Source organism: Motacilla alba, chromosome 1 (assembly GCF_015832195.1).
Source record: "Motacilla alba alba isolate MOTALB_02 chromosome 1, Motacilla_alba_V1.0_pri, whole genome shotgun sequence".
NCBI lineage: Eukaryota > Metazoa > Chordata > Aves > Passeriformes > Motacillidae > Motacilla > Motacilla alba.
In genome coordinates this window covers 101355109-101499287 of record NC_052016.1, presented here as the reverse complement: position 1 = coordinate 101499287, position 144179 = coordinate 101355109, and the positions used below count along the sequence as shown (strand labels likewise).

The 144179-nt window shown below is 36.8% G+C and overlaps 1 protein-coding gene and 1 pseudogene across 1 annotated transcript; one reads left to right on the top strand and one right to left on the bottom strand.

Annotated features, from left to right (window-relative positions):
• The first annotated feature begins 37286 nt into the window (after positions 1-37286).
• Positions 37287-93572, top strand: PRKX (protein kinase X-linked). The gene is made up of 9 exons (XM_038140142.1): positions 37287-37737; positions 63513-63681; positions 67786-68049; positions 74758-74877; positions 80617-80712; positions 84305-84362; positions 86423-86500; positions 88865-89013; positions 89836-93572. The coding sequence occupies exons 1-8, from the start codon at positions 37554-37556 to the stop codon at positions 88988-88990; spliced, it is 1095 nt and encodes a 364-aa protein (XP_037996070.1). The 5' UTR covers positions 37287-37553; the 3' UTR covers positions 88991-89013; positions 89836-93572.
• Positions 93573-143444: 49872 nt separating this feature from the next.
• The window catches only part of LOC119703699, a 4383-nt pseudogene continuing 3648 nt past the window's right edge, over positions 143445-144179 (bottom strand).

The window sequence follows — 144179 nt, the reverse complement described above, 5'->3', positions numbered from 1 at the left end:
ATACATACAAAAAGTGAAATGTCTCTGATGAGACACTTCAGCAGTTATACACACTGACAAGGAAACACTAACAAGGAAACTGCCTGAAGCTACCTGGTAGGATATGCTAAGCCTGTCCCATTTGGTGAATCCAAACCAGTTATCTCTTGGTCTTTGCCCCAAAACTAGCATGGGGTCATTCTTTGTAAAAAGTAGGAGGATGTAATTTTGGCATGCATGTAACCATTCAGCTTTTCTACATCCTAATGGTTAGAATACTTAGATGAGATTCTTGTCTTTTATCAGTGATGTCTTCTTCTAGGTAAATGTCCAGCAACCCAAACATAGAATTGACCAAGAGAGAGCACATTTTGCCTCTGTCTTATAGATGGACAACTATATAGTCAAGAGATAAGAGTAGTTATTTTTCTTCACAAATGTTTCTTCCATATCACTCTATTATTATTCATAATTTTTAAAAGTTTTTATTATACCAATCACATATAATTAAATAAATATACCTGTCAATCTACCTCTATTCTTTGTTCTTTCTTCAACAAATGCATTCTGAAATGTTTATATGCCGTCTAAGAAAAATTGCTTCTCATATGTCAAATAAATTAATCCTATACAAGACATAGATTATGAAAAGTATCACACACACATAAATACTGAAATGAATGTGCTTATTTTGCAGGGCCAATGCAAGTAAGCCCTGTAATTTTTGCATACAGCCTTGGGAATGACAGCATCAGTTATCATCAATCAGAGAAAAGAATACAATAAATACCAATCTGTATAAAGAAAAATAATTTGCACTGTTCTGACAACTACCAAAATAAAACACAAGGGGAACTTCGGTCATTTATATTTATATGACTTACAGGCTTAGACACACAGAGAATTTAGCCTCTTAACTGGACTTGAATGATTAAAATCATGTCCCAGTAATTAGTCAAGACCTGTACTCTGAAAATCCACACATGGTATCTATATAAAATATATTAGCAACACAACTGGGATACTAGTTCTTAATGAACTATTTCTCAAAAGAGCTATTCTGCTAATGAAATACATGCCACATTCTCCAAATACATTTTTTCTCAAATGCTTTATTACCCTCTATCACCCCAGATGAGGGGGGCAAGCATGGGGATTAGATTTTGCTGACTCAGAGCTGACAATAAAAACTTCTGAGGAACAATTGAGTGCTCAACCTGTTACATCTTTTAGTCACACAATCTGGTTTTTGCATTGTAAATGGAAGACTTCATAGTCCCTGTTTGATTGAATTCTTACAGCTTCAGGCATAAAAAAAAGATGCCTTGAACAGCAGTGCAAATAATTTCACAATTTATGGCAACCACTATTGACTACAAGATACTCACACACAGAAAGATGAGAATATTTCTGTTAAAAACACGGCGTACTGGTGTCCAGCACAGTAACACTTGAATCTATTGAATGAACTCATAATTTAAAAATGTGATTCAAGTTCCTCTGGTATCTCGTAAAAACTTGTGGAAGAAAACATGTCTAGCACTTGTGGGTTTTTTGATATAAAAGACTACGTTCTACAGAACCTATGAATTTCAAAATTTTTTACAGGCACTTTTCCTTGTTCCTTCAGCCTCGATATGGTTTCAGTAAGTTTGAAAATGTACTGGTATATCCAGGCTCCCCTTAAAATAAATGCAGTTTGGGCTGCTCTAGTTTTTAGGCTGGTGTTTTACAGCTTCTCTGTGAAGTGTTTTCTGGGTGTTCTTCACATTTTAGTTCTGCATAAATACTGAAGGGAAAAGGATAATGTAAAAATCCATGGATTTTGGATGTATTCCTACAAACTTTCTGCCAGTCAGTAGCAGAGCTGACTGCCGTGACTAGCAAAAAATGGGTATGGTTCTCCCAGGTTTCAGACATACAAAAAGGTGTACTTACATGATCTGTATGAAAGTAGTTTTAAACCAGTTACGTTGGCCAAAGGAAAAAGAACTTTTATTTTCATGAACATAGAGTCACACAATGAAAAACAAATCCATATAAGTCTATATGTAGCATTCCAATTGTGAATAAAACTCATCTCTAAATCTCCTCAAAGACTGCTGATGGGCTAATATGTAATTAAAATATAAGAGTTTCTGTGATTTTACTGTTTGGGACGACCATTATTTTCTTTCATTATTTTCTTACTGTTCTTACAGTGAAAAACTATTTTGATGAGAAGAAAGGGGCAAACAAAACAAAAAATTGATTTTATCTTAGAGTGTTTCCTCATCTATGAAACTGTGGTAACTAATTGCTTATTCAGGCAGAACATATTTTATCTCTCCCTGTTTAATAGTGTTATTAATATTTGTTGGGTCAGCTAAATATATAATTGCATAGTGTACAGCTCTACCCAATGTTTGGGGCTTTTTCATTTAAGGAAAATTAATTATATCTTCACTGGTCTTTAACACCGTAGATTCATGATCCCTACACACCAGCATGTTGGGGAAGTGTAAGATGCACTGTGTCTCCAGAAGAGCAAAGTATTTCCATATTTCAAATCTGTGAAGTTTCATGGATGAGCAAACAAGAATAATCACTGCTGCACACATTTGTGTCAGACATCCTTATGGATACATATTTCTTCTGCTGAAATCCTTATTTTTTAATGTGCCAGCTTATTAGACCATGCACAAGGTAAAGGACTAGGATTAATATCTACTAAACCAAAATAATTGTGGCTATTGTTCCCTCTTAGATGTCTGTTTGTGGGATTTTATTGTTCCTGAAATATAACTCTCGTCAGAAAAAGGTCATATCAATTATTGCAAGGTATCTCCCAAGAAAATGAATTTACACATTACCACAAGACCAGCTGAACAGATGTAGAAAGGGTAGTTTTTGGGAGTGGGCTAGTTGAAAAGTATTTTGAAATGACAGGGCCACCATTTTGTTTCCGTGAAAAACAAAGAAACACAGAGGGTTCTACTGGAGCAGCACAGAGGCTGAAATGAGCTTTTTGACTACAAAGCAGCCAAATAAACAAACAGAAAACCCAAACAATCATTTGCATGTTCCTGCTCAGAAATGCCTCCCAGCTGCATATATTCCTATGGGAGCTTCTTAGAATATGTGGAATGGAAGAATTAATCGGTGTTTTGTTTAGGTGCTTGCTTTGGACTTTATTGTTTATAAATAAACCAATCTATTTGTTTGTTTATTCCTTAGTGTACTGTGTCTTAGAGCAAAACCTGATAAAAATGTCTTAGAAATTAAGTATATGTGTTTCTATGAATGCTAAACATATTTTATAGCAGTCATTAAATCAGTCCAGATTTAGTAGATAATTGTTTTAGACCAAAAAAAATTGTGGGATGGTTTAATAATCCTATACTAAATGATGCAATTCCATTAAATGATGTGGAAAATTAACATAAAGAAGAGAGTCAGCAGAGCTGAATTTCTCATACATTACAATCCAAGTGTAATGTTGGTGTTTAAAAGAAACAATAGGATTACTATGCAGAGGTCATTTTTCACTAAAATGCTACGCCTTTTAATACCTACTGCGCATGGATTAGAGGTGTTCTGTTGTTTAAAGAAGAAAAAAAATCCTACTGACTGAGGATTTTAAAATAACATCTGTCATGCATATAAGGCACAGACTATGAGTGCATAATAATATGCATTGCCATGAAAATGTTGTAACAGCTGTAAGGAGTTGTGCTGCCAGTTTGACAAATGAAAAACAAAACCTATTTCAAAGCACAGAAGACTGAGAAATAGAGCAGGCTCTGGCATGCACTATGCATCATATTTTTTACTTGGATTGGTCAAATGGATACTTGCTCTTACTTCATACAAATGTCACTGAATCAAGATTTCTGAAACAGTGAAATAAAGGAATAGTAGTCAAGTGCATGCAGACTCACAATTAAGAATATTCAGTATTCATTTCCTCCAAATCTACTGAAATGTTAATACACCCATTTAGAGCAGCAGGAAAGGTGCTGAACTTTTATTATGCCTTTTCCTCTGAAAAATTTCTTTGGACATAGATGGAAATTTATAATTCTTCTTTGCTTCTGTAAATGTCATTTAATATGGTAATCACAGATTATTGTCTATTTTTTCTGGCATTGTTTTTACCATCAGAGGTCAGAATATCTCAATTCAGTCAGCAGTATTGTAGAAAATTTATCAGATTTAGCTGTATTTCAAAATAAAGACTAACAGTATAATTTCAGAGAAAGATAAAGCAAGAATGCAGGAAATTCAAATAAATGCACCAAATAAACAATATCTCATTATCATTGTAACTGAAATATCCCACTGGGATGTAATTGTCCTCTAATGACTGTAACAGTCTGCATAATTTTAGCTTAAATTTCAAGTAAGATCTACATTCATCCCTAAATATTAGACTGAGGCCTTACCTCTTTTTTATGCAATTTCCAATATAATGCAATGCTACTTATGTAACATGAGCCAATACTTATCCATGGAGGTTCAAACTGCAAGTCCAAGAACTGCTTTTCCTCACCTGTTATGTAGAATCTACTGTCCCAATCTTAAATTTCATCTTTTCCTTTTATTAAAGAAGTTTACTTTTATGATACTTTTTTTAAAAATTTCTTCAATATAAAAATTTAAGCAGAGCTTTTATTCAATAGCTAAAAACTTTGATATACCATTTTTCCCACGTAGTTTGTGCATGTCAAGTGTCTTGTGGAGATGTAACACATCTCCGGCACTATTTATTTAAGAGAGCAGGGGGAAGAGGGGAGAAAGGAGTGAGGGAAAAGACTTCTGCATTAAACTTTGCAATAAAACAGAATTAGGATTTGCCTTGTTTAGAAATAGAGCTCTGTGCTTATTTAATTAGAGACAGTATTACATTTCACAAGCAGGTAGAAAATTGAAGTTACAGCAGCCTACCTTCATCACTGCTTTTTCTACTTTGGGGATTTATTTTCACTTCTTGTTCTCTGACAAGGAATTTTCTTTCCAATTTTTTTTTTGTTTTACACCAACATGGAGTGCTGTTACATCCAGTTTATTCTGTGCTGAAAGCAATTGGAGAAGCAATATAAATCAAATGTCATCTCGTAAGAGGTGACACAATAATGAAGCAGTCTTCCTCTACCCAAGGACTTCTTGCCACACAGGCAAAATCCCTTTCCTTTAAACATCTCCTTCTGTGATTGCCAAATCAGCAGGCTAAAATCTTAGAATCCAGAAAGACACTTGTCCCTATACCATAAATCAATCACCTTTCACCAAAACAGAATTAGAAAAAAGAGATCATTTATCAGCTTGGCAAAAGGGCATGTACAAAAACTATTAAACAGCTTGGGGTGATTCCTGTTACATACACAGGTTTAAACAATGATCTTATGGCACTCTTGTTACAGAGCTCAGGAATGGCAGCACACTATTGTCCAATCACTAAATTTTGTAAGAGAAATTCCTGCGCTACACAGTTAAGTCCCCAAGTACAACTCCTTTGAAATAGTCTTTTGAACTACATAGCTAAAGTGTCCCTGTCTGTGGTCTTGCATGACTGAATAAAGGCAGCACCATTCTTAAAGCTGTAGAAATAGTTGGAAAGAATGATCAGCAAAAGTAGCAGAACACTATTTGTAAGAAGACTAGAATGCTAGTTGGATAGCAATGAGGAGCAAATACAGAAGTATCCAAAAAAATAAAAAAACGCTCTCCCAAAAAACCCAAAAAACCCAAAACCAAACCAAAACCAAAATAAAACAAAATAAAAATGAACCAAAAAGAAAAAAAAACCTCACCCTGTATTCCTGTATTAAACCTGTATTTAAATGTCCAGACATACACATAGTTGAAAATGTGGAAATGTGAAAAGTCTGATCATTAGATTTCTTATTTTGTCAAGATGAACTGTTAAGAAATACACATACATTTACACATATATATGTATGTATTTATGTATATAAGCATATAAACGTAAGCATGAATGTAAAATGGAAGGGAACTCTGGAGGTCCCAAGTCAATGAAGTTCTGAAGGGGGTGTGGTTGCTCTGGTTTCATCCAGCACAGGTTAGAACAGCTTCATGTGTGGAGAGTTCAGAATCTCTCTAGGCAGCAGGTCTGGTCTTATGGTCTTAACCTCTCTGGATCTACAGACATATATTTATTATTCATCTGTTATTGAAGTATAAGACCTTTATGGCAAACAAAAACCATCACTGTTGTCATGAGTATTTGCTTTATAATGCATTGTTTATTTATGTAGAGAGTAGTTAACTCCCTGTGATACAAACTGAAGAAACTAACAGACACTACATAGGAAAATCCTTCTTTCTGTAGTTCAGAGTGGAAGGATTTGACCACTGGAGATTGTACTGATATTTTTCCAGGTACTGACAAGAATGAAAGCTTTGTAATCAGCTCTTTTTATCTAGCACTGTATAGTATCACACTCATTGCAAAACTGGTCTCCAGTATCACAAGGGCACCTTGAAATCCATGTTCCTCCGAGCTAAAGAGGTCCCTGCAATACTAGCTGCAGCCTGTAGCAATAGTCCAGCTACACACTAAAACACCCTGGGACAGCCTAACCTGGATTCACATTCATGGCCTAAATTGAGGCTTTTTTTGTTCAAATTGCCCATCAGTCTATTTGTGTGCACAGTAAAAGAAAACAGAAATAAAGGAAAATAATTAAAACCAAACCCAGAAAAGTTATAAAAAATAAAATTTGGGGGGTTAAATATGATCTTGATCCAGAAAACTTGGGGTTTGCATGGTCTCTTTGAAGGGGCAGAGTGGAAATTTATCTACGCATTATCAGTGTGTGGGTGTCTGAAGACCATGATGAAAGGGAATTTATTTTTAAAACAACACGCTGTCAAAACTGGCATATGTAATTTGATCAGGGACTATTTAATTACAAAGCCTTATGACATACACTAGTACAAAAATATATATTAGAGTGATATTATCCCTTCTTTATTCATCAGGATGGCAAGAGTTTTTGCCTAAAGCTTTCTGAATAGCTTCCAATACAAAGTTAATCATGTTTATCATCTATTTCAGAATTAGCTGGATTTGTATTATATTGTAACACAAATGTTTTGAAAATATTTTGGAAAGCATTTCAAAAGACAAACTTAATCCAATTCTGTCTGGCAGTGCATGCACATGCTGAACCTTGAAAAACCACATTACTGCATGAGTCAAGTTTCTCTCATCCTTTCACCTAATTTTGTTCTCTGATTTTTATGCCAGTTATAAACCTAGAAATATTTAGAGTCAGTGCAATGTTTAATAGAAAATCAGTTTTCTATTCTAGTATATTCAGTGATTAAAGTATTTTCTTTTATACACACAGAGAGTAAAGCAAATTCTTCACATAAACACACTTTAATTTTTATGTTAGTGAAAGATATAGTTAAAGACTTGGATGACTTAAACACACTCTGAATACGCTATCACTGATTTTTTTTCTTCTTGTGACTAGAAAAGGGCATTTAGAAGTGTCAAGACCAAGTGGTTCTTTTTGTTTTCTCTCTCAGGCAGCCTCAAAATTACACAAGAAGAAAAAAAAAATTGAGAGTGTTATATTCAGAAATGTGCATGTTCGTGCATGAAGTTCAAACAAAATATGCTGGCAGCCCAGAACAAAGTTCACTGTCTAATTCCAAATACATTCTTTGGGTAATTTTTCAGAGGGCAGTGATCACAGAGTTAGCATAATAAAGGCTCTTTCAATAAGTAAACTTCTAAAGGAGCTAAAAATTCCCTTCTCTTGAAACATAGATGCTATGCCAAGCCCCTGCCAGCACACGGCCCTTCTGGGTGTCTGCTCTGGTCTGTATGCCTGCTACTTTGCTCCACAAGTTCTCCTGACCTGCTTTTTTTTTTTGTTTATTTGCGTCTCCTGTGCAATTTCTTTCCTCTCCATGCCACACCTTGGAGAAGAGAGGGTCATCTACTCTGTCAGGCTGCATCCTGATTCCTGTTCCTTGAATAACAAGGATTCTCCTCATACCCCACTTCTGAAGGGCAAGTCAAATGCAGAAAATGTTGAGCTGCTGGAGTGCTCTCATTATATTTCCAGGTCTATAGGTGTGGTCTGGGAAGTGAATGTACCTGGCACTGGCAGGCTCAAGATATGCAATTGAGGTTAACCCCCTTGAAGACCACATAAAAACTACACTAATGCAGAACCTCAAAAGGAGAAGGAAGCTTGGAGATGTCCTCAAATGGTAAGCCACCACCATAAAAATTAGAGAATGTGACTGATGCCATCAGGATTCAGTCCCATTGGAAATGCTGATATAACATAAAGAAAAGTTAGAGATACACTGGGAGAGGTATATCAGAATATGCAAATGTATGCTAATAAGTCTATTCTGGTACTAAACTAGAAGGAATAATGCATGGAAATATGTATGTACTTAAACAGTCACCCTCATATCTTAACAGGATGACCATGAACTGATCTATCTTGTACATTTGATGTGGTCTACCTGCCTATACTATGCAGCTATTTTCTAGATGACAATCTACACATCATGAATTTAAACTTCCCTCTATTTTTGAGTACATTTTCATCTCTTTTTGAGTATATTTTGCATAAATTTTATATATTCTTAATGTGTAGTTTCTTAGGTCTTCCTGCTTTAATATGTGCAACAGTAGTTAGACCTAAAAAAGAGTGTCTGATGGTATAGATCCACTGTACATCCACAAAGAAAACTTAAAACACATACACAAGAGATGGAGAACAGCTCCACAAAATGCTTTTCAGTAATTCTCCACAGAATAGCCATAAAAAGCATTAAGTGTAGAGATGGGCGAACACAGCTGTGGATTCTTCTGTGATCCTGTATCAAGGGCTGTTCTGTGGATAATCCTTTTAGAAATGCTCTTTGGCCTGAGCCAGCATGTGCCAAGTTTCTGCATCAATCATGACATTCTGCCGTGCCCAGATAGAAGCCAGTCAACAGCTAATGCGATTACATGGCCTGGAGAGTATTTAACAGGAAAACGGTTTAGAAACTTGCAATTGGATTTGAACTGATAATTCCTTGATTGAAAGGTAGCTTTTCATGTACTGATGCTGAATTACTACTTCTAGCAATGAAAACAGGGGACAAAAGTAAAAAATAATTGGTTTTGTCTTTTTTGTCTTTTTTTTTCCCCTTAAGACTTCAGTTTGTTAAACTACTTGTCACTTGGTTCAGAAGTCATTTAGAAGTCAAACATTTCTCTGAATACAAAGAAGGATCCATTTGGATGCAGTAGACATATGCTGATTGTCAAGATATTTACTGTAAAAGGGCTGTGAGCTTTGCAATCCACATTGAAGCTCAATTAGAACAATCAAAGATATCCATGAAAGTGTAACTACGGTATAGTGAAGATTATCCTATTTGCAGCTGAAAACTGCTTATTAACTGCATGTGAAAATGTAAAATATTATATCCTAGTAGTTCTATTTCATTTTAGCAGAATTAATTTTATCTCAATACCAAAATTCATTACTTTAGACCACAGGCTGAATGCAAATCACTAATCACTAATGGCTAATTGTTCCATTTCATTCAAATGAACATCAACTTATTAAACACCAAATTGTTGACTGATTTCCCTGTCACGGGTCATTTCCCTGTCATTTTTTCTGAGTTTACTATGGAAAGACAGGCAACAGACCATGAAACCTGAAAGTTTTGCCTTCTGAACACAAGGGCCTACCCCAACATTGAGTTTTAACTGCCTCACTGATCAAGCACAAATTGTAAACTTGGTTGGCACATTTAGAAGGCACTGTAAATCCAGAAGAAGATGCAGTGTGAGGATGACCCAAGTAAAAACATACAGAGCCTACATTTGCTTATTTCCTTTTGCTTATCACAAACAGCACTTTAAATGGAAAATCTTGGAATTTCTCCTGGATCATCTTACTACAATTTATCAGTTAGTAAGTACTTGATAATTTCAGTTAATCAATATTTAACTATTTTTAGTGTCTCTGCAATTTTAAGCACTTGCATTTCACCCATATTCCTAGCTGTGAGAACCTATTAGGGAGTTAGGAGCTTTAGTCCTTACACGTACTTAGGCTGATGCCCGCCTGATCCTCAGTATATCCAGGCTATGCTGGAACATTGTGGCTTCTCTGCAACATGATAGGTAGGGGAAACCCCTCATATTATGTTCCATTCCTGTCTAGGGTTGGATTTGTCTGTTGGTCCTTCACCACTGGAGAAAACTAGAGCTATTTTTCTATGGTGGCTTTCTATCCATTGGACATCTTGGCATTCCTTGCTCTGCTACTGATATTAATACTTCTTTCTTCAATGAGTTTGAGATAAGTAACTTTTTCCCTATATTTTTATGCAGGGTTTTTAATACTACTTACTAGGTTCTTCTCTTTTTAACTATTGACACTAAATTTATTGTTGGCAAAGAGGCTGGACTTTTTGCTTTAAAAACTGATGTACTCATAATCCTTTTTTTTTAATAGTTTATTAAGACAAACCCCAAAAGTACCTTAAAAAACCCAAAAACCATACCTCTTATGAACATACCACACCAACATCCACAAATGCTGATCACTCTCCTTACAGCCTCATTAGTGTATCTGAGACATCTGCAGTGCCAAAGTAATGAATGACCAAAGATTTAGCCAAACACATATCAACTTGAAGTGTTTTTGTTGATTCGCATCAGACCTCAGACTACGTTCAAACATGACTGATAAAAATGGGCTACCTCTTCATAAGGAGAGGAAAGTAGCAGCAATGTGGAGGACTTTTCCCCCCAGAACATCACTGGAGGTTGCCTCAAGAGGTAATGGGAGAAATGCGGGCTCAAACTGAACAGGGTAGGCGGGTAGCGCTTAAGAGAAATTCATCAGATTCAAACCTCATCAAAAGTTTCAAAGGGCTGGTTCACATCCAAGAACTCTGTTTTGAACTGTGCCAAAACAAAACAGGGATCTAAAAATAAGACTCTGCACTGTGTCTACCATCATCTCCTCTGTTCTATTTTTTCCCAAATAAAATTGCAATGATACAGCCATTAGGAAACAAGGAAAATGAAGGAGCTTTATAGACCCTTTCCCAATGAACAAAGAGGTGATTCTAATGAGAAAGGGTAAGTAGATGACTGATTTACAGTCCTCATAAGCCAAAGGAAGAAAGAAAATAAGTCAAGTCCATCTACCCTCCTGGCTTTCATAATTTGTTAATTAAAAAAAAAAACAGAGAAACAACCAAACAAAAAAACCTCCTCTAACTAAATTAGGTTGGTTACTGAGGATGCCTGTTTCCTAGATCATCTTAATAATTTTTATTTTCTTAATTAATTTTGAGAATATTAACATGAGCTTTAATGTTGAGGTTCCTACTTCTTTGTAATCAGATTAAGTAATTTCAATGTCTTTCATGTGTTTTCTAGTTCTCCTTTCAACTGCTTTTATAACTGCTTGCTTCTATTTATGTTTCTCCTACCACAAAGCCAATGTCACTAAGATACTTCTGTTCTTGCTCATAATAAATATGCTATTTTTGGAAAGAGGCTCAGCACCATTTGTGCTGATTAATTGCTTTCATTTCTTTCATCTTGTCTTCCAATTTCCATCTCTTTTATTTTGCATTAACCCCTTCCATTCTCTGGACGGACATCCAGTGGAGCCAGGCTATCACGATGCTGACAGCTCCTTAACAATAGCCAGAGATGGTGGAATATTTCTGCATCAAAGGCTGCAAAAAACACCCCCACCTTCTTGATATGGCCACATTCACAGATAAGCTGTGATGAGTCCCATGTTTTTCTTTCACACTACTTATTCCAGACTAATTGAGCAATGGCAGCAGGGAGACATTTTTCTCTTAGCAATCATCAAGATGTAATAACAGGGTTCCTATTGTTAAGCAGGCAAGCCTTGCTTTTATTGGCACCAGTAAGAGTTTTAATGTAAACATCGGCCTCAAAAGACAATATACTCTAGTTAACAGAATACAAAAATGTCTAATAATAACATACCTTAATTTTGAATTCTGTCACATGATTCTGAGATTGCCAGTATCTTAAGTCATAAACTTAACATAATAACTTAAATTAGAGCAATCCTATAAAAGACATAGACATTAGAATACAAAGTAGATTTCCCACTCATAAAGCTTGTTTAAAGTGAATAGTGAAAACAGCCAGAGCCTTGTCACAAAGAAACGGATGTAAAAATAAAGGTCAGGAACTTGGCTCTCTCTGCCTCTGCCTTGGCCAGGAGAACCAGTCCAGCAAAGACATGGAAGCAGCTTGCTTTTTGCTCCTTCCAAGAACAAAGGGACAGAAGGGGGACATTGACATGTCACATGTAACCAAATACAGTGCCTCCTGTTCTTTGGCATATAGCTATCAGACTTCATTTTATTTTACTCCAGGCCTGCAGATGTAAAAAACACTCTGGGAGCTCCTAGTCCAAAATTCCTTTCAGCATGATATATGCTGTCTCAACTCTATTTGTAAACAACAGACCTCAATAAAAGATTTATCATGATTTATATCTATTAGTTGTTTAATACTGTAAGTCTACCTATTACATTTTTCTACAGGACAGATAATTTTAGGAGTAGTCAGGGGTGACAATAAGCTTTGGTATACTGGCCTTCTCTATCCTGGTTGCAGAAAATTAATGGAATGAAAATGTCACTTGCTATTGGGTCACTACTATTGTTTTGATCCACTAGAGCAAAATTATACCACAATGAAATGCAAGGCCAGAAATTAGTTTAAAAAGCAGTTCTAAAATGTCAAGCTTGTACACCTAACACCAGTTAATTAGACCCATGCTCATACACATACAAACCTGATCACCAGTTACTGAAGTCACAGGATCTCCACTGAGCCAAGTGTCTGATTTTGAAGATTTTGGTTCTGGCTTCCAGAGCACTGTCCAAATGTAAAGTTTTTCAAAACATTACTTAGTTTATTTAAAAAAGTCATCAGTGGCCTGACAATAATTAGTCACAAGATCCACTATCTCATTAGCACAAGAGAGGCTGGTCATAATGATATTAATTTTTCTATTGTTCACATAAAGCCAATGGTGATAACTGCCAGATATAGCCTATCTACTTTGCCTAAGTCTTAGTGCCAGAGAAAGTTTATAATATGATTACAGACCTGAGCACATTGTTGCATTATGACAGATGCTTTTTTTTTCTAAAATGCCACCTTTCAGATTCACGATTTATATTTAAAAAGCCTCTAGTACCACGGTTGTAAAACATAAAATGACTGTGGAATCAATGAAGCAATATCTCTCCAAGTTTAGAGTCTGGAACAATGTCTTGAAATAGCAAAAATTGCCTTGTATTTCCTGGAGGGATATTATTGCTGAGGTCTGGTGACAATTCTCTTTACATCAATTATTCCACTACTGATTCTACCATGTCACTACTAGGTAATGACCCACACTGGATGTAACAACAGCTTTTGGCAAATGCTTGCTGTATGAGTTTAAAGATATTCACTGCATTTCATGGTGCCTACCATACAATTTGAATGCAATTTGTGTGAGAAGGCACTGTGTACCTGTTGTATTTAAATTGTCAGTGATAGCCATGTGTTTATACTGCACCAGAAGAGGTTACTGCTGGGTCCAGAGAGACAGCACATAAATCTTCCTCACCTCCCCAGAAAGCTTTCTAGCTTTCTAATATGCAATGAATATGCAGCATAAAGACAATGTGCCACAGTCATCTTTCTGTTTTCTGACAAATTTATGACCATGATTTCCTCAAGAAAAGTTGAATAGATTACTCTGTTGTTGGAAGAAAAAACAGGAAAAACAGAAATAGTATTATTTACTATGAACAGAGGCTGCCACCTTCTTGAAAATAATTTTGTTTCATTTGTTTAACATAAGGAAAAGAGGGGGAAAGGATAGAGCAAGCAAAGTAGAATAAACTGTACCCTACCGTCTGAAAGTTGCATTTGGCACACAGACAACTCACTAATCATTTCTTAGTAGTGATAATCAGCAAGTCAACTTCTGTCTGTTTATTGGTTTTCCTGTTCAGTTGTTTTTGCTATCATGGTACATTCAATCACTTTCTTCCCACACAGTAAATTTACCTGTGCATGAATTATTCTGGCACTATTTAATTTTTTTTTTTTTTTTTACTGTCCGCAGGGTTTTGATATAGCTATTTTCATAACATGAGCAAAATTGCATTTACACAGAGTATTTTTGATCATTTGTCATGTCACATCCTTTGCAACCCTAATACTTGTGTTTGGTACATTGAATGAAGTAGTATACAAGCTAAATATAGTCACCAAAATAAAGTACTTGCTCATGATGGGAGCAGACTTCTGGGATTACAGTTCCAGTCCCATGGTAGCAGCATTCCCAGAGGGCAGAGAGATGTTCCGATGAAACAGAAAGGCAATAAGTCTGGGATAGGATGGCTTTTCACAGCTTCTAGAGAACAGGTTTTTTTTGCTAGGCTGTGTTTCTGATTTACCTGTATTGTCACAACAGCTCCAAGGACACATCATGACAGATTTTCCCCCAGTTGCATACACTAGAAATGTTCAGGAAAAATTCATGTTGCATTCAGCAAATGGTGAGGCCTCCAGATATCAGACAAGCTTTTCTATTCCCCTTCTCCACGAGACACCATCTTTTCACTAGGTTTCTTTCATTTTATTTTCCTCATCTGCATTCTTACTTTCTACTTGTTCTTACATTTTAAAGGAAATTTTTATGCATTTCTGCTATCTCTTCAATCAATTATACTTTTTCTTTTTTTTTTTTTTTTTCCTTTTTAACTAAAGGGGGTATGATGAGGGACTTTTTTCCCTAAATGTACAGATAGATTGCTTCTCTCTTCCATGATGCTAGGAGAGCAGAACAAGGAAAAGTAAAGGATAAAGACCACAATTGAATCAAAAATATGTGCTTTGCATTCATGAATACAATCAAGATACACATTTCAAGTGCAACTAGTGAAAACTCTGTAACTACAGCAATAAAGCTGTAAGAACAATACAAATCAGGCACTAAGGCAAAATTACTCTGTCAGACAGAGTGCTCTGGTGAAACTTGAATGAGAAAGCAGTCTATAAAACAAAGTTTCCTCTTCCACATAAAAAATGCAATAATTTGACTGTGGAGAGATATTTATCAATGATAATTCATACTTTTCACAGGCAATTTTACACAGCTGAATCTAAGATCAAGGCAAAGAATGGTCCAGGCTAGATGAACTCAATGGACAAAATCAACCTGTCAGAAAAGGCCAAGGAATTAAATTAAGGTCAACTCTGCCATCTTGATTCAGTCTCCCACCATATCATCTGCATTAGCATTGATGTTGTTAAATGTTCATTATTCTTTGGCTACATACAATGAATGATTGCAGTACATAGTGTTTATTTAATAGAGAGAAAGGCAGTAATTTTTCAAAGCCTCCAGCTGCAGTTAAAATAAAACTTAAGGCACTGCAATGACAATCTCCTCCATTACAAGAGTAGGCCCATGGGACCAGGTCCTGGGTCATGCAAAAAAAGGTAATACTTTAACATAAGACGTAAGTCTCTGCTTGGTACCTCTTAATTTTGAGTACTTGGAAACTTTGTATTTCCTTAATGTGTCATTGTCTGCATGTATTTTCTAAAATGTAAACTGAAGCAACACAAAATAAAACAGAAACTGTTGCACCATGGTGATGGTCTGTTGAGGTCATCAGTAGCAGGTTGATGACATTCAATGTCTGTCCACTTCAACCTGGATTTCTGAAGAGGAGCACATGACTAGTCTCAAAGCCTTTTGTAGTCTTTACCCACTACTTTCCTCCTTCTCCAATTTTTCCACACCAGGCATTTCCCCACGAGTTACCTGTTTTTTCTTTTAAAATTTTTCTTGATTCCATAATGATTTCCCTCTTTCAGTATCTCGCTCTTAATTTGTTCATTTTTTTCTCAATGCTTCCCTAGTAACCTGATTTGTCCCTGATGATCCTGGCTGAGAAGTTTGGGTTCCTCCCTGCCCTGGCCCAGGTCTGCTAAGCTCAGTATCAGTCTACTCCTTTGCTTCCTACTGACAGTCCAGGACTTTCCACCTCTGTATCTGAGGCTAGGAGTCAAAGTTTTCATAAGACTATCCTCTGTTTCAGAGAAGAGGCCTAATAGAGAAGCTTTCTCCCTTTATTAACTCCACAGAATTTCCCAACTAAATGGCTTTTTATTTTGCAAACCTAATTCTAGCTGGCAAATGCACCATCTATAGTGCCTGGGCAGTGAGAGAAATGATGGGAGTTCCCTTATTTATCCTGTGATATAATAATAAGATTTTACTGATGAAATCGGGGTAATCTACCCAGTGTTTGTATATGGGAGTCCTTCAAAATCTAAAATGGCTGGATTTTGAAAGGGATAGCAAAAGATGAGGGAAAATTAGCATACAGCACTACCTCTATTTTTATAAGCAAATGTTCAAAAAGGAGCATTGTGAATATTGCTACCGTATTTAAACAATTAGCCATACTTATAGGTGGAGTGCCTGTAAGAAATAAATTTTACAGCATTTTAAGGATAATCTCATTACTTTCACACCCTATTACTAACGAATGTATTGCTTTTAAAACATCAGTTATTTATCATGAAAATAAATGTCCCTAATGTTTTCTTCTACATGACTGAAGTTAATGGTAAAATTATCCTAAATATGTGTCTTCATGCGATCTTTCACCATATCCTATACAATAAGAGTCCACTAATATATCACTTATTCCATAAAGACCTCAACTCTATGAAACTATCATTTTTCCATTTATTCAGAGCAAAGCAACAATTAGATCCTTGTATTAATTATAACCCTGGCTATGTGCTGGTGACTTCCATTGTAAAGTGCTAACTCTTGAGTGATGGCATCTCAATAACTCATAACTGATATTTACTTGATAGGGAGATGTAAGCAAAATATTCTTTTTACACTGAAAATATTTGAGATAAAGAAGGCTCTAAAGTTCAGATTTTCCAAGAATTTTCATGAAATTCAGTCTCTCTTTGATATTTAAGGTGTGTGAGGTTTTTTATTTAGAACATTATCTCATCAACAAAGGTATAATGTCATATGGCTTTATTTATATTTAAATAAATTATTATTTATTTCTGATAATTTCCACATTTGATCATCATGGTGCAAATAAGATTGATAATGTATCACTCACAAGAAGAAATTTTATTTGAATTATTAATTTATAATTTGAATCTGAAGGTAGGAACTCAAGTGAAAATTACCTTATTTTAAATTGTGAGCATCAATGTGAACTCCCATAATTACAAAAAACTTTCAAATACCATGATGTAACTGAGCTATGTGATTTCATACTACACACTCAGTGTATTTTACATCTGATTACATGGTTTCTGGGGGTTATACACTATATCCCATGATTTAATATAAAAAGCTGGTAAGAGCAAAGGAGACATAAAGCTCACTCATGTATTCCACCACTACATTTTCCATGTATTTGAGCTAGTTTGTAGGTCCAATTTTAGTCATATCAACCTCCTTAGGAGGTAAAATACTCTCCAAAGTCCAAAGAGTTACTGCCATTAATAATAAAAAAAAAAAAAAAACCAAAACCCAACCAACCAACAACAACAACAAAAACCAAACAAAAAACTCCCAAACAAACAACCCAAAAAACCCCATCAACCCCAACCTGGAAATATTAGAATGGTGTAAGAACAAAAAAGTTACGGAGTTTATCTTCCTCCACTGAAGAAGACTGGACCATTCTTAATGGAGGCTTTTCTATACTCTCTTTCAGAACCTCTAATGATAGAAACCCTATTTATACACTAGGCAGCTTGTTCCTGTTATTAATTATCAATGTGTTTTAAATATAATCTTTTTCCATTTAATTTAACCTTCTCTTGCTGCAAATTCAGTCAATATTGTTCTTATCCTCGGGTGGACATGGAAGACAGATAAAAACCACAATGCAACAACCTGTATATACTGGAGGATTTACCCTTAAACAGTCTTATTTTCCTAAATTAACTCAGTGTTTTCAAATTGTCTTCTGAGATCATACTGTCTAATTCATTTGGCATTTCTAGCTCTACTCTGAACTTATTCTAACTTGCCTACATCATTTGCAGAGAATAATTCCTAAAAGTAGACATGCTATTTTAGCTGAGGCCTCACCAGATCTGGAAAAAGCAGAAAAACTGCTATCTGTACTATGTTCAACACAGCTGCTAATACCTCCTAGAATGAAATTTGCTTTTTCTTTAACCACATCAAACTAATGATTTACATGTATTATGCTGCATATACAATCTCTTCAAAATACTTCTCTGCAATTCTTCTGCCTAAAGACTGATTCCTTATTTTGTCTTTGTGAGTTTTTTGGCTTTGGGTTGGTTTTTTTGATCCTCTAGTGTCTTACTATGCATTTTTCTTTACTGGATTACATCTAACTGACTTCAGATAATTTCTCTAATTTATCATATTTATTAACTATTCACTTTTTTTTTTTTGTATTTGAGATATTTTGCTGTAGCAAAATTCAATGAATTCCTTAATTAAATTTTATAGCTTTCCACCTTGATAGTTATCCTTCTTTCATTCTATCTTCCCATGAGATCTTACCTATCAACACTAAATTTGCTGTCTTCTTTGCTTAAGTATACTTCCATCTTTATCCTCCTCTTCCATACATGCAGCCTCTTCCTAGAATCACAAAACATCATAATCATTTACATTACCATGTCTCCTGTCTTTGGATTTTCAAGTGGTATTGTCTGGCTGGTTTGAATCACACCTAAAACTGCTGGTACCAACAATTTATTCGAATAAAAATATTGTGTCCATCTTACTAGTTATTATTCCTTGTGTGAAAAGCAAAATTACTCTTTCAAAGATACAAGCTTAATTAAAACCATCTCCCACAACCCTGCTATTTTGATGCATTACATAGCTACACAAAAATAGCTTCGTCCACACCTACTCCTTCTGTTTGGCAGTTTATAGTATATCCTTACCATTAAATTAACCTTGTTTTTTTCCCCTTTCATCTTCACCCAAGTATCCAACCACACTGCCTCCTCCTGAACTTCAGAGCAGGTATGTGTACATTCTTGCTCCACAGAGCATAAGTTCCCTGTGTTTTTCCTTCAGCACGGGCAGGGTTTCACCCTATATTTAAACTAGACGAGAGCGCTGTAACTATTTCACATAAACTTGCCTGGGTGCTTTTCAGGCAAAACAAAGAATGACCTATTGTAGTGACCTGTCTGTGTGCCAGCCCAAGAACAATGCAGGCTAGAAGTGCATGCAAGGAGAAGATGGTTGGGTATGGATTAAAATGGATGAACATAAAAAGGCAGTATTTTATTAACACAACAAAAGGCCGCACAGCATAGCCAAGCGAGTAAACAAGAAAAATTGTTACAGCCCTATAATTATCATGTAAATTGAAATTAATAATAGCAGAAATACTCATCTCATGCTCTTCTAATCAACAAATAGTAGATTACAGGGTAATTAGTAGGGAATTTATATATGATTATTAGGCTCTAGATTACATAGTGACTAATTACAGTAGCAATGGCTTTCCATGCCAAGGACCATAGAGTCTTCTGGCAAAAAAGTACATAAATTAAAGGTAGAACATGTCCTACAATTGTATACATGATCAGACATGGATATTAAAAAAATAAGTTATCTGTTTCTCTAAAATAAGGCAAAAATAAGGCATCTAAATAATTTAAATATTAATTAAATATTAATTAAATATTAAACATTTTTAAAAAACACACAGTAACTTATCAAAACAGGTTTTAGCATAAAATGCTAGTCATGATTTATTGATTACTGTGATAAAAATATCTGCTTTATTTCTGTTATTTGACAAAAGGACAATTCTGTGAAAATTTTAAAGCCTAAGGAGTATGATGAACATGGTATTTTTGCAACTGTCACTTCCACTTAATTCTAATGATCACTTCATAGGACCATCTCTGTCCTTTTGAAAAAGATCCCATCCTTAAAAATTTAAGCCCTATTTGAATTCTTTCTGAAAATGCAAAAATAAAATGTATGAGATTTTTTAATTTAATCAAATGTAAAACTGGTTTCCTATGTCCACATAGGAACAACAGTAATATGATTTTCTGGTGTTGTACAGTATACAGCAACTCTCTTGGGTGGAACTGACAGACACTGAGCATTAATAAAACTCAGACCTTAATTCAGGAGCCCAAAGTAAACTTTCAGTCTTAACTATAGCAACCTTAAAATCAAACCTCATAAGAAATTACCTTAAAGCACTATTTTAGTACCATTATTTTAAAACAAGGATAACTTATTCCCTGGAAAAACCAGAATAGAAGATAGCTTCTAGGCATTAGAGGAGAACGTTTGCCCAGCAACTGTCATAGCCACTCCATTTGTCAATGTCTGCTTCCTACTGCAGTTCAAAGCAGTAACAATTCCTACTTCCAAAGCAGTAACAATGATCTTAAAAATCGATCAAGACTCTGTAACAAGCGTGAAAAGAGAGCAAAAGAGGAAATGGAACACAGCATTCATTCAGCATAACTTAATCAGAAGAATATAAAAGCTAAATGCTAGTTAAAGAAAATCAGGTCAGGGGGAAAGAACACCTAATTAGAAATAATATGAAAAAAGTCTAAAACACTCTTGCAGCTGCCTAAACCAGCTTCACTTTTAAGTTCTAGTTATAAATGCTAAACAAGATCAAAAGAATTGTTCTCAAGCAAACAATTTGACATAGGTTTCATTCTTTTATTTATAAGGACCTGGGAATCTGCTAGACAACATTAAACAGTTCAATCTTGCTAAGCCCTATGGAAGATGTGTAAGAAATTGTGCCTGAATTGTACCTGAATTCTGCTTTTCAATTAGCATTTCTCAAAAACTGTGAAGAGCATTCATAGACCAGGAAATATATAATTTGATCTGTGAATCTTCCATTATTCCAGCAAAAAATATTTTTGAAACTCTACAACTTCTTGATTTCTTTTGAGAGTTCACTTGGGAGGAGACCTGGCGTGAATATTTCTACCCCTGTGCAGTGCACAAGACTGGCTTTGTTGCTCCTCTGACATCATCCAGCCTCCTTAATTTGGTACAAAAATGTCATAGTCAGAGGAATCCCACAGAAAAGAAGAAATAATTATTGAGTAGTCCGTTTTCTAGCACTAGTGATGCAGGGATCAAAAACCAGGGCTGTTCTCAACATGAAAAGAAGATTAGGAAGCCTGAAGCTCTTTCTCTTAATTTTTCATATCTTCTGTGCAGGGCTTTTCTTCAGGGTCTTTTGCCAGACAAAGCTTAGTAGTGAGGTGACTCCAGTCTTGTGAAGAACACAGTGAGGCCAGAGGGGGAAATGGATACCTTGGGCTGCAAGATGCACTTCAAGCAGCTGGCTTTATAATAACTTACATAGCTTATAGCATACTCTGTCAGCATATTTCTACTCTTCAGCTGAATTTTTAATAATTATAGTTTTAATTAAACAATGATTAAATTCACCTGTTGAAACACAGAAGCAGCTTTGCTGCACTATGCATCATTGCACCACAGTTAAAAAGGCCTGTCAGTTGGGTATTTGCATGCCTTCACTGCTTCCAAAATCTTGATTAAAGATAAGTATAGATTCTCTTTCATACTTCACAGTGAAAAAAAAAATTAAAACTTTTTCTGTATTTTTATACTTTCTAGGAAGACCCAGCTGTACTGTATGCTCATTTATCATCAATCATAGCAATAATTAATCAACCCATTAATCATGCAGAGAATTTTGCCAAACATATTTTTGAAAAAAAATAAGGTTCCAGTTGATAATATATGTATATTTGAAATGGATGAGGACAGATGAGGACCAGGGCATAGAACTTCTGTTAAATATTTATATTCTTGCAAAATAACTAAAATATTGAATCATCATTATACCAACACCTTTTAAATACACATATGCATTACAAAAACTGATACAAATGCTACTACAGAAGGTGAAATAAATCTAGGAGGATAAATAAATCTAGGATCACAAGGAAAAACAGTTTTGAGTGGGAATGAATGAAACATGCCAGAAATTGTTAGGGTTTACAGAAATGAAAAATAGATGAAATGCAGGATAAGTAAGTTTTTAGGCTACTAAAAAACAAATAGTGACAGGTCTGCAACAAAATGTTTATATTCCAGAATAATAAAATAGATGAAAGTTAAGGAGAAATATAGAGAAATATAAATGCTAAATATGTCCTGAGGATGACATAGCCTAACACAGTGAAGTTCAGATGGGTACCACAGGCTTTAGTCTTCAAACCAACAACCATGATAGATTTCATATATTATGCTATGTTGTTATAAATAGTGACAAGCAATTGCAGAAGAAAAGAGGTTGTTATATAGAGAAAAAAACAGAGATATTAAATAATGGAAGAAGATTGAAAAATAGAGAAAAAAACCCAGAGGAAGTATAATAGCACCTTGATAATGACTGTTGAGAAATTCATATGGATATCTGTCCAATATTTGTAACGATGTGTTTCAAAGGAAGCAAGTAAAGAACTATGAATAATACAAAGAAGTCAAGATTAGCAAGATCTTGAGTTAAATTTGGCTCTAATGAGATACTGCTGTAATAGAACTCCAACAAAATAAATAGATGTAAAAATGTGAGTTTTCTTTTTCAATGAAACGCAGACAGGCTCTTTGCAAATACTTTCAACAATAAGGCTAAAATAATAATAATAAAAAAGACCCACTATATCTATGTTGCAAAAGGTGGGTAATGTACCAGAGTAACGCAAAAGAAATACAATACAAGTGAAATCACTTGGAATGAAACCGTGGAGTTTATTGTCAAAGACTACAGTTTACAATTCAACTGTGAATGCAGTCTTAAGAATGCTAGAGATCACTAAAACCAGGTGTCACTACCTTTGTGTCTTTCCTGACTATTCTTATTAGATGAACCAGAATATTTCCTAAGTACAACAACCAATTTCTTAACCACTGTCAAAAAGCAAACACAAGGTGTTCTGGTTTTAAGAATACTGGATCTTAAAACCACTTTTGGATTACATCTAGATTTAGAATACCAGTGTTCTGACTCCACTATATCCTGTAGTGAGTCAACAGCAAGACATAGTTTGACAAAAATGGTCTGTTAGGTCATTATCTTATGTGGGTTTCTTCAGCTGCAGCACCATCACACGTGGCTCACCTACCTCCTCTTTTCATGATCACCTCTTCCATCTTTCTGGGAGAGCTATTATTGTAAAAGTGTGGTGTCCCAAACCATGGAACTGGTGAGGCTGGAAAAAGCCTTCCCTTTCTATGGCATCACTTTTCAGTCTGATGGCTTTGCCAGGACTCTTCATTGTGTGGCGGCACAGCTGAGGGGACAAGTGGAAGGGGCCGAGGGAAAAAGAAACAATTAGCTGATACCTGCTTAACTTGGCCTGAATCTCATTTTACCCCAATGGCTGAGATGACAAGGCACCTGCATTTCCATCTTGACTTGGCATACTAATAATTTGCTCATCAAATGTAAATTCTTAGCCTTGCCCGCACCACACTTGCCCTTGCCTTCTCTGACCTGCACTCCCACATGGATGACTTCTAGTTCCTTGCTCAGCACACTGGGGTCTGCAACTCTGCTTTCAGGATAATGTTAGTGTAGTTAGCAGTGCTACCTCTTTCTTCTTTTCATGCCACAGAAATAATTATGCTTTTCAGGGAGAAACAGAGAGAATTTTACAGAGGAAAAATAGAAAACAGGTAATTCACTTGCACTCACAAAGTTGGATTTTTTTCAGAAAAAATGTTTTCCATATGAAATAAATGTGCCTGTTTTCAAAACCCAGTGAAAAAATTCCATTTTCTAAGATTTCTAAAAGATAAACAAAAATACATCATGTCATTTTGGATCATAATTATATACTTTTCATAAGTGGAAAGCATAACTCAAAGAGACACTCAAGTAATTAATATGTCTTCAGAAGGAAAATTTTAGACACTTAATAAATGTTTGGTTTAAATTTGAAACATTTTGTTTCAAACTGCAACACGACAATATAAGTGATGATTCTAATCTAGTTTTAAAGTTGCCTGGGTTGGGTAAATGAACTACTAAGAAAACGTCTCATTTTCACTAGCACACACCTAGATAAAACCAGGAAAACTGAATTAGAATGAAATAATTGGTACAATATTTTATGTTCATATTTAAATTTTACCAAAGCAAAAATCTAAGAATAAAATCATGAGTTAATAATTTGAGTTATTTTTTGGAGGAACATGTAAGATTCTCATAAAAGCTATGTTATGAACACTTCTTCACTGTAATGATATAAAGCTTGGCTAAATAAAGAGAGAAATTAGTAGAAATCTTTCCATGCTATATCATAAGAGGTCCTGAAGGGCTCCAGAGGTCATAGTTTTCCCTATCTTAAAATAATTCCTCACTAAGGATTTATGAGGCTTTACCACAGAGTAGGTATTCTCATGGCCTTGACAAATTGTCACAGCTTCAGCAGAAAGACTTCTCAGAATTGAGGCAGACCTTCATCTCATGCAAAGAATTTTTCCAGGATATTTTTATCACTGCTGTTTATTTTGAGTTACCTGATGCATAATCACTTCTAGTGACAAATTACGTTATATCTGTAATAAGAGGGAAGCCAGTTCTTTTAGATTATATTAACGTGTGAACTAATAAAAATATTTTAATTATTTGGGAGGCCTTAGCACAGAAAATTACATGTGCCAGTGATGCATCATTGGCCTGCATTTTATTTTTGCACTGCACTGTAAGGTTCATTTGGCAAGATATTAATTGCTATTTTCAGCAAATCTATAAACCAAAAAAAATACAGAAAATTCATATTTTCTAATATCATATTTGTTTTGCATCAATAGTTTGATTTTTTTTTTCACTGCTTTGTAAAATCAAGATTTAGTAGTCCTTTGGAAAATAATAAATTGGTGTGGTGCAAAGGGAATTTTTTAGTTTGCAGCAATCCTGTGTCATGAGAACACCTTTTCCCTCTCCTTAATCATTACTTACTGTCAGAAACCATCAGTGTGGTGCTTTATTTCTATGAGATATTCCTTGCTCAGTGCTTATTTCATGCTTTTTGGATTAGCAAAAAACAATTTCACACCCAGTGAAATTAGTGCTACATGTAATAAGAATCTGTGGTTGAAGCTTCATTCTGCTGAATTGGCCTGGTTTGGTACAATAGGTTCTTAGAGAGCCATACCTCCTTTTTTAATGGGTCAGTGAGATCAAAGGTAATTTTTTTTTATTCTTTGATGCTACTCTCATCACAACTGGAAAAAACATTGGAAGAGTTTTGTCGCGGTCCGGTTGACCCAATTTGAGGAGCAGGGTTTACCCTGATTCAGGGTTGGTGGCTTTACTGCAGTCTGGTGATAACGCTGGATCGCCGGCTTGACCAAGACGACAGCTTGGCCAAGGGTCCACTGCAGCTACCGGTGAAGTAAAAGGAGGGGGTACGACTGTGGTTGCCCAAAAGGTAATTTATTAAGGCGGATAACAAAAACAGAAGCTGAACACAGTACCCCTAGGAGGTAACACCTTGTGGGGGGCAGCCAACAGAAGACCAATATTACAAGGAACAGAATATTATACAACCTTGGTAAGAGAACGAAGAACCTATGAACAACAAGATGACTATATACAGAAAACTAACTAACCCATCATTAACACGAAACCTTATATAGAGACTATGACTTAACCTATATTAACATAACCCATAATCCTGTGCTTCTCACCATAACATATCTAGATGTTCTCTTTCTCAGCATTCTGCTTCTTAAGGCCTTAAGTTGATGCCTCCTGCATGGTCAGCCAGGGCTAATTCACTGCTGATTACTGCCTGAACCACTCCCACAGAGTTTCAATTTAGTAAACCACTTACTGTTAAGTATGCACTTAACCTTTTGTTAGTCCACAAAGCATTTTAATGTTTATTTCATTCATATTGACTCCAAATCATACACAAGCTGAAATAGAAAATGAATATAATTGATTTCATAAAACAAGACTAAACTGCAAAACAAATTTTAAATAGACTTATCCAAGAAAAGCTGTGATCTGATTCCATTACAATTCATTAAAGATTTTTCCTTCTTAAAGTCCCTGGGTATGTCTGGGGAGATTAAATTTTCAATCTTTGAACCTGATCTAAAGTTAAAACCTTTCTCTCAAAAAACTTTGAACAAGTATCAAAGTTTTCATGTTATGTTCAGCAAATAACCACTGATTTTAAGAAATAAAAATCCTCTGTAATGTAATGAGATTAAGATATGCACTATTTGTAATATTGCCAAATAAATGCTATCCATGCTTTTCAAATCATCTAGTGAAAACCACTTCTCACTGAATCTTGAAAATAATATCATCAAGGATTTTCACATTTCTTCTCAAATGTGCAAGTCATCTTTGGCCTTTTTATTCACAATCAAACACTCAAACCAAAATAATTTTAATAGAACAGCCCACTACACTAGTAAAGATCTTGAATATTTATAATGAATGAAAAAGGTACCAGCAGTAATGTAACTTTCACTTTATCCCAAATAACAGAATAAAAGTGTACTGAGTAAACCTGTAGAAACATTTGGTGTCTCCATCATCCTTAGCCTCTCCATCCAACTTAGCCTCATTACTCCACTATCTCTAACACTGTCACAATATGATTCTCACATTTTCAGCTTTTAAATACTTAACTTCTGAAAACCTCATGCATGCCCCTTCATTAAATTCCTCACTCTTCCTACGTAACAGTCCCCAGGGGCACAGGTTGGGGCAGTCAAATATTACTAGTGATAGAAAAATGAGGTGATCAGCTGTCCAGACTAAAGAGCATATGCTCATTCAGAAACACCTCATCAGTGTTACAGTCGTCTGTGTCCTAAAACTTGTACCTTGGCAATTTTAGGGAAGCACTTTAATGTCTTCATTATTTCTTTGTGAAATCCCTATATCGCCTTACCCACATTTCTTTCTAAATTACAGTAATTTTCTTCCTTTCAATATCCCCCAAGGTCCAGCTGTTCAAATGCAGATACTAAAAACAACTGATGAAGCTAGCTAAATCATGGCTAAAGAACTTTACATTTTTCCCATTAGATTTAGAAAGACATTTATATAGTCATCTACCACGTGTGCATTTATTACCCATTTCTCCTAAGGGATTGGAAAAGGACAGAGCTGTCCAGGAAAGTCATGGCATGAGCTATGGTATGATCAATTTCAATTTCTGTCTTCAGTGGTTTCTATAGACTGGGTTTCTCAGTCCCCAGTGAAATGTAAATCTGCTGTTCCTCCCACTAGAAGTTCAGAAGGAAGGTGAAAAAGGAAACTCTATGAACACTCACCTTCAAAAGGCTTTCCCCAAGGCCTAGAAACCTGCAGCAGACTTACTCCTGTTATGAATGAAATTGCCAATTTAATTTTATTAATAATTTGCAAGAGCCAAATTATGATATAAAAACAAAGTACAAAATTTATTTCACGCAAATTGACAGAATTTCGGTAAGCCACGGATCGGACAGAGTCTAGCCCGGGAATAGACCCTGGGTGACGCGCTGAGCAACCCCAAGCATTGGCAGCTTCGGAGTGCGGCGAGCACACCGAGTTTCCTCCACGCAGGTCTTTTATCCTATTTTTCTTGCCGCAGGCTAGGAAGTCCATTGTCCTTTTCATAATCAAACAAGTTCCAAAGGTTTCTCCGGTCCAGTAGAATGGTATCTGATGGAAGGTGGTCCTGTCCTCGATGTCTTCGGGAATAATTCATCGGCTTCTGGTCTTGTGCTAGACAGGACTAAGCTTAACAATACACAGTCACATCCCGAGAGAGATATCCTTGTTATCACCCTGAATTCCGATACTCAGCTCTTACTGGAAATCTCTTTTACAAACTGAGAGGTTTCCCAGAAATGTTTTAAAATTCTAAACAGTGTGTTCTCCCCTCCTCCAGTCGGGAGTATCCAGGTGTGCTGCTGATGGCGTAATTCCCTGTGTGGTTGCAATCTTGAAATCAAGGGTACCTGTTGGGTTTCACACGTAAATGGAGTCTATTGGTATAGTATGTGTTGGTATTTTACTGCAGACTGACTTTTCTTGGGTTTTTTCCCTGAGAACATGTCCAGACGTAACTCTCCTTGTATCCCTTTTTACTTTAATATCTATCTACTTTATTATTTTATATTATTCTGAATCTATTTCTCCATTCTAATAAATATGAATTTTGACACTCATTCATAACACTCCTTAGCCATGACACCTGAAAGTGCTGCCCTGACCCCCACTATCCTGCCCACCCCACTGGGCACTCGCTTTTCCAATAGAAATCATTCTTTCTCCTTGGCCTATATGTCTGCTATTACTTATTATTTACATATTTCATTTTTTACATATTGTATTTTCTTATAATGAATTTGGGAACCATTTGTAATGGAGAATATGAGAAAGGTGAAGACATCGGGCAGAGTTTTTCTATTAATTTTTGAGTAGTAACCTTTGCAACTGTACAGGTGTCAATGGGAGATAAGAACCTTCTTGAAAGCAATGAGACTGCTTGGCTGCCTAATGAAAAAATTTCTAAAAACAGAAACAGAGAAGAAACCCACAATATATAAACATGACTCTTATACTCATGAAAGCAGCACCACTGATACTGTTAAGGGAGTCAAGTATCTGAATAATAACAGTCACAAAAAAGGTGTAACAAAATAAAGATCAAAACCCTATCCCCCTGATACAGGACCTACCAAGTAGTTAAATGCAGCCCAAGTTAAAAATGGAATTATTTTTCTTTTTAATTAAAATATATAGCCAGAAATATTTTAGTGAAAAAAATTGTATATATCTCACTCTCTTTCATACACAGAGAAAGAAAAACCAGACCTGGAGGGAAATACCACCAAAAATTCTTCTCCTGTAATCTAAGACTCCTCAAAATTATATATTATTTTTAAAAATTCATACATATTTTTAACATATTATCCACTAATCTCAGACATCAATAAGTGCATGATTCCTGTTAATTTCTGCTAGGTTGGAATCAGTATCTAAGCAACCATTTTCCCAACACTTCAAGTATTAACTGTCACTGTTAACTAATCACAGCAAACAAACAAACAAACAAACCAATCCCAAGTGTATGTAGATTATAACTGATGCAAAGCCTCTGTCATCACAGAAACATTCCTGTGACTATGAGAAGTAGCTAAATGAATCATGAAAAATAATCATTGCAAAACCAGATAAATACATTGAGAAATTTAGCAAAACACTGGGTATAAAATTCAATAAAGTGAATTTATTAATGATGAGACATGATTTCTAGATATACTAAAAACAAAGCTGGAAAAGAATGCTTGCAATCATTTTTAAATACTTCAAGAATCTTTTCTTCCTAAATCAATATTTCCTCTGATTCAAGACACTGTCTTCCTCATTCCCCTCAGACTTGCAGGGAATGCACTGACATTGTATCAATTGATGCAGTAACCTATCTGCTGAAATGCTTTGGCTTGAATTTGAATTCTTGGATTTTACATTTAATTAAATAATCCTAATTTCATCTGTATAAAACTTATAAAATTACCTAAGTCTGAAACTTGAAGAGAAGAATGATGGTGTGCCAAATCATGGCTTCATAAAAGTTTTCATCCTTAATAAAACTATGAATGAGTGATCTATTCCAGCTATCTAAAGAAATTATCCATTTCCTTCCAACACACAATAAGTTGACTCAAAGGCCAGAGATCAACTGCTAAGTATAGGACGAAAGCTTTGTAATTAGTTGTTTTGCAAGATCAATGAACAATTGGATTGCTCATATGCTGCTGAACTCAGCTACACTCATATTCTGTATTGCCCAATATTCATATTATTTAATATTTATGTTGACTACTTTGCATATTTTATGCTACATCAAAGTAATACACAATGGAAAAAAATAAAATGTACCATTAATGAGAAAAAAAGTGAGACCATTAAATGAATTCACATGTAAATTGATGATAAATTGCCCTTTTTCTTCAGGAATTATTGTGACCAGCTATGTAGTATATATGCCTGGACATAACCTAGAGTTTGCACAGATCTATAATGATCCTATATTAAATCAAGCCCTGACTCTTCCTAAATGCCACAATGCTTTTTTTTTTTTTTTTTTTTTTTTTTTTGGCTGAAGTTCATACTTAAATGAGCACGATGCCTAAGAAATTTCATTTTATTCCATTTTCATTTTATATTTGAAATATGATTCCTTCTCAGCTTTGTTGCTTGAGCGGTTTCATGCTTTTGGTTTCTGCTCCCATTCATAGAGCATGTAAGTGTACACATGACTTTAACCATGCATGTAAACTCAGCAGCAGTTATTGAATCACTGAACCTTATGACTAATTCCATTGGCTTTAACAGAATCTAGGCACTTGCTTAAAACTAACAGAAATTAAGTAGGTGCTTAAATACTTTGCTTAATGAGTCTGTAATGACTCTCATGTCCTGAACAGTTCATGAACTGAACTGTAAACAGACGAATGAATCACAGTTAATATCACTTTGTGATTGTTCAGTAAAACATACTTGCTTAGCAGAAAGAGACTTTGAATATAATGCATAAATTTTATTTCATATGTAAGTGTACAAAAATGAATTCTAAGAAATCTAAAATCTATTTCTTCAGCTTAGGTAGTAATCAGATTGTAAGAGTATCAGTAGAAATACTTTGAAGGCTTTTCTATCTGCTTTAGCCCATATTTCTGTGAGGATATTAATCGACAATAAAAACATAAATTAGGCCAGCTTGAAGTGTTAAAGTGGAAAGCATGACATTACAGAATTAATTTAGTCTTTATAAAATTTTAATTACATTAAGAGCAGATTAAGAATATATTATTTCACAGCAGAAGATACCAGTTACAAATAACCAACATATAATTCATATTGTTGTATTTAAAAGACTATGTTCTTCCTTTTTATAATTCAATTCCAATTTTAAAGGTTTAGATATCATGCATTCAAGCATTTTCCCTTCAATGAAAAAAATAACAAGAATTGCTTACATTTACCCATGAATATAAATATTTTTAGAACATTTTTGTATACAATTTGTAAAAGTTTGGGGGCTCTGATTTCATCTTTGTTTTAGAGATAAACTGCAAAGTTTTGAAAATATTTTTCTAAGCTGGAAGTAAATAAGGGTCAGATTTTGCTTAGCTGATTTTAAATGCTACAGACGTAAAAGAGAATGACAGTCTCATCTGGAACCCATGTGAGTTAAATCTAACTGGTTTTTTCTGATAGAGCTCCTCAAAGAAAGGAATCCAGAATACCACCTACCATCTGCCAATCTAAATGAGGTGCCCATCTCTTTCCTCTGATTTCATGGCCAGTTTCAGTTTCAACACCACTGTGAAGTGATATAGTCATGCAGAGCATAAAATCATTTAGTTTGCAGAAGATTTATGAGCAAAGGTATCTTTAAAAACTATTAATGGGACCCTCAGCTGCAGCCATGTATATCTATGAAGTGCTCAAAGTGCTGATTTTTTTTTCAAGGGTCAGTGTGCGAAACAGTAAAGGCATAAGCAAAAGAAAGCACTGCATAAAGCTGAACCAGCTTGATAGAAACTGCAGTCTGGCTCAGAATTCCACACAGCTGTAAATGCCCTAAAACCTGGTGCATGGTGAGAGTTTGGGGAAGGGATTTGGCTAGAAACTCCAATATCTTTATTTAATAAATGATTCCCTGAACTAATTCCTGAACTGGCTCACCAGGAAGCTACCTTAGTGTCAAAAGCAAAAGCAAGGGCGTGGATGCTGATGCGAGAGAGGGAGGAGAACAACAGAGTTATGGCAGCCTGGATTTGGATCGGGTTAAAATGAACCACACCTGAAGCCCACATAAATTGTGACACGGGGAAAATTTGATGCTAAATCAATGTAGATATGATGGGCTCTGAGGCCTGACGACATTCTCACCTTGATGCCCATGTCTAGAGGAAGATTTTAGCTGTTTCTTTTTTCTCACCAAATTGTTAGTCTTGTACATGAAGACACCAATATTAAACCAAATAAAATTTTAAAAAATGTTGAATTAAAAGATTCATTAAAAGATTTATTCTGTTCATGCATTAGATGAACATGCCTTAAAAAAGACACATGCAATTTCACTTTTAAAGGCTTTCAATTATGCTAAATGCAGGGGAAAAAATGTTTTGTCACAGAAATTTTACATTTATCTAAATGAGAACTCCTTGTTGAGATAGCTTAATTCCCTGAAGCTGGTAGCCACATATAGAGTTTATTATTCTGTCTGACTACCCTGAAAGCTATAAATTTCACATTACACGTCTTGCTAGGAAAAAAAAAATTCAAAAGCTCAAACCAATTTACTTGTTTGTGGAATTTATTATTTTATACTAATTTTTGCAGAAATATGGTAAAATTTGTAAAAATACACTACAGCTACATACTATAAATTGTATAAATAAATGTGAATAGAACTATATTTGATTTATACAACTTTTGCAGAATTCCACACAGCAATGTAGCAAACACATCCTTTCATTGATACAGTACGTATGGAGTATTTGTGAAGTAGGAATGCACAGTATGTGAGAATAGGTCCTAAAATTGCATGCAGTAGCTTAAAGAAGGGAGGCTAGAATGAGAGCTCTTCTCACACAATTAAGAGCAAAAAATTCTGAATATCCCATTTTCTGGGTGACTGCTATAAGCAGCATACTATCCTGAGTATTCAAAATGAGATATGTCAGTGTCAATGGACATAACCAGTTGTCTGGGGAAAAGAATGAGCAAAAAGATGTCCTAGTGCATTGCTGCTTTATTCTATCTTTGAACTGAAGCAAATATCACCACCTCACTTCAAAAAGCTTGTCCAGCATGCTGGCGCTTCACAGTCTTCTATCAGCTAAGACAGTGTTCCTATAACATTTTTTTTGTATAAAAATCGGCCACAACTTTTGTGAGGGTAGCAGTTTTGCATATATGTGAGATATACCTTCAGAATGTTTAACAGAACAAGTTCCTCAGCAAACGTAGGCAAAGCAACATCTTGTTTCCAGATCTCAATCTAGTTTTGGCAGAACCTAGACACAAACTTGCTCAGACTGGGTAGAAAGTCTAGACACCCTAGTAACAGCATTTCCATGTTTGAACTGACTACACCAATGCATTTCCGAAGCAAGGAATTAACTCAGCAAGATTCATCAGAAATACGGTTTTGGATGTAGGCAACGATGTTAAATTCTTTGTGTTGAAATTCTCATTTGGATACTGCCACTATACTCATCATAATTTAAATGCTTTAAAAAAAATGTTAAACATAATCATATTCAAATAAAAGTGTGATAGTTGCTTTATGAAGGTGTAGATACATTCACATGCTGTGTGATTGCTCATTATACAGATAGGCTTATTTCCATACTATGAAGGAACTGCTATAGGTGGGTGGAATAATTTTCCCCTTCCTTTGTCACAGGCCGGGATTTCTTGCACGAAAGGGTGCTGGTTTACATCATAGGACTTGCCTGATCATGAACTTCTTTAGCAAAACAAAACAAATGAAAAACACATACCAGTACTAATTATCTTCACTAGTTATTCTTCCTCCTCAGAGCAGTCCCACGTTTTTAGGCACTGTATGTAATGTGACTAAAGGAGATGATACGGAGCTATTTATTAGTAATAACCACCACTGAAGGACTTCTCCATTTCCTCCCTACAGGTTTGAACAGGTTCTCCAGCAAACTTGTTGTAGTAGTTTTACTGTGATGGCAATGGTAAATATATGCTTTAACAAGATTTGTAAGGAAAATTATATATTTGCAAGGAAGAAAGAAGCAGGCTTTCAGGAAGACAAATGCGAACCTCCTCAGACTACAGGAAAGACACTTTTGTCTGCAGCCATGGAGACATTTAAATGACTGATTCCTTTCCCAGAGAGTTAGGTGCTTATATCATATTCCATTTGCACTGAGTGTGTACCACAATGTTCCCCCAAAATGACAGAAAAATTATCTGCTATATCAACTCATTGATAGGTAGAAAGTTTTGTTATCCTTTCCATTGGTTTAATATTGTTAACTAAAGGTTTCCTGGGGAGAAAAAAAACAACCTACAAACCAAAAGGAAGGAATGGGAGGAAAGTTAGTAATTCAGGACCCAAATAAACATTCAACTACCAGTGTGGTTTTATGTGCTGAAGTTTGGCCAACGCACATATATGAAAGGCCACAGGGAACAGCCAAATTAACACCTGGAACCCTTCTGGTCCCTGAAAATTCTGAGTTTATAAAGGAATATAAGTACACAGAATATTTTTTGCAACTGAAATAGAAGAATGAACCGTCACCAAGATAATGAATTGAGAAAACCATGTAAACTACTGTTCTCTGTTTTTTAGGGTTTTTTTCTAAATAAAATCTCTTTTAAAAAGATCTTCACTGTCTTTGGAAGGATTCATCTCTAACATCTGATACTTTTAAGAGAAAATGAAAATAGAACTAACCCTTGGTGTAAGCACCTGTAAGGTAAAGGACTAGAAACATAAGGGGGTAAATTGTTTTAAGATAAAGGAATCTGGCTGTAGGCACCTAATGTATGTGTGGTGTAAGTGAAAAATTGAGAACTATGAATTATTGAAAGCAAGGGAAAAGCCAAGATTATTCAAAATGTACCTGAGACCAAAAGGTGACATTTTAAGTTAAAATAAAGGCAAAAAAAGAAAGAAAAAAGGAATACAGGGCTGCAGGCTTGCCTGTGAATTGTGCTCAAATCGGGCAAGAAACTGTGTTTCATATCCATTATTGCAATCTAGTGGCCAGCTCTGCTTCCACTTGCAATTTACGAAGTTAGGAGCTTTGATTCTCAACCTCATTGCATGTGGAAAGAACAACATTTTCTTTCCCTGAAGTATTGTGGATAATAATGAGCATCTGCAAGATAAATTCTGAGATGGTTATAGAGAGGTGGCAAAGCACACTAATAACATGTTGACATTCTAAATATAAACATTGCAATTATGTTGCTACAACTGCAACTAGGAAATGCCTTGCACGCAAAGGAAGGAAGCAAACTTAAATCTTAAGAACAGACACTGCATCAAATAGAACTAATCCTGTGCTTATGAGCCTTGCTGAATTACAGGTCTTTTGAATGGGTGCTGTCATACAGGCCACCAACTGCTGAAGCATGGCAGTAGGAGGCTCTTTAAAAGAAAGTTTTATGGTCCTGAATACAAGTAAGTTAAACATTAGTTCAAATTTGTAGCATAAATGGAAATATCAGTTGAAGATAATCAATACCTTAAGTAAAACACTTTATGCCCTTTTTAACATCTGAGAAGTGAATGATTTCTTAGTTTTTATTGAAAAGGACAGGTTTCAGGAAGATCAATTTTCTTGGCTAGACAGAAGATAAGGTACTCTCTCTTGAAAATAATTAGCACAACCAGCTTATATATTTTTTCTCAATTTGCAAATATTTGGCTAGAAAAACAAAGATTTTTTTAGACACTAAGACTTTAAATTGTTTTGATGCATATTTTTCAAATTGCTATCTTATACAAAATTTTCAATTATTTTTAAAAGAGCTTTGTTGCCTTTTGACCAAACAGAAATTAAATTTACAGCTTGCCAGAACATTTATAATTTGCACTTTGTGGAATCTTCAAAATATATCATTTAAGGCCTAAACCATGGTAAATCTGGTATAGGATGTACAGAACATAGTCACAGACTGGGTAAGGTGGGAAAGGACCACAGTGGTTCACTTGGTTCAACCTCCCTGCTCAAGCAGGGTCATCCCAGAGCACATGACACAGCATTGCATCTAGACAGTTTCTGAATATCTCCAGTGAGGGAGATTCCAAAACCTTTTTGGGCAACCTGTTCTTGTGCTCAGTCAACCTCACGCTAAAGAAGCAGAAAGGAAAGTAAAGCAGTAAAGTAGTAAAGCAAAATAGAAGGGTAAAACTTCCAAAGAGTTAACAGATGAAATCTGAAATTTTGGAGCAAAAGTGATGTCATCCTCTTTGACTGGTGACTTTTCAAAGGCTGACAGGAAGCAGAGATGACCTAATGATTTTCTGAGTTAGTCATAGCCCTTCATGTCAACAAGCTGCAAGATAAAAATGTATTTTACATCCTCTGATATTATGACTATACACTGGACTCAAAGGATACCTTAAAATTCAGGATAAATGTAAATATATTTGTAATTCTTATTAATAATTTATATATTTGTACTCATTTTTTTGTATACACACAATTATTTTTCAATATTACTGAACCTACTCCACACAGAAACTAATAAGCCTTAAATTCTTATGATGTCACATTTAATAAAAAGGAGATGCCAAATGCCACCCGTGTGACTTCATTTACTCATCAGCTTTGCAGATATCCTGCTCCCAGGAGCATAGGGTAGTGGCTGTGAATAGGGTAAAACTGGGCCAGAACAAGGCATGGAAAAAATTAGGATTTCCTTCCCAGTTTTGATGCGTACGCTTGACAGTGACTTTATTCACACACCAATTTGCCTTGTCTTTCAGCATAGTCGTCAACAGTTTCTTGGCTGCTCTGGAAGGAGCTATATTCGGTACTCCACAGCTGCTACACGAGGCGGGTGTCTGCTCGCCTCGGCCGAGCGCAGCCCAGCACTACCCCAACCCACCCCCAGCCACACGAACACTCGGCAGGCTGGAGCAGGGGACGCGAACGGGCTGTGACCCGTGCGGAATCCACACCTGCTTGGAAACGGGGAGTAAAATAAGGCGGGACAACCCCTTCGGGACGTGCGGGGGGAGCTACTCGAACGCGCGGGGAAAGACCAGCTCCTCCCAGGGCTGTAACTGTGCAGCCCAGGGGCCCCCACCGCTCATTTTTAACTTTCTGCGGGGAGCGGACGGGACCGTCCCAGGTGTCCCTGCAACACTGAGGGAGCGCGGGGCAGGCGCGGCAGCCGCCAGCACTTCCCTCCACCCCGTTCCACGCCGCCGAACCGCGCTGCCCCTCGGGCGGGACGCAGGGCGGGGAAGCACAAGCAGAGAGCACCAGGGCTGTCACACGGTTCCGGGCCGTGCCCGCGGCGAGGGGCGAGGGCCGCGCTCCCGCTGTGCGGCGGGGCCGCGCTTCCCCCGGCCCCTCCCCGCCCCTCCAGCCCTCAGCGGGACGGTGCCGCAGCGGCAGCGGCAAACCCCGCCCTCCGCCCCGCGTGTGGCGCGGCTGGGCGCACCCTCGCCATTGTCTGCGCGGCGGTCCTTGCCTGCTGCGGGCACTGGCGGGCGGCGCAGCGCTTGTGGCCGCGATGCTGAAGGGCTGCGCGCCCCCTCAGACGCGGCATCGGCCTCCAGCCCTGGGGAGCAACCACCCCGCCTGCTGAAGACTGAAACTTTGCGTCCCCGCCGCTCCCTCTCCTCCCTCTTCCTCTGGCCCTTCTCCATGCTCTGAGCGGCCGCGGGGCGCCCGCTCGGCCCCATGGACGCCTTCAGCGCTGCCAAGGCCAAGATGGGGGCGAAGAGCGGCGGCGAGGCGGCGGCGGCGGGAGTGGCCGCGCCTCAGCCCGCCGTGCCGGCCCCGAGCCCCGCCGGTCCCGGCTCGCCTGCCGCGCTCGAGCCCGCTGCATACAGGCTGGAGGACCTGGAGACCCTGGCCACCGTGGGTGAGTGCGGGAAGGAAGGGAACAAAAGGGCTGCCGAGGTGCCTGTCTGCGACCGTGCCCGGCGAGAGGAGGTGCCCGAACAGCTGGCTGCCCCCTTCCCCAGCGCCCTCTTTTTTTTGTGTTCTTTTCTCTCCGCCTCGCCTTCCCCGCTCCGCTCCCTTTTCTCCCGCCGCGCCGCCGCTGGCCGGTGTGAGGGCGGCTGGGCTGCCCGCGGTGGCTGTAGGTGCCCGTGCGCGGCTGACGGGGACGCGCCGCTGCCTCCGCGCGGTTCGGGAGCCGCGCTGCGGGGCTGCGGGGGGCTGTGTGCATTGTCCGGCCCCGGTGCTGCCGTGCCGCCGGCTCCGGCTGCGGGATCTGCAGCAGAGCGAGCCTGCACTTGGACCTGGGTTTGGCTTGTCCCTGGGATGAGTACTGCCATTGCTGAAGCTGGAAGACCTTTTAGTATAAAACCTGGTTTATCTGGTTTAACTTCATTTACCTGCATCATGATAAAAAATTCATCATTTGCATTAGCTGTCGGGCCAGGGAAGAGATGAAACAGGTTAACCGAATGCAGCTGAGTGTATGTCAAACGTCAAACCCCCTACGCGCTGTTGCCCTGAATATTGATGCAAAGATGCTTTGCGTGTGTAGAATTTTGGTAGAAGGTAAGGTCTCATCTCACAGGTACCACGCCTGCTAAAACTGCCTGTAATCGGTGGCATTGCAGAGTAAATGCATGTGCCTAATAAATAGGCATTTCAGACATCCGTGATGTTCATGTCTGCTGTATCTCTGTAATGTATTTGAACATACATACTGACACTTGCATGTATTTTTGCACCTGGTTTGAAAGCTTGTATGTTCAACTACATGAAAGTTTTATTCACTTTTTCATTGTAGGACTGTGAAATTATTTTGGATAGATTTTTTCCCAGTAAATAATGTAATGTAAATCTTAATTTCCCCTAAGCTGTCTTCAGCCAAAAAGGTGTGATATTAACCCTTTCTTAGTGAAGTTAATGGCTTTAAACATGGAATTGGAAAGGCCCAGGAGTGTTGTTGTCAGTGAAGAATGCATTATCTTCTCTTGAAGTGTGTTGTGTTTTGAGATAATGTTCCAGTTTGAAATGTGGGCAGAAATTTACTGATAAATTATTTGAGATGATTAAGAGACTTCTTAAAAGGTTTGTAATGGTTTTTTCCCCCCAGAAGTGGTTGCTTTTCATTACATCATGACCATGTGGATACAGTAGTCATCACTGAGGATTAAGACTTTGAGTGAAACACAGATTGCAGAAAAATAGTAATTTTTAAGGAAGGCAGGGTAGTCATGGAAATATTCCTGCGGCCAATGAAGAAATGTGGAAATAATCCTAGTGTCAACCTTAAACAGTATACCTTTATTCAGTATAGAGTCTTCTTCAAGATGCTCTTTAGAGTCAAAGGAAAGGGAAAATTACGATTCCACAGGATTTAAAGAGAGACTTAAAAAAAGTAAGACACTGCCTGTAATGAAGAAACAGAGAAAGAAAGAAAAGGTAAAAGGACCAGATTCTGTCTTGACTGCCTGTCAAGACACTGACAGAATATATAGTCTCCCTTCATTTTCTGTCTTCCCCAGCTTGATTTTTTTTCTTTTTTTCTCAAGTAGCTCTGTCTCAAAAGATGACCATCCTTTGGATCTCTTTGGAACTGTGTCATTGGTCATTTAATAGGGAAAATGAAGATAAAAAAAAGATAAAACTGGAAAGTTATAGAACTATGCACAGATAAATACATAAGGCCTTACCTTGTCAAAGAAACTGAGCTAGCTTATTTTAAGTTGGTTGAAAAATGAATTTATGACATGCTGTGTATCTTGCCCCTGACTAGGAAGCAATCTTGCAGCCTTAAAGTGATACTGAAACTGAACACGTGAATACCTGCTCTGAGTGGCCAAGTTTATAAAAGATGCAGTGCCCCACTAATGCTTCTGTAGTGCATTAGTCTGGGATCTGAGTCGGATGGATCTAAGTCTGCCTGAGGTTGGACAGCTCTGTGTACACCTGCTAACATGAAGCATTGGAGACCTGATTTAAATGGGCTGCAAGTTAAATCAGTGCAAAATAATGCAGGGTACTAGAGTAGATTTGTATTTTATCTTGAGAAACTTTTTTGCTTGGCTTAGACCTTTTTAAATTCAGTTAGTTAAGTACACTGTAGGTTTATGTCATGTGTACTGAAAGAGTATATCTACCGTTCTTTTTAGCAGTGGTTTAAGTCAGTATTACCTTATCCTCCATTTTGATCTCCCTGCACAAATAGATGGCATTAATGTCATCAGTTTCACTACAGCAATTTAGAGTAGTCTGCAGTTTGACTGCTTTGATAAGGATAACCATTTTCTTTCTGCTGATGTTCTTGAAAGCTGTATGCTCTGTCTGAGATAATTGGAGTTGTTTGAGGATGGGAGGGGAAATACCCAAAAATTACACAACAGGAAGTTCTGGTATCTCCTTTACTAGAATCATTGCTTGTAGATATACCCAGGCTTAGAAATAGTTATGGTGTTGGAAACTATCAACTTGAGAAAGTTGAAAGTCAAAATAGGGAGGTGAGTTCCATGTTGTTGCAGCTGTTTATGATTAATATTTAAAGTAATAGAATTGTGTTGGTATCTGTGAGATTGTAGTCATCCATGACTTTATGCAACTTCTCTCTGAGGATGGAATAAAATCCACGTAAAAAAAAAAGTTGAATGCAATACCTGTTTTGAACATAGCAACTACTGTTTTAAATATCTTCATAGTCTCATAGGATTAAAATCTCTCTGTTAATCTGACCACCACAATGCAGGCTGGATTTTCTGTGACATGTGTTTTCTGTGATTTCTGTTGGGATGCTGTGACTGGTTTAGCAAACAACTTCATGTAAACCTGGGACGAGCGAAAGAGAAATACAGTTTAGTGTAGTGATTCAGAGGACATTTATCTTCCCCAAACATCCTAGGACTCAACCTTTGTTTGGGTGTTTGTGGGCTCTTTGTTAAAAGGCAGTTGGAGCAGAGTCTGGAGTACAGGTTTGCTTTGGAGGGAAGTGCTTTAATATTTAGTTGATAAAGTGAAGTTACGGCTTTGGGGAGGGCACAAGATTGGGGCACATACTGGTTTCTGGCACTACGAGAAGTTAAACAGGAAAAATACTTCTTTGAAGGTACTTCCTGAGGAGTTGAACATGTGGTTTTGAACCTTTGAAGTGTATGGGTTTTTTAACTAGTCTCCTTGTCTGAAAGTTGAACACTCTTGCTCTGGAGCCGTTGAAGGTGCCTGGTTGTCCTCATCTTGTTTTGAATTAATTTTCCTTTCAAAGGAGGTTGAAATACAAATGTTTGCTCAACACATTCAGAAACTGCTGTTCAGGCCAGGCTGAAATACTCTGTGAATCTCAGTGAATTTACGTACTCAGCTGTGCCAAGATTGAGTTAGTTCTGTGCTGTACAGAAAAAAATATTTGTATGCCATGACCACCATGTTCATTCAAAGTTTGTGGCCTGTGCTTATCTGAACCTATTTCAAACTTCTTCTAAGTCTGGTCAGTGAAAGAGGGAGACTGAACACTAAAGGCATAGTTTCTGAATCATGCTTCGTTGTGATGGGCATTTAATATGGGCAAACTTCCTGTTCCAGAAGCCAGAGTGCCTGCAGTTGGACACCTGATACGTATCTTGAAATAGAGATACTAAATTTTTAATTATGGCATAATGAAAAAGTAATTCAGGTAAACTGGAATAAGTAATACATGAAAACCAGGAGGTACTTCTTCATTTTTGGGTACATAAAGTTGGGAGAAGTGTTACATTCCTAGTTGAAATGCATGGTGATGGAAAAGGGAGAAAGAAGAGAAAGATGACAAATTTTTTCTTGCTCTCCTTTGAGATCTGTTTCTTGTCCATTTTTCAGAGTGCAATGTATTCCTTAGCAGACTATGTAAATGTAAATTTGGAGTTGTGAATCTGTTCAATTGATTGAAATAGTTTAATTAGAGTATTTTTATGCAAAAAAGATTCTTTTAAACTACTGTTCCCATGAAGTGCTTTACACTAAACAAATGCAGAATAAAAATTGGGCATACCAGTATTTTCATTTTTATGCACATGGGAAAATTTAAAAAAGTTCATGGGAAAAATGAGGTGCTACATATTTTCAAATACTTAATTTCTCTATGTTCGCACACAAAATATGCTAGCCAAATACATTTCAAGTGGCATTGTATCAGCATGACAGTAGGTACAAAGCTGTAGTCTAATGCCAGGGAATTGTCTATGTAAGAAATTGTGCCCCAGAGTAGCTAAGTTCTTTACATGAAAAGAATGCTGGTGGCTTTTTTCCTTTTCTTGGAGGCTTAAATTAGTTCACTTTCTTACCAAGTGTTATTTTTGGTTTCACTACCAAGGTTGTCACCTATTTTAAATTTTCTAAGGGATGTATGAGCATTTTTTCCCTGTTATGTCACATTTTCTTGATACTGAGATGATAAATAGTAATCCATGATTTTACTTGGCAGTGTTTTAGAATACCACAAGTTTTGAAAGAAAACATGGTCTGAATGTTGTGACTGTAATGGTGACCTGAATTCACCATTACGTTTGTTCATCTTTGAGGCTTTAGTCATGAAGCTAAATGACTTGGATTTTGTTTTCACTCTCTGTATTTTTTACTTCATTTTTCCCTCCCATAAAATGACACTTGTCCCAAAATAAATCATTATTATTATAGCTGCTGTTGTAGAGAGAAATGACCAGGTGTGTGACTCAGCTTTCTTTCCTTGCTTTTCCTGTTATCCACTGCTGAGGTGAATTTCAGTACCATAATGTTTATTGTAGATTAGGCAGCAACAGGTTCTTTCCCGTAAGTTTCTTGTTCTCTTTAGGATGGAAAAAAAATGGATTGAAACAAGTATTCTCTTTTATCTTTCAGAGAGGTCAGAAAAGTGAGAGTGTATGGAAGAAGTCTGAACATGTGAAAATTGAAAGTTCACATTTCTGCTTTTCTATCTTCAGTGTTTAAAATCAGTCTTGAGGTAAATTGTTAGTGTTTGCCTGTCACCTGTTTCTTTTGTCTGAATCTAGTTTAGATATTTAACTGATTGCAGAAAGAAGTTCAGTATTCTTTTTCTGATGTTGTGAATTTGACAGTCTGTTATAGAATAGGCTTAGACACTCAAATATGCTTCTTAAAGATAATAATTTGTAAAGTCCTATAAATAGCCCAGAGATGCCCAGAAGTGCTTTTTGCAATGCAAATAATCAAATAATCTGGAACCCAACTAGTATTAATATTTCAGAAATAAGAAGCATGCAAAACTCACCCACAAAATCAAAAGCACTTAACTTAGCAGGGGGAAAGGTATGGTGTTTACACTTAAAAAAAACCTGATGTACCAGGTGAAAATACTTTGGAAAAATTCCTCTGTTAAGCATTGTCTTAGCCCAAGCTGAAGAAGATAAGAAATCTGCCGAGAAATAGAGATTTTAACTATTTTTTTCTTTTTCCTTTTTCAGTGAGAAGAAACAGGAACTTTAAAGTGCTAGGGGTTGAAGGCATGTAGGCTCTTAGGGCTTGACTCAGTTTTTTCTATGTTTAGCTTCTTGAGCATGCATATCTGGACTGCTTGTAGAGGACAGGGAGAGCAGCCGTTTGGAGATGACTGCATTGATATTTTGGCTTTCATGTAATGGAAAACTTAGCAAAACAAATCCCTTCCCAAAGTGTGTTTAATCCTGGTTTGGTCCACTTTTAAGGGTGATAGGCAGTGTAACTAGAAAAAAAAAAAGACAAGTGTGGTGAAATTTATATACCATTTTGTTTATTATGAGAGACATAGAGGTGTATACAGCAATGAAGAATGATTTTTTGTAAAGGTAGGAACCTGTGTTTACCTTTCAAGGTCTTGTCTGGGCATAAGGTGTTTTTAACCAAATTATTTAGCTCAGTGTAATTCCCCTACTGTTGACACTTGCCAGTTTAAAACATTTTCAGTATTAGCTTATACTCCTCAGGAGTAATTTAATATGTTATATTTACTTGGGAAAGCATCCTTTTATCTCAGCAGTATTTTAGGGGTTTTTTTAGCAGCTTCAAACTGGTATGTAACATTTTGCTGAGTACTGTGTGTTGGTGTGCACCTGGGATATTTAGGGTAGAACAGTTCTCAAAATCAGACTATTTCTGGTTCCCATAGAAAGACTGTCTTTCAAATGGCTGAACAAGTGTTGATTTCTTTTTTTAAAAAATAAAGAAGGGAGAGATACATGATACAACATTCTTTGCTGATAATATTCAGTTTGTGAACTGCACTGTTTGCACTTCACATTACAGCACTGGTTTGGTTTCTTATATAAAATACAGATTTTTTAATCCTTATTTTTAATACTGGAGTGGATCGAAGATGGTGATCTATAGAATTTGGTCATGAAAACTTTCTGCTTGGCTGCCCTTTTTCTTCTGGCCAGTTTCTTCGCTCACATCCCAGCTTGGAGCAGTTGCTAGCTGGTCTGTTAATTGATTGACCGTAACTTTTGTGTAAATGTGTTGTCTTTTTTCTTCAGGGAATTAATTGGTCTGCTTCAATACATTTCAAATCATACAAATCATGTGTGTGTTATTTACTTATTGATAACTGAGGCACATTAATTATAAATAAAGGAAGCATCTTTTTCATGTCACTGAACTGTATGGTACAACATACTTCTGTATGCTGCTGGTGGTGATGGAATGTGAGATTTGTCTGCTGGGTTGATCTGGTCAGTGGAACCACTCCCAAAGTATCTGATTTTCTAGTCTTGTGACTCTGTTTCTTAGGGAGAGTATTTCATAGCCCTTATGCCAACATGCTATCTTGTATGTATATCAAGAGACTAATTTTTATGTGAAATCTTTGCTCTTGTTTCTCTCCTGGATATTTGATTTGAGTATCACCTATAGCTTTCTATATATATATCCATATCTATATATATATATATCTATATATATATCTACATATATATCCAACATACATGTATACATTGCATTTGTAAATATGTATATATATTTAAGTTTACACAAACTCATAAATTTTAAGTTTTACTATTCTGCAGCTTGATAGAGGCAGAGTGAGAGTATGTAATTCTTCTGCTCATTTTCTGTCAGCATATTTGGGCTTCTTAATGGCTATCACACCAGATCTTTGTTTCTAGAAACTATTAATACAGAACCTACAGTATGCACAACTGGGTTTTTTATTTAATTTTTAAGCTGCTATTTTTTTTAACTTCCTTAAAAGATTCGTTTTGAGCTAATTTTGCATGAAAGATCATGTACCTATTATTTGTTAATTTGATTCTAATATGCAATTTGTATATTCAGGTGTAATTATTTATATTTTGTATTTATTGGAGTGCTGCAGAAAGGGAACTCAAAGCAGAAGAGCTATATATTATCAACAATTGTAACCTGTGACTTAGACTTGTTTTTTTTGTATGTAGTCTTGATGTTGTCTAAGGCATATTTTTAAAATCATTAATTAACTAACAATGCAGTAAATTATTTTGCCTGGCACATGCGATTATAGAACCTCTGACATTGTCTAATACAAGAGGAATATCAGGTCAAGTGCCAAGGTAGGGGATTTTCTTGTTTTGTTTTGTTTTCTGTTTTGTTGGTTTCTTGTTTGTTTGTTTCTTCATTACATGATTCTTTCCAAGGGGGTAAGGGCTGATTACCAAAATCCTATAAAATGTAGCTTCTTACAGAGTGTTCTTGGTATTTGTTAAAGTGTTGTTTTGTTTGTTTAGGGGAATATGGTGACTCAGAGCAATTTAAAATATTAATAGTAATGACTCTACCATTATTGTTGAAGGTGCAGGGTGCTCTCTGGATGGAAACAAAATGTCTAGTTAGTACTGCTTTTAATGCCTCTCAGGTATTACTCCAGTCAGTAAATTAAATGGTCTGAAATGCTTTAGGTAGATGTTAGGGGAGCTATCGCTCTACAGACTCTTCCAAAAACAGGCTAAACTGGGTGTAAGATTTTTACTTTGCTGATCTGCTAATGAGGATGCACTGTAATAGCTGTATGTATGGCAAATAGAAAAATGGAGGGGCTGGTGGCTGACAGTGTTCATATTCAGCTTCTGGGTGCTATAATAGCAGACTCCTTGTGCCATCTGACCCAAAACTGATGACAGACTTCCAGCCTCAGAGCTCTTTCCTCCCAGCTTGGAGTGGCTTCCTACAGCTCTTGGGTGCAGGAGATGATAGCCTGTACAGTTTTAATTTGCGTGGCCTGCCAAAAGTAACTTCAGACTATGCAATGTAAAATTTTTGTTTGTTTTCAGGAAAATTAGTGGGTAGCTTGTTGTCTGTCCCTGGAGAACAAACAATGAGGACAATGGTGGTCAGTCTGTTTCTAAACTGGGATTCTTGTCCCATCTTTCATGAATTTTTTTTTGTTGCATGTCACTATGTTGAGTTTGTGTTCTGAGGCCATTGAATTCTCCCTGACTTCTGTGACTTTCAAAGGCCTTTAAAAACTTTGGCAGTATGTTTTTATTTAAGCCACCCAGTTGACACACTCAGAAGTGGTGAATTTAGAATTTATGGTGAAGCAGCAACATTTTTCTTCCTCCTTTTTTAGTAACCAACACAGTTTAATTCCCATATTTGTAGAAATTGTTCATTCTTTCATGTATTTGGAAACAGTGGAATTTGGGTTATAATAAATTTTTAAAAACATTTCTAAAATTTTCCTAGTATTGCACGTTAATTCAAATTATTTTGTTTGAAAGCTTTTCTACATCTCTTCTAGTATTTTTACAGTGAGTAGCTGTGGTTCCTCAGATTTGTTTATGGAAAGTTTTTCTTGATTAAAGTTGGGTTTCTTTTGTTTTGGGTTTTTTTTCTGCTACAAATGCCAGCTGGGAAGAAGCTGTGAGAAAGAGTGTGTCCTAGAAGACAGAGCCATTAGAAAGAAAAACAAAAGTAACTGGGAAGAGAATTGGAAAGAATCTGAAAAAAACCCTAACAGTTGGTGCAAAATATTTTTAAAAACATAAAGATATATTTCTTATGGGGGGGAGAAAAGAGGTTTTTTAATTTTTTTTTTCATTTCAATTTTACACATTCATTCAGGTTTTATACATTCACCAGTTGAAAAGTAGATATGAACTGGGGCACATCCAATCCTGATGCTGTAAAGCTTATGACATCTATCCATTTTAAGTATTTTAGCAAATAAATTATATTCTTTGTTCTAACAAGTGAAGAGTTTCTAGATTTATCTTAACTCTTTATCTGAAGCATTTGACTTACTGTAAGGTAAAAGATGTATTTTGGTGGCAGTGGTGAAAATTTTTTTGCTGTCTTGGTTCTTAGACAGACCTTAATTTTTCAGTGCTCCTAGACTACTGTGGGTTGAGGATTAGACAGAGTACAGCCTGGTTTGTTTGATTTGTCATAATTCTGGGAAAACATTTTTTTTAAAATACTTTCAAACATGAAATACGTATGATTTTGCTATCTGCAAGTGATGTTTCTTATCAGTGAATTCTTCATCTGTCCAGAAGAGCTTGCAATACATGCTAATCATAAGTAGAGAAGCAACACTGTGAAATGATAAATGAGGAAGACAACTGGTTTTGTGACTAATTTACCAGTGTCTCAGCAAGCAGTCTTTTTTTTCTTTTTTTTTTTTATCCTGACAGGTTTGCAGGTAAACCCAGCTAACTTAAGGATAAGGCAGGATATGGTTTAATAATTATCAATTTCATAGCTTAGTGTCTGCCTGTTTCACATTGCTTTAAGAGTTTCCTGTGAGTGTACCTGTGTGATAAAAGCCTGCAATATAGATATTTTTGTCTTTGAATTGCAATTGAAATGCTTTGGCATAGTATTTGGAGGCAAAAGTTTACACTTCTGTGCTAAATATTATTTTAGAAGTGTACTAACTTTCTGTGGTTGCTATTTGCATTTTAAAAAAAGAGGGTTCTTGGTGAAATGGGGACTTAGCAAAATAAATTGATAATAAGAGAAGGTTGGCAGGCAGTGGAGATGAATGCATATCTGAGGCTATACCTTTGGTACAGAATGTTGGAGTTCCCACTAAAAATGATGTTGGAAAAAAAAGGGATAAGGGGGCTTAATGCTGTTTTGAGACTGTTCCATTTTGTTTAAGTGGGTTTGCATTTCCCGGATAATTGCCTCTTTTCAGAGCAAAACCAGTAGAACTGAGTGAAGGTGTAACTAGGAGCACAGTTGGGTATTCTATATGATTGGAAGTGAAGAAACTGGTGTCACTAGTTCTTGATTTGATAAGTGAATCTGAATGTGTAGTTTTTGCTTGGTAATACTTGGTTTGCAGTCTCATCTATTCATGTGGAAGTGAGCTATGGTACGTTTTTTATGGATTCTCTGATATGCTCAAGTTGGGTGCTCCTGTGTGAAATATGGACAGTTTATGTCCTGTAATAAAATAAATTGCTAAACTTCTCTCCAATCTTTGTATGTTTTGGCATTTAAAATATTTGTACAAGGGGGAAAATCTCCTATTGGCAGTTGGGTGTAATACCTATGGAGAGATTCAGAGCTCCAGGTCCTCCCATGATAGTTGAGATTTCTAGTCCGATTGGCTTTCATTTTTGATAGAAATGTTAAGAGCTGTGTTGTTTGAGAACAAACACAACTTTGTTGCCTGGCTTCCTTTGCTTCTCTGAAATATGAATCTTGATATAGAATTAAACAATGATTGTAATAATAGGACAGAAAAAAGAGCCACCTATAAATGCAAGGCCACTTGAGGGAAGGGGGGAGCAAAGAGAAGGAGAAAAGCCATGCTGTGTTTGATAACTTTGCTTTGGAGAGCCTTTCACAGCATAGTTTTGTAAGTTTTATAAGCAGACAAATATATTTTTGGGGTGGGAGGGGGGGAAGGGTGGAAACTGTTTTATAATTTGCCATAAAGTACAGTCTTCTCTAAGGAGTTTTACATGTTGTACACAGACCTCATTTAAAAGACTGAAAGTAAACTTGACTTAGAGGGGCACTATAGTGAAAACAGGTGCTTAGGGACTCTTTAAGCATTGATTATACTTAGCTTGTGTACTGGCATGTCCTACAAAGGATAACATTTAGTTTTTGTGACAAGAAGTATGAAATTTTATTAGTCATTGTCAGAGCTTTCTTCTGGTGCCTTGTGAGGAGGTGTATTTTGTATAGTGCAGTGCTAGTTTCTTCTTCCGTTAGTGATGTATGAGTACCTCATGTATATGACACAGTAATTTCGTCAGTCTCTGTTTTGTCTTCTGAGACTTGTTCCTAGGAAATCTGCAAGCATCTGAAACAAGCTTTAGTAACAGTAAATACCTAATATACCTGATAATGTTTCTTGTTTGGCTATTTCATCTGTCTTCAGGGAAGAAATACGCCTTTTAGCTTTGCTACTGAAAATTCAACGTGCTTCACCTTTTGTAAAACTGTTAATGGATAATAATATAATAACCATCAGATTACTAGTAGCTTTCAGTTGCAATTGATTCAAATATGAGCTGATGAGCAGGCCCAGATAGATTAGTTTTGTGTTTATTTCTGACCTTAAATCTGTCCCTGCCTTCTAAGTTTAGGAGCTTTGAGCTTGTGTACTGTTTCCTTAAATGTAGATTCTGAATTACAAATGATATTGAACTGTTTGTTCTTTAATTGAGAACAAATACATTTCTGTTGAGCTATGTGCTGTGTCAGCTGTAGTAGTGAGTGATCCTCAGCAATGATGTTTCAATTTTGGAGAAACACAGTCTACAAGGGCACATCAAGTACTCTTGGCATGTGAACTACAGCTCATGAATTCAATTAGCTGTAATTTAATCTGTCCTATCAAAGTGGTGTTGGATTTGCTATTCATTGCTTCTTTTACTACTGACTGTGGTCTTGTTTTTAAGTGTACCAGACAAGGTGCAGGTAATTCTGAGGTTGTTTGGGGTGAGAGAATTGTAGAGAGTAGAAGTAAGAAGCAACTATGGCAGTAAACAACAGAATAAATTGATCTGTGTTTTGTTAAATGGGCGCATGTGTATATGTCTGTTACTTGCCTGAGAAATTTGACATATGATGAAGGCATAAATAGGATGAAGAGTGAAATAACAGAAAATCTGAAAGGAAATGTTGAGTCTTAGGGAAAAAGTGGACTCGGTTTTATTTTCAAGATTTGAGTAGTCATAAAATCAGAGAATGCTTTGAAATGGTTGAAAGGGACCTTAAAGACCATCTAGTTCCAGCCTCTCTGCTCTGCGCAGGTTTCTTCCTTTAGGTTGCTGAAAGCCCCATCCAAGCTGGCCTCAAACACTTCCAGGGATGAGGCATCCAGAACTTCACTGGGCAGCCTGAGTAATCTAACCTAACATCTGGCCTAAACCTGCCCTCTTTCAGTTTGAAGCCATTCTCCCTGTCCTGTCACTATCTGCCTATGTAAAAAGTAGCATTTTATTTTGATTTTTTAAGCCCTCTTTAACTGCCAGAAAGCCTCAATAAGGTCTCCCCCTGATCCTTGCTTTCTCCAGGCTGAGCAACCCAGCTCTCTCAGCCTGTCTTTGCAGCAGAGGTGCTCCAGCCCTCTCATGACCTTTGTGTTCCTCCTTTGGACCTGCTCCAACAGGTCTGTGTCTCTCTTGTGCTGAGAGCCCCAGACCTGGGTATAGTACTAAAGTTGGCTCTTAGCAGAGCAGACTAGAGGGGCAGAATCCCCTCCCTTCACCTGCTCACCCACACTGCTTGTGATGCAGCCCAGGATGTGGTTGATGTTCTGGGCTGCATGCATGCATTTCTTGTTAATAATTTCAAATCTGATAAATTCTTTATTAATCACATATATTTACTCTTTAAATATATTTGTTCAGGCCAGCTAGTCATTGCAAATGAGCTTTTTTCTATAATCTTGTATGTCAGTCTTCCTTTTGCTTGGAAAAAAATGTATTTTGTAGGGAGTTCACTTCTGTCCTTGCCTGTTGTAACATATTACATCTTTCCACCTGTCTCTTCAGATGTATGAAATTTGCAAACTTCTTTTAAAAAATTTTGCAAACAGTTTTTTAAAAAATAAATATTGGACATCAAATGATGTTATGCCTAAAGAAAAAACAAAAGGCAAGATTGTACAGGAACAGTGTCCAGCACAGAAATGCCATCAGTTTATCAGCTGAAATATCTTTCCTTACTGCTGCAAAATTAATTATATTGTTACGATATATGCCATAGCCTCTGAAAGTTACTCTAATATTGACTTGATTTCCTTTTTCTTGTAGAATTACTTTCTTAAAAGTAGTTTGGAAAATTAGGGTTGTTTTGTGAAAGGAATTTACTTGTAGCTTGTTTTGATGTACTTTTTCATAAGTTCTCAAATGTTCTCATCCTGGTCCATTTAAATAATGTCAATTATGTACAGTGTTCTATCTAAAGTCTTATTTGTTGATTTGGATGGGTTCTTTGGGCATGGTATTGTGAGGTATAAAATCAGAGAGAGATTGGATCTCAGTTTTGGTACAGGAAGGAATGGAAAGAGTGTGCATAAAACTCGGGGGAAGATGAAACTGGGAGATTGCTAGAGTGGCTTTTCTTTCCTACTAAGGAACTGCATAGTAAAAATAGGAAAAACTACTGCATCCATTCTGTGTTTCGGTCACATAGTTGGCTGATAAGAAGTTAGAACAGAATTGAAATTTAGCCTTTATTTTCTTCATTGTAAAGAAAAAACAGTGACTGGTCCATACAACCCTGAATAGCATGAAAAATTAGGACCGTGGTCCTTTTCTGATAGGGTATTTAAATGTTAAATTGGCATTGGCATGACTCGGTAACATTAGGTATTAATACAAGTGATATTTTCGGTCTTTAATTCCATTAGTAATGTAATTCTTGGGCACTATCAAGATTTTTTTTCCAGTATGTTTAATTGATATTTGAGAATGCAATTTGGAGACTGGGATTTTGAAACTTAATATTTGTGTTAGGGCTTTTGTTCCAGTTCCATATCAAATACAGCTTTATTTGGATATTCTAGACTTACTTCCTCTTTCTTGGATAATAGCTCTTTATGTGGAATATGGTGATACTCATTCTAGTGCCAAACAATGGTGATTTCATCACCTTATCTTGTACAGAGTTACACTAATTTTTGTAAGGTATACTATGTGAGAATTTGGAAGGGTAATGGAACACATGAAGTGAATTCTAGATACCTAAGGCATCGTTATTCTGTAGTCTCTTAGGAATATCAGTTGATACTGCCTTCTGAATATAAACAAAGCCTTCCCTTTGAGGAATATTTTGTTCCACTCATGAGTTCTCAGTGTATTAACCTTTAACCAAATAAAAATATATTTGCAGTGCTTCTTCCAGATTGAGATAGTGTTTTAGGAGAAAAATTCTTGTGGGTTTGTACTTTGTTTTTGTTTTGTAAAATTTCATTTACAGAAGATAGAATGCAGGGTTGTGGTGGCACTGCAACTGCTTGTTACTTGTAGATGTGAAGGAATTATTTGAGTCTTTAGGAAAGGCTTTCCTTTTGCTATGATTACAATGCTGAGTCATTTGTGCATATTATAATAAAATCTCTAGTACTCACTACAATCCGTTCAAAACAAAGATCTGACAGAATAGATTTTTTAGAAAAGGTCATAGTTATATCAGAAATATTTTTCTCTGTCAGTATAATAGCTCAAGTGTGAGAGTAATGTTTTAAATACCTCCTAAGACTATTGTGCTATGTAAACTTGAATAACATAGTGTAAAATTACAGACTATAGAGATAAATTCAAGCTTGCAAATCGGATGTGGTTTGAACCATGATTATTTGTACACACAAATGTGTCCTTTCGTGTGTGCAATGTTAAACTATATCAATATTTTGGAAAAAAAAATGCCAGATGAATGAGCTGACATTGTTAATACCAGATTTGTGACACTGGGTCGGTAAGTTAGGCAAGAGTTCTGAAGATTATGAAGCAGTATAGGTATAATTTTGTAGGCACACAGTTTGTGGTAATTGGGAGTGGGGCTGCAGGCAAGCCTCATCCCCAGTGGGCTACAACTGTGAAAAGCAGGCAAGCAGCATTGGAAGCAATGAGCCATGGAAACATTGGAAGCAATGAGACATTGAGGGCCCAGATGCACTGACCAATCACGGAAGGGAGCAGAGGGTACACAGGTGCAATGCATGAACGTGAAGCATATGAAAGGTTGGGCTAAAGACCAAGAAGGTAGATGCTTGAAGCCTTCTGAGGTTGTGTGGTGTTACTCTGTATGGGTTGGAACTTGAAGCCTTCTGAAGCGGTGTGCTGTTATTCTGTATAGGCAGATACGTGAAGCCTTCTGAAGTGGTATGGTGTTACTCTGTGTGGGTTGGAGCCTTCTGAAATTCCATGATGATACTCTGTATATTGTGGCTGTCTTAACTGCAACATGTGCTGTGGTGTGTGCTGTGACATCATTTGGTATGGGTTTCATGACATAGAGCCTGAAGAATTCAGTGAGTTGCCTACAATTCTTTTTCAAGCCTCGCAAATTTATATACTTCCTTACACAGATTAGCATATTCTGTTTCAGTAGTTTCTGTGCCACATTGTGTCATGCACTTATCAGGCCATATAACTTTGAGGTAGTCTCTTCTGTCTGAATGTAGACCTATGCACTGCAAAGAACTATCAAACCTGTGTATGTAGAGTCAACAGAGGGAAGTATGTACTTCTGTGTTCATAAATTGGATGTTTAAAACCACTCTATTGAATACAGAAGTGCCTTTTTTCTCCTCTGTTAAATTGCAGGGAATTCCACTTGGCTGGTCCAAAGTTAAGCTGTGTAATAAGTGAAGACATTCCAGCTCTGGGTGTCTGCAGAGACTGTTGATTCTTTGCCTAAAAGATGGGAGAAATTGTGTCTCTCAGCTTGTGTTTGGGGTACAAAAAGTAACAGCTTGCATACTCTTAGCCTGCAACTTTGCTACTTTATTTTTTTTGTATTGTACAAAGAGTTTTTATAAGTTTCTACCATAAATGGAACAGGCCAGGAATAATGGTATTTCTTTCAAAGCATACACTTATTGTGTCTTCTAATTTGCAACCATGAAGAAGATGGTATGAGCTACGTGGTGCTTTGTGGTAATCTATCTTTGAAAGTGGAAGTTTTACTCCAGTTTTCAAAAATACCAGTCCTAAGATTTTAAGATAAAATGTGAAGACTGAACTTTAAGATGTGTTGAGGTCTTTAACTACTACTCAATGGTCAGGCTTTGTCATCTGTGGGAATGTCCAGAGGTTTTGTTTGTTTTGTTTTTCCATGTCCTGAGTTAGCTCTAGGTCAGTTTAAAATTTAAAAATTAAAGTGAAAAGTTTGATTGGAAAAAAATGCTGAAAAATAGCTGTTGACCACAGCTGAACTTTGATTTTGTTTTGATTTCTTAATATTAGTGTATCAGGTTTTTCAACCTGGTCTTTCCAGCTTTCTCAATTGTGCTGGTATGCGTGTGCTCAAGTGTGTTTCTGGACTAGGACCTTCTGTGTTTAATTGTGTGGTAACACAGAAAATAGCAGGGGATAGGTAATCCTGGAACACTTTTCTATTAGTTGCCTGTTTACTCATTTCCTGAAACACATTAAAGAACTAAAATGTCCTGAGTGCAGGACTTTTAATTAAGTCTTAAATGTAAGTCTTGCCTGTCTTCAAGCAGAAGCTCTTCAACATTATTTCAGTCTTATACTTTACAATCATTGTAGTACATACTAGGTGATAGACAATCTGTTTGAAAAGTGTTTAAAATTACAGTTTTTGCGCACTGTGTGGAATACCTTCTCTTGATTTGTGTCTGATTTAGCACTGCTTTCAGTGAAGATGGAAGTGAAATGTAATTGAAAGGTATGTATTATAAGAGGTACAAGTCCCTCAAAGGCTTCTGTCCAGCACTGCTGAAGGAGGAAATCGGTCAAGTACAAACAATGTGGCTTTTATTACCTTGGGTCAGCAATAATAAACCTTTGTACTTCACAAGACTTTATTGTTTGCTTTTTAAAAGGACACTATCAAGGGTATTCAGCTCATGGTTTCTTTGCGTTAACATGGGACTGACTTGCAGCAAGTAACTGTTTAGGAAAAGCTGAGTTTCAGGACAAACCAAAAGATTACGATTGTGTAAAATCATACTAGAAGGTAGATACAGATATTTCTGGGTTGAAAAGAAAGGTTGCTAATCAGATACCAAGTACCCCTATTTAGACTTACCTGGTTGAGAGGGGATTGCTGCTAAAGTTTTGGTCTGTACTGTTGCATGGATTTGATTTTTATTAGTCTCTATGCAGCATGAACTTCTTTGGAACTAAGTGCTTCTAAATCCTTTATGGATTATTATATTGGTTAATATTGGTTAATTGGTAAATATTATATTGTTACATTTGCTTCTTTGTCATCAAAATTTTATTTTTGTTTATTTTTCTAGGATGAAAACGTGAGTTTTCAGCTATGTTTTGTAGTTGTCAGTTTTATTTTAAGGCTTTCTTTTTTCTTTGGGTGTCATTGTAAGCTTACAATGATGATGTGTATAATTGATCGGTGGTGATATATGTGACCTCATAAGTTGAGCTGTTGCAGCTGAAAGAACAAAAGATGTTGGAACAATATTTCAAGTACCTGAACCGTCGTGTATCTCCTACAGAGGTGCTGTTTTAAACTTGGAAGACCTTAATGGCCTTTTAGCTGAAGTTACCTGAAAAGGATTTCAGTCTACTAAAACTTGTTATTGCTGTGACATGACAGTTTGTTTAGCTTTGGTTGTTTTATTTTGTTTTGCAGGGGTTTTTTGGGTGGAAAAAACCAACTAAATTTCTTTGTGCTGAATTTGAGTAAAGCAACCAGCCAAAACAGTTCTGTAAATACTTCCTGTCACCAGGGAAATTGACGGTGAAGATAGAAATGCTGATAAATTATGACAGAGAGCTTTATTGTCCTTGTGGGTAAAAATTTGATTATGAGAATGAAACTTAGAAACAGAGCTTTCCCCCCCCCCCCCCCCCCCCCCCCCCCCCCCCCAATATGAGGTGTCCCTGCTTAGGTTTTTTTTTTTCCTACTTACCTTTTCTGAAAGGGGGAAAAAATCACTCTGAAATACTTCTCATTAATTGAACAGAATATATGGAAAATGGCGTGTTAATGATTTGCTTGAATTGATTCTTTATGTACTACCAGAGGTAAACTGCAAGTTATTCATCCTCGTAGAAAATTAGAAGCCTTTTGGCTTAGGCTGGTTCTGGGACATCCAGTACAAAATACTGAGTATACTACTAATCCCAGCCCAAGCTCAATGTGTATTCACAAGTCACATCTATTCACAGACACAGAATCAAAGAGTGTCTGAAGAAAGATCAGGATTCATTGCTTTGGATTGTATTGAAAAATGTTTCTATCATAACATATTTTATTACTTCTTTTAAACAAGACAAATCTTGTGGACTAAAATTTGGGGTCTTATGGTACCTGGCCTAGTACTTTACTCATCTTGTTGGTTTTCCTTCTTTTTGCTGGAATCTGGATTATTTTCTATCTCATTTTGTTTGTGGTAACTGGAAGTGTAACACACGTGAATGAAATATAGTAACTTTTGTGCTAAATGTCCATTTGTGTTAGCTTTCATTTTAAGGAAGCTGTTTCATAGTGGGTTTAAACACTTAAATCTTTTCTACTGGTGTTAAATTATCTTTACTTTGAACACATTTATTTAGAGAGTCCTGAATTACTCAAAACTTGATGGAAATTTTAAGCATCAGTTAATGTACAGGAGGCTAGGTGTGGAGTTTGCATGCCTGGCTTTTGTTGATTGAGAAATTATTTGGAAAGAAACCAATAGGTTAAAAATTCTTCCCTTTAATATTTACATTCTGAGAAGTAGTTAATGTGCTTATTTTAACCTCTCCCTACCTGAAAGAATCAATTCTGTGAATAGGATGTGAATGTTACAACTTTTTAAATTCCAGAAAAGGTCTGTCTTTCTTGAATAATTTCCAATTTACAGATTCTTCTCCAGCTATGAAAATGTGACACACTTGATAATGCTTTAATTACTCAAAATTCTCATCAGGTGGAAGAGAGAATTTAATGCTTTCTAGCTTGGCAGGTGTTACTAGCTAGACAAGTACATAATTCCTGGATTAAATATACTTGTCTTTTAAAATACAGTAGGCCAAGTTTTTAAAAAATTATATTAATACAGATTGATAAGCTTCACTTCTAGCAAGTGTTTGGTACCATTTAAAATAAGCTTGAATAGGCCTCCTTAATTTATTTGAGGAAGTAGTATAAAACTTAGTTTCTAGGTGAAAAAGGAATTCATCATTAAAGGTTTCTATTTCAGCAGTTTTTATTAAAAAAACCCAGTTTTGAAGTTGTGATCTGTCTGTACTTCAAGTGTAATATTTAAGTAGGTAAAAGTAGGAGAAGTAATGATTTTGCAATGTCCCAGTTTCACTGTGGAAGAAAAGCTTTATCATCCACTCATCTGTTCATCTTCTTATCAATGTTCTTTTTTTTTTTTTTTTGTTAATGTCATAATTGCAGGTTGTGGGAGACTTTATAGAAAGAGCTGCAAAAATACCACTGAAGAACCAAGTAGGGAAATATTAATTTTATGGGAATTGTTCTGAAGATTGTGGATATTAAAAGTTTTGAGAAAGGAGATGCATTTAGAATCAGTGTTCTAGAAGCTGTTTAGAAATTGAGAGGGTTTATTGCTATCATAACCAGCAATCTGGTTACTTTCTGGTTTCATTTATTTATTGGTCCCCTAGTATTTCAAAATAAATCAAAAAAGAAAGAAAAAAGAGACAGAAGAAACTTTAAAGAATTCTGCATGTTTTGCTTAAGGGCACCCTGATATTTACAATATTTTTGTGGAGAGACAAATTGTGAGCAAAAAAAAAAAAATCAAATACCTGAAATTACAGAGGAGCTTGCATCATTGATGTTCAGTTGATTGGCACTTTCTGGAAATCAGAAATGTGTCTCTGAACTATGTGGAAAAACAGGAAACTTGACTGATGGGTGTTAATTAGCCTGATGATTCCCATGTCCTTAGTTCTTAAGGATTGTAGTTCAGTAAGATTTAAATTAGTGGGTCAACAACAAGAGTTGTTGACACAACTTCTTGGTATTCTCTGGCATACTGAACGTTGTGTGAAATTGAAAAGAGACTAAACTGAATTCCAGGTGGTAAAATGTGGTTTTAGTGGTGTGTTGTTACAGGCTCTTGTATACCAAGTAAGAAGGAACCTAAAAATTGCCAGGTCTTTGGGATCTTTGGAAATTTTTTGCAGCATCCCCTTTGAGTCAAAAGGTAGGCTGCACTTTGAACATGCATTGCTATTTTATTTTTAAGTTCAGCTGAGCTGGGATAAAGAATTAATGGTAATGAGCTTTCAATTGGTTTGACAAGGGGTGTGGCTGTCATCCAAAACAGAAGAGAAAAACAGTGGTATGCCAGTGCCAGTAAAATTTGTGGGACAGGTAATCCAATCCACATTGCCTGGAATGTGATGGTCATAGTTCTTGCTGTGTACTCTCTCATGTTATTGCTAAATAGATAGTAATTTTCTCTCTTCAAGGCTACTTGGTGGAAATGGAATCACAGCACAGCAGATGAACACGAAGCATAGAAGCAAGATTGTCTGGAAGGGCTGCCCATGGTGAACTCTACACAAGCATCTATTTTTTGTGCTGTTAAGTCTTAATCAGACTGTCTCTGATTTCAGTGCATAATGTTGAAGGATACCAAAAAGCTTTACAAAAATTGTGATCAGACATTTCTTTGGTTGATCCAGCAGTATGAAATGAGCAGTTCTAGACAAAAAAAAGGCATCCTATAAAACCTTCTCTAACTTTTTATTTCTCTGATAGGTTTTTCAGTGTTAAATCTGAACCCTCTAAAGTAAAGAAGATCTATAAAAGCAGTGATCTAAGATTTACAGTGAAAAATTCACAGCTGGCTTGCAGAACAGTGAAGACACTGAATTTGGCATTTTCAGTGACATTGGTTTATGGGTTGACACATTAATGAAAATCTACACTTCACTACTGTGATGTCCAAAATCATCATTATCATCCTTATTTTGAGTTGCCCTATTCATGTGCCAACCACATCTTTTGTTGTAGAAGCCCACAGTTGCTTGTGCCTTGTGGTTTCCCTAAATCATTCTCCCAAGTGTTTATCTTCTGATTACCAGTCTGTTTGGGCAGGTTTGGTTTTCCTTTGCTGTGCTACTTTTCCACTTCTTTGTCAAGAATTACTGACAGCCCCCATTTCCCTGTCTAGGCTGTTGAAGTTCAATCCCAAAATACGACAGCGATTAAATCGCAGACAAAATATGACATTCAGTAGTTAGTTTGCAATCTGATATGTATCACTTAGTTAATCTCTGATATTTAACAGAATAAAGTCTGCTGTGCTTGTGGCTATTAGTAAAGACTAATGTGTCACAGTAGGAAATAATTTCTTCTAACTGTAAATAAAAGTGAATGCATCTGATGATTTTTGCAGGCATCTGTTGAAGTCAGGGCCAACCCTTCTGGGACTCAGAAGACAGCCCGGAGGGTTACAGAGCTCACATGACCTAGTTTATTCTTCATTAAAACAGATGGTATCTATCTGAGCAAGGCAAACTTGGTTTTAAGAAAGAGCTGGGGATTAAAAGGATGGGAGGCTGAAACAGCTGGGTCTAATTAATGGGAGCAAATAAAGAGGCAATCTAAGCATTAAATTAGTCATCTGCATCAATAGCAAAATAGTCACTACATGACTACTCACTAAATTGTTTTAGCTGATCAAAAGTTGCAGGATTGGTTTACCTAGCATCAAAAGTATCTAAAATTGCATCAGAAATGTTCCCACATTCTTTATTCCTTTCTGCCAGGCTTCAAAGAGAGCAAAATGGAAACTGGCTATGGTGTTTTTGAATGGTATTAGGGAATCCAGCTTGTTTTGTAAGACTGAAAATACCCTACTTGTGTTTGATACCCAGGCCAAGTTGGTCCTCTGCAGATTTTGGCCTCATCTCTTTGTGTTTAACATGAGAAGGTTACCTAATGGAGAAGATTGCAGGCATTCCTTCAAGCTCTGCAACCACATAAAATTTGCAATGGGATCCAAGAATTTTATTGCTTCTGTTGTAAACAGATTATACTGGATTAGTGGTTAGCATCTTGCATATTTTATTCTGTTTGCCCATTTAGTCCTGAAAATCCTGAATTGTGTTGCAAACAGCAGAGGTGCTCTTCTTGCTGTTGTTACTGGTGGCTAGAAACCTTCACTTACCATATGCCTTAGCAGGGAGAAGGGACTGCGCAAATAAACTACAACTCTGCCTTCAGACTTGGTAAGAACAGCTGTTTTCTTGAGGTATGATCTTATCGTGTAGGTGCTTTGTTTTGCTCAGAAATTCTGGTAACATGTTCTAAATTAAACAGGTAGGGATATGTATGTTGGGAGTGTATGATGGGACTGCTCTTCCTTCAGCAGGATAGTACTTGATGGATCCTAGGGCTAAACCAGAATAGTACCATGTCCCTCAAGTTCTCTTGGTTTGAACCAAATATGAAATAAACGTGAGTAGACTAAAGTGCAAATCTGTGAACACTATTTCCCTTAGTTCTTAAAGACAAGTATAGAATATTTCCATTTTAAGGTCGTCATAAGGAATGTTTACTTATCTGTCACAAAAAGTCAACTTCATTTGGTTACACAGCTGAACTCTGAGGTGATCAGGGGAAAAAGTTGAACAGTTGTTTCATAGGGATTAACGGAAATTGTTCCATGAGTTAGGTGTCTCCTCACCTGGAGTGGTGCTTTGATGGGAGACTGATAACACTGCCTTTTTTTCTGCCAAAAATCTTCCCTCAAATTTATGGAGCTGGGCCTTCGTCTTGCTCAGTGCCACTTACTGCTTCAGGTTTTTAGGTTTTTTTTATGAATCCGAGGGGCAGAATTTCCATCTAGTCACAACACAGCAACCTGTTCTTATAAAACAGATTTACTTACTGCGCTAAACAGCCACAATAACATCTTGTTGTAGCCTCCTACCTTGACTGATATCCTGTTTCTCCCTCTTCCCTATCAATTGCAAGGAAGAACACTTAAAGAATGTTAGCAGAAATAGCTAAAAGTATGAGCAGGTTTGAAGTGAGATTTTTATTTGCAGTAATTTATGCAAATTTTATCTGGTTATTTGAAGACTGGCTAAGCATAAAACAAGAAAAAGGCATAGCAGTTAGTCCCATGGAAGAGTGATGGGTGTGTGGGTAATGTCAGCTAATGCAGACTTAATGTTTTTTTCTGAGATGACTTGATAGGGAGAAAACGCATATTTTGAGAGAAGATGTCTGAAAACAAGTGTTGACTTCTCGGTCTGTATGGTTGATTTTCATCGTTGCTTGCAAGTGTGCTAAAGATGTTTGAAAATAGACTGCCTGAGATCAGTTCAACAATAAAACTGGTTAGGGAGGTTCTCTGTTCTCGCCTGTGTGTGTGGTCGTCTGGTTTTCCCAGCGGCTTTGTAGATTAGGGCCTTGCCAGTATTCTGGAATAGCCTGCCAGGCTTTGCTGTTCCTAGCAGAGATGTTTTTACAGAGGAAGTGTTTCCAAAGTTAGAACTACTGCTAGAGAAGTCCATCTTTCTTTGAAATTAGATGGAACTTGTGATTTCTATTATTGTTGTTATTTCTGACCAGTGGTTTGTAAAGATAAACAAATAGCATAAGGAAAAGTAAAGCATTCTAGAATAAAAATTTCTTAAACAAGTAGAACAAGTCCTGAAGCATGTAATCACTAGAGATCTAGGAACAATTAGATATGTGTTCACTTTTGACTTTCCTGTTGGATATGTCTGTGGAAGTGCTTCTTTTGTGCAAGTATCAAAATGCATGTAAGACCACATTTGCTTATAGGGTTAGTATTGTTAATTTCCCCGAGTCCACATTTGAAAGTCTCAAAAATGAAAGATGGTTTCTAGTTTTAGTGTGCCATATGACTATCATCATTCTTCACAATGTTTTTACTCAGAATTTAAATTTCAGCTCCTAATTCAGAAATAACAGAGTTAAATTTTTTTGTCTATGCATGCAGTATAAATGTAAGTAATCAGTATTTAAAGTAGTTTGAACAGATGTTTCTGCTTGGAAACTTTTGGGCCTTTTTTTTTAGTTGTTTGTTGGGTTTATGTTATTTGTTTGGGGTTTTTTTACTACAGCAGCGTATCCCTGAGCAAATAAAGCTGTTTGTGGGTATAGTCATATAATGTGACTACATTGTTAAAGGATTTCATTGCATGATAAATTTCCAGGGTAACCTGATGGTTTACTTTGCTGTAACAGCAGGCTTTTTCTGAGACCTGCATATAGTTTTCATGGTTAAAGAACTGTAACTCAGGACAGCTGGGAATGTAGAACTTCTTTGATAGAATCTTTCGTGCTTGGACAATGGTAATCCTTGATGTGATTGTGTAGTGAGAACTTTTATCTTGAAAACTGGCTTTGAAATCTGTATTGGTAGTGGAGATGCAAATTCCGTAAAACTGGATTGCTGGAGTTAATAGCTTTCAGTGTTTTTTAGTAAATGGCATGTCTTAAACAACATTTTAAGTGATTGGAAAGAAAAACTGTTAAATGACATAAAAATTTTTAGCAGAGAATCCTCATACAGAAAACATGTACTTCAAACATAAATTGAAGCTAGCAGAGACAAAATTTCCCTTGTTTTTTCTCATCTCCCCAGTAATGCAATTTTAGAAGTTCATTTGTTGGTTTCTTGCTCCTACCTATCTCTCAAAAATGTATTTCCTTTGACATATCTTCTTCTTTCCCTGTACCTGTGGCACATCTTAGGAAATGGTTTTTACTATAAATTGGTCATAACTGATCAGCCCAATCCGAAATCAAGTAGCAAGCCAGTTAATAATACTGTAACAGGTCTGTGTGCTGCCTTTCCTAGGGTATGTGCAAATAAGAGGATGACAGTGAGCTGAAGTATAAGCTTTTGACTTTTCTGGAGAGAGTGACCTTTCACAAGTTAGGTGCTTGGTTTGAATGCCAGGTGTCCTTTACAGTGGTACATATTTCTGTCTGAGAATGGGATTAAAAATATCAGGTGCACTGTTGTAATGGAACCTACGTGTTACTGTTTAATGAGCAGAAAAACAATAAGCAATCACCCAGTGAGCTGAAATTTGTGTTGGTCTTCAAATGTGTAAAACTCAGCTGCACAACAAATAGCAGTCTGGCTACATGTGCCAGTTTTAACTTTTATTTCAAGCTAAAAGATACTCAGTTCAGTTCTATATGATTGTCTTTACTGCAATGCACTTAAAAGGAACTTTAATGATTATTGAATGGAGAAATGCCTAATGCTTTATTTTAAAGTCAATACGTTTTTATTTTCCTTCTTTATTTTTTAGAGTGAGTTTGAAAAGGAGTACATTAACTGTAAAAAAAGGAGTGCCAGACAGCCACTGTTTCTAAGTGATATAACACTGAGCACTATAAGCAGATTTTAAAAAAATGTATTAATTTTTAGAAGGATCAGCAAATATTATGTATTTTTCCCATCACTTCCTTATCCTACTGAATCGCTTTGCCTCTCTGTGCACATTTAAGTTTATAATCTCCTCACCTGAATAATTTGAGTTCCTGTAGGTTTTAATTTAGCAAATTATCTTTGTTCTTCTTCCCTTTTTATGCTAAGTTGATGTTTCTTCTCCAACTTCTCAGGCACAGGTACCTTTGGACGTGTTCATCTGGTGAAGGAAAAAATGGCCAAGCGTTACTTTGCACTGAAAGTAATGAGCATTCCTGATGTCATTCGACTGAAGCAAGAGCAACATGTGCACAATGAAAAGTCTGTCTTGAAAGAAGTCAACCACCCATTTTTGATCCGATTGTAAGCTGGTTTATTTTTTTAATTCATTTCACTTATACAGAAAGTGCAGTTAAAGTACTCCAGAGTCTCATTGCAAATTCTTATGTACTTAACCAACACCGAGCATTTAATTTCTCAAATGCAATGTAGATTAAAATAGACTTTGGAATGACGTACATATTTTAGAAGAATCAAGAGTTTAAAATAAGGAGGCATTATTTAAACATTCAAACAATAATTTATTATAAGGTGTTTTCTCTCTTACCTTCACACTGCAGAAGAGACATTTTCTGAAGTGCAAGGAAAATGCTAATGAAGAATTGTTAGCATTGGCTCATCAAAATGACTTCTAGAATGATTCTTGATGTTAAAATTGGGATGAAAGTATTTCTACATGTATGTGCTGTAGATATTGGTAAATAGCTAAAGATATTCCTAGACTTAAATAGCTAGTTTTTAAAAACTTAAATGAACTTTTTCAAACTTTATTTTTGAAAAGTTTAAATAACTGCAGCACTTCTTGGACTTGGTATTCCTGTATTTGAGGTTGTTAAGTGATGAAACCTATTGAGAAGCATTATTTAAACACAGTTCATAAAGAATACTTCCTTTTTAGTGCAATTGAGGTAACTCTAATGATCCCAATGGTCCCATTGTTAAAGAGAGAAGGTATCATACTTTTCAGTTCACAGCACCACAGCACTTCTTGTGTATCTGAGTCTGTATCTATTAATGGCATAACTAACCTCTGGTAATCGCAGGTTAATTTCCATTTATGTTTTCTCATGCATGGATACATGGCTGGCTATTAACTAAGATTTGTTTCCATTTACCTGCCTTAATCAGTTTTACATAGAATTAGACAAAATTAGCATTAGTTAATCTAGCTGCAGGGAGTGCAGCTTCCTGCCAGGGTTAGGCAAGTATCAGAGTTAAAAGAAGAAGAGAACAGTGTGGTCGTCATTCAGAAGATGAAATGAGCCCTGCAGGAGGAGGCTTTTTCCCTGGTGTGGTGTTGGCTTTTTCCAGCATCGTGATGCTATTAGTTTCTAGCTAGATTTAAGAAATCCTGTGTGTGGCATAGTATCAGTAAGACAAGTTCTAGAATATGTAGAGATGGAGATTCATGGAAGAAAGCAAGATGGAGAAGCTGAGTACATCTGGTTAGGCTGGTTGAAGTATGGATGGAATGGGGGGAACAGGATTTTGTATATGTATCTATGTGCATCTGGAAATTCTTGAAAAGAAAAGTCTGCCAAAAACAACAAGCAAACTCTCAGACAAACCCCATCTCAGTAGGTCTGTGTGTCAGGAACAGTGGGAGTAGAGAACTTTGGGTGAGATGTCAGAGACAGGGAGGATTCATGTTCATACAGAAGTGATCAAAAATCCAAACAGGGGAGTTTTCCTGGATTTCATTCACACCTTACTTACAAAATAATCAGATTTTTCAGGTTACCAAAGGACACAATTCAAATAGTTCTCTTTGTATGCAAAGCAAACATTTTTCATGTCTTCTAGAGCTCTGCTTTTTCTGTTGAAATGTCCAATGGGATGTTGCATCAGCTATGCTCATGTAATTGTCCATGTGATGCCTTTTTCCCTTGTCCAAGCAACATAGTTGAAGTGAGGTAGTTAAAATTTAGGTCACAAAGATATTTATGTGCTTTAGGTTAAACAGGCCTTTGCGGATGATCATCACTAGATTGTATGACAAGTAACATTTTCTGCAGCTTTTTGTGTGACTAAAAGGTTTTTTCAGCCACCTCCTGCCCAATATATGTTTGGGTTTTTTTCTACTATTTGTTTTAGTCTAAGTGTTTAACAAAAATGGTGAAAAATTATATAGTTCAGCTTTAATGCTTTTAAAGTGTATTATCTACATGGTCTGGTTTTTATATTTTCAGTTAGCTTCACCATCTTTGGCATTCTCCTTTGGTGTCAGTGCAGCATAGTATTTCAGGATTTTATGATGGAAAATTATAAAGTAATGCTGCACATAATTGTTTTCTAGTGTTTGGAAATTCCATATGTCTTCCTATATGTGAAGAATGTTTTTGGGTTTTTTTTCTTACTACTTTTGAGAAATACCTATTCTAAAAATAGGGAGGTAGAGTTTTTCTGTAGACACTGGAGTTACTCATCTATGTATTTTTTAAACAATTTTTTTTTCAAAATGCTTCTTAGGTGCTTTTGCTGCAACAGATCACTGGAGATTCCTAGGCATTCTTTACTGACAGTTGAGTAATGTGTCATGCTCACTGTGGTGCAGTTCTTCGTAGTGAGATGTAATGTTGACATGGTTTTGAAGAGAGAAAGAATTAATATGAATCAGCTATGTCTTGTAGTTGTATAAGCTGAAACAAGTTGTTTGTAGGAGTTCACAACAGCGTCTCAAGTTTATGTAGCAAGCTGAATTGTAGAGTTAGTGGGACCGCACATGTTATTCTAATCACAGCTTCTGTGATTTTTTTTTTCCTCTTCTTTTTGTATTACATTACCATTTAAAGCAGTCTGAATTGCTAGTACACAAATTCTTCATTTTGCTCTTTTTCATGTATACCAAATAATGTATCCATTTTTCTGTGGATAGATAAACCTTTAAGTGTCAATTTTTAAAGAAATAAATTCTGGTAAAAATGCTTTGCTTAATGACGTAGAAATTCCATTTTCCCCCTCTGTATTGTCAAATTTTGCTGTTCCTCTACCATACATATGTGGTTTGCTTTGTTTCACCCATTTCTGCTCTTCTTTCATTGATTATTGTAGGTATAGCTTTGCCTAATTATCTAAAATACATTTTCAGAGTGTTTTTGTGTAGTCAACAAAGATACTGTGAACATCACCAACAGCCAATTAATGATGTTGATGACTGTGATAGGGAAGAAGTTCCATGAAAGCAGAAGACAAGCTTGGGCTCTGCTTTCTCCATCACTGAGGGAGTTGAAGAGCTGTAGCTGATGTCTGTTAGTCTTATTTCCTTGGTTGCCTCAGTGCTACTGTCAAAAATAAAATCTTCTGGAGTAAAAGTCATTCATGTGTTGTGGAGCTCAGTTTCTGCTTATCTTTCCCGAGGCTCTATGCCCTGATTAGCCATGAGGTACTTGTGATACTGCAGAAGCCCTGACTAGAAGCTGAAGTAGCTTCTGTTCTTGTGTCACTGTATCAATAAGGTAGGTAAGGATACGGTGTTCTCTATCTTTTATTATGGAATTGGAGGTAGTTCTTTGTTTTAAGTAATAGTGTTCTTCAAGATGTAGATGTTACCACCTATTTGTTTTCTTTCTTAACTGTTGAGCCACATTTAGGGGTGTGGTGACTTGTTTAATGTAGATAGAATGAAATACAACATAATTTAGGGGAATGTGGAAGAGAAGAGTCCTGTATTCTGTAATGAAGCATTTTAAAGCCACATGTAATTATTTTCTTTCCTCTTTACCTGATCTTTCTGTTTCTCTGGCTACCACAGAAATAGCTCATAAATTAAAGGTGGTAGTCTGAGGAACGGAAGGTACCTATACTTGGATTAATTCTGAAGTACAGAAATGAATCTTGTTTTGCTGTCATTTTTGCTTTTTTATTGCTTTTGTGAAAGATGCCATAGAAGATCGAGTGTTGTCATCTGATGCTTTAGTTGGGATTGTGTATCTCTGGGGAGGAAGGCATAGGACAGGAGGATGACTCTTTGATGTCTGGTTTTGAACATATCGTCATGAAAGTCTTTACAAAAGCAGATTTTGCTTACCCCCGTCACTTTGGTAATGCTTGATAATATAAAATACAAGGTGTGTAAAAAATGTCTGGTCTTTATATCTGGTCAGTTATTTGGTGCTTAGAAGAGACCTGTTTTGCGTGATGAAACAGACTCTTATCTATTAGGTTTTTTTCTTGTCCTGTGCTGTACTTACCCTCAACTATCTGGTTTTGTATTGTAGGTTAAGGTGGTTACTCGAATGTCTTAGATAATCCTGCTTGATTCTTGAGGGTTTTAATGTTTGTAGACAAGGAATCAGAAATTAGTTATGTACATGGTTGAGGTAGCAGAGACCATTTTACAGACATTTACTTGTAAAGCAAATCAAACACATTATTTCTTTATTCAGTAAAACAATACTTTTGTTACAGATTTTGGACCAACCACGATGAACGTTTTTTATATATGTTAATGGAATATGTGCCAGGAGGGGAACTTTTTAGTTACCTGCGCAACATGGGGCGTTTCAACAACAGCACGGGACTGTTTTACTCGACAGAAATTATTTGTGCAATAGAATACCTGCACTCCAAAGAAATCGTTTACAGAGACTTAAAACCTGAAAACATATTACTAGACAAAGAAGGACATATCAAGCTTACTGACTTCGGATTTGCAAAAAAACTGGTGGACAGGTAAGTTGGGTTTTGTTCTGGTAATTACATTTTGCATGCTAAACAGTTAGAAAAAAATGTTTGATTTCAGGTGCTCGGCATTTGATTTAACACTCCATGTGGTTCACACATATCAAATCCCTTAATATGAAGGAAATGATAATCTTTAAATGGCTGTATGGGAAGCAGTATTACCGCTTAGGTATAACCAGGAGCAATATCACACATAAGCAATGTCAGAAAAATATTTTATATAGCTGGTTTTGTATATTTAAGTTTTCAGCAGCCATGTTGTAAAAAGGGAGTTCGGGAAAATAACATGAAACAAATACTAAGATACAGAAATTAAACCTCCATATATACTGAATATGTTTTATAACTTATATTTCCTTATGGAGATTTTTGAAGAGTGATTTTAAAACTGGATACAGACTTTTCACTAGCATGTGGCAAAAATGAAACTGCGAAAACCTAGATAGAAACCATAAGGCCAGCTTCAGCAGAACTGATTTATTTAAATCCAGCTTCTATATTACTGTCAGCTTTAGGTACATATATAAGTTTTGATAATGCAGAGGCTTCCCCTCCCCCAGTGATTTCTCTGTTCTGTCTGAACTACTCTTCCAAGACCATAATACATTTTTTTTAAGAGTAAGCAAGAGCATTAGGATTCAGGAAGAGGGAGGTAAAAAGCCTGTTGTATCAGAAGAGTGTTGTGACAAGGTTTGATGTTATGCCTTTGAGTCATCTCTTGAGGGAGACTGTATTTGATTGTTCTGATTGAGGCAGCACAGTGCTGATTTAGGTGTTACATAGGTGCTCATCCTCTTCAGTCATCAACCTGTTTGATGCTGCTCTAGCCACAAACAGGTCTGTGTTGGAGGAGAGTTCTACAGAGTCAATTTGAAAGGAGAGTGTGTGGGTGAGGTTCCATAGTGATGCAGAGTCGCCAGGCAGGTGCAAAGGAGGACTGCTTTATTGCAAAAACCAGGCCTTTTTGAACAGTTAGTCCACTATCAGCTACATACAATTAAATCATAACAAACATAATTCAACCACCATACACCACAATGGGAAAATGCCATGGTTACATAACTTGTTTTTCTACCCCTAATTCAGCTGAGTCTCTTTCCACAGAACTTTCCTAGTTAACCAAAGTAACAGGCCCGAGCCATGATTTTACAAGTCCTTCCTTTTGTAAGGTGTTACTTATCGATAACAAGAGTGGATCGGAGGAAGCTGCTTAATGCATCCCTTATGAAGTGAAAGTCACATGAGACCAATGAAATCACAAAATAGAATCAAAAGTTCTATTTACCTTTAAGGTCTGAAAATCTGTTTTAAAACCGTAGAGTTTTATTGTGAGTATATGAGTGCAGTTTCCACTGGCCAAGCAAAAAGGCCTACAAATGCTGGCCTTTCATTTTAATACTTTGTTTTTAAAGCAAAAGAACTTTTTGCAGGAAGAGCTAACATACTTGTGTGTTAGAAAGTAGTACAATCTCTTTATATTTGCTCTTTATATGTAAATACTGCCACTTAGTGGTAATTCTTGTTTTGTGTTTCTGTGGGTTTAAGGCACAAGAGAAGTAACCCTTCATTAAACAAGGTGATAGTTCATATCAGTATATTTTTCAACCTGGGAGATGAATCTCTGTGAGGAAATTTGTTCAATATATTTTAGGATATCAAACTTAGTTATCACTACTGGTTTTAGTTGGGTTTGTATTTTCCATATTGCTTGGGGGCAAGTGATCAGTTTGTGTTAAATCATAGAAGATTATAGTAGTTTTATATTCATAGCTGATTTTCCTTTGAAGATGCAACAGGGTACATGCATGCAGAACATAAAATTGAAATGAGCAAAAAACATTATCAGTTAGAGCACAGGTGGCAAAGATTGTACGGGTTGCACCTATGCAACCATTTAGTTTTTTGTGTTACTGGATTTTTTTTTTGAAACTACATAATATTCTCCCCACTAGCTGAAGTCATCTTCACAATGTTGGTTTTGTCACTGTAAAAATACACAGTTATCAACCCTTTATTCACTAATGCACTCCAGTAGGTGCTTTTGTTTATGGCATGGCCTATTTGATCAAAATTATAGGAGATATTGTCATTTTTATGCATGGCAAATATCTGTACACATGAACCTTGTTGTGCCTGGGCATCAGTGAGTGCATAGATGTGAGCATATATACAGCATACATGAACGGCAAAAACAAGACATGAAGTATTTATGTTCTTCAAACATTGTGAGGTAACATGCTCTCAGGATCAGCAGAGACATTCCTAGAAAGAAGACCTAATACGTAAATGAAAACATGGTCTGCAGAACTTTGGAGACAATCCCACATTCCAGATACATAATACTTCACATGAATGATTCTGTAGTTGCCTTATTGAGGTTTTTCTGTAGAAATTTTCCTTTCTTCCTGCTGCCATGTGTGAAGTGAAGAAATATTCACGATGTCCCTCTACAGTTAAGCTGCTCTTCAGAAAGAGTGTCTGGCTCGTAGCTCATGTTCCCACTGTGGAAAGCAGCCTGCACCTGTACCTTCTTGTTAGTACAATTTCTGAAGTGCTAGACTCTAAAATATTTTCTTTTTAGAGACAGAGGAAAGAGAGGAGGTTTTCTTTGCTCCTTCTGTTCCTTGTTGGTATGTCCTTCTGTTTATCCCTGTTCCTCTCTTTTCACTCGTAGTATACGTTTAAAAATTCTAAATTTTTCTCCAAAACAGTGTGTCTTTGCCTCAGCTGCTGTTTATTTCTTCTCTTTTCCACCTTGATGTTGCTTAACTGAAGACTTAATAACCTTTTCAGTTTCTTGTAAGTACATTCATATAAAATAGATGTGCCACTACTTCTATAAAAGGGTAATGTCAAGAAGAAAGTTGGGGAGGGGGTTTTTATAAATTACTGTTACCTGAAGGCTGTAAAAAAGATTTCCTTTGAACTTTACAACTGTTACATTGGTAGACCTTTCTCTTTCTGAAATGTGTATACCACTTTTTGGGTATAGTATTTTTATTGAAAAATTTTTCCTGTTCTGTTTTCCTTTTTTGTGTGGTTTTTGATTGGGATTTTTTGGTTTGGGTGTTTGGGGTTTTTTTGGGATTTTTTTGGGGGGGTTGGCACTTAATTCCCATGTTCTTTCAAAGAAGCACAAAACTAATCTGCATGGAATTTTATGGGTCTTCCATGGACAGATTTCACTCAGGAAGTTATAAACATCATAGGTAAAATTAAGAAATGAGTGACCTTTTTTTTCCAGCATGTTATTCACTGTTAATTTTAGTTTATTCAGTTTACATTCCTAAAAAAGAAATTTACCTCTGAGTCTTTCTAGAAATTTGAAGTGATTAATCTTAAACATATTGGGGATAGTTCTGCATTGTTGCATAGGGTGGATGTGCCTCATGACTGTTCCACACAGTGGACTGAAGAGAGTAAGACTGTGTAAGACACAGTAAGTCTACTTTGCGAAGTGTATCCTTTGTCACTGTAGAAGCAGGCAAGAATGTCTTTCAGAACAAATTTTTGTTGGCTGGATGCGAAACAATCTTTGTTAAATATAGTTATGGAGAAACTGCCAGAATACCAAAACAGATGTTGTTAATCTGGCTCATATGCAAAAAGCTTGTCAGGTACACAGAGATGGATGCTGAATGGTGTAGAATGCTGAAACACATTAACCATCAAGACTGAACTTCTTCACACAGTACTCTTCAATAGTTTCACAAAATTATTTTGTAGCTTACCTTTTCAACCAGAGTAGATTCTACAGGTCATGTTTTAAAATTACATATTCAAGCTTATCAATTAGTGCTTTCTTGTATTTCAGCTTTTATCTTGAAAATTCACAAGAGTGAATGTTTTGTAGCAGTTTGAAGGGAACATTCTAGTGTTACCTTTTTTCATTGTAATTTATCTTCAAATAAGTTATCTGGAATTTCAGATAAATATGCAATAGCCATAAAAGAGTAATGATAAAAAAATAATTTAAAACATTATCTTTTTGTGGCATCTACTTGATGTGTTTTCCAAAATACTAAATAGTCTGTTTCGTGACCAAGAAAAGAGGAAACACAGGTCATGATATTATGGCACAAATGCACATCTTAAAAAAAACATGAGCTTCTTCCAAGTTTTTGTGTAGTTAGTGAACATACATTTTGTGATGGAAATTAAGGAAGTAGTTAATGTGGTGGTAATAAATTTTATTTCCTAGTGCAGCTAGGAAACTTCCAAGTTAGATTGGCAAGTTACATTCACAGTTTTCCTCTTGTGTGAATAAAAGCATGGTAAAACTGTCAGCTGCTTTGTTTGCATAGCTGCCTAAATCAGTATGATTAAGTCACATGACAGATACAGCTTTTTAAATTTGTGAGAGGGAGAAGTACTTAGTTTTAAAAGATGACAGAACTTTGCTGTTGTTCTTAATTCTATAGTCCTGATCTAGGTAGCTGCTAGATGGCAGTAGTGTAAAGCAGCACTGTTTGTATAAATTCAGTATGCTTGATTTGGAAAATGAAAGTTTATATTTTTTAGATAAATTAATGATCAAAATAAAAATGTATTCTTCACATTTAAAAATGTAGTTTCAAGAACCTTGAAGCACATTGGATGCAAAGCGTGCCTAATGCTTCTGACAGTTTAGCTGGAGTAATTTGGCTTTTGCCATAGTAAACTGAAGCTTAAAGAAATCTAAAGTCAAAATTCTTCATCTAAAGCCTTAACTGACAACTGACTGCAGCTTCCCTTCCTTTATCTTATATTTGTGAATCAAGGCTAAGGCTTAAAAAAAACCAACCAACCATAAAAAAAAATACACCACAAGCGCCCTTTAAAATACTGCAAGGAGTTGTAGAATATGCTGAGTTGGAAGGAACCCATCAGAATCCTCAAATCCAACTCCTGGCCTGGCCCACGATATCTCCAGGAGTCACACCATGTGCCTGAGAGCATTTTCCAATCACTTTTTAACTTTCTTAGGCTTGGTGCTGTGATTACTTCCCTGGAGAGCCTGTTCCAGTGCTCAACCACCCTCTGGGTGAAGAACCTTTTCCTGATCCCCAACCTAAACCTCCCCTGACTCAGCTTCATTACGTTTCTTTGAGTCCTCTCACTGGTCACAAGAGTGAAGAGATCAGTGCCTGCCCTTCTGCTTCCCCTTGTGAGGATGTTGAAGGCCACAGTGAGGTCTCCCCTCAGTCTCCTCTGGTCTGAACTGGCCAAGTGCCCTCAGCCCCTCCTCATAAAGTTTCTTCTCCAGACCCTTCATCATCTTCATTGCCTTGTTTGGGACACTCTGTAGTAGCTTAATGTCTTTTTAACATTGTGATGCCCAGAACTGCGCCCAGGGCTCAAGGTGAGGCCGTGTCAGCGCAGAGTCGGGTGGAACAATCATCTTCCTTGCATTCTCAGAAAAAAAGGAGTTGAAATAGTATTACTTCTAAAGGTGACTGCTGTTCATCTTAATGCATTTGTTCAGGAGTGTGTTACCAGTTTGATTGGAGAAAATTCTTCCTCTCACAAACACTCAGTTTTTTTGGTGCAAGTTAGATATCATGTGCAGTGACCATTTGTGATTATATTCTTTGTCATATTTTAATAGAGCTCCTTTTAAAATATGGTACAGTTTTCTTTCTTATTCGGTGCTGGGATTTCAATTTCTCTTGAATTGGTGAGCACATTTTCAAAGTTTCATCTTCTGACTTGCTGCTGCGGAAGGGTAATTTATTCAAAATGAGAGCACATATTTTTCTCAAGTGTACATTTAAACCTACATTTAAACCTTAAGTAAAGGGAGTGAAGCCAGCAAGTTCTACATGGGCGTTTTTACTAAGAAAAGTTCACATTTCTGGAAGAAATTATTTAAGAATATTTTTCTTTTCAAATGTAATTTGGTCTTTGTAATCATAACTGCTTAGCTTCAGTTTGTTTCATGTCTTTAAAGAACTTGAGCTTCAATTAGTTGCCAACATAAGTTTTATTCTGACCTTACCATAGAAAGCTATGACTAAAAATGACTTTAAAATATATCACAAAAAGTATTGCCTACTTATCTCACACTTGCTTAACTACACCTTGTAAATATTTAAAATAACTAGAAATGCAAAATGTTTCCCTTTTAATGAATATTGTGGAAGTGATGACAGATGAGATTTCAATACTATTTGAAAAACTTTACTTAGATTGTAAAACAAATCTTTGTGTATGTTCTGTTATTTACTGATTTAAACTACTACTGCTTTAAAAATTAGCTCTTTCCCCCTTTTTTTTTTCTAAATGAGACTTTGTTTTCCTGGAAAAGGCTGTTAAGCTAGTCTTCTGCTGGGCCTGAAAGAAGTAGTCCATGAACTCCCACGGTCTGTGGTTTACAGAGTGAAAAGCACTGTTAATAATTCAAAATAATGTATAGTCTAATTGGTAGAGTACCGCAGCACCTGCTGGGAAACTCAGTGCACAGGTATTTTCTGAGACAGGAAGTTTCTTAATTTGCATATATTTCTGTTCCAGGAGAATTGGAGAACATTAAAGCAGTCTCTTTAGATCTTGTAGAGGGCTTTCTTATTTCTCTGTTACTTTGTACAGTAAATACATAGGTATATGTTGTGTAGTTTTTATGTGTGGGTTTGTTTTTTCCTGTAACTGTTATTTTGGTCCCGCTTTGATCTGCTTTTGTTGTTTGTTTTGTGGTTTTTTTCCTTCTTTTACAACCAGAACGTGGACCCTCTGTGGCACTCCCGAGTACCTTGCACCAGAAGTTATACAAAGTAAAGGCCATGGAAGAGCTGTGGATTGGTGGGCCCTAGGAATTCTTATATTTGAGATGTTGTCAGGGTAAGTGATAATTACTATATCACAGCAATATTATGTAATACAGAATTATTTGCTAGTTCTGTTTACAGTATTTGGATTAGCAAATTTGGGCTAAACTTATTACTGATTTACCGGTTTAATTTCTGCCTTTGAAGAAAGGAATTGGGAAGCTTTACGAAACAACATATATCCCTTGTTGTGGGAATGTTTTAGGGTTTTGAGTTTGTTGGTTTTGTTTCTTGTTTTGGGTTCGTGTTTTCTGTTTGGTTTGGGTTGGGGTTTTTTGGGTTTTTTGTTGGTATTTTTTTAACTCAAGACTTCAACCGCTTCTCTTTTCTTCATGTGTTTTGGAAATTCAGATTTTGCTGAAGTTTAGATTTTTATTCACCAAGTCCTTTACATTTAATGGGTAAACAACAGGGCTACTTCTGTAATTAATTTCCAGCATAGGGAAATCCTAGTTGCAGTGGGAGCTTTAGTCTGTAAAAATGCATAGTGGCAAGTAGGAAGACTTTTATTAATACAGTTTGTATTACAACTGAACCCTGTTTTTTTTTTTTTTTAAACCAGAGGAAGAAGAACAGTGAAAAGCTTTATAGGTCTCTTTGAAATCAGTTTGCTCAAATGCTGCTTTTGCTGTTTTGGAATTTTTTTGATAAAGCAATGTTTTCAGAAGATACAAATTCAAACTGAAGAAACTGTTTCTGGCATTTATATAATTAACTGTTCATTACTTGTTAGTATTAGTTAGATGAAAGTAATTGTCTCAATTTGCTCTGATTTCAAAAATTTTTTAGTAAAATAAAAATCTGATTTAGGTAGAATGTGAAATTGTGTGCTACACAAGGCATCTGCATGGTTTTCTTTTTACTTTTTTTTTCCTTGGCTGTGTTGTTTCAGGGTACTTGAAAAAAGGTTTGTATTTTTGAAAGCAATTGGCTTTGCCGTGGTGGGTGCTATAAGACAGATGCAGATGAAAGCAAGACTTTCATAGCTTCTGAAGGAATATAGTCTATTTCATCAGTTTGATTTCATAGTTATACCTTCTTCATAGTTTCATACCTTTTGCCTGGTACCTGGCTCAGTGTACTCTACACCTTCTTGGTCCCCAGGTGCATCAGGTGTCCTCTGTGGCCTTTTCTTACAAATCTGCAGCCTTGTAGAACGGTCCAAGACACACCAAGTAGTGTCCTTACTTGGATCTATTCATCCTTTTCTCTGTGCATTTTTGTCATTTCAAAGTGACTTTGCGGGCTCTTCCAGTGTTTGGATAAGCTTGTAAGCTTACCTGAGCGAGTAGCTCCCCTGATGAATGAGTGATCACTTCAGAGCTCTAATCCATTGTGGGATACTGCTGGGAAGTTCCCTCAATGGCAACACAGCTTTACCTAGCACAGCATTGCTACCCACTGCTTGCCTTCTTAGTGTCCTGAAGGCTTGCATATGCATTGACTTTGAATCTCATGGCAATTTGTAGGCAATAAACATAGTTGCTGGCTGACCCAAGCAGACTTGGCTGCCTAGTCTAATATGAAGTTGTTATTTATGTAGGCTGATTTGTACAGGGACCAGGCTTCACCTTTTTTCCATTGCTTCCTGTAAGGTGAGCAGCCCAAGTTGGTCAAAAGAGTCCTTCTCAGACAGAAAAAAGAGATTCCCAGCAAGCTTGTTGCCACTAATCTTAGTCTTAGCAGGAAAACTAGATGTGTCTGGGCTGTAATATGAGCACAGGTGCTGCAGTCACCCAGCTGTGATCTACCTTCCTGCCATGGGTTTCAGTGGGACCACTCTCTGTTAGGTCTGTGTGGTCTCAGTGCAATGGATACTGGACCTTATTTATTTGCATGCCTTACAGAGATGTTGGGAGGATTCTCTCCACTAGACCACTAATAGAAATGTAGTTTACAAAGTTAACATACTAACTACAGGTGGCAGTCAAGCAAGATATTTGGACTCATTGAGACCTCAAGACTGCAGGGTGCTGAAGTAACCTCAAGACTGCAGGGTGCTAAAGTATGACTTCTGTCTATTCTACTGAAATATGACTGGTATATATTGTTCAATAAAAAAGGGAGCAGCTGCTGTTGTTTCTATGTAGGATCTTCTGCGTCATGATACTGTCTGGCTCAAGGGATGGGACCTGGATTTCAGATGGGGGGATGGGAGGGTGGTGGCTTAATATGAACACTTTGGGTGTTAGAGACTTTTAACCAGTAGAGATAGCTTACACTGTCCTGAAAGTCAAGTGAGGTTTTATATAGGCTGATTGGCAGAGCAGCTGTCTGTTATGTGTGATTTGCTAAGGTTTTTTTATTACAGTACTTGTATAGACATGTTCTTCATAATGATTGAATGCTGCTTTGGATAGGGACTGCATCCAACACTAAAAAATTAAACACAACAGCATTCAGTCATTTTCCAAAGCTGGAAGAGGGACTCCGTACAAGCTTGTTTGGGGTGTTTGTGTTTTGAGGCTTGTTTTTTGGGTTTTTTTGGTTTGATTTGGGCTTTTTAAAGATGGGTTATACTACTTTCTTAGGATTTTTTTTTTTTAGAGATTAAAGGAGGGCAGGGATTATTTTATCAGCTTTTTGCTGTTCCTGGCAATAGTGTTTTGAAGCACTTTTCCTCACCAGCTCAAGATCTGGCTAGGTATTTACTGTCAAGGCTTTTATTACAGAAGCAGTCCTAGTTAAGTTTATAATTCAAAATTCAAAGAAAATGTAAGAAATCTGAAAATATTTTGAAGGTGAACAAAACCTGACTTCAAGACTAAGTTATTGTCTGCAAGTAAATTAATGTAAGACATTTGATAGTTATTTCCTGAAGTTAGTCTCTCTGAATCCCAAAAGCAATTGAAAAGAATTGGTAAGTGTGTGTGTAAGGAAATGGCCTCTCTAAAAGCAAACAAACAAACCCACACCTTCCTGCTCCACAGTGTCTTATTTCCCTAACTTAATCTCCGGAGGCCCATTTAATTCTTCTGCACAAACCAGGTTTAAGGCAAGGTCCTGTTTAGGTTTAACATAGCAAGATATAGAAAGGGGAAGGAACAGGGAGAACCAAGGGTGAGAAGAAAACTTAGAGATGAATAACACCACGTTCATTGAGTTAACCTAAACAAGCTAAACAAACTGTCAATATGAAAACCTCTATTTATTTTGTGTAAATGAGATCTGTTACAATTTAATGCAAAGAAAAATATTGTTATCATTTAACATTAGATAAGTTAGGTTGTAATTGTATGGTTATCAGATATGCAGCTAATACGAATTTTGTATATTAATATGGGGTTTATGGGGTTTTTTTGCTTTGGTTGTCATATGTGATGTGCAGGTCTGACATTTTAGGTAGGTTAATAGTTCCTGTCTGCAGTTTCATGTTCTCAGACCTGTGTGTTTTCCCTTGAGGTTTTACAACTTCTGTTCTTCAGACTGTCTTAGAAACTTATGTCCATTGTTACGCTTCAGTTACCAGAAGGAATGGTTTGCAGCTGTTCTCTCGTTTACAGAGATATTTTTTGTAGCTTCTTTTCAGCTGGTGAAAAGGCAGCTGTTCGTATTTGTGTTGTGGTGTGAAGAAAGTCTGAAACTCAAGGGAAATTTTGTTGATTTATTAGGTAGCTTCCAGCACAATACTTGTGTTGTTTTGTCTAAAATCTGTGCTGTGTTGAAGACTGACATTTACAAAAAGTGTCAAAATCAAGTTAGTTGGTTTGTCCATGACAAAACTCTGGAATCTTTCAAAGTTGTTGTCATTTTGCATAGAGTTCAAATGCACTTTAATGGCCATAAAATTACTATATAGAAAACTGTGATTTAAGTTTTTCACAAGAGGTCTAGACATAGTAATTTTGGATTTTCAAAGTGGGAAAGCAAATTAAAACAATGCAATGTAAATATGAAAAAAATTATATGTACTTCTATCCTTCTTGATTTTACACCTCAGTAATATACAGTAATCTGCTTACTGCAGCTGGTAGCTTTGTAATACATAGTTTAAAATATCATTCTAATTGCTTTATGCATTTATAGATTCTAACAGGTAATAAATAGAAAATTGGTTTTGTCAACTTGCTGTGGAGAATGTGAATGATATTTATGTTGCTTGACTAAAAAAGACAGTTTATATGATAGCCTTTCTTGTGTGGGAAAAACTTGTACGTGTTAAATAGCAATCATGTTTTCCTTGTTCTTTTGTGTCAAAGCAGGAATTTTTTAATAGCACAAGTATTATTCCTGAGATTCTTCTACTTTCCAGTTAGCTGGGAGTAGTTTTTCTTAAAGAAATTACTCTGACTTTCTGAACACCAACAAAAAATGTCCTTTAGTCTTTCCATAACCATATAGGTTACTCATGCTTTTCAGTGCTTTGAATTATTATGTTTTTTTGCCATAAGCATACAAACACTTTTACTTAATTATTCTGATGGAATTTGAATATTACTGTGGCCGAAATTTACAGTATGTCAAAGGGAATGCTAATCCACTTGAATAATGAAGAAATTGATACTTCTGAAAACATAATGGAAATAATGTATATTACTTGTTGAAGAATAAACTAGTTTGACTACCATAAAATTTAAAAAGAGCCTGAAGTGAAGAAGAGTTGTTTTCATCCTTGTTTTTGTGCTATCAGTGATTTCCAAAGCCACAAGCGCTGTATTTGTGTGTGTATGCATACAGTTAAGTTATCTGAGAAAGTAATTATGTTAGGGAGATGTGAAAATACTTCAATTAAACTGTAATAGTGGTTGGATGTTTTTAATACAGTCAACACTCAAAAGCTGCAGGTTTTTTAATTGTGGGCATTTTGAGGCAGAAGCATAGTAAGAAGGTTTTTTTGGTCACGTTACGGAGGGCAAAGCAGGACTGAGATTACTGACTGAGTTACTCCGTTCTCTTGGAAGGCTTCCTGTGGTAACTTTTAAGAGCATGATTGACACACAGAAAGCTGTCAGCACTTGGGCTCAGCTGCCTGGACTGGCTGCACTGGTGCACCTCTTGCAGCAAACAGGGATGTACTGTACTATTAAAGGAAGCACAGCAGAAAACTTTCTTACTGTAGCTGTAGAACAAGAAGTAGTCTCTCTGTTAGCTCATAACTTCATAAAGAATTTCATGGAAGACATAAATGTAGAATTTTAATTACATGTTATTTAATATTCATCATGGGGAAGATTATGAAATGAAAACTTTATCTGTCCCACACAGAAAGGCAGCTGCACGTCAAGAGTTGTGAGCAGTCTGACTGTTTCAAAAACATTATCTAGCAAAACATATACTTGAATTCAAGATGTACAACAAATAACTGAACTGGATAATGTATTCATGTGTATGTCCTTTAACACTTTAGAAAGATACTGGTAAATAAGGGTGTGCCGGCAGTTACAGGACAAGATCAAAAATGGTAATGCTCTATTGGAGAGTATATCCCTGGGTTTTAGAGATAAAAGCAAAACATTTTTTACTTTCAACACTGAAATATTTTTCATAAATTATGTAGCAATTTTCTATTTTTCTATTCTGTTGTTATATTTAAATTCTAGTTCTGCATTCAGTGTGTTGTGTACAAAAAATTTTTCTGTTTTACAATGGCAGCCTTAAATTGTTCTTCAAGATAGTACTTGATTGGTAGTGTCCTACCAAAAAGAATAACATAATCAATTATTTCTGAGGAGAATTGCTGTAACATGATATTGCTTATAAAATTTTTAGGACTTCTTTTTCTAACATCTGAAAATTTTCTGTATTAAAATAGGTTTCCTCCATTTTTTGATGACAATCCATTTGGTATATATCAGAAGATTCTTGCTGGCAAAATAGATTTCCCGAGGCATTTGGATTTATATGTAAAGTAAGTCCATGAGTCCCAACACTGTCTTTTCTATTCTAAATACCTCCTGAGCACTGTTTCTAAAAAATCTTTCTAGAAGACCTGATTTCAGATTCTGCTTTTCTGAAACATCATGTTGGAAAATATTTTATATTACGTTTACACTTTCAGTCCAAATCAACTTATATATTTTGTAGACTTCAAGGTGGTGATACAGTTGTAAGATAATATCTGACTGTCTTTTCTGTATGTTATGGGATAGTAAATGCTTTTCCACCTTGTGGAAACTCCATGGCATGTCCTTTAAGAAGGTCAGGAGGAGAAATATGAGGAGATAATCTGAGCAAAAATTAGGAGAGCAGGAAGAGAACACTGAACTGTTTCTATCTATGGATACATGCCACTTGAATCACTCTCAGCATAATTACTTGAACGAACTCTGGTACTTCAGAAGTTCTAGTGTAAAGTCAGCTTAAATTCGTGATAGCAGGGGCCCAGTTCAATATGGAGTATTACATACACATGTAATGTGAGTTTAATTCTCAGTATTTAGCAATTGTTAAAAGTGTATTGCAGATGAAATAAGTTTTTTTTTCCCTATTTGAAAATTCCATAACTGAAATAATTTTTAGTAAACATTAAAACTGAGGAAATGCAATTATAAAGAAGTTTCTCCTGAATGAGACTTGAATGAATGAGTGAGGGAGTGAAGACAGGAAGTTATTCCTATGTTAATCACTTGTGATGTTTTGATGGTGACTTCAGAAAGGCACTTGCTTACTGTTGCTTCTGGGTAAACAGATGCAAGCAAAACTAATCATTTGAGAAAGTTTCTTTGTTTTTAAACAAAGAAACCTCCACTGAATCATCAAAAGCACTGAATGAAGCATGTCTGCTTCCCCTTAGGCTGACTAGTGTCTCATATTTTTGTGTCTTTGTAGCAGTTTTCTCTTAATAGCTCCACACAGTTTACAGTTCAGTGTAGTCTCATTTTCTGGTCTTCCTGATCCAATTGGTCTTGGAAAGAAATCTGATTATCTCTTGTAGTATTCTGTGCACTGAACTATAATATTGTGATCAGAAGGGGGAACACCTCAAATTAGGTTGTCATCACTAACAGCGTATCCAATATAGTGAAAGCAGTTAAAGAGACTAATAACCCCCTAGCCTCCTTTTATCCAGGCTAAACAATCCCAGCTCCCTCAGCCGCTCCTTGTAGGACTTACCCTCCAGATCCTTCACCAGCTCCATTGCCCTTCTCTGGACTTATTCCAGCATCTCAGTGTCTTTCTTGAAGTGAATGGCCCAGAACTGGGCACAGGAACACAAGGTGTGGTCTCACCACTACAAGTAGAGGGGGCCAATCACTGTTCTGTCCTGCTGGCCACACTACTTCTGTGGCTTCACTTGCTTTCTGCAGTGGGTTGTGAACAAAGTGTCTTGGATGTCAGCCCCTCTTGCTTCTTTTAAGCCACAATATGCAGAACTGGAAAGTCCTTGAACATCTCTGCATCATTAACTTAAAGCAAGTGCCAAGATTATTTTGTCCATTTTGTCCAATGAAGGCAGTCTGCTTCTTACCTTCTAACCCATCTGTTTTCCTGTCATCCAGACTGTGTCTGAAGTATTAGTGCTATACAGTGTTTATGTCTCTGTTCTGAGGCAGCAAAACTGTTTCCCTTTCTGAACTCTGAGAGCACTTCTCTCCCTAGGGATATGTACTGCCTGATCTTACAGGCATTTACATTTTTTACTCAACTATGCCCTATCACCCTCCTTTACTCCTTACTTTCTGAATTTGTATCACTTTTGCTTTCCCTCATGGTGCATGAATGTTGCTCTTCCTTACTGCTTTTTTTAACTTTTCTTTGCAAAGCCACTTTTGGAAACTTCCAAACAAAATGTCACTGTTGCAGCATTTTACTGATTATTGGTCTGCAGAGACCTTCATGTAGAATTTGATTCTCAAAAACATACACCAGCATATATATTGAATTAATTTTAACATAATTTTTAAATGATGTTTAGAACCAATGTAATAAAGACCTACTAAACTATCTATTATTTGTTTCAATTCAGTGGATATTTCACTGTTCCAATGCAGCAAGTATCATATTTAGTAACAACACTGTATCGGCAAGTAAGCTCATCCCTTAACTGTTTTATGATGAATTTTTGAAGCAAGCCAAGAATGATCCATGAAACGTTTTCTTGTTTTATAGGAATAGGAAAGTGTCTTTGGCCATAAACTCTGTGAATCTCTTTTTGGGTTTCTGGATTTCTTTTCAGTCCTACTTCTGTTTTAGGTGTACTTGTAGTCCTCCTTGTAGCCTCTTCCATAATGAATGGTCTTCTTTGTGAAGTAGAAAGGGATATTTCTGCAAAGGTGACTGTGAAAGGAGTTGGTCACATGATTTAATCTAATTGAAATATTGATTATCTGGTATAATCACAAGAGTTTTAAAAACTGCTTTCTACATGGACTTTTTTATTCATATATCTGGTAATTTAATTTTTTTTCCTGTTGAATTTTAGAATTGTATTCCTGCCAAATGCAACAGCTTTTTAAACAGTCTAGCATATTCAGTTCATATGTTCTTTCTGCACACACTTGTGATTTCAAGGATAGGTAACACAATGCTATTTTTGGGAGGCATAGTAGACATTACAGGTAAGGATGGAGAGAGGCAGGTGTGTCATTGTTATTTTTGTGTTCTTTTCTGTAAATAAAACAGTTGAATTTTTTTAACCTTTGTTATTAAAAATTCGAACTAGCCATACTCTTTAATCTCCATCATTTCATGCTGTATGTCATCTCTCTTGTTATAGAAATAAGGATGGTTAAACTTTTGTTCTTTCTTGTCATTGGTACTTCGTGCAATTAGTCCAGAATGCCAGTTTTCTAAAATCAAACAGCAAAATAATCTTTGAGATAAAATGTAACTGCTTATAGAATAGGAAGCCATATTTTCCTTTCAACTCGTAAGTAATCAAGCTAATTCCATAAATTATGATACTTTTGGTATATGTCATAGTTCTCTGGGGATTAATATTTGAAGTACTTTGCTATTAATATGGAAGAGTTTTCTGTCTGTAAACTTATTTCAATCTCTTAAAATGTTGATTTAGTTTTATGTGTAACTGCTCAATGAGTCAGTGAGGCTTTTTGTTTTCAATTAATTTATAAATGTTACTAGTTTTAAGTAGATGACTAGTTCTTCCATGGTTTCCCTGGATATTTAGCATAAAGATGAGGGTGCAGCTTTATCTGCTTTTTTAATATATATTAGTGTTGAGTTCTGACAAACAAATTGGAGATCCATTTTGAGATTTGGAATGCCAAGCAAAATGCAAAAATACAAAGAACAAAATGGTCCTACTTGGCAAGGGGCAGGGGAGGAGAGAGAGAGGGGCTTTTTTTCCTTTTTTTCTTGGAAGAGTCTAAAAGAAATCTGCAAGAATTCTTTTGGATTCTTTTTTATTGCTTACTCTTAAATGCCCTAAAATATGAGGAAATGAATGGTCAAAAGGAAGCATGTCTATATTCTGTAACACTTGACAGTCAAATATAAATTACTTCTGTTTAACAGAGAACGTGTTTTCTCTACTTCAGAGACCTTATTAAGAAGCTGCTTGTGGTTGACAGAACAAGACGACTAGGAAATATGAAGGTCAGTGTAAAGTCTTTAGTGTAACACAGCACAAGGTTGAAAGAATTCTGTAGGAAAGATATAAACCAGCTCTTCATAGAATTTTTGGTTTTATAAGCATGAAACATATACATTTGCCCTTACAATACTTAGGTTCTGCAATCCTAAATGCAAATTTACCTGTGTATTTCTCTGTTTCTGAAAATCATTCCCCTAACTGGATGAATGCTACTCTTCATGGTGGTTTTCCTCTCTCCTCATCACCACCCTCTTCATTAATGTGAAAACCTAGATTAGACCAGAAACATGGTATTAAGTCCTGTAGTGCAGGGTGCCAGCTCATTTTGTCCTTTTTTTGTGGTGGTATTAATCCCAGAAGGACCACTAATCAAACTTAAGTGTTTAAAAATTATTTTAAAAGTGTAAGGATTATTGTCGTACTGTGATATTTGGTCATTGTCTTGGCAGGGCTGATTAAGCACAGACAAATACTCTTCCATTACGAAGATTTATTTACCCTAATCCCAACAGATTTATGAAGACAAAAGATACTGAAATTCGCTTGTATAATCTTTCTGTTTGGAGACAGCTAAAATTTTTGTTTCTCTGGGGAATGGATGTTAGAGGTTTGCTTTTTGGCCCAAAGCACACTGAATGGTAAACATAGGTGAAGATGGTAAAAGGTGCACAGTAATCCAGGGTTTTCTTAACATATTAATGTAAATATAAATGCTTTAACCAGCTGTCCAGTGTTTTCTTTTGGAGCCTTTTTATGGCACAAAGTTAGACTGGTAAGAAAAAACAGGAAATAATGTTTTTCTTATCCTTCAGAATCCTTTGTAGTCTTTTTCAGGAGGATTTCTGAAGCTGAAAATTTTTAAACTCATTTACCAGTGAAAACTTTTTTATCTTTGGACAGTTCTGAAGGGGAAAGCAAGAACAAAAGCAAATCTTGACTTGTTCAAACATGGGCTTTGGTAAATGTGTTTGGCTGGGTTTTGTGTTGTTTCTGGGGATGTTTTTAGTCCGTGGCTGCTTAGGTTTGTTTTGGGGTTTTCCCTACAATTGACTAAAATTCTTAAATCAAAAACAGTTCTAATTAAGAGCAGATTTTGGGGTGGGAGCTCTAGGTCAGGCTTGTGTCTGATCCTCTTCCACTGTCATAATTGTTTTAAAAATATGTAAATCCCACTAAACATTTTCTGCTGAAACATTCAGTCAGATCTGTTTTTGAGGGAACTACGTGGTACTGTTCTCCTTGATGCCTCATTGGATATGAGCATGGATAGTTCCACTCCACATAAATCTGAAAAAACCCAAATGTGTGATAATGCTTGGTTTTGTGGAGCTGTATGTGTTATAGTCTTGAGTGCTGTGCTTTGATCAGGCCTGAGACAGAGAACCAGCCGTTTTTCCCCAGTGTTTAATGCCTAGAGAACAAGTCTGTGCTTGAAACAAGCTTAATCATGAAAAAAGAAACATTTTTGTTTCTTAAATGCATTAATAAAACAGGCACCCCAGTCATTACAAGGCAAATACACCTTTAGCTGTATATCTAAAATGAAAACAAATGTTTTAATATATTTACTTTCGTAACAGTGCTGAGAACCTCTTGCTGTCAGCACTAAATGTCTGTAATATTTAAAAAAAACTATGTGCTTCCCAGGTATTATTTTTATTTAAAACACCATCAACCCTCAGTTATTTTTTTATAGTGCAAGAATTAAAAAGTATGTCTGAATAAAATGCATTCTCTAAAATGTTGGTGAAGACAAAAGTAAGTAGGACTATAATGAATGGGTTTGTGGGTACTTTAAAGCCTGTTCTTGATCTCCGTTGTGTCAGAAGAATGCTAAAAACAGCCAAAAGAACTCCCAAATCAAAATTACTTTGGTTTTATTGCTGGAACTCAGGACCTACTGGGGAATTAACACTATGAATTTATCCTTTATAATCTTTTAATAATTATAACCTGAAAAAAAGATAAAAGGATAGACCTGATATCCCAGTCCTTATAATGAAATACCTGGTTTGGCATACATGTAGCTAAAAAATACTTCTTTTGCTTTCTTTCCTTAAAGAATGGAGCAGATGATGTGAAGAGACATCGATGGTTCAGGTCTATAGACTGGGATGCTGTACCTCAAAGGAGACTAAAGGTACATTCTGCAAATACTGTATAGGACATCACAAGGAGAATCATTGTTCATTTAAGCTGATCTGTTGAAGGTTTGTTGGCTGTTGCATCTGTGTGTTTGTGTGTGTATAACCACATGTCTGTATGCACACTGAGTAATTAAATGCATATTTTCCTTTTTGCAATGTGGAGTTAATTGTATGAATGTCTGTTTGCATTTTTGTCTACATACGAACTGTCTAAAAAAAATCCCTGCTTTAGTTTGCTGAAGATAATTAGTTAATACAAAATTTAGTTTTTAGGTTTACGGTTTTGTAAGTGATTACTTGTTGTGTTTTTTTATTTGGGGACATGGAGGGGATTGCTAATTTGAATTTGTTGGTTTGATTTTTTTTTTTTTTATTCCCTTGTCCTTACATATATGGAAGTATTTTACTCTGGGCTTTAAATTTTTGTGCCAAGTTCAATTCAGGTAAATGTTTTAAGAAAATGTAAAACACATGGGAGTAGGAGGAATAGGGAAGGTGAAAGAGAAGGATTTATGAATGTAATTCCAACAGACTTTTTTATAGCACTGAATTCTAGTATTGTATGATGGCAGATGTTTGCAAAAGCTATCAACACTAGAAAATGCTTTTTAAAGTCCTTTTGAAGTAAAACTGCCTTCTCTCTTCCTCAGAGTTCTAACTTGTACAATTCTTTACAGCAGTGGTTTTCTGTAGCAGAAGCTGAGTTACCACATGCAGTCAATTAAGTACCAATTAAATATTTGTTTCTCTTTTCTTTGCATTAGTTTCTTGCTCTTTAATTCCAGGTAGATACCTTGAGCTCTTGCAAAAAAAAAAAAATGAAAAGACATATTAAAATGTTCCTGATGTATTCTTGTAAACAATATCTAATACAAAGCTGTAGATGACTTTTCTCTTTAAGAAAAATAAGTTTACAGTGTTTTAAATGTGTGGGTTTGTTTTATTTTTAGTCATTACTGCAACCAGTTGATACTTTATGTATATGCATTGTAATGAAGTCATGTTTTTCTAGGTATTTACTATAAATTCTGTTTACTGAAACCTGCAAAGAACACAAACTAGATGATAACCTGTTAAATAATATATAAACTCTTAAGTTTATGATAACCAAAGCAATAAAAAACAGGATTAAAAATGGTTGTTATATGTACAATCAAATGTCTCAGGTCCAAACATACTTTAGTGGCATTTTCATTTTAAAAATTAATCAAAAAGAGTCACCATATCATTCAGATTATTATGAATACAGAACTTGTTTATTAATCTTTGTGATGGTTACATTAAGCTCTTAGAAGATGAGGTGGTGCTTAGTAAAACTTAGGAGTAGGGATGTGAAGCGGATCAGAATTTTACTTGCTTGTTTATAGAGGCAGCTATGTTCTTCAGAATTTGTGATTTCATACTGATGAAGAGATTGAAAATATGAAATAATGCACACAATGCTCCATTTTCCCTGTAAAAAGTGTGAATTTGTCTATTATATAAATTATGCATTGATTCATGGTCCTAATAAGGTCTTAAATATCAATAGCATATAAACAATAGCAATGGCTGAAAGGGAGAAAATTGTTTCATTAATCATCCTTTCTCTTTTTTTTTCTTTCTGTATGTCACTTCACAAAACTGTTTTTTTCTGCCAGAATGCTCACTGGGAGGAGGGGTACCAGGTGCTGCCCACAGTGGAGCAGACATTTCTCAGGGGCAGAGCAGATTCTGCACATTTTCCTTCAGCATCTGGGCAGTATTACTGTAACTGCCAGACACAAAATTAGGACTCTGCTTTTGGCTGAAGGTTAGAAGTACTATCATACAGGGACCTGTCTTTCCCATTGAAAGCCTACTGTTGTTGACATCATTTTGAAAAGCCTGAAAATCAGATAAGATCAGATAAGAGTTATGGTGAAGCAATTTCTTTACCTGCTTGAATTTATTGATAGGTTAGGAAAAAACACAGTTGGTAGACAGAAGTTAGTAATTTCAACCTCTTTAAAAGCAATCAACCTATTTGAAAGCAGTGAAGAGGAGGCTTTTTTCCTTCAACATGGTAGCAGTTTCCCATGCTGCTGTGAAGACTCTTAGTTGAAAAGAAGCTAATGCTCAATAAAATAGTTATCTATATAAAACGTATTAGTTATCTAAGTGTCTTTTAACCACATTATTTAAGTGTAAAATTGACAAAAAGTAGGATTGTGTATGTGTTGCTGCAATGGCTTCTCTCTCGTGCCATTCATTATTAGGGAAAAGGTGAACTGTAAATCTGTACTCCATTCGTTTAATAGATCTTTTACAGAATAGTATGATGGAGAGGAGCTCATTGAAGAAACTACTAACATTTTTGTTGTGCTTCTTCTGACTAGCCTCCCATAGTACCCAAAGTATCCAATGATGGGGATACTTCCAATTTTGAAGCTTATCCTGAAGATGACTGGAACAAGACACCTCCGGTACCTCCTAAAGATCTAGAAATTTTCAAGAACTTCTGAGTGTGACATCTACACTCAACAAGGTATGTCCAAATGTCAGGAGTGCCCTTGAAAACATTGCAGACCTGTGAGTAAGAACCATATGCAGAATTTACATTTTCTGATTTATAATGGGTTGAAGTGCCAAAAATTATCTCACAGGATTTGGTTTTCTACATTCATAAAGGTTTATTTGCATACAAATATTTAAGTCCTTCTGTGTTACTGTGATATTTTAGTAAAATCCTGTTACTAGGATTTTCTTCTGAGAAGCTGAGAAGCCTCAGAGAGAAATGTAAATAACAATTATTTGATAGCTGTAGAATGTAGTTTGGAGATGGTTTACTAACAAGTGTGTCTTTGATTAGTTTCACATAAATTGTTTCTATTTGATGACTAATCATTGGTTCAGTTGTGTCAAGGCTCTGAGCAGTTACGAGTATTTGTTATAATTTCATTCAATTTATTTCTAGCTTTTTGACTTTTCCTTGCTCTTTCTTTTAGTGTAGTTTTAGTATAGCATTTTAATATAATATATACTATAATATAATCAGCTTTCTGAAACATGGAGTCAAGATTCTCATCTCTTCCCTTGTCCTGGGGACACTTGAACACAACCACAGTTCTGTCCTTAAATTTGTTTAAATAGTATGTAAAAAGGAATACCTAGATTGATTTGACAGATAAAGAAATGTGATCGTTCTTAACTGGAAGGTTTTGCTACTAAGAATGCAGACTCTAGAGGAATGAGATTGTCAGATTAATTCTGTACCATGGATATTCTGTCTTACAAATGTGGTATGTTGATACTTGTTACTGAGTTCAAATAGTCCACCTTGAGTTTGTGTTGTCTTTTTTTGTCTTAGAAACTGGAAGGAAATTAAAGTGCGAAGAGCAAGTCTGAAGAACAGTGGAGTTCAGATATAAAGGAAGATTTTCTTTGTGGCTAAGAATGATACTGCATTCAGATATGTGTATTAGTAAATGTCAAAAAATATGGAGGCAGGCAGGAATAATTTTTTGCTGTAAACATTTGACTTTAGTTTATTAAATTGTAATAATGATAGTCTGCTTCAGAGCAGACTGACTAAAATGATATTTTTAGGATTATTTTTTTTAACTTATGGTTGAATTAAGTTTCCTGCTATTCCCAGATCCTTTTTGCATAGTTAACTCATAGACTTAATTTTATAAGTTTATACTAAAGTTGTGTAATTAAAAGCACAAATTAGTATATATGTATATAATGGATACAGTACAACTAAAGCACAGGAATTGTGCAAAGGTGTAAATTTTTGTACTTTGCAGAGTCTATGATTTTTATTTTTCAAATAATGTTTTTCAAGAAGTTCTTTAGGAATAAAAGTCTTAAAAAAGGATAAATGAGTTTTTCATCATCTTATATACATTTTATAATTCTTTGTAAAAAACAGAAATAATTACGTTTTAAAAAATATTTGTACCTAAAATTTCCAATGCCTCACACTTACAACCATAGTACTTGAAAGCAGAAAGACCAGGGCATGTTTTATTGTTGTTAAAGATGTATCTTAATGGCTAATTTATGAAGTTCTGTTACAATTATGTCTTTTTGAAAACCAGAATTTTGAGTGATTATACACGGTCTGAAATGAGATTCCTCAGATGAAAACTCACTGTAAACATGCAAGTCAGTCCATGCTGATAAACGGGCTTTAACTGGCTCTAACAGGAGTTGTTCCCTCACAAGTCTGTTGTCTTCTCCAAATGTAAAGCATGAGCCATAACAGATCTTTTCCATTAGTGAAATAGTTGTTGTTGAATGCTGAACACTTCAGAATATCAGAGGGAAGACTGAATACATAGTACAGCTTATTTTTCTGCTCCTCCTTTTTTGAAAATGTCCTAGTCCCTGCTGCCAGCAATTTCATGTGTACAGAGTTAAAACCTTGGATGCACAGAGTCTCTTTTTCATCATCTGTTAAGATCTTTCTAGCAGCTTGAGCACACTTTTTTGGAAGTATTTGCAATATTGCTTAATTTTAAGTAGCACTAAGTATCAATATGTACATAAGTATGTATCTCTATGAATGTACAGAAACATGAAGGTAGATTCAATACTAGGCAGAATCTCATTTTTTCATGTTACATATTGTGATACTTGTCCTAATATAAGGGAGTTGATTTTGAAGTGCTTCAATTACAAAAAACACAATTATATTTTTTAGGATATTGGTTTAGATTACTTCTAGTGAAATTACCATATTTAGACCTTTTTTTTTCCTCAGAACACATCAGCTGTCTGGAGTTTGACTATTATGACTTATGGTTCTACATAATACTGTTTAATTAGACCATACTGACAGTTTTTCTCAAAACCTACTCTCCACATTTTTGATCTGAAAGCGATAAAAAATGTAGGCTGAAGATTTGTTTTTCTAAACTAAATCCTGAATGCCTGCAAAGTAGACACTCTAGTAATTGCTACTGAAATTACCATATTTACGATTTTATGGCAGATCTGTTACTGGAATCTCCTTGTGGAAAAATGATCTCAATTATTTTTTGTTTAAACAGTACAGAAATGTTATTGAGAACCTGTAACTTTTAAGATACTAGATTTCTTCATAAAGCAGGTCTTACTAAAAGAGATTGTGCATTTTTGACAAGAGTTATACAATGTGTAACAAAATCAGGATATTTCAAAATGATAATTCTGGAATATCACAAAGCTGTCTTGATGTTATGGAAGTTGATGGCCCCAGCTGCCACTCAGTGAATATTGTGTAGGAATGGATAATGAAATACAGGACAATCCATAGGAAATTACAGTTTTAACCTAGTGTAAGTACCTTATTCTCTTGGAAAAATGAACCTGGCCCACTGTATTTCTATCTGTGGAATTAGTTATTCTAAATCAATTGGAAAAACTGAAACACATAAAACACAACTTACCTCGTGTAAGGGGGAGCAAGCAGTTAGGGAGTTTTAATGTTTAAGTGTATGGTATTTTATGGACTCTAAATACCACGTACATCAATTTCTTATTTGAAAATTTACATACTGCATGAAAGTGTGCTAAATATAGGATTTTTCTTCACATTTCAAAGCTGCTCTGTGTTTTAAGTCTTCAGATCTGAGGAAATGAAGTTGAAATTGAGTAATTTGCCACAGTGGTGGTTAGAAGTTTTGAATGCTTGAACAACAGGAGATAGTGAATTTTCTTTTTATGACTCTTATCCATTGCTGGCAGTGGATGCACTGACACTTATTATGATGGAGACTAAGGAAGTGAATACAATGTTATTAATGAAGATAATCCATTGACTTCACGTTGTTTCCGAGCCATGTGTACATACACCTAACTACTGACCTCGTCAGCATGCTTTCTAGTACAAAACTGCTTTCAATTTTTTAAAATTAAAATACTGAAGTAAAAAATAAAGCCAAAACATTTTTGAAGCATTAAGAGATCAGTTATTTTCTCTACAGTCCTGGACTTAATGAGGTGTTATTACCTGGCTGTTTTATTTATTTGCACAAGTGAGTCTGCTTTAAGTCTTCACTGGGACTTCATGGCCCGCTAATGTAGTTGTCTGAGTGCTCATGCAGGTAAACACTGCACTAGGAATTCTGGATTTATGGATTTTTTTAAAGAAGACTAGAAGATTTTTTTTAGTTCCTATTCAAGTAGGGTGTTCTCTGAAGTTCATTTTATTTTGATTCTTTCTGTTAATGTGTACTTTTGCTTATAGACTGTTGCATAAGGACTGTTGTCTTGCAAGAGAGCCCATAGGCCTTTGATATTCTACATCAGTGAACAAGAATGTTAAGCATTAAAAAAACAATCTTTATTTTTAAGTTTTATATATATATATTTTTAATTGCCCAATCTGAGGTTTTAAGTGATAAACATGAATTGTAAACTCAATGCCTTGTAACCAAATGATATAAATGCTTCATGATTTCAATGAAGAACATGCTGTAGATTTTCCTGTAAATGAGCTTGATCAATGAATATGTGTGCTACTGAGCTTTAACTCATGTGATCTTCCACTGTAGAAAGTCATTGTTATGGATCAAATATAGGTACTAAACTATGTTTAAATGGATAAACAGGGATTTTACAGTTTTGAAAGCAATGAAGATATGGCTGTTCCTCAGCCCATCTGCTTGCCATTCAGAAGAGTTGTGATGCAGTGCTTCCTATGCTATAGAATTATTTTTCAGCTTTCAATGACTGTAGCATGATTCCTTTTTGTACTGTACTGTGTACAGACTTCCCATGTTTTGCACTTTTCTATGGCAAACCTTGACTGCTTTATAAATACTCTGTTGTGTAGTAAGTAGTGATAGTGGTAGCAGGCATTTGTGTGCTGCATACTCAGTTTGGACTGCTCGACTTGCGAGGTTCACTTGGGCTAATCTTGTGTGTTGCTGGTTGCTTGTTGTAGCTCATGTGTAAGTACTGTTCAAGTTACAAAGTCAGCCCTCATTGCACAATGAAAAATCACTGTGATCTGTACATAAACCCTAGTAAAACTTTATTGCTGTTTAATTTAATGTAATATCTGTCAAATCTGGATTCATTTAATAAACCTTTATATCTTTTCAAATGTTTAAACCTAGTTTGCTTCCATTTATGCTAAAGGCGATTGAGGTTCTTATCCAAGAAAATGGTGAAGGAGAGATGAGAGGAACATAGAAACAACTGGTCCTTCTTTTCATGTTTTAAGCCTTTTCAGAGCAAGACACAAGTGTTGGAACAGATTTCAGATGGTGTCAAAGAAGCACCAAAAATTATATTTTCAAAACTATTTCAGGTAGTCCACCAACAATCAAAAGTGTTAATTTGAACTTCTCATTAACCTTTGGTTATATGACCCTAATTGCTTTGGCATTTTCATAACTTAGTGACCTGAACACTGTCCAGAACACTCAATCAGTTTGTTTAAACATTGAAAAACATTCTTACAATGTCTACCCAACTTACCCTTTATTTTGTCTTCCATCAAAACTTGAAAAGTTAATTTTTAATAAAATTTGTTTAGCTGTTTAAATTCCTTCTCTTGGGTCAAATGTATTTTATTTCTTACCTCCTCAATATCATAATATGGTGATAATTACATAGTCATAGAACCTACTGGATACAGTTTGGGCTAGTTAGGGGTTCACTTGTTAAAGATGGATTTTTTTTTCTGCTTGGCTGCATTCTAAATTCTGTGCATTGATGTTTCTGTCTTGTAAACCACTATGTCATGTACTTCAAGAGACTGCCACTCTGCCATCATCCATGTAGCAGCTGTAAGTGAGCCTGCTAACCCAGCTGATCTGTCAGAAATGTTTCCCTGCGGGCAACTGAACTTTGGATCAAAAGCACTGCTTCCACCTAGTTTGTCTGAAAAGGAGTTTTCAAAAGCTGAATGTGACTGAAGTCTTTTTATTCTCTTCAGGTACTTGCCACCAGGGAGTGTGACTAGTGCAATGTTGTGTAAAATAAAACAAATTCTAACAGTGCATTTTGAACCCGTCTTCAAATATTTACATAAAGCTCCAGTGACTCATGTAATCCCCAGCAGAATCTTGATGATGCAACAAGGAAAGTGTGGTGGTGAATCACTTAACCAAGTGTTGTTAGGGACTGAATCTGTTGTTTAATATCACTATCTGGCTATTGAGGAAAGAAAGATTTATAATAATTATAATAATTAATAATTCTTTTAAATAGATTTTCTAGGCAGTCTATCAGAACATGAGTGACCATTCCACTTGAGTCAGGGTTTTTTTGCTGACCCTTGGTTTTGGATTTTGAAAACATCTCAAGTCTGGTTTAGGGACTAGATTATGGCAGCAAATTTCTGGGTTTTTTTTTTTTTGTTTTTTGGTTGGTTTTTTTTGTTTTTTTGTTGTTTTTTTTTTTTTTAATGTGGCTCCTTATTTGGCAGATTTGAAAATATGAAAATACATTTGAAAATATGGCAGATTTGAAATTATTACATTAATTTGTTTAAAATTTTAATTAATACACTGAACTGGCAACCAAACAGGAAAAGACTATGCATTCAGTTTAGGAATAAGATATTTAACCGTATCAAAACTTAGGATGCAAACTATTTTAAGGTTGGAAATTGAGTAATACTGTCTGAATAAACAAGTATCCTGAAAGTGGGCTGATTTCAGTTCTTCAGCTGGGGATTAACACTGGGAGCTACTGGATGAGGAATAAAAAGAGGAAGTTTTCTTCAATTCCTCTCTTCCAACCTGTCAATAATTATGTAGCAGAAAAAGTGTAGCTATGGCACTACAGGAGTATGTTCAGGAGTGAAGCTGGGATATGTACAGGGCATTTCTCAAAACTGTACTCTGGCTTGTGGTGATCGAAAGCAACTTGTCCTTTTTTCTGTATCAGGTTTTACTGAGGTGCTTTCATGTTGGGAGTCACCTCCTGAGAACAGATTGTTGGTTGTTGTCACTCTAAATGCCTCTTGTATCACTTTGAAGTATGTTTGATAGAAGTATAAAATCTCGCTTATTACCCTCAAGACCAAAGTTCACCTCAATGGAAAAGGAGCAGCTAAGTTAAAAGTATTAACCCTATCTTTTCTTTTTTTTGGTTACACTATCTTCATGTAATGTTAAATGGTTTGAATTTTGACATGTGATGTCACAATTCTTAAGCAAAGGAGGCCTTGCAGCTTTAAAAGATGGGGCTTTTTACCAATTTTGATCTATTTATGTGACTCATGGAAGTTGCCAAAACAAGACAGTTCTCAGCTTCTGAGTTTGTTGCAGAGTAAAAATCTTTTGATTTATGGAGTGTAATAGCCTTCACTAAGATAACTTACCAGTCTAGGAAACAAACTTCCATTGGGCTTGTGGTGACAGACAAGATTTGATGAATATTTTTTATATTTCCAGGTATAAAATAAGAAAATTGATAAAACAGTGAAGTGATTATTTTTGTCAATGTAATTAAAAATTAAAACTAAATCAACTTTCTTATCATGCCAGTGCCAAAACCACGAGCAGTACTGAAAGTTACTTAGTTTGTTGTGGTCTGTGTGCTGGATTTACTGTTTTCTGTTTTCTGTTTTCAAATTGAAAAGAATAGTAATTAATACAATAAAAATGCAAATGAAGGGTCATTTACCTTGCATTGTCTTTAAGCTTCTAGTGTATTTTGTACATTGAGTGGAGATGTCATCCTACTTGAATTAATTCATTCCATAAGTTTTCTCTCTCTCTAAATCTCTTTAGTTGATCTGAGATTGGCATAACTTCAAGCAACTAAAAGAAGAAAATCTGCAGGAGGAATATAGAAACAGTCAATGACATTTAGAACATATGTTATCCAAAAGTGTGAGGTTTTTGTTGGGTTTTGGTTTCTTTTCTCTGCATAGGGCCATATGCATATGATATATTGGAAGCTAAAACTAAAGCCACCTTGAGACCCAGCTTTGAGTTACAGTATAGTTTCATATATTGCCAATAAAGTTCTTGCATTTACTTTTCTTAGCTAGGTCCTTTTAAAGGCATCAATAGCTGTATTTTCCTGTAATGTTTTGCAAGTGCTTGCTTCATGTTCAAGCTTGTTTCCTGTTGCCCCGAGGGTGACATTCAGTGGAGTTCACTTCTGTTTATTCTATTGAAAAAATCCCTGATCCTGCTTTTTTTCTCAAGGTGTTGTGAGCGATAGCAGCAATACATTACAGATTCAAACAATGAATTATCGTGAAAGACAATGAATGAGGAGACAAACAAAAGAGAGAGAACACATCCTATCATGGAATTTAAAAGGATTTCCAATAACATGAATAAATTAAAATTATTTAAAACAATAAAGATACAAAGCTTAAGGAATAATAAAATAATAAAATTTCTCCTATTAATGTCAATAGTTCCATTTACCCAATTTATCTCAGTTTGCATGTTTTGAATAGTGGGAAGTTAGTAGGGCTGTATGTAAGTGTCTGGGAAAGCAGGGTGTCTGGGTAGTGTAAAAACCTTGCCTTCTACAAAATGCTCTAATAGAAATGTAAGAATGCAGAACAAATGTTTACCTGTGGCAAGAAGGAGGAAAAATATATACCTGCATTGCATTTATTGCCTGGTATCACCACAGCACATTTAGGCAGTGTACCTTTCTTTGCTCAGGGGTTAAATGTTTTCAAATTGGAAAAAGGACTATGTGAAATAAAAATCTTCAGTGCTTATTTCCTTTGATACTGTATCCCTTTCTATAAGAATAAAACCAAAACCAACTAAAAAAACTCCACCACCCATGCAGTAGTTGATTTAAGGCAGATGCAGTTTCTAGGGCTGGAGAGAGTACTTGAAACTAAAGAACAGCAATATCTTGGGAATGGGAGAGGAAGTGTTGTTATATCCTTGGGTTTGAAAGTTTTCTGCCAGAATCTCATGCAAGTACCTTATGTTACACCAGAGGAGCTCAGGACTTCAAGGATCGAATTAGGTGGATTAATTTGAAGCAGGGAAAGGAAATACATAGGAGAAGTTTTGACTTTCACTTGACCATCTCACAGAAGCACAGGGTGGTTGAGGTTGGAAAGGCTCTCCAGAGGTCAGCTAGCCCAACACCTCTGCTCAGGCAGAGCCACCTGGAGCCAAAGCAACAAAACAATATTTTGTTCTCATCTTAAGTGACAGAACCATCCTCAAAAGCTGAGAAAATAAAATATACACTGCTCTTTTTTTTTCCTGTAATTCTATGAAAAATAAAGCATTTCTTTTTAGATTAATATTTTTCCTATTTTGAAGTTTTCTAAGCAGCCACTAATAACAAGTTGTTATTTATTAGTAATATAAATCATCATTCTCACAACTTAAACTTTAGTGGAGTCGAAATTAAAAAGTATGAATTTTGTTCAGTTCTTTGTGTTCTCAAATGCTATAGAAGGACTATTTAACCTCTCTGGATTTAATAGAGGTCTGAAGTTTTGAAAGGGACCATGTGTTGGTGCCAGCTGCTGCACACTGGTTGCTCATGACAGGCAAGTCCTGATTAAAGGTGGCGCTGGATTTGCTGTCTACAGACAGCTTTGAATTTTCATTTGGAAGAAAAATTATTTTGTTAGTCAGCAAGTTCATGGTAAAAAATTGTTACCTCAGTGACTTCCAAGTGTAGAACCACAGTTTTCAGTAGTCAATAAATCTTTTTACCTCAGAGGTGTTCTAAATAGCCATGCCATTCAACCTCTGTTCTCTCAGGTCTGAAAGCTAGTGTGGCCTTCCTGTGGATTGCTGAGGCAGGACTCAGTGCAGGACTTGGTTCTTTGCAAACTGAGGGACAAAACCTGGTGTACTCACAAGTTGCTGGGTGTGCACTCAATCCAAAGAGTGCTGGTTGCTGTGCAAAACACGCCTCTATCAGGCAGAGAAATTTCACAAGAAACTAGCTTGCAGCCAGTTCTTTCTATCATGGTGTGACAAACTGACAAATAATCACATCTTGTGGCATTGTGCTTGCATTTTCACCAGACATAGTCTGTCTGATTAATAAATGCTGATCCTACATGGCTGGCTGGAGTGTGGGAAGGGAATGTGTCTCCACAAAAAAGCCCATGCAGGAGCCGCGAGCCCAAGCATGATCCCGTTTGGCTTGCCAGCCAACATTTATCCCAGGCTGATGGGAACGAAGCGCAGCAAGACCTCTTGGGAAAGAGGTTTCCTGGGTCAGGGAAGGTGTTCAGGACGAAGGCTGGAGCAGCCTCACGTCTGTTCCCGGGGCTGGGTGACAGAGTTGTGCCGTAGGTCTGAAGACACAGACTTGCCTGCTCCCACCTGGTTTTATTCAAGCACCCCGAATGTATAACTTCCATATTGCTCCTGCAGGGGCCCTCATGTCAACAAAAGAATTCCCTTTAATATTTTGGCTTATGCTAATGCACAGAGTACATCTTCTTTTCTCCTCCCCTGAAAACTGTGCCATGGGAATTGGCCTAGAATACATGTAATTGAAAACAGAGTGAAACTGATGCCATTTCCAAGTCATGCCTTTCTTGTGATCTTCTCCTCATTTACTTAAGCATCAGTTTATGTACATACATTAGTAACACCATATATTTTTTAATCCTTCTCTTTTGAAATACCATGTAATAGTTTAATAAATCATTTAAAAGTCAAGAAATATTTTTCACTAATAATTAACAGAGCCTGAGTTTTTCTTTGTCCTTTTGGTGGCAGAAGTATAGAGGAAGAATAGTTCTCCCTCTAAATAAAAAAAAAAATAAAAAGGAACAAAATAACCACAGAAGTACTTTTAAAGTATACTCTGGAGTCATATTTATTTTTAAACATTAGTAAATCATATAATTGTTTCAACTAGGCTTAGTTTCAAGCAGTTCTAAATTTGGAGTTAAAAGAATTGATCTTAAAAAGATGTGCAGGAAAACAAAACTCTCTTCCTTTCTCATTTCCTGTTTGAATTGATGGGAAATTGGGCTCTTTAGTTAATTTAGCATGCATTGCTCCCCCATGAACCCCTGTAGTCAAGGATCACAGAATGTTCTCTTCTCACAAGCAAAGCATGAATTTGTAATCCAGTATGTAAATTTTTTTTTGTCTTTAAAAATGAGCCTATTAAAAACAGAACTATTAAAACATTTCAGTGTTTTTGTACTACTGGGCACAGAACTGATTGCATCTCCAGCTTGCAGTGTGTTGAATTTGTTATGTATACATTGCCCTCTAATGCTACTGATCAATACACAACAGCAAAATCACAGCAAGATAACAGGAGCATCAGCTGACACACACACCAAGTGCTCTGGTTCCTCCCAATGGTCCTGATTCAAAAAGGAGGGATATAAACAGATCAGGAGATGGAAACTCTGCCCCAAGAATTTAGATAAATGGACAGGGAGCTTCAAAATGTCCTTAGACAAAAGGAGATTCCACAGTTCTGGAGAGGCTGTGTCTGCTTGCTTGGGGCATCACAGACTGAGGACATTAAATGTGGACTTGGAGTATAAGGGGTTTCAAGAGTTTTGAGACTTCAATCCCAAGACTTTTTATCATGTTCTTGTGAGTCTGAAAAACTTCACAGAATTTAAATATATAGTTTATGATATTTACATCTGCAAATACAGCATCACCGGGTCAGTGAAGGTAATAATACAAAACATAGTGCATTTAACTGGGAGGCATCTCATGGGACTATTTTATAAAACAAGGGTAACTTTGTTTTCTTTGGTTTTTTGTGGGGTTTTTTTTGTTTTGTTTTCTGGTTTTGTTTGTTGTTGTTGTTTTGGGGGGGTTTTGTTTGTTTGTTTTTTGAATTTTTTTCCCTGGTGTTTTCTGAGAAGTTCTAGCCTGGAGTGACACTTGTAGGTTTATCCAGATGAAAACTATGCAACTGTTTAGCTGAGTAGCCATTAAAGACTCCTTATTCAGGTCAGCCAAGATAATAAAAGTAGTTCTGTTGTGATTTAAGAAGGTTGTGATGTTGCTATGCTCTGCTATCCTTTTAGGTTGCCTCTACTCACTGAAAAATAGTTTTGTCATCACATTAATGTCTAGAATTTTGGCTAATACTTGAACATGATCATGATATTGGAAAGATTATTTCTCCTATAATAGTTTAGGAGTTTCCAAACACTTAAAGAACATCAGTTTCTTTGTATGTCTGCAAGTCTGTCTCCCTTAAGACAGTCATAGAGGGTTAGTATCATAATATTTCTGTTTTAATTGAATGCAACTGTCATTATTAAATTGAATGTATAAGTCAGGTATTTTGAGGGGAAAAAAGTATGGTATGTGGGCTAGAACCACAGAATGTGAAGGAAAAAAAAAACTAAAACAAAGTTGAATCAAAATTTCTATTTTTTTTTTGCTTTAAATAGTCTCATAGAGAAATAGCTGGGAGAGGCCAAAAGTGATTCAAGTGATTTGATTCATGATGAATCAACACATGATTTCACAGACAAGAAAATCTTTTACTAATACACCAAAATATTTTCAGATCCAAGTCCCATATGGAGTCCTAAAAAGGTGTGATTCAGGAGGCTGGAAATGTGTCTTCACGTGCAATAAGCGTGCCACGATCCAGTAAAGAGCTTCTGCAGACCTGTCACAGTATGATCTTTCCGTAGCATCCTACAGACACATCCAAATAGTGGGAGAAACTCTGAAGGCCTGCAGTACACCGGATTTTTGATTGTTATCAGACAGAAGTGCAAGGAGCCTGGCACCCTGAGTCGCCTATCTCAGCCTGAGTCAAGGCTTTGTACCTTCCATGTGGTTATCCAGCGGGGTCACTGTAAATGACCTTCTGGGGTCAAATTAGTCCGTAAATTAGTACGATGAGTACTTCAAATTCTTTGATACTTTTATCTCTGTGAGTGTGGTGGATGTTGAAGCATCCTGGCGTACAACAAGGGGATCCAAGCAGCCGCACGTCTCCTCTGCCTCTCCGCAGACTTTCTGTAGCAGCAGCATAAACACCGGAGTCAAAATGAGGAGTGGTCTTTTTCCTCTGTGTTTTGGCAAGATGAGAGTCTGTAAGCACAGTCCAAGGGGAAGAAAGGAAAAAGAGCTTGTGGGGTAGAGGCTGTGGTCTGGGGTTTGCACTTAGAAGTGACAGCCAGAGAGTGAAAACAGAGCACTGACAGCTCATGGGGGGAAGAAGTGAGATCTGAAAGAGCAGCGGGACAGGAAAGGGAAGCTGTCACACAGCCAAAATTAAAAAGGAATGAAGCTGAAAGAACTTGAATGGAGAGATTTCATTTGCCTTGTATTCACCTTCATGCAGATGAAAAAGCAACCTCCTTTAAAAAGTAAAAATATTTAAGAGTTTTTAGCATGTTGCTCCCTAGGAATAAGCTTGTTCTTACAGCCTGGGTAAGTCAGCAGAAAAATCCCCTTCTCCCACAAGGACTGTGGAGTGAAAACAGACCTGGCTCACCTCAAGCAGCTTTGCAGAGCTGCAGTCCTGTTCCCTGCACTGGCAGGGCTCCTGCTTGTGGGGGCTGCTGCCACTGTTTCAGCAAAGCTCATTGCCCCACTGGGAAGCCCTGGCTTTTGCTTTGGAGGCTATAAATATAAACATACAGTTGTTTGTCCGCTCCTTGCAGTCCTTTTGTTTTGTTTTTATTTTTGGTTTTGTTTTGTTTTGTTTTTTGGTGTTGTTTGGTTTTTTGTTGTTATTTTTTGGGTTTTTTTCTGTTTTTAGTGAATACTATTCTATTATATACTGAGTTACTTAAATAATCTTATCTATTACTGTAGTTTTGTGTGAAATAGCATAGATTTTTAGCATGGAATAGTGCAGAGGAACTTACTCTTTTCTTGAGCTTAGGTAGGCAAACAGATGTGCTCAAAAGATGCCTCAGTGTGATTGAGTAAAAGCCTCAAATCCTCTCTTACAGATTGACAAGACAACTATGAAAACACGGTCTCCCAATTAAGTTATTTTTTGTAAAATAGGGGTTATTTAACCAGAATATAATAATAAAACAGAAGTTCAAAGACCACTGTTTACTTTCTCATCCCTGACCATGCTTTTCCTTGAAGCTAGGTGATGCTATTGGGGCAAGGATCAAGTATGGATGGGGTTTTGCAGCCTGGTAAGGAGTCTAGCGTTCCATCCCTGAACCAGAGATTATTGCTGTGCAAGGTAAACAAGTCTAGCTGGGAAACACAAGTCCCTTCTATCTCAACATCCTACCGACTTTTGTAGTAGTCGTAATTTGTAGTTGAAAACTTAGGAATTTGCTCTCTTTCTATTCCTGATAGGAATAGAAGGAAGATCTATCCTGTAGGATAGAAGACCTTGGAAATACTGTGGGTCCCTGTCTTTGCTTATTAAATTTGTTTTGTTCCTTTCTTTCCTGAGGAAATTGAAAGGATAAGGAATAAATAATGAAAACCAGATTATGTTTGTAATTATATAACAATCAAATAAATAAACAAAATGCGAACAGCTCAAATAATTAAAGCTGTGTTGCCAAGCCTTGGCATTCTGTCTTAGTGAGTTTGACTGTCTCCATCCAGCTGAGTTTGCAATGACAGTGCTCATGGAAAGGGGGGCTTGCTTGCCTCTCTGCTCCGCCACACATAACAGTTTCCAAGAAGGAAGGAAAAGCAGGATACCAGCACAAATCCCATTTCCTTGCTCTCCATTTTCTTAAAATTCTCTCCCAAAGCAGGAGCAAACAGCTGTGAGGCAAGTGTGGATCATTTGCTCTCGGTCGTATGTGGAAGAGTTGCTGTGCCCATTCATGGCTGTGAGCACAGTGATGATTAGCGCTTACATGCAACACAGTTCTGGTACAGCTGCAGCTCCTGGAGTGCTGCAAGTGATACAAATGAGATTGGCCAAAGCTCCTTCTGTCACAAGGCATTCTCCAGCTCAGGGGTTTACACTTGTATTGTGTTACCAAGGCCAAACTGCTTTCTTCCCCGGGGAAACTCAGCACAGCTCCCTCACCCATCACAAAGTCCAAATCAGAATCACATTTCTGGACAATGAGCCAGACTCCTGGCCCAAGGCCCAGCTCCTAGGTCTGCCTGGGGAAGCATATAACAGCCTTGAAATCTGCCCTGAACACACTGTGGAGCAAGACAGAGAGGAAAATGCTTTCTGCCCATCCAAAAAGCTCACAGCAGTAAGGGGAGATGAATGTGCCAGAGCTGGATGGAGCTCTTGATGGTGCCTAAGTTAAAGGAAACATAACTCTCCTCCCCCTCCTCAAATATCTGCTACATTGATTTTGTCTGATTTTCCTCTAGCATAAGAAATTTAGGGGGTGGAAGTTGAGATCATTTTCTGATAGAGCAAAAACATGTTAACCTTGGGTGTTATCATGTTTGCCTCAGCAGCCAAGAAACCTCCATTCTGCTCCACATTATCACTGGGCAATACTTCAATCAGCAGAAAAAGTCTAGGGAAGTTCTCTGTGGAGAACAGAGGTTTGCTGGTGTGAATCAGAAGGGTGGCTGCTCTTGCTCAGCTGTGAGGTCCCTTGAAATGCAGGTCCTCTGTTTCACTTGCTTGGTGAATAAGCTGTGCATGGTCAGTGCTGCTCATGGAGGGAAGGAAATTCTGATAAATCAATAGTCAGGAAGTGGACTTGCAGAGGATGCAGATGGCAAACCAACATCTTCTCAGAGTTATTTTCAGTGACAATATTGGCAGGGGGTTTTTTGGTGTATACAATGATTCCAGCTGTCACTTGCATTGTGAAAGAGAATGTTTGACTTAAAAAAAAAGCTTGTTTTTTTCAGTTTGAAATTGTCTGTGCAATCCTATACATGTAGGAATTAAATCTGAGAGTTATTTACATTAAGAAAATAGCAACACGAAAAGTCTTCATTTAGGGTATCTGTGACAGTCATAACAGGTGGCCCTCTCTCAGACTTGAAGGGTGGACTCTCCCAGGACCAAGGCAATCTGTACTCTGGCTTTCTCTGTGTGAGAGAATGGCAGAAAGGCTTAAAACTTGCATTGATAATTAATTTTTTCTATATCTGTTCCTCAATTTTACCTCTAAATGACCTGAGACGGTATTCATTTTTCTGAAGCCTGTGGCCTGGGACATGGATACTCCCCTAAGTATCTCTAATCAGAAACATTTGTAATTGATATCTGTTTGTGTGCTTTTGGTCATTGAGAATGTAGAGCAGAGAGACATCTACTAAATTATCTGATTAAATCCTGGATACTGTGTTCTAAATGGAAAATCAGACATTTTGCAGAAAGGTCTTTGATATCTAACAAATCACCAATGATGTAAGCAGGATTTTCTACCTAATATTGTTATGGGTATGTAGTTGTTACTCTTTGAAGGTTCTTTAAATACATCTCAACAGGAGTGTTGACAGCTGTGGATTCAGGAATAAAGAATGCAGTTACTATTCAGGAGATCCAACTAAATTTGGAAGCTTTCCTTCCAATTTACTGTAATTATGTCACTGGAAGAGGTGCTGTTAAATATGTTAAGGGTCAATGAGAGAGAATTTAATTATATCATCCTGACAGTTCTTTTGCTTTCCATGCATAAAGTATTAAGTGTTAAAATCCTTGGACTGATTAATAGAAAAATGAGGATTAATGTCTTATACTGTAAAGAGAAGGAAATCTGCCCATTGTTAGCAAAAAATGAATCCTGATAAACTAGACAGCTATAATCCTTTTATGGGAAGGACTAGGATAACAGAATATGACATTTGGCTTTGTTAATGAAAAAAGGCTTATGAAATAGAACAAAACTCAGAGGTTTGATCCCTTCAGGGTGATATCATGTAGGCACTCCCTGCCTCCACATATACTCACTGAACACTTTCCATGCACAGTTCACTGTGGAGGGGGATGACTAGAAACAGCTGCCTTGCCTCAGATATCCCAGATAGCAGCTTGTCAAAACAATCTGCTGGTCAGCAGGGAACTTGTTGTGACTAAGTATTTTTTAGTGGATGTTTAATCAATTTGTGTAATTTTCAAAGCTCTGCTTCCAGCAGGATTTTCTATGAATAATGGGCAAGAGTCATAAAAGACAGCTAATCTTAATGTTATTTGCCATTATGGATTATTGTTACTCTGCCCCTAACACACAATTTTACAGTCTCTATATGTGTGTTTATCAGTTTTGTACTGTGGTCAATGCAGATGAGTTTCCTGTGTGACCAGGCCTCTTAGATGTGAGTCATGCAAACAATTAATAAAAGTGTCATTTACCCAGAAATCCCAATGTCCTGGATATTACAAATGGCAGTTACAACAGAAAACTGATGTGCAAAATTAAATGACTTGCTAGGGATTACTTAAATGGTTGAATTCAGCCTGCCATCCAAGACTCCAGACCTCCAAAGCCTGCTTTTTCTCTAACTGATCCTTTGGCAATACCAATGACGCAGGACCACAGCAGAAAAAATAGGCACTGTGTAGCTTGTGCTCATGTCCACCTAAGTTGTAATGAAAAGCAAGAAATATGATGGAGTTGAGTTAACAGAGACTTCAGTACAGCTGAGATAATTCTCCTAAAGCAGCCTTCTAAGAAGGTGCTCTGCAGCGGTAACAGCATTTCAGATTTTTTTGAAGTGAAGACAAATCCATTGCATTTACAGGCTGTCTGAAAACGTAACTCAAAAGTTTGGGGTGAATACAACTGGGTTTTTTATTTCCTCACTTACAGAAAAACAAACACAAACTTGTAGTGTTTCTTGACTTTCTTTAACTATGCATTTGAGTATGAAGTATAATTGAGGAAAAAAGAGTTTGTGTTTAATGGAAATATTATTGGGTATTTTTTCAACAACTGTGAAGTTACACGGCTTCATAATCCTGAATGTTTTTTTCAGTATCCATTTTTTTTCAATATTGTGATTAATAAGTATTTCATCAGCTCCCCACAGCTTTGTACTTACAGTATTTTATCCAAGCCACATGATGAAAATGTTTATCATTTGGATGAAATAATGAAAATGACCTTATTTGATTTCCTCATGTATTGCTGCCAAAGTCTGTAACAATAATGAAGATAAATACAAACTCAGAATATTTTAGCCAAGACGTTTTAATGAAAAAGCATCAAAGACATTATATTCAACTGTGTAATTGCTTTGTAAGGACTCTGAGACAGAGCAGCTGGTTGGAAACAAAAATAGTTCAATTTGCCTCATTAGGGTGTGTGTTTATACAGTGAAATATTCTTGATTTGTACATTAAAAGTGTGCAAGAGTATAAAGACACCCCCCCAGGAACCATATATGAGGGTGTAAAACTGCAATATCATATAGAATAGAGCCACAGAGATTTTTTTTTTCAGAAATAAAAATCTCTAGTTCTAAAAACAGAATACTCTTCAAAAATACCAAACTGCAACAATATCTGTAGCCATTTCCATGTTTACCCCCTAAAAAGCACTGTTCAGTCATGCAAATCAATGTGCCCATTAATACATCCACACAAGCCTCAGCTCTTTTCTGGTATTTGTGTGTCAGACACTTAAACCTGTTTTAGCTGCTCCGTTTGAGACTGTCTGCAGAGGAAGAAAACAGGAGCTGCGGGAAGCAGCCCACCAGTGACCTATTGGGTTTCACTGAAACTGCTGTGTGGGATTAACAGAGACATTGCAAATAAAAGGAGAATGGAAAAATCTATGCATCTTTGTGTCCTGAGGCAATGTCTGACGGTTAATTCAGGCCTTCTTAGTCCCATGTATGCAGTGTTGTATCAGCTGAGAAGCAAGATTTTGCTGCTGAGTTGGAGTTCCAGGATTGCCTGGCTGCTGAGAGGACATGAGAATTGCTGGTATTCCCAGCTGACTTGATAACAGCAGACCTGGTGCCTTCTGCTATTGCCTTGGTTTCACAATAAATACGTAGTTGGTGGATGGGTGTTTCCAGTCAGTGGTGTCTACAAAGCTGTGTTTAGCAATAGTCATGGAGCTGTAAAAATAACCACGCCAGACTTTCCCAACAGCTCTCTTTCCCTTGCACTGAAAGGCAAAATATATTGCTTGAACTTCCCACATCCTGGACATAATTTTAGGGACTTTCTTTGTAATCTCACACATCCTACTTTCCTTTCACTCCCTTTTTACCCAGAAAATACTGGATGCATAGGAAAAGTTTTAGGCAAAGACATGGGCGATGGCAAGTCTGGAAATAAATATCACAGTCCTGTAACATCCTCTTTGTCCTTTATCAGTGCAAAGATGTCCTCATATCCTTTGGTTTTCCCATCTTTGTCACTATCAACTCAGCTACAGTTTCCAGTAGCACATAACATATGTTAAAAACATTTATCTTCTGATCAAAGCAGAGATGGCATGAAGCCTCAGATTTTGGAGTCTGGATCTGTTGTGCTTGGGGCTGCTTTCAGATCCAAGGATGCTATGTGTGGAGAGAAAAAGGTTCTGCACATCTCTGCCAGGCAGGCGTGTTCCCCACAGCACATTTTCTAGTGTTAAGTCTAATTTTAAATGTGGTTTCCTCCACCTCCTTGAACTAGTCTTTCATACTGAGTTGATCTCATTGTCTGGCAGCTTTTCCATATGTTCAAGTGTTTGCCTTCTTCGTTCCATCCTATTACTCCTAATAAACTCCCTCATACCATGTTTAATAACTTCTCCTCTTACTACCTCCAGCTATACACAGACGATTATGTTTCCCTGTAGTCAGAACTTAATCAGTTTGCACATGCTGAACACATTAGGAACTTCCAGAGTTTTATGTGTAGAATGGCTGGCCACATATCACCAGGATTTTCTGAAAGAGGCCAGTCCCTCACATGTTTCAATGACGTGGGAGCACGAGTCCCAGGATCTGCTGAAAGTTGCTCTGGAGAGAGAGTGGCCAGGGGACGTCTGTCCAGGTAGGAAGGGAAGCAGGGGAAAAGAGAGAAAGAGAACAAGAAAGAGAGACTTCATCCTCTTCTAGCACCTAGAGGAGAGCTGGGCGTGGGTGGCAGGAAAGGAGTTTTATTACATACTTCCTCCATCTCTCCCTGCTTCCTGGTGCCTTATCTTCATTTACCATTGCCCATATATTTTAGTCTTCTAACACCTCTAAGATGTGTGTGTTCAGCTTCGGTTGGGGCAAGGGGCCCTGGGCAAGTGCAGTGTGACCCAGTGGACAGTCCCGTGGGACCAAGAGGTGTTTCCTCCCAGCTGTAGACGAGAAACTGGCAATAGGGAAGGAAACAGTGGGAGGGAAGAGGATGTTTGGATAAGGTCACTGCTAATCCACTAAGTAAAAACAATAAGGACTCCTCATGTTAAATTTAGATGGATCTAGACAATGCTTTACTATATTATTTGTCTTGAGAGATTAGGATAGCAGACCTTATTCATCCCACTGCATACCGATTTCCCCAGCCAAATTGCACCTCCTTACCATGACAGAACTTGCATCAGCATCGTGTGCTCTTGAGCTGTACAAAACTTTCCTTCAGCTGCCACCTTATTTCAGACATGTAACTTCCACTGCCTAAACAGGGCAGGTACATTCGGTCCTTCACAGCCCCAGCAGACACAGTAATCATTATGTTTTTGCTAATGCTGTCCAAGGGACTGATTTTACAGATGTATGCAGAGTATCTAGATTAAATAAATAAGACTGTGCCCAAAACAGTGGGTCCTGGCTTTCCTAGTATTTCTGTGGAGAGAATATTCATCCAGTTTGTGCAGGATCCATTCAGTTTCTTCTCTTCTTGTCAAATGTGAACAAACATTATCTCCTCTCCCAGTGAATGTACCACCAGGGAAAGTCCTTTCCTGCTCACAAGTTTATTGTATTTACACTTGGTATAAAATTCTTTAATATTAATGAAAAAGAGGAATGAAGCCCAGCTTATTTGCTGTTAGGGAAGAAAGCTGGTCCACAAGGACATCCTTCTTTATGACTTTCAGTGTAAATGCTGAATAGCAAAACCATTAGATAACAGACATGATATTTTTTTTTTCATTTTGTGTAAAAAGGTGTTATTAACTTTCAGAAGCTAATTAGACTTAAAAAGAGGGGGGGGGGGGAGCAGGGGGAATCCCAGAATAGCTAGGGCAGGTGCTTCCAATGACAAGGGACAGCTCCTTAGTGTTGGGACTGATTCTTGTGTTGGGTAGCTAAATTAGTTCTGTGGGGCTGTTTGGATCTCCTGCTTGAGTGTACTTTTAGGTGTGATATTTGCTGGGGATATGGATTGGGCTTTGCCAGCTGCTACAAAAAATAAATCAATGGCTAGACTTCTGCCTTCCAGGTGAATGTCCTATCAGTGTGCTATAGATTCTCACCTTCACTAAATCTCTCTGCTTCCACTTGGAGTGAGCTTCAAGTGACTTCCATGGGCAGCTTCACTGGAGTATCTGAGGCAAATGTCCACCCCAGCTTCATGGGAACTTTGAGTCTGAATCCCTCTAAGTGGACAGAGATTTTCACTGCTCCAGTACCAAGGGAAATTCTGTAGAGGAGTGTGCCCAAGAGAAGCACTCTTTCTTTATATCTTCCATGGACCATTTGTAATGAAAAACTGTGCCTGGGCTCACATTTAGCAGAGCCTTTTGGTTTTTAATTTTGGGGGTTTTTTGGGGTTTTTTTTTTTTTGGTTTTTAATTTTTTTTTTAAATTTATTTTTATTTTAAAAGGCATTTAAACACCAGAAAGCAGGAGTGAAGATACCTCCCTACTTGACATTTTCATGTAAATACTTTCCTACTCGCAGGGTTGGATTTTAAAATAATTTTATTTCAATCTAACTATTTTTTCCCTTGCACAATGGCCGGAAGCATTAGTACTTTGCTCCCTGTTCCACTAGAAAGCAAAGCACCAAAGTCTGCCTGACCTGTCCATAGATATTGGACATTTCCACCTCTGCTAGTTCATCATAGAGAAACTGGTGTGTTGGGGTTTTTTAATATGAATGAAATTTAAATTAATATCAGGCAACAAGGTGTCCACGAACTTGTGAGCCCTTTTGGCCAAGAAGGCCAATAGAATCCTGGAGTGCATCAGGAAGAGCATTTGGTCAAGGGAAGTGATCCTGCCCCTCTACTCAGCCCTGGTGAAATTATCTCTGGAGTCCTGTGTGCAGTTTTGGGCTCCTCGGGGTGAAAGAGATGTGGCACTCTTGGAGCTGACCCAGCAGAGAGCAACACAGAGGATTCAGACACTGGAGCATGTTGTATGAGGAAAGGCTACAGGATCTGGGCCTGTTCAGCCTCAAGAAGAGAAAACTGGGAGAGGACCTCATCAATCTCTGTCTGTATCTGAAGGGAGGGCATCAGAGGATGGAGCCAGGCTCTGCTCGGTGGTGCCAAGCAATGGGACAAGAGGCAATGGGCAAAAACTGAGGCCTAGAAAGTTCCCCCTGAAAATGAGGAAGAACTTCTTTCCTATGTGGGTGACCATGCACTGGAACAGGTTGCCCAGAGAAGTTGTGGAGTCTTCCTCACTGGAGATGATTAAAAACCATCTGGACACAATCCTGGGCCATGTGCTCTGGGATGACCCTGCTTGAGCAAGGAAGTTGGACCAGATAACCTACTGTGGTCCCTTCCAACCTGACCCATTCTGTGATTCCATGTGTGTAATATAAATAATCTCTATCCCTATTTTTCCTTCCCTAAAATACATGTGTCAGAATATGAAAGGAGTTGAGGCAAGTTATACCTTTTCTAAAAATATATTGATATTAAAAATACACAGATGTTTGTTTCATAGCTCACTAATTTGACTGGCCAGTTGCCTGGTGTTTTACATCATAATGTCTCCTGGGTAAGGACCATGCCCTCTTTTTGGTGTCTAGCACACTGGAAGTTTGTAGTTTATTTTTAGGTAGTGATTCTAGTAAAGGGATAAATTAAGAAACATAATCAAGAAATAGATGAAAAGGGCTACCAAGATGTCTGTGTTAAAAACACTTCCATTCATGACATCTTCCCAGAGCTCATTGTTTTTCTAGCATAACACCGAGCAAAAGGAAAATAATTTATAACCGCTTGCATTGTCTTGAAGCCCAGAATGTGACTTAGGAAAACAATTTGGGATCACAATGAAAATGGCTCATTACCGAAGAAGCTGAAGTAACACCAGATTTAATCCATCATCTATTCGTCTGCCAGTAAAATTGTGCCTTGCATGAATTTACTGCTCTGCTTTCCAATTCTGCAAGTTAATACATACGGAAAATTTCTTTTAAAAGATCATAGAAATATTGTGCTGGCATTAATCAGAGAGATTTTTGTCCTATTGGAAAAAAAAACAAAACATCACCATTTCAGGGGTGCTACACTCAAAAGCCTTACAATAGTACTGACATGCTCTGAGGGTATAGGAAATGTCTGGAAGTTGTTCAACACAGCCTGGACTTCTTTATTTTTTTCATTTGAAATGAAAGCTGAGCTGTTCAATCATGAATGAGAACAATAGTGGCTTTTAAAGGAATGTAGTTGGGAAGGTTGGCTTTTATTGGCAGTTTGTGCAAGGTCTGTTTCCAGAGTGCTCTCAGATACAAGTCTGGAGTGACTGAGGAGCTGGACACACTCTTTTGTGCTGCAAAAACTCAGAATTGGTCTTGCGGTGCACAGACAATGATAGTGGCACCAGCCCAGCAGTAATCAAAGACAGACAGGAAAGAGAAGAGTCCCCTTTGGAAAGGACACTGTAAAAATTGAATTATATAACAAAATGTGCAGATTCCACTTGACTGGGTGGAAAAGTCCACTGTTTCTCTGTTGTTGCAATATGGTTTTAATTAAAGGTAGGTTGTGGGTATAAGTATTACAGAAACTGCATCTGGATGATACTTAGGTAAGTGACTAAAAGTAGGACTTTACCAAGATTTCAGAAGGAAAGTTTTTTGTAGGATTTTATCTTGACAGATTTGAATCTTCCATAAAACCAATACGTAAAAATAAATATTCAGCAATTCATTGACTGCTGCTGACCAAAAATTGGGTTGAATCTGTTCAATCATCTAATGCCTCTCCTGAAAGAAAGTCAGAAATATGCATGAAGGAGCAAATAGTTCCCAGAATAGGGAATCAAAAAGCATTAGGCAGGTCAAAGCACATTCAGATGCGCTGCAGTAATATCCTGAAGAAGGAAGCCTGGCAGGCAGAATTGTTATAATTTTATTATTATTTATATTACCATCGCCCCTGAGGAGACCCCATTGTGCTACAGTTCCTCAGGCCCATCTTGGAGCTTTTGGCCTGCTCTCCACCAACCTCTTTTCCAAAATCATGTTCTGCAAGAAGGATGCTGCAAAAAATATGAAATACAAATTAGACATATTGTTACCAGACTCTTCCATGTCATTTGTTTTTGAAATAGAAATGACCACTATAATGAATACATAGTGAAAAGGTATAAAAGTCAATACTGGAAACTCAAACCTATTCAAAAGCAATTGTTTTTAAATAGAAGGAATGTTTAGGTGATCTGAGTACATTGCAAAGTATCGAGAATTTCCTTCCTCATCTTGACATTTTTTTCTGGCACTTAAACTACAAAGTCAGTAATCTATTCTTTCCTATAAACCATGTTCTCCCAAAGCATCCTTTGATGTTACAGAGTTTTTCACCCAGTCAGTACAGAATGGTATTTATGAGGACATATTCCAGATATACCGCCACATTTCCACCACATGTGTGTGTATGGAACTATCTTTCTCTTCTAACATGACAGCTTTATCTCAAAACAAGTTTCTGAAACTCCCTCTTACCTTGTAAATTCCTTAGATGCAGTTGTATGATGTCGAGTTTTATGTAAAAAACCAGACATGCATTACAGGATTTAAAAATTCCTTTTATCCTGTTGGGTTGAACACATTAAATGACTTGAAGAAATCAAAAGCAACCTGTCCTTTATTGTAATATTTCTGTAATCTCAGCACATGCAGGAGTACACATGTCAGAGATGAAAAAAAAAAATCTGTGGTTATACTACATTTGGTAAACAGAATAGACTATGAAATCAATTTCTTGGTTCTTCAGTTGGAAAATTCAATAAAATTAAATTCTTTTATTAGTAGTGTTTATTTTCTTTACAGTAGAACTGCAAATCCTGGCTGGACCCTCTTCTGCTAAATTTCATATAAAAATAGTCTCACCCTAGGAAGTCCACAGCCTACACTCATGCACAGATAAGAAAGCCACATAAAAGGAGCACATAAATATGAAAAAAAACAGTGGAGAAAATAAACAGAATATACAGAGCAGGCCAATTCTTCATAAGCATTAGCTTCCAATCCTTGCTTGTCATTATCTGTAATTGATAGATTCAATTACAGGGTAAAAGAAAGTAATTAATTTTAACATCATTATAGTTTGATTCCTGATGTTTGTCTGATGTTGGCTGACTAGGAGCCTGTAATACATAAAGGCTACAAAATTCTGATGAGGATTTTCAGAATGATTTGTAAGGGGTGCATACTTCACAATATGAGGATTTCTTTAATTCCCTTCTCTAGATTCTCTGTATCTGTGGTCCAATTGCCAAGTGGGATTATTGAACTCATTCCATCTTTAAGCTAGGTAGGAGAAGCCCAGGTGTCCTCAGCTTTGAGCAGAGAGGGGAGGGCATCTTACCCAGGTACTTGTGCTGTGTTCAGAGAAGCTGGTCTCTGTCCCTGATGGGATGATGCTATGACCTCTTGGCATTCTCTATGGGCTTGGGCCCCTGATTCTGGAGATCTCTTGGAGATGTTGATTTACCTTCCTACAGAAGTCAGGCTCTTGGGAAATTATATGTATCTGTACCTTTTTCCAGAGGAGAACTAAGGTACCTGCCTATATCTGAGAACTGACAACTGTACTTTTAATATATTAGTTATTAAAAAAAACTGCATTTTTATTAAACAGATATTCTGACTCTTTATTGAGCACAGAAGCTGTAGACATCTCAATAGTTTTGCTTGTTTTTACAGAAACCAAAGAGAAAATCTCTTTTCATTTGAAAAAATATAAATAAATTCAAACAACCTGAGTTATAGCCTCTGCCACTAAAGTTAGGAATGTTATGTAATGCATTAAAAATGAAAACCTTTATCCAACAGAGATGAATATTTTATATGAACATTAAAATAGGTGTGGTTTTACTACATTCCACTGCTTTAATAATACAATAGACCCCAAAACATACTGGAGTAGGGTAAGTCAGCATGATGCCTGCCTTATACTGTTGAAATAACTCCCAAGAATAGTAATGAATGTGATCTCAGTGGATGCACTATAAATCATATTCTAATGAATTTTCCCATTTGAATGACCAGTTGGCAAATGAACGTGGCTACATAAAGGGGAAAGCTGGGGGAATGAAAGTACAACAGTCTGTTGTTAGGATATTGTTGCTAGCAATAAAGTCTTGCCCGTTTTATATGAAGCCATCCAGAAAACGGTATTTTAGTAGAATGTACTGCTTCACCTTCTGATGTCCCTTCATTGAAACTTGGGGAATTGGAAAGAGAGGAAACAAGGCCTCCAAAAGAATAACAAAAGGAATGAGAACATTTACAGTCTTCAAAATCCAGCAATTTTCATTCAATTACTTCTGATCAGTGCGTTTGTTAGTTTTCTGGGAGTATTCCCTAAGTAGCTTCTATAAGGGCGTCCACCCAGGATCTATGAACTGTCATTATGCAGTAATTCTCTCTTATTTGTGGAAAGAGACTCTCAATTTTCTAATTGTCTTAGTTGTCATATAAAAATTATTCCTCATGAGTTGTTAAAAATATTGTCACATAAGTTGTTGATCTGCATTCCATGACCAAGTTCTCTGCTCTTGCAAATATGCTTAACTTCACTGAAGACACTGAAATGCTCCCAGTTAAAATTATTCAAACGAAGTTTGATAGAGCTCAGGGTAGATGTTCATACAGACATAGAGACACTAGTAGTGCTTTTCTCTAAAAAGCTGTTTTGTAGTTTCAGATATCCATGTGTGGTTAAGGACCAACAGCACCTCTACTGATACTGGATTAAATAAAATTGTTCTGATGTTTTTACTCTTTGGAGGAAACTGAACGTTTGTATTCCAGGTTAAGAAAGTGTGGCTAGACAGAGTTTATGATAGTTTTGCCATTTGGTACTACCTTTGTTTAAAATTGTTTTTACTGAGAGTGATGCTCAATGAACATAATACCTTGTTTTACAGGCTGTTTCTTAGGATGTTCGTGTGCTTTCTTCAGTAGAAGGAAGTCTTTTAAATTCAGCTTATTATTACAGGAGACAGAAGTGGTTGTCTGATTCTGAAAATTTTAAACTGAGGGTTTTCTTTTCTCTCTCATTGTTTTTAAAAGGATCAATATCTCAGAAAGTATGTAGGAGAAAAGATAAATTATATGGATGTTGGAGTTTTTGTGTAACTTATTGCTATGATTAGGGAAGTAGACCATAATAAAATGAGAACAGAGCTTACAATTTTATTCTATCGGTTCAAGACCACCATAGCAGTGTGAGAAAACAGGTATGGTTCGGAGGCAGCACTTTGTAGAGAAAATAAATAGAAAGCTAAATTAAAGCACACAAGTTTCTTACTAATTCTTCACAGACATAATCTCAAAGCCCTGTAAGTCAAAGGAGAAGATAAGAGTCAGAGTGATTGGCTGGCATTCATCCCAGGAACTGACCTGCATATAATTAGATTTCATTAGTCTTCCTTTCCTAAAAATTGAGGATATAAAACCAAAAAGCCTGTTATTTTTCTATAACCTTTTATTGTACATTTTAGCAATCAAAAAGTTATCTGTTTACATTTGGGTAGAGCTGTGTGAAGTTATGTACACATCAGCTAAAATCTTTAAGACACATTAGAAATTTTAAGGAGGCCTTAGATTAAAAAGATATTTGGACACAAAAGTTTTATTAAGAATATAATTCTTAATAAGAAGAAAAGTAAGAAAACTTTCTACAGCTGTACATTTCTAAAGTTTGGTTTCCATAAAACTTGTTTTGTTGCTCATGTAAGTGTTTGAACAAATAAATATCTTGCCAAATTTTGGTATTAATTTCTTTTAATATGGCATCATCTTCTCCTGACTGTTATGTGGACTGTCTTTTGTCTCTTTTCCTGTATCCTGCCAATGCCTGACTACTGTACATTTTTTCTTGACAAATGCAGTCAGTGCAGTGAATGTAGAGGATGTACTATCTCTGGAAAGGGTGTTTAAAAACACCCTGGAACTTCTGGAAAAACTGGAAGCAGCTGGTTTTATCTTAAACTGGAGACTATAATTTTTCCTGGATGACTTAGGCTCACTGATGTATTATCTGTGTGGAAAATATATGACCATTAGTTTTTCTTTTTTAAAGTTTTGGATGTTTTGATATTAAATGGTTCACTAAATATGGAGAAATGACAACACCTATTTAGGCAATTGCTCTAGGTTTTGCCAAGTGGGTCAAGCCTTAAAACTATGGGAACCCCTATCTGTATACACAGGCCATATAGGAAAATCATATGCTCACATCAAACTTGCTTTTGAAAATATGGAGAATTCTCACAGATAATTTTTCTTAGTGAGCCTGGCCTGTTTCAACAGTTCTTTGTGTGAGTCTGCACTTCCAGAGAACTGTCTGGGAAGTAAGATAAGGAGACTACGACATAAACTGATTGCCCTGTTGCAGCACCAGGGCTGTGGCCAAAGTCTTGTTAGATGCATCACATATTCCTAGCAATTTTCCTCCACACATTCTGAATAACTAAGATAGTGATTCTCTGTCACTAGCTTTCATGTTTTTTTAGAATTTTATAGTCGGTTTTCCCACTATTTTGTCCTTTCTTTTTTTCCTACAAAATCTTACTACTTCTAATAAATTGTGATAAGGAGACTTTTCATTGTGATTAAAAGACAAATTATAGAAATGGCACAAGTTTTTAAAGCCTATATTCACATGGCTGAATCTAGAAATGTGAAAAGGTGATCTAAAATTAAGATTTTAAAATGAAATTGTTGCCTTTTTACTTGGCTTATATTTGAGATTAAGATTCTTGGTTTCTTCTGTAGCAAACATAGACAACACTAACACCTAAAACACAGCGAGGAGCTGAATGACTTTGACAGGATTGCATTTAAAGAGGAACGTCTGGCAAGAGTTCCATATGGATTTGACATCTACATGAAAAAAAAGATGAACCAAAAAAAAAAAATCAGAAAAAACTCCCCCTTCCCAGATATCTGGGGTCTATACTTACATTTACAACTCAGGCCCATTACTAAGACAAGGTAATGGTGTGAACTGAATTCAAGAAAGAAATAAAAGATATTTGTTTTTAGGACTGTAAACGTGTTTCAGGTTTTACTGGGATGGGGGAAAAGGAGGTAAGAATAGAGAAATAGAAGAAACAGAAGTGATTTTTTTTTCCTCTGCAATAAACTACAGAGACAACCTTTTTATTTCTGTATTAAAAAAAAAAGAAAAAAAATTTAAAAGTCTCAGAGCAGATAACTTTTTTGCAAGGAAAAGCTGTCCCTTTAATACATTTCTGAGTAGAAACTGCAGAAGCATAAACAGGAGAAATATAGAAACTCAGAAATTCTTCCAAATCTTGCAAAATAAAGAAATAGACAAAAAGGAAAAGAAAACATGAGAAGTCAGGAGTCGCACTGTGTTTTTCTGTACTCGGTCAGTCTCAAGACCACACCCAAACCTGCTGAATTCTTCAATAAAGATCCTTAGAAGAGATGATTGTCGGAGCACCCCACCTGTACCCAACAGGGTCACCTTCACAGCTCAAACTCTATTCACTGTGAATGTGAGGCAATTAGAATAAACTTTTAATGAGCAGCATGAATTTACAGTCTCTTCCTTCTGTTTTAATTGCGTGTTGGCTTACTGATTTATTTTCCAATCCAGTTTCAGGTTTGGATTCAGTGTCTGGACTAAAGAAGCAGCAGCAGTTGTTCATTATGTTTTGTTTCTCATTCCTCCCTTTTATTTGTGATCAGCCCTTATCCTTTCCTCTCCCTGATGAAGCCCCAAGTGCAGGGTTAATTGTTTCAAAGCAACAAATAGATTACTTGACTCAATCAAAACACACACATACACACAAGTCTTGCTTCATTTATGAACTCCTTGGTTTTTGTTTTGTTTTGTTTTTTTTTTTTTTTTTTTTTTACTTTCTATTTAAGGAACTTTAAGTTGATTTTGTCTCAGACTCAACAAGTGAATTATAATAAATTGCTTTATTCTTTTTTATTCAGTGTCTTTCCAGAGCAAAGTGAAGTGCATTTGCTTCTTACAAACTGCAATTTTCTCAAAAGTCTGCTCCGCGATGATGTTTTGGAACAGGAGGACCCAGTAGAGGTCTGCCCTGCTGGCAGAGGTATGACAGCTCAGTATTTTGTAAGATGATCTTTTGCATAAAATCTCAAGCTGTTCCAGCTGGCTTTTTTGACTGTGTCCATATGGGAAGGGGAAGGAGCAGCTCTGAGAAAAGGCTGTTTCCAAGCCTGGTGTGTGCTACTGCTGAGCACTTGGCCATACCTGCATCTCAGTTCCCTGCTACCTTTTTGCCTGCCGATGGTTGTTGCAGATCACTCCTATGCCCCTGCATGTCACATGAATAACATAGCCAGGTTTTGGAGCTCTGGAGTAGGTCCTGAGAGACACTAAGCAGTTAAGATATGAGCGTAAGGTAATGATAAAGTGGGAGCAGCTGGAGGAAGCAGACTGATCTCAGTATCACCCAGAGCTCTCTCCAACACTGCCCATTATTCTTTCCTGATACATCTGGCTGTATGACTGCATGCTAAATTTATTGGAGACTAGCTTCTGCAAGAGGGACAAAGCACATTTTTATGGTAGTCTGTGAGTTCAGTGGTGATCTAGATGAGCCTGGGTTAAATTTAACAAAAAGCGTGTAAGCAGACCCTAGAACTCCAGTTCCCTACAGATAAGGTATGCGTCAGGAGAAGCCAGAGTCACACATTGCAAAAGCTCAGAATTTAGGTTAGATTGGGCCTGGGAAGCACTTGGGTGAGATTTAACCTAGAAAAAAGCTTGGAAAGTTGTGTCACTTCTTCAGAACTGGCCTGTTTTCAAGTATCTTCTGTGTTGTTGTAAGACCATCTGATACATTTGGCACATTACACCTTAGCAGACTGCACAAAAAACATTGACTTAACAGGAATTATGAGATTACCTTTGAAAGAAGTAAATGCTAAATAGAAATATTTTTGATAGTAAATATTTCATAAATATTTGCTGATGTTTTTGAGAAGAAAAAGCATTCTTCATTGTTCTCTTTTTCATCTTCCCACAGACAGACAGAAAGAAATCATTGTAACTCTGTGGAGGTGTTGTGTAGCAGCAGTTGTGGAACATCAATGTACAAGGCTCATAAAATCATTTGCAGCTTTCAGACTCTAATATCTCAGGAGAGGTTTTGTTTTCACTTTTGGTTTTTAAGAAACTGTACACTGCTAAGAGATGAGGGAGAGAATGAGAAATGACCCCCTAAAGGCCAGAAACTTTTTTTTAGAAGAAATTAACATATTCTTTCTGTTTTCTCAATACTAACACTCAAAATATAATATGTAAATGAAATGTACAGTTGCTTTGGTTGCATAATAATGAAGACATTTTAACAGGGTTAATACATAGATATATTTTGAGCAGTCAAGCCCTGTAGAAAAACAGATGTGTTTTTTTCTTTCAGCATATGTGAACCCCCAACTGTGTGCATTTGTTATGGCAGAGGAAGATGTTGATTTATTGTAATTTTTAATACGTATAAAATTATATATAACTACTACTATAAATATATATATATACTACTACAAGTCCCTTCTTCCCAAAGTGGATTTTACTAAACTTAAATTAAACAATGATGAATCAGAGTTTCTCCATATGGAAATTCTGAAATTCCAGTTTCCTTCTAAGGATGCTGAATTTGAATTTTCATCCACACAACCCTCCAAGGCCAACATTGCTAACTTTGCAAAATCATTTTCCATAAAATGTCAGTTTTGAGGGCAGACTGTTTATGAAGTGAGACCTTTAGCTGAGGAGTATGGCAGTGCACAAGACTTGTTTGCCGTTGACGTTGCTTGTCTGTGGCAGCAGCTACTGTGAACTTGGCCAGCACACGGCTTTCAGAACTGGCGAAGCTGATGATGTGTGACAGTAGTCCATGTTATTACTTCAGCAATTATGAAGGTGATATGCCCCGCAAAGAACAGGCTACATGGGATTCTCCCTGCACTCCAACTTGTGGAGAGTGACAAATCAATAGTTACTAGAGAATCCCTTCAGAGATATTTAAAATAAGCATGGTGGACTGATGGTCATTTGATCCCATATTTATGCCCACCTGGAATAGCCATTGCCCCACTCAGCAGAATGCTCACTGTGTTCCTATCATGATTTGGTGGTGTTTGACACTTTCCGCTTGTTCATTTTAAGTCACAGTACCATAATACTACTTTTCCTGCTTTCCATCATAAGATGGAAAGCAGGAAAAAAATACAGGCTTTGTGCTTTTATTTATAGAAAACTTAAAAGCATTTTCACAACATAAAATTTCTCCCGTGGAGTAGATATAAATGATGAAAAATTTATTGTATATGTTTGTTTAAGTTATATTTATCTTTATCTCCATCCTGCTTTTAAACAATTGAGTTTGTATTTTTAAGATATTGAACAAGAAATAGTAGCAAATGGCAGGTTGTGGAAATTACAAAGCCTGGTCATGCATTTGCCCTCAGAAACTGGGTAAATTTGTCCAGACCCAAAGATCAGTACTTCTAAATTTTATATTTTTAAACATAGCAGAGTGGAAGCTAGATTTGTATTGATGTCTTCAGTGTTTTAGTATTTCTGTGCCTGTGTCACTGGACACTTAAATTTGGACATTTACAAATACAAAATTCAGACACACCCAGACACTTCAGACTAAGATATTTTGTCTGAGCAAGCTTACTAAAAGTGATTGAATTTCCATTCAAGGACGCCAGAAACATTTTCCACATTTCCTAAATAATGTAAGAGACCACTTTTGAGTTATATGGCTCAGCATGCACTAGAATCCTAGTTTACCAGTAAGTTTCTTAATCTGAGCTTTTCCTGACTGTAGATTTCAATTTTTTATTTGGAAGGTACAAAGTTGTAATGCAATAAGCGGTTTCAATTTCATTCAAGGTATGCCCAAAATCTGCTTTCTTGCGTTCCTTAAAAAAACTTTGGATACCCTCCCTGGGTCTGTTTCTATAAATAATTCAGGGTAGCGACACCACAGGCTGTGGCAACAATACTTTTTTGAAATTGTTACATGATTTACTGACTTTCCTCCTAATGTGGTACCGGGTAACACAATGTGTATGTTCATTAAGTAAAAGGGTTAGTGAGTATATGAATTAATCTCAAACATGTTTATATCCAGAAAAGGCTTATATTTCAGAATAACTGGAGAGTTTCTCGGTTGAAACAGAGAATTGATGAGCATTGCAAAGTGTTCAGGGCTAAGGAATTTGAAAGTGAGTTTCCTTGTGAAGATGTATTTATGGAGAAATTGATAGCCAGTGTGGACATATGCTAGGGCTGATTCTAGGAGAATATTGACCTATAAAGACACTTGCTTGCATATATACACAAAACCAATCTCAGGAAGGAAGAGGGTTCATTGCAAGCAATGCAACTGAGCAGATATAAACAGACTTCTCAGGTTCTTTAAAAAAAAGAAACAAACAAGAAATGTTCACTCATTTCTGCAAGTGGGAGGTGGGAAAGGAGAGTGGGGGATATCAGGAGAGATATGGCAGCATATGGCATCCTCTGTATGGGACTCTGGAGGTGCCCAACCCCTCCAAACAGCAGCAAACACAGCAGCTGCCAGGCAGGACATGGCCACGGCCACCCCTGGGCTTCCAGAGACAAAGTCAGGGCACTCATGCCTCAAAGTAAAAAGCTCCAACAGACATGAATCCAGTGTGAAAGATGCAGCCCTCACAAACTTCCCAGGGGCTAATTTTTGTCATCTTGACAGGGGCTGATAAAGTTCCAAGGTGCCACAAACAAATTGAAAATTTGTTTTATCTCTTGTTTCTAAAGGTAAAGCTTCAGTTTCTCAGCACTGTAGAGCCCAATTGAACAATCCCAGTTAATCAAGCTTTCCAATCCCTTAAGAGGATCCAAATCTACAAGGACCCTGATGAGTTAAAGTCATACTTTAGAGGTCACAAAGACAAGCTTTTTTTATATTAAAAAGTCAAATCATCTGGTTTATTTATAGTGGGAAAGTATGTGAATTGTTGACCTTTATTGTTAGATTTTTAAATTTCCTCTTCTTCTGTATATAGGGATATAATAAGGTCAAAAAATCTTTAGGAGAGATACGTGGAAAAGGAACGTAGCAGTACATAAGAGACGGGTTCTTTTTAAAAAGAAAAACTTGCAGGAGTGTTTGACACAAAATGAATAGCACAGGAGTCCACACATAGAAGACTAAATGATTAAGATTGAGAGTAAAGAAAAGAAGGAAGAGAGAAAGCTCTGCCTGTCTCAGTATGAAAGACCCAAAATGTTTAGAGCATGAATGCAAATCTGGGATGTCTGCAGACCACAATGACATGGAAACTGGAAGGGGAAATTCCCGAGGGTCAGCCTGCAACTTTCTGGGATTATTCTGTTTGTGTTCTAGGATTTATACGCCACTGTCATTAACAGCTGTCTCCTGATAACAACAGCTTTCAGAAATCCATGGGACAGCCAATGCCCAGCAGATCAGAGCTCAGTAAAAAGGCAGTAAATGATTTGCCATTTGGCATGCACTGAAAGTGACATTCTATCATTCTCTCTGCAGATGAGTTTCCTCCCATAGACATGTCTCATTTCCCAGTTTATTGTTTCACAATTATTCATTATATGTTAAATGCCATGGAAATGATTTTACTGTGAAATTAAATTTTTAGTTATTTCCATGCTGCAACTCTGAAATTGAGGTAATGGTTCTAATAACAAGCAAGATAACCAAAGATTATTTTACCTGCTAAATATTCAATAAGAAAGCTTTTTGAGAGATACCACAGCATATCATCAGGCAGCAGGAAGCAATAAAGAGTGTCTTTTAAAGCCTAGGAAGAATTTTCATTTTGTTATATGAAAATAATACTGTTGACAAAAGGATCCATTTTGAACACAAATGTTCTCACAGCTCAGTCAACTCAATTTGTTTCACTGTTTTAGTACCCAGTATTACAATGATCATACAGTTCTGTTGTTTATTATCTTCTTGGGAAAGAATTTTTAAACTAAAAATTTTTTAAACTAAAAAATACTTGACAGTCATCATAAAACAAACAACCAACCAAAGCAGAAGACATTCTGTAATGTAATCTGCAAGATCTGTTGTTACAGATCTGTAGTTTGTTCTTCTTCTAAGGATCTCTGACACATGAGGGATTCAGCACTAGAGGACAAGAGGAAATGAAAGTGGCTCTTTGCAGATCAACTCTAACTCTAGACCAAAGCACAGCTGAAATCCTCATGGTTGGTGTGTGATACTCTTCTGCTTCTCAGCACCACAGGACACAGGTAACTCTGGGGCTGCCTCAAACCAGAATTCTAAAAATCCTTAAAATGTATAATATTAAAGGATTTAAGGCTCTCCCAAGATTTATGGGCCAGTAGAATGAGATGAGACAAAACCAAAAGTTTGAGGATTTATACTTTGGACTTAGAAGCACCAGCAATTTTTTTTCTATGCAATTATCCTTTACATTGCAATAAGCTCAGATGAAGAAATATCAAAAACCTATTTGCAGGGAAGATGTTTAGAGCTAAAACCTTTTGAAACTGAACCTAATATTCTTATCTTTTTACAAGGACGTTTAAATTAAGGAATTAGATTCAAGCTAATCTTTGATTTGAATGTGTCTTAATATATATACTTATATCTGTAAATATAATATTTATTTATTTATTTATGTCCTGCTTCCTTCCAGAAGACAAACAACTTCAGGCACTTGTATGCAGTTGCAAATAAACAAAGCTAATAAATATGTCATTTGCACTTACATAATATGTTTGAAAGAAATCGCCCCAACAAGCATGTTTTAAAACATGACAGCTGTCACATTTTGGTCTGAAGACAGGGGCCACTAGGGGCCACCATACACCTCAGAAAAATTGGATTTCTTTCCCGGGGGGAAAAATCTTAACACACATTCCACTTGTACGTAACTGACTTTACATTTCTCAGGAAATTTATTTTTAAAATTTGTAAAATTTTCAAATAAATGGTTTTTAAAAAGGTAATTAGGTAATTAAGTTTTCCTTTCTATCGGGTTCACTTCCATTGACAGAGTTGTATACAACTGCACAACAAAAGACAGGAGGCTGGGAAGCACTGAGTGATGAATTAACTCCATGTTAGTCAGGTGCTTTCTCTGTGAACTGCTTCTGGATAAGATGAACTGTGTTCAGCATTAGTTTTTAAAATTATGAAAATAGCGAAGTAGTCTGATTTGTGTTTTTAAATAGGTGTACTTTGAGAGAAGGCCATATGATTTTGGCAAGGAATCATTTATGCTGGAGGTGCAATTGGAGTTACAAGGCATTGCAAATACTTTCATTGGAGTTGGGTCTTCACTTGAGGCTGTTACCAAGTAAATACTTATTTTCAAATAAAATGTCTGCTTCCATCACTCTGACAGCTACTTATAGCAGTTACGATTTCTGCAAGAATCACAGCAAAAATAACATTTAAAAGTTATCTTGTTTCTTTGGCAGAGGCTGTGTATACATAATTTCCATCTCCACCCCTTCTCTTTACCCACACAATAATCCCAGTTGAATAGTAATTGACAACACAGAGCATCCTGTAAGATTGAGTCATCTGTTAGTGTTAGAAACAGCAGATCCCTGCAATCCTGCATGGAAAGAATTTATTTTAACCAGTAGACCACTTAGCATTATTATATCTACATATACAAGCACAGTTGCATACTTGGGCAGATATTCTGCCCTTATGTATGTTGACACTATGGTTCCCTTGGACCCAGAAAAACTATCTGTATGGATTAGGATTTCTGATTACCTTCACACTTCTTTATGGGTTTCATGTAAGAAATTATAGCAAATTTATAATATAAGCTACTAGAATTCAGACACCAGATAAAATCTTTTTTTGTTTTTTCTTTTCCTTTTGGGATATCCTGCACAGATTTTCCATTCTCACAATTCTTACACTTAGGGCAAGGTCTTAGCCACGGTGGAAGTTTTAAAAATAATAATTTATATCCATTAATATTTCTCAAGTAAGTTCATGTGGCTTTCATTGATGTCATTATAAGACCCCTATTAAAATGAGAATGAATCTTGCATTTTTTAATTTCTTCCCTTTTTTTTTTCTTTTTTTCTACTAAAAATAGTTCCTTAACTGAAAGCTACCTTTCTTCTGATTATTTCTTGATCTCTATGTTCAACCAACTGCTTTGAAGAACAGAACAGCCTTCAGTGCCTTTGCCTCACTGGAGAATCCTGGAGACAAAGAATGATGTATTTAGGAGCCTAGATGTGCTGTTATGCTATGATTCGTACTTGCACAGCATATCAGTTTTCAACTGCTCCTTTGACAGTGTGAGATGGTCAAAGAGGGTAGTGAATTTTCCTTAATATTTATTGTGTTTCTCCTGATGTAAGAAAAATTTCATGCATTAAATTAATGACAATTCTATACTTGTACTGAAGCTTTTAGTCACTAAGGCTTTGTTCAGTCACTGATGATCTCTACGATGCAGCATCCTCGCATTTGTGATCTGTGCTCTCACAGGTAAAATTCAAGGATCAAATATAATGAAAACAGACTGCCTCTAGGAAGTGTGGGTGATTCATGAGAGGGAAGAGATCAAATATTGCTTCTGCATGTTCCTTATTGTCTTAAAAGTCAGAACCTCAGTGTTAAATCATAGCCTAAGAGTAAGAAGTATTAAACTGTTGCCAAGTGTATACTCCAGGACAATTACAGACTGGTGATTTCTGGCATAAGATACTGTTCAAGACATAAATCATAAGGGGGAGGGGTAGCAGAAGCATTTATGATTTATTGTAGAGTAAATGCTGTTCTTCAGTGGGATAGTACATCTATGAGAAATGATGTCCTGGAATTTCAAAGGATCCTCTGGATATCAAGTATCAAGTTCTTGAAAGTGCTCAGCAGGACTTGAAGATTGCACTCCCTTAAGAGCCAAATGTTGCTTGCATATTGGAAAAGGTATATATGTGAGGGAATAGTTGTGGGAAAAGCAAATAACAGAAATTGTACTCACTAACATTTCCAATGCCACCTTCTGTCTCTTGTTTTTTCTCAACTTCCTGCAGCCTTTGTTTTTGAGACTTTTCCTCCAGAGATAATTTCTCAGCAAATTTTTATTTTTTCTTCACATGAATGTATAACCTCTGCTATTTAGCAGAACTTCTTCTTTTTCTAACCCCTGTTTACCAGAAAGTGTTTAGCTCATTTACTTCCCTTACATTCCTTTTTCCCAGACTGACCCTTTGGCTTACCTGTCTGTGTACACCATTATATGTTTCTACTAGCTTTTCTCTTTCTGATTCCAACAACTTGCACAGGTTTGATTTAAGAATCAGGGAATAATTTTGCATCTTTTCCCCCATTAAATAACTCCTCTGTTCAGTGCTTCACTGCACACCAACTTCCCCCATCCTCTCTCTGCTGTGCCTGAAGGGTGAGATGACCCTCTGACCCACATGCAGCAAGCTAGAACTCCCTTTTACACAATCACTGCAAAACATTCCTCTTTCGTGTTTCCCAGAGGAAGTGAATGAGTTATAATAATGAAGGGAAGGGAGAAGCTGCCAGTTGTTTCCACCTCTGGATATTTTGGTTGGAAGGAGGAGGGTTACTGTATTATTAGGAAAGGATGCTGTGCTATTCTGAGATGTCAAAACAGAAGGAGGGTAAACAATATAATTTTTTATTTCCGTATTTACAGATATGGGAGACAATCTGTCTCATTAGTCGTCCTCTGGACTCAGAAGTTGGTTATCAAAATCCAGACTTTTTCAGGGAATTGAGTTTGTACTTTGGACTGGAAAAAACTCACACTGACCTTTCTGAAGTTCACCTGCTTCACTTGTGGCCACATCTCAAACATGTTTGCAGGGTGTCTGCATTTTTCCATTGATGAACCCAGGGGCCCAAAAATCATCTGCTAAGGTTATTTCTAGGCCCATGGGAGTGCTCACAGCAGGAGAAAGCCGTGGAGCAAGGCAGTGTGTGATACAGGCAGGAGCTAAAAAGATATCCTACTGTTAGATGCAGTTTTATCTCTGCTGTGTTCACATATTCTCTTAGCATCACTTCTGGATTTCAGATAGGGATGAGGCCCTGCAAAGTAACAGTTTTCTTCACATTTTGTAGAGCAGATGAATCTGAGATGTAGATCAGCTCCTTCCTCCCCTCTGGTGAGGTAAAAAGTTCAACATTTTTCTCCTTTTTTCCATTCATCTCTGCACAGATCAAAATCTGATTTATCAGTTCCGTACCACTGCAGCCAGCCTTCGGGCCAGGTTTATTCAACTGCTGTCAGAGCAGCATGTGTTACCTTCACCTCCCACACACTGATCCGAGCCCCTGCTGCTGTGGGCAGCTGGGACCCATCAGGTACCACTGCCAGGTCTGAGCAGCCGGTAACAGGACCTCTCCCAGGGGTAAAGACACTGTGGTGTTACTTGATTCAGGAGGCCAATGTTGCTTTGGCTCTTTCTGCATTAAAAAAAAAATTAAAACTGTGGTACTCTTTCAAATCACTCATAGAAAGCAGATATCAGATAGACAAGGAAAAAAACATTAAGTATCCTAATGCAAAAAGCATGAAGGTAAGACAGTGAAAGTCACAAAGTAAATCCCTTCCCTTCCCTTCCCTTCCCTTCCCTTCCCTTCCCTTCCCTTCCCTTCCCTTCCCTTCCCTTCCCTTCCCTTCCCTTCCCTTCCCTTCCCTTCCCTTCCCTTCCCTTCCCTTCCCTTCCCTTCCCTTCCCTTCCCTTCCCTTCCCTTCCCTTCCCTTCCCTTCCCTTCCCTTCCCTTCCCTTCCCTTCCCTTCCCTTCCCTTCCCTTCCCCCTGTCTGCTCATCTGCAGTTTTTTTCTTGAATTTAGACTCTTTTTGAGAAAAAGTCACCTACAAAGTGTGTGTGCCCGGCAGAGGTTATGATCATTGTGGCTATGATGGCTGCTTACAGCATCTACTTTATGCTGATATGCAAGCTAATGTCAGAAAGAACCACTAAAATTTATATTCAGATAGCACTGAATAAATAAAAACACAAAGGGCAGAAAGAAAAAGATGGCACACCAACTAATAACAAATCTGCCCACCCCATCTTAGCTCTTGGCACCTGAAGTTGAAGACAAATTTGCAACTTTGAAGAGTGCTGAATTAATGAAATTCTGCTGTCGAACACCATGTTCATAACAAGCTGCTAAGGTGGCATGATCTGGTCATCACCTGGGGAGTCAACTGGAATTCCTATGCATTTAAGCTGGCATTAATTATGGATTAATTATGTCAAGCTATGTACATTCATCAGTGCTGAAGGATTACGTATATTTATACCAGACTGTTTATACCAGGTTAGTTTTAATACTACACCATGACATGAAACTCTCCTCCTCAATTAAGTAAGTTTGGTTGCTGAGCTAAACTGGTTAGAGATTAAATAAAAAGGTGTTCCCAATATTATTTTGATCTGGAGATAATTTTCACTAATGAATTTCACATGCTACGTGTTGTACCTAGTTGGTGTTTATTTTCCCTAGATTATGGTACATTTTCTATTAGTGTATTGAACAGCACTAGTTATTAGCATGATGCAGGGAGTGGGCAGTTGTATGATTTAAGGACTGCACATATGAGTGCAAATACTCAAATGGGACCATGGTCCCTCTCAAATAGTGGGCAGCAAGAAAATGCAGGTAGTGCCTGGGGAAAGAACTAGACTGTGAGACACTTCAGTCAGTCCATGTATAAAAAATATCATACATGTGTACAACTGGCAAGGAATGCAGAAATCTTAGACTTCTTGCCCTGGTTCTGACAACTCCATGGTTATGAACTTAACATGTGGTATGCTATTCATAAAACTATTCTGCCATTGTCAGACTTCTTTGCACAGACAATGAACAAATTCATTGGACTATGCCCACTGAGCATGAAAATTCAGTCTCTAGGGATTACTTTTTGTTTGCCAGAACCTGATCTGTTTCCAGGATATTTGAGGACTTTTCACAACTGGAAAATATCTAATTGTGGCTATGGGATAAACAGGGGGAGGAAAAATACCCCAAACCTATAACTGTTAAAATTTCCACTACTAAGATTGAAAGCTGGGAGTGAATGTGCTTGGGGTGGCAAAAAGCATTTCACAGTATATTGCCTATCCTGAATTACCTATTCTTTTTTTTCACATGTAGCAGACTTGTGGCACATACAGGGCAAGATCCCTTGGTATACATAGCAATGCTTACTGCAACAGAAGGAACACTTTGATAGATATCATGAGCCTTGGTTCACATTTAAAATTTCAAGGATTATTGCTTTTTTCAGTTGCTGATATAACTTTGCTGACTTTCAAAATTCTGGGACAGTAGAAGTCACTGCTCAAAAAGTGCATTGGGAATATAAGGTGATATAAAAAACAAAGCAATGCTGTATGAGCTCCTGTTTTCAGGCTACACTTTGGATTCATGAGCTACTGCTCTTCATTTGATGCATAAATGTCTTTATGGGTGAACTCCTTCATATCAATATAATTTACTTCTTACTAATTTACTGTTTGGCTTCTGTATTTATTCTCATAACAACAATAATGCAAAGTCCTCAAACCTTCAATTTTACTTTACAAAAAGAATAATCGTTCCAGTTTTACATATGAATGTACAAACAGAAAAAAGTCTGAATACCAAATCAGTTGCATAACTAAGCAAAATATTGTTTTCATTGCAGTTGTGCAACCCCATTGATTTGATGAGATGAAATGAAGATTCTAATCAACATGTAATGCGATTGTGCCCTTATCTCAGGATTCAAATTCTTAACAGGACTTTTTTTGGTCCCAGCTAATTAAATTTTAGGCACTAAAGAGACAGTAATGCTAGCAAAAAACATGGTCACAAGCCACCTAGCACTGAAGTCACCTGAAATCATTAAGCATCTTTCTTCTTAGCATAAAAATTCACTTACAGCTGTATTTCTGCTGCTGTAGCTACTCAGAAGTGTCCCAGTGTGAGCAAACAGGTTCCTACTTTTCCTCCATTCCATCCTGGATCAGTGCCTGTGCAGTGCCTGGCAGTTCCAGCACTCAGAGAAGAAAAGGAAGCCTTGGGACCTGACCCCTGACTCCAGTACAATTTCATTTGCTTTTCTTCTGTCTCCAACTCATGTCTGTATTCTGTCCCTGTTCCCAGAACCATTCACACTTTTTTTTTTTTAATTGAATAGACATTGGAATAAAACAAATATTTTTTTTTCCATTTTCCGATGTCCAGACTTGGATCCCAGAAGTTAGATCTTCTTTCCTGGAAGAACAAAAATGTGCATTTTGGACTAATTTAGATTAAAAGAGCATTGAATTCTGGCTTCCCACTTCCTAAAGTACTCTCACCAAGGGCTTTTGAGAATAAAGGGCATAATTTCCTATTGCTTTAACATTGGTATCTTAGAGAAGAAATCGCTGACTTTTTCAAATAATGTTTTATAGATGTCTACACCTATAAAATTTGTGTGTCCTGATTAGGCAGTATAACCTCTCCCAGTCCCCAAGTCAAACACTGAAAAAGGATATGATTTTAGCCCCATTTTCAGCACAGCATTTCTCAAGAGTTGTAGATAGTCCTCTTCCCACTTCTGTTTTGTGGAGCTGGTTCTGTGAATCTCATTCCTCATAAATCATCAGGGTTTAATTCTGGGTTGCCAGTTCAGAATGGTAACAAACCAGCCAAAAGGCAGTGTCAGGCTGGTAGTAATTGTAAGACCTTAAGTCCAAAGTACCCAGGAAAATCGTAGGCAGTCTACCCTTAAGTCTGAAGTATGTAGGAAAAAGTTGGTCAGCCTAATCTGCTTAGGCAGAGAGACAGAGTGACTTTCAGGTAAGAAAGAGCACAGAGAACTGAAGCTCTCCTTGAAAAAAATACTGGAAAAGAAAAAAATATGCACATGAACAGTTAGATGTAGTTTAATGAAAGAGAGACATAAAAGTTAGTTGTTGGATCTTGACTTTTACCCAGCATTATAGAAAAATAGGGTTTCACAACATATGCAGAGGCTGAATGATAATTCTATTTCCCCCTTATGCCTCAAAAGAATCTGTAAATAATCTGTCTAATCTGCTTATAAAGATATCAATTAATCGAAGCAATATAACTTCCTTGCACACTTTATTAGTTTTATCTGTTCTTATTTCTAGGATTTTTTCCTAGCAGCTAACCTGAATGTCTTTGTAGCTGAAATTCATGTTGTCCTGTTTTTCTCCACAAACCCAGAACACAGATTTTTTTGTTTGCTTCTCGACAGAGTAATGTGAAACAGTTTTTACTTTCTTGGGGACTTGTATGACATCCTCCCTCAATTTTCTCTTCTTTAGTCAAAACAAGACTTGCCCTAAACCGGATTTTTTAACTTCCAGATTAATCTTTTTTTTTTTTTTCTTTTCTCATGTGGTCTATCTAAAACTGGACACATTATTCAAGCTAAGGCTGTAAAAATTATGAACCAGCTGAAGAACTACATATAATTTTTTTTTTTTTGTTCCTATATCTCAATATGCTCTATGCCTCTCCCACAACAGATACAGTTGACTCATGTTAGCTTCATATTTAGTCTTCACAAAGAAAGGCTAACTTTGTTTTACAATGTGTCTCTGCTGTTGATTATTTCTTCATGAGTGTAAGGTCTTTGTTTTTATTGTGCCCCACTTTTTCAGACTCCTTTTCCAGCCTGTCAAAATCAATTTCTAATCCTGTCTTTTGTATTTTTTGTCATTTTACACTATCCTTGAGTATAAGTTTGTAAATTTTACAGGTCTTTCACTTCTATCACCTAGATATCAGGAGAAATCTTAGAGAGGACTAGATCCAGAAGCAAAACGTATATTTGATATTACCTATTTTACTGGACTTGAAGTTACTGATGTTAATTATAATAAAAAAACAAACTAGAATGATAGCTTGAACTCTAAAAGTGAGGTGCCTTAAGGTATATTGCATGCCCAAGAAAAAAATGAAATATCTGGAAGATCAGACTTCATTAAAATTGCAGAAGCAAAGTAGAATTCAGGGAGGAATTCCTGTTTAACCTTAATTTAATGGGAACCATGTTAACTGTGGCATTTTGTCAGATTTAATTATCACAGATCAGATAGCAATTGTAATTTTAGATTGAAAACTACTGATAGGACTTCTGGAAGATGCAGACTTAAGCATATGTAAAGCTTATGTCAGTCTGCATTAATATGCAGAAATCACCTAAGAGGCTGGAAGTACAAGGAAAGAGAGACGTGCATGCACTCGGCAGATCAAGGGCATCAGGCAGCTGGAAAGCAGATCCCCTAAAGTAGAAATGCTCCGATCAAACAGCAAAAAGTACCAAAAGCAAAGTGCACAAGAGACGGGAACATGCATGATCAAATTGATGCCATTTTGGTTTTGCATTTTTTCTTTTATATGTTCTCTGTATTATTCACACATATATTTGTAACTCTATCACCTACTGTATTAGTAGCTACTTTTCCTAGTACTTTTCCATGGCTTTTTCCTAAGCAGAAAGGCAAAACAAATTCCAGAGTTCCACGCCTGAAAGGTACAAGGTCCCAGTGCTCTCTTGGCTCTACCTGGGAACCAAGTCTGAGAACAAGTCTTTGAGATGGATTCTCGTGGACAGAGCACAGGCAGTGCTGAAGGGGGGGCTCCAGAGAAGGAACTCAACCTGGGGGGGAATTGCATCACCACTTGTCCTCCTAATTGATGCTTTTTATCAATTATGCTAATTTCCCAACACCTATACATGTGTACTTATCCCTGTAGGCATGGGCTTTCATGGACATGTTTCCATAACTGCTCCTAAAGGCCTTCAAATAAAGATCCCCTTTTATATTATCTCCTTATTATAATTATCTCAAGTTTCATTTCCAGGTTGGAAAAAAGGCAACAAAATGATGTCTGAGATTTAGAAATGCTGCAAGAACAGTGAGATATCTAACTACTTCAGAAAAATTCACAAGAGAGAGCAAGAGCAGCAGAAGCAGCAAAACACAGAGTAAAGAGGTGAGAGGAATATGTGACTGTAGAACACAACAAATTAAAACTGCATAGAAGCCCTAAGTGGATTTAATCTCATCTTTCTTCAGTGGTCAAAAAAGTGAATTGCATTTTATTATCTAGATGTCTAGAATCTCTCTGCAATCAGTGGTAAGAAATATGTCCACATAAGAATGAGTATAATATAACCCTGCAGACTCGGGTATGGATAAGTATGGGACAGGGCTCTGTGGAACCCCAGTAAAATCATACAAAAAGTAAAGAAGGTAAATAAAGAACAATTCTTGTTAGTGGTTATCAATTGGGAAATAGTGGTCAGAATTGGGAAATCAGTGTAGAGAGAGATGAGAAATATTACTGTTTTCAACATTTACACTCAGGAGTAGCAGAAGCAGAAGAAAATTCATAAATATGCTGTATATTGTTTACAGCGAAGGTGCAAATGATGGTCAGAGCTTTCTAATCATGCCTGCAGCCCAAAGAAAGAGGTAACTGCAAGCCAGAAGGACAAGATTCACACAGTAAATAACACAGCAAACTTGTTCATACTTGAAGTATTCATGAGTTCTCCCTATTGTAAATGTCCTACAGTATAAGATGGAGCTTTGTTCCAGTCCACTGAGGTTGTGCTGCTGTCTGGAGACTATGGAGGAGAATAGTAAATAAAAAAATTTGCAAGTGTTTTGGGATATCAGTAGTAGCAGCCAGGTTCCCAAGAGCTTATTCCAGTTGCTGTTTGTAATCATATATTTTTCAGTTATGAAGGATCTTATAGGATATATGTAACCCTTAACACTCCCACAGGCAAGGGGTGGGTAAACTGAGGTGACTGGATACAGAGCAGCTATCAGTCCAAGAGGTGAAGGCTGTAAAATGCTGTTACAACTTGAAGCCTTTCTTAAACTTGCCTTCTTTTAGTATCTCAAGTGAGATATTGGCTGTTTACGTGAATGAACCTACTCTCTATTTTGGCACATCCATAAACGTTCAATTGACAGACACCTCAATCCAGCTAGAATTACTCAGACTAGTAGTAGTACTCTGTCAGAACCTTATGTCTGCCTGAGTTAAGGGTATTGTCTATACTAGTATAAAATCAGTCTAGAGTGCCAGCTAAAAGGACAGTAGAGTTCTAGGTCCACCAAGACTGTAACTGATAGTACAGAAATTATCAAATTTTATTGCATGAGCTGCCTTTCCACTTAATACCAACATACATCAGTTTTCCATTATACGTGGTGGGATTTGCCTCTGTGTAGGTGAAGTTAGGCTGCTTATTTTTAAAAGAAAGAAATATTTGCTCAGTTCCAATGTATTATTCAGGTTATTTCCTTTCTAAAACACCAAATGAGTCAAAATAAATATGAGAAAATCAGTGGGATATTCTCCTAGGCTAATAAAATGCAATTCACTTGGAAGGAGTTGGCAGCCTGTTACTTGCCATGTCTTACTGGAGAAAGTGTAGGCAGGCTGAGGCAGAGAAAACTCAGAGATCTTTCCATTGCTCAGTGGATAGAGCCAGTAGAGTTCTCAGAGTGTCCTCACAGACATGAAGGCACGAATACTTTTTGAATCAGACATGGAAACATGTAAGATTTTGAAGCAGTCACAGTTTGCATATATAGGTTTTATACATATAAATAGTCTGGAATTAAACTTTTAATACTGAGGTATTGAGCCAACACTGGGTGATCAGTGCAGTTATTAATGTTGTTCTGTCTATAAAGGTTCCTGTTATGTATTTGGAGGTTTAAGAACCGAAACACACTCAAGACACTCTAGTATTGCAAAATGAAAGACAGTTAATTTCATGTATTTTTAGAATACTTTTTCAGTAAGAGATACTGTAGAGTCTGCTCGACAGAGTGACAGAAAAGATGTTCGAAAGTTAAATTGGATGAAATTTAACATTGAATGAAGAGTGAAAAATGGATTAAAATTAATTATGCCCTAAAATGTGCTGTGATTATGAGAAAATGCCGTTTGCTCAAGGGTATCACAGCTCTCTGATACAAATCCTTGCATAAGCATATGGGAGAATCAGTGCCATGATCAGGTTTTCTGAAATGACACAAGTCACACAGCCAAAACCTATTTAATTTTTGCTTTGAAAACCATCATCCAATGGGAATATATATGGAGCACTCTCGGTTTCTATTGTTATAACATAGCCAGATTAGCTTAATATTCTTGAAAAATATCACAAGCCAAATAAAAAAATCATATAAAGAAGTAAAATGTACTGTTTACTGACTTTAGTTTGGCACTATGTTGCTATTTTATCAATCTTGGCTACCATTGCAGATCAGGATCACAACAGTTGTCAACAAAACCGGTGTTTAATTTTCTGTTCTATGACAGCATTAATACATAATTTCACTGGATATCCAATGTTTACCAACAAATTCAAGTGGCAACCATGTGTTAAATATTAATGAGTGTCATACAATTTACTCATCTTGATTATTGTAACTTCCACTCAGCTATAATGGAAAAAAAGTTGTTTTTTTTCTTGTTGGGACAGGGCCTCCAAAATGTGTTGTGCATTTGTGGTATTACACTAGAGCCTGAAATGGAAAATATTCATCCACTTGGGCAACTTTTGTACAGAATGATCATAGTACTGGGATAGAAAAGTAATGATTAAGTAATTACACTGTTTTGTAACTGCTGTGTTTCTTTTCCAGGGTAATACACAGACAGAAAAGACAGTCTTTTTCAGAAAATAACTAAGGAGAGTAACCAGGTCACAAAATATGTCCTGGAAAAAGAGAAAATATAGTAAATACTATGTTGGATCTACAGGACTTCAAGGCACATGTAAGTTCTTTTTGAAGAGGTGTGGCATTACAAAAGTTTGTTACAATTAATGGCAATAGCTCTTTTATCAGAAAATGCCACTACCTTTAAAATGACCACTTTTATTTTGGTTGAATAGGGGAAACACTGATGAGAGTAAAAAAGTCTACAAAATCAACTGAAGACAAGAGATCTTATTTCCTTATAAACTGGAACAAGCCAGCTGAAACTTTGTAGAACTTTCTGGTAAAAGATTGCATAATAAATAGAGATCTGTTTGCAGTAATTTCTCTCAGAAAACATCTGGTCTTTCCTGTTAAATGTGATTAGTGGTATTTGAATCCAATTCAAGTACTTCATCAAATTATCACTGTTTAAGCTGGTGGCAACAATACTGACTATACAAGTTACAAGTGATTTTCTTCCTAGTATTTATCTTCAATACGTAGTGTTTGTCATCCTCATGATTAAAGAAATCATCAGCGTATTGGGATATTTTAATTAACTCTGGCATAGCTATATACTCCAGTTATGCCACATGTGCTGTCTGGGGACTCAGAATTCATCCTTCTGAACCATTAAAAACATTTATTATTGAAGCTTTTCAGACCACTCAGCCACAGAGTAGCAGAGTTGTGTCTTGCAATCTGCTGAGGAGTAGTCACTTCCTCAAGGAAAAATGTCAGTTTCATAATGTTCCAGGCTATAATACCAGTGTAAAAGCTTTAATGGGGGGGAGAATAAGCTCATCTAAAGACCGCACACATTTTGCTTGCTTGCCTTATAGAAATGACAGATGACTTTGCCATCCACAGTTTCTTCAAAGCAGACTTGGAGGTAATTCCCACTCACCTCTCCCTTCCAGATGCTATTTTATACATATTATTGCTTTTCTTCAAAGCAGCAATGTAGTCCAAAGCCTATCATAAAACTAGCAAATCATTCCAATTCACTGAGGCTCGTCATCATCCTGTTTGTATATATGAATTTATTTTTTTTTCTTTTTGGCAGCCTTGACCCAATGAAATAGGAGTCTGAAGAGTTTAATCCAGTCATCTGTGGCTTGAAATTGACTGCTAATATCAGTTATGGGGTTACCAGATGATACATTGGAAATGGGATAGGCACACCAGCCTTAAAATGAAGTGGAAGAGATTTCTCCAGGACTCTCCCAAACCATTCTGGCATCACAGCTCCCAGCTATCTCGGAAGTATCCAAAACCATATGGGGAATGCCTCACACATCTCAGGCTAAGCTTGCACACTTGGGTTTTATTAAATCAGTGAAAGCTCCACAGAAACCAAAGCTTTGCTCTTGATAAAGTGGATTTGTCATATGCCCAAAGGATGTTGAAAAGCGATTGGCAGTCAGACTTTTGTCTTTTCTCCACACAGCTTTTTATAACAGCAGCACCATTTATTTTCTGAGACCCTCTTGTTAACCAGTGTCCTGCAGAAAAGAAATACAGTATCTCAGCATCCGACATTCTTTTTGCAGGTTTCTAAAAAATTGGCATATCTGCCATATTCCCAGGCCAGGGAATCTTTCACAGGTGTAAAAATTCATTGATGATCAGGCTGTATGAACTTGGTTTTCACCAATCTATGTCTGGAGGCTCAGAATTGACCAGGCTTCTCAAGAAGGCTATAGGTAAACAATCATGTGTGCTCTGAAGAGATATTAATTTCTTTTTTTGTGTCTACCTTACATTTTTAAGATTGGTGACTGGTATATATATTTTTTTTTTTAATTTGACCAGACCCTCTCTGCCCATGTACCAGATCAAAGTCAATACTGGAACATTCATATGACGTTCATCAGCTTCAGACTGAAAATCACTAGTGCTGATTTTTCTCTTGACATTCCTTGAGCTGAACTTGTGACAAATCTTGTTAAAAACCAGCTTACCTGCAGCAGAGGCCCAATCAGTACACACTGAGTGCTTGTGGTTTTTGCAGTTGACCATATATATATATTAAAAAAAACCCAAAACAGTCCTAGACATGAAGTATGTATAAATTAATACCATGATTTTTTTTTAATTTACTCTTCATGGCCAGGTAATGCTTTTCTTGCAGCTTTCTGTCCAACAACAAGTTGGCCTCTTAATCCTTCCCCAAGTAGCCACTCAGATATTCTACTTTGCACAGTAAAAGCAGCATCACAGATGTCACATGGCATTGCTCAGGACCTTATCTTAATTAGCATTGCTGAGAAGTATAGCCAAAGGCCTGTGTTCTGTTTCTTTTTTTCCCCGTTATTTTCAGCTTACTTTTAAATCACTTCTAGGTGATAAAGAAATGACCTCATCAATTTCATAAGGAATATTGAAATATTACTTATTTTTTACACAAGTCAAGTAAAACTATACTTAGTGTTCCACAAAACTAAATTCCTTACATCACATATTTTAATTATTACATTGTTAGATCAAAGGCATCATTACTCCAGCTAAGAATAGTGAAATTGAACTTTAAAAATTCTAAGATAAAGTCATAAATTGCAATTTTCAAAGATAATTTTGACTTAAAACAATAATTTTTACTTGTGTTCTATTTTTTTTCTTTTACCTTCACAGTGTAACAAGAAATGTCACAAAAGGGGAAAATACTTTCAAGGAATATATTTCCATTAATGGCAAGACATTTTGGATTAGATCCTATGGCAAAACTTTTTATCTTGTGAAATGTTCAGTACATAAAGAACAAAAACACATGGCAGCTTCTGAGGAAGGAATTCAGGGTTCCATGATTCCCATTGGTTCAGAGCTAAAAAGCACTGTTTGTGTTCATTAAATATGATGCCTGCATTAGTGAAAGTAAAATTAATAGCATCCTTTGGAATCAATGAATATCACAGATATAATTATGTTTAATGATGAAAATATAAAGTATTTCACAGAAAAATCAGATAAACATATAGTTTTGTTTAAATTGTTTCTGGAGGATAAAACAAGAAAAGAAAAAAAATGGTTACTGTTTATACACATTCATGATTTGTCTGATTTTATTTATTTACTTATTCATAGGCAACTGATAGTCAGTTTAGTAATTTTGCCATTCACTTATTCAGGCTTTACAACAAGTTATTAGGTAATCTAGGTATATATCTTCTTAGACATCATCTTTAAGGCTTTTTCCTGAAACTCATCACCCTGAAATCTGCATAGCCAGCTGAGACACAGCTTGGTATGCGCATATTGTGACACAGATTTGTGTCAAAGCAATCCCACCACTGTTTAGGAATTTACAGGCACTGTGTTTCAATGTTGACTTGGTTGCTGTGGATTGACTCATGTCTCAATTCCTCAAAACCTTACATGGCCAGGGAATATTGCCTGTGAACCATAAAACAGTAAGTCTTGCCATATTTTGTTGAGGACATGGAATAATGAAAAAAAAAAATCCTTTTTTCTTCATTCTTCCCTCATTTTCCCCTCATCTTCCCTCACAATTCCCTCATCTTCTACTAGTGGTGATAAACTATGAAAGAAAGAACAAAATTATCTTTGTTGAAAGTACACTGGGTCACATCAAATAATCATAAAATAGTTTGGGTTGGAAGGGACTTTATAGGCCATTGGATTCCAACTCCCCTGCCATGGGCAAGGTTACCTTCCACCAGACCAGGTTGCTCAGAGCCCCATCCAACCTGGCCTTGAACTCTTCCAGGGATGATGCAACCACAGCTTTTCTGGACAACCTGTTCCAGTGATAATCCAGAAGATGCTATAAGCCAACTGTAATTAGGAGAGAAAAAAACTTCAATTCCAGGCCAGAACTGACAGAATTTATTTAATCCTGGCAGCTGAACTGTCTAAGAGGAAGATCTCAAATTTAAAGTAGGACACTGTGAACTGACATGCAACTTGAATAGTGTGTTATAAAAGCCTGCAGAAGAAATAGTCACAGCAGGAGCAGGTTGTGCCAGTAACAGTTTAGTTGTAGACAGCTGACACAGGTGAGGAAAAAAAAATTACCATTTACTAAATTACTCAGATTTCATTTTTCTTCCTTTCCAGGTTTCTTTCAAGGCTGAGTATCAATATGCAGATAAAATATTTTTTAAAATCTTATGCAAATTTTTGCCTTAATTTTTATACAGATTATGATCAAAGAGGGGTTTTGAGATCTTCATATACCCTTACACTGTGCAATTGCTCCTAACTAAATCCTAATCTTTTAAGTCTGTACCTGAATTGTCCAGGGTCCCAGCATGCAGAACAGCCTTTCCTGCTCTGCACCCTGGAACACTGGCACTCATGGACAAGTACATGGCCAGAATAGAATAAGAAAGAGAGAAAAGTACTTGTGGCTTTATTCACAGAAGTGACTTGAAATCTAATTGGGATTTATGCAGTCATCTGAAGTGAATGAAAGATCATGGAGCCTGAATACCTCCACTGTCTGTGGGCAACATATTTTGGCTCCAGATAATCTCTGCCTTATGTCCATGCTGCCTAACCACAGTCTACCTAGACTGATCATATCAGGCCTAATGTCTTTTTCATGTGCCTTCATTGCCTCCAGATACCAGAAGCAGAACTGCACAGTAACAAATCTGCTGAGCTCACAGTAACAAATCTGCTGAGCTTTGTGGAGCCTCTGTCAGTCCCTGTAGAACCAAACTGCACTGTGGTGTGGTTGTGGTACAAAAAGAACTGAGCTTAGTTCTGATGGACCAAGCTCTGATCCCAAGCAGTGGTATTAGTTAGACTGTCCCTCCTCACCTTGGTTTTGGAAGAGTGGTTAACAGGAGGCAGACACCGAACCTGTGCTGATGCAGTGAGGAGCTGTGCTCCCAACTCCTCTGTCCGGAGTCTGACCACGTGCTGGCACCCACATGTCAGGAGGTGATCGAGGTGTGCACTGCCTCTGTGTTCCCCTGCTTCATTGATACAGAACCCAGTTCTGCAGAAAGACTCTGTGTTCCTGGGAGCCCCACTCCAGGTGCCCATGGGTGCAGAAGACAGGGCTGCGCAGGCAAACCCTCTGGCAGCTTTGCTCTGCACAGTCTGCAATTTGCCACATGTGTCTGAACTACTGAGAAAAGGAAATTGAATTTAAAATTGCAGATATAGTCTGTCCTATAGGTGAGGGGAGATACTGTATTTCTTTTATTTTCATGAGGGACAGACATGTTCTGAGTAATTCCTTCCAAAGCAGTAAGAAGAAATTCTGTCTATCTATCACACGCACATGGGCATTTTAAAATAAAATTCTTTTAAGCAGAAATAGAAGCATTCTATAAGTTCAGATCTAATTTTTCCACACAGAGGGAGGTGGTAGTGCTTTAGTTCGGAACCATCCTACCTTTTCCTTATGATTTCTGCATATTAGAATAATTTATCAAACTCTGTGGAGAAAGAAGTTTGAGTCTGTTTTTCTTCATTTGGCTTTTGAGTGTCTTTGAGATGGGGATCAAAACAAACCATATCCTGCCCCTGTGGAAAATACATTTATACTCAAGATATGCAAAACAGGATATGACAAAATTCTGGAGAAAAAGTACAGCAATGCTGATACATGAGGTTCTGGTATAAATCATTCCCCAGCTCTGGGATTCATGTTGGAAACTGCTCAGATAGATGATTTGATGCTTCAGAACTCCAAAGGAATAAATAGAAAGGAGAACAAAAAGACACTGATTTAAAGTGAAAATGAAGTCATGTGTTTACACTGAAGGAGTCTAGTCATCATCAGAATGTAATTACAATGTATAATCTACTTTGGGTTTATATCTAGCACATGACAGAATTAGGATATAGTTATTTCATCAGAGTTTTCCAGCATGGTCATGTGCTAAAACTACTTAGTTCATCAGCTACAATGCTGGCTTACTTCTTATTTTATTTAGCTGCTGTTTGCTTACTTCTACTTTTTCTTTGCCTTTATTTTGAAGTTGATTTATGAATGGTCTTTCTGTTAATGTCACTTAAAAGAACAGCATTTTCAACATAATCAAATCTAAATAAGTGTCCTTGGTGTATAAAAAAATTGAAGTATTATTTAAATGGGGCATAAACTACTTTTGACACAAGCATCTATGTGATCTGGATCTATTTTTCAATACAAATTTCGTGTTGGTGCTCCAGAGCTCCTGTCATATTTTTGCACACAGCTCAGTGATATAGGCAAGAGCCATATAAAAGCAATAATAAAGCTAGCTTTTCACCTTCTCTTAAGTAAATCTTTTCACACTAGACAGAGCCTGGAGGATGTACTTGTTCCTAAGTAAAAATGACTAATATTGTCAGTGGGATTTCCTGCTGAGAATTGATGTTTATAATCAGCAGAAGCTACATCTCTCATCCACTATAGTGTACACTATCACATCATTGCAGATGCTTTCACTTCTGACAGTGCCTTTTCAGCACAGTAGGCATCTTCTCAAAGTTTAATCTAATGCAGAAAATCCAATCTTCCTGTCTTGCAGCAGGGAAGGACTAACACCAAAGAAAAACAGCTTTAGGTCCTAAGAGTTATGCAGTTTCATGTCTAATGTTTTAACTGTTTGGTCCTGGAATCATACCTGAAAATTATTTAAGTATTTAGATTCCATTAATTAAAGTTGAGGTGTGCTTAGGGCAAACTGAAGAGCTTCATTCCTGCTCAGGGCTGGTTGGGAGAGGCTGGTGAATGCTGGATAATCCTGAACTTCTCTTATTGCAGGCAACTCCTCTGATGTGGTGCAGGCTGGAAAAGCCTACTGAGACTGGGCACTCATCTGTTATGCTTGAATTATTAAATAAGGCTGATATCCTTATCACATGCAACTGTTGCAGTAGAAAAGGGATGTGCTAAATAAGTCTGCAAAAAACTTTGTTATCATTTCCTGTTTTTGCTTCATCTATTCTCAATTTTCCACCTCCCAGAAAAAATATCCCCCTAGGCAAAACATAGGTAAAGACTGACACCTCAAATTCTACCACACAGTAGCAACTAATTTTCTGGATTCTGTCAAGTTTTAAGTTAAATATTGACATTGCGTCCGGATCGCCGGAGATGATCAGCACACGCGCCAGGAGTGACCGTGCCCTTCCTCAGCTGCTGGCAGGCAGGATGGCGGTTCGGCCCCTGGCTTGGGTCCGGACCGCCAGGAGCGGCTGATAAATGTGGACCCACACTGAAGGATCAGGATAAAGGAAAAGGAAGGGCTCTATGCTTGTTTCTCCAAGCTGCCCTTACTTCTTTCCCGCTCAGAAACAATGCCGGGGCAGCGCTGCGTGGAATTGGTTATTCTTTCCCACAGCGGGAGCAGTCGAAGCAACGCAGGTGACGCAACCTCGTGGGCAGCAGCAGCACTAGCGATGGCGGTCTCTCCCATGGCAGGAGCCACGTGGGCAGCGGCAGAGATCTTTCCCATGGCAGGAGCCATGTGGGCAGTGGCAGAGACCTTTCCCATGGCAGGAGCCATGTGGGCAGCGGCAGAGATCTTTCCCGTTGCCGGAGCAGGACAGCTGTTGCCGCACCGCGTGGGCGTTCTTCTCTCTTGCTGCGGAGGAGCGTGCCAGGGCTGCTGACTTCTGCGCTGTGCCAGGCGGGAAGCGGGAACAGCGGGACTCAAAGGGGGGACAGCAGCAAAAAGGGCAGGGAAACAGAGAAAAACAACGTCTTTTCTGGAGGAGGGGAGTAGAATCCCGGGAGGGGACTGTCTGGCTAGCTAGAGTGGCAAATGTAAAATAACCTAGAGTGGAAAAGTTACAG

Excerpts from the sequence above, each read along its gene's own strand:
- PRKX (XM_038140142.1), top strand. The coding sequence starts at position 37,554 with ATGGACGCCTTCAGCGCTGCCAAGGCCAAGATGGGGGCGAAGAGCGGC. Across the intron at positions 68,050-74,757 it reads GCAAAAAAACTGGTGGACAG|AACGTGGACCCTCTGTGGCA; the intron begins GTAAGTTGGGTT and ends TTTTACAACCAG. Across the intron at positions 74,878-80,616 it reads ATATTTGAGATGTTGTCAGG|GTTTCCTCCATTTTTTGATG; the intron begins GTAAGTGATAAT and ends GTATTAAAATAG.